This window comes from Haliotis rufescens, unplaced genomic scaffold (genome assembly GCF_023055435.1).
Source record: "Haliotis rufescens isolate VD_foot unplaced genomic scaffold, xgHalRufe1.0.p SCAF_12, whole genome shotgun sequence".
NCBI classification, from domain to species: Eukaryota; Metazoa; Mollusca; class Gastropoda; order Lepetellida; family Haliotidae; genus Haliotis; species Haliotis rufescens.
Genome location: NW_025963802.1, coordinates 8,167,143 through 8,272,253, shown reverse-complemented (window position 1 = coordinate 8,272,253; position 105,111 = coordinate 8,167,143). Strand labels below are relative to the sequence as shown.

Here is a 105,111-nt window from a genome sequence, read left to right as displayed (position 1 = left end):
AATTGATAGTATGAAGATAAACAACGTGTTTTAACGGACTTGAATGAACTGGCAAATCGCCGCAAGGGGGAGGTGTGGATGATTGGGGGGGGGGAGAGGGGGGGGGGGGGGGGGGGGGGGGATAACGGTTCCCTATTCTTCTACGTACAACTTGGGTTGCATGTTTTCTGACAGGGATTGATCATTGTTTTTTTTTGTTTTTTTGTTTAACGACACTCTCAGAAATATTCCAGGAAAAATGGCGGCGGTCTCTAAATAATCGAATCTGGACCAGACAATACAGTGATTGATATCATGAGCATCGGACCACGCAGTTGGGATACGATAATTCTCGAATTCATATAATCGTTTTGGTATTTTTGTTAATGGTCACAGAATGTGTGATACTTCTTTGACAGTGTTTTCCCCATACCTACAAACTGGATAAGGTAGACATAATACATTGACATACACATAGCATACAAATGTTACCAGAAAATTATAAACGTCTGAAAAATGTTGTACATCATTCACTGTTAAAAAGAAAAGGTACTACTCACCCCGAGTCTTGCACCACAATGTCACAGAAACATTTCCTTTGTTAGCATAAACCCAATGTGTGTTAGGTATATGTATAATGACATGAAATCACCATGACACGAGACATTTAGACCTGTGCAACGTCTATAGGACAGAAGTTTCCATGCACACAGGTTATGCATTGCCACACGCGCCAATACCATAATCTTGTGTCGCCCTGTCGTTTCAATACTATAATAGCCATTTAAACTGCTAGTAATACTTGTTATGGAGCAGTGTGAGATGTAATTGTGAATGTATAAAAAATGGAAATGTTTTCACAATTTATATTTTTACGGTTGTCTAAAGTAGGCCAAATGTAACAATTTATGCTGTCGCCAGAGTACCATTGGTTAATTCGGACTGTCTTAAGTCTTATATCTAATCACCAGGAATTAGTTTATTGTCGTATATGCTGTCGACTGCCATTAGGAAAAGGATTAAAACCCGAAATAGTTTCTTCCAAAGAATTTCTAGCAATGACAGCAAATGATACTGTCTCCACACAGGTGAACAGATACGTTACTGTTATTACACATGCTGTGTATTTAGGTGTAATTGATTATTGTTTATGGAAACCATTTCTCCAAGACGCCGACGGCCTGCATAGTAGCAAATAAGGTTATGCTTTACCCACATTGTGTAAGAAAATATTTCCATTATTTTCAGTTGGCATGTGAAAGGTACGCGAAATTTTGAACAGATACGTTACCAGAGAACCTAGAAATAATCGACACCTAACTTCTCCACAGTCAGGTAACAAACACACATGCAACATTTCCACGTTACTTAGTTCAGACACACAGAAAATTGCTGACTACAGTTCACACATGTCCAAAAATAATTCAGAAACATTTCAGTCAAACAGACCTAAATTGTAACATATTTGGCAATCATAGTTCCTTACCGGGTTAGTATGTGCTCTTAAGTTTGTAGTTTAGGAACGTATCTGTTTATTATTGTCAGTGATAAGATATAAAAGAGAATGGACTATAATTGATGAAATGGTCATACAAGCAAGTGTAAAGCAACATTGTTGCACTTACATAGCGACGTACATGCATGTGTGTGTGTGTGTGTGTGTGTGTGTGTGTGTGTGTGTGTGCTTGTACTAGTCCAGACTAACGCCGATTTTATAGAGCTAGTTCACTGAGATACCATGCCGCAGTTTAACATGAATACCCCACTCAGACTCAATATCCTGACTCCGAGCCCACCAGTCCTTGTTTAAGCCCCTTAATGCCCGACCTACCGCTCTCGTATTGTCATGTAGAACTTCAGTGGAACTTGGTTTGACCTGACCTCGCTAGTGCGGAAAACAGTTCCATTACTTTTAAGGAATTGAGAGTTACTCGGACATTCCCCTCAACATAAAATCAAATAGAACCACGTATGTCGACTATGATAGAACATTGAGTTACTATAAAACAAAAGTTAAAATAGTCTCAGAGGTAAAATTGATTTCAATGAAAGACTGCTCAACTGGCGAGTCCCTATTAATATGTCTGTAGATGTTGATATAATATATATGTTTACGATACCTTTAATCAACAAAGTCACCAATAAACATTGTATGTGTTGGTTGGAAGACAGCTACTTTGCACCTTTCGTTGTTTATTTATGGCATTACAAAATGTTGATGTCTCGTGAACTGAGTGTGTCAATAACGGTATCCGATCAGTGTCCTTTTGCATTAGTGCCGGTCGGGTAGCCTAGTGGTTAAAGCAATAGCTCGTCACGCCGAAGGCCCGGGTTCGATTCCCGACATGGGTACAATGTGTGAAGCCCAATTCTGGTGTCCCTCGCCGTGATATTGCTGGAATATTGCTAAAAGCGGCGTAAAACCATACCCACCAACCCACCTTTTGCATGTTGTATGTTTACAAGATCCAGTATCGCCTTTCTATATAATATCATGTCCATTGAACCCTCTTTCAGTGAAGTAAACATGGTTTGTATAATAAAATGTCTCATTACATAGTTGTGGTATATGGCATACATGACTGTTTTAACTTCCGGGCAAAAGAAAATATACACATGAAAATTGGATTAAACCCAAACATTACAAGCGTTATCAAATTGTTACTAGGCTGAGAACAGTCGCCGAAACACTGCAAACTTAAGGTCCAAAAACATGTCGCCGAAACACTGCAAACTTAGACCGCCTCCGTGGTCTAGTCCGCCCGGACAGCGGAAGGTCCGGGGTTCGATCCCCAGCCGCGTCATATCAAAACACGTTAAAAGATGGTAATTGTTGTTACCCTGTCTGGTGCTCGGCATTAAGGGACTAAAACAAGGACTGGTCGGCTCGGAGTCAGTATACTGTGTCTGAGTTGGGTATTCATGTTAAACTGCCGCATGGTATTTCAGTGTGCTAGCACTATAAATCGGCATCAGTTCGGACTTGTACAAGCAGCCACACACACACACGTGCATGCACGTCGCTATATAAGTGCAATAATCTTGGACGCGACGTTAAACCCAATTTCACCTCACCTCACTGCAAACTTAAGGTCCAAAAACATGTCGCCGAAACACTGCAAACTTAAGGTCCAAAAACATGTCGCCGAAACACTGCAAACTTAAGGTCCAAAAACTTATCGCTGAAACGCTGCAAACTTAAGGTCCAAAAACATGTCGCCGAAACACTGCAAACTTAAGGTCCAAAAACATGTCGCCGAAACACTGCAAACTTAAGGTCCAAAAACATGTCGCCGAAACACTGCAAACTTTAGGTCCAAAAACATCAAAACATAAGCATGGATGTATACTTTTTTTTCTCCAGCAGTTTATGTGGTAAATGTATGATGCTTTATTGCATGGCGTTCCGTATGTTCCAATGTTTTCTTTCACGTGACCATTTGTCATGCCTTTGCATGTGTTTGTGACGAGTGGCATCGACCGAGCAGGATAAGCTCACCTTTTCGCAAACACCTGGTGTCATCACTATTTGATAGTGATTCATAAACACCTACTCGTGATATAGTCGATCGTACAATCCTATAAACATGGAAAGGGTTTTGTCGCTTTTATTCACATTCTACATCACGCTATGTTGACAAAATGTTTCTTTCAAGGAAAAGGTTCGAAGAAATTAAGTATAGTGTAATCAAAGGTATGTCTTCCTGACGTCATCATTGCAGGTACCAAACGTAAATCATCAGTACATGTTACAACTATGTAGAATTATTACAATAAGATTAAAAAGTAGGCATGTATACATCTACACGTGTTGCACCAAACAGTGCCGCGGGTCTCGGCGTCGGCTCAAAGGTACTACCTACTAGTGTAAGGAACATTGTGAGGTAGACAAATACCTGTGACGACATAAATGACATGTGGTATGTTTAGGGCATGAATGTAGCTGATATAACTCATGGTACTATATCATTTAGAATGTAAATAGCGTACGCAATCTCTTCAGCGAAAAATAACGCCGACTAATTACATGACAACAACTTTGAGTTATTGGTGACACGACCAGTGTAGGAAGGTGAGTGAAGCTGAAATGGGGTTCAACGTCGCGTTCAAGATTATTGGACAAATGACAGCAGTGAGTGACACTGTTAGGAGCGTGGTGCGTGGGAATGGACCCCGAAGTTGTGTAGTAGTGAGCGTTTTGGGCTTGAGTTAAATCCCTTGACCACGGGTATGGTGCTGACAACCCAAATTTTTTTTATCCTGATTTCGAACCCTCGGTCACAGGATTCTGGCGCGCGCGCAAGGGGCGCAACTCTGTAACATATCCACAAGCTTGCACTCTTGTGGAATTGACGAGTTGGATGGACAAGTCAATTATTCCAAATTTAAGAATTATATATATTCAGAATAAGTAAGGAAAATATATGTGGATGAACAACTTCTTTGTTACAATTAGGAGGGACGTTTCAGTGTAGGTTCTAACACCGTTCGATCACATGCTTGATAACAGTGTTAGAACCTACACCGAAACGTCGCTCCTAATTGTAACAAAGAAGTTGTTCATCCACATATCTTTTCCTTACTTAGTAATCCAACTTCTAAATGCCTCTCACAAAAGTTGTATTCCTAATCTTTTATTCAAACCCAATGAGCACTCAGTCCTTCCTGGACATCCGCGCCTTCCATACAGCAATACTTATTTTGTTTATGTGCCTGGTGTCCGGAGAAATTAGGTTCCCGCCATTACTGACAGATAGTGAAGACATAATCAATAACTTAACCTGCTCTAAAAGAAAAAAACAAACCATTTCAGGCCCTAACACATTCCGCAATACACTTTTTTGGCTTAGTTTTTTTTTACGCCGCACTCAGCATATTTCAGCTATATGACGGCGGTCTGTAAAAAATCAAGTCTGGATCAGACAATGACAGTGATTGACATCATGAGCATCGATATAGGTAACTGGCATACGATGACATGTATCATCCAAGTCAGCGAGTCTGATCACCTGATCCCGTTAGTCGCCTTTTTATGATAGTATAGGTTGCTGAAGCGCAATTCTAAACCGGATCTTCACATACCGACGCCACGTCAAAGACCCGGGTCCGATTCCCGACATGGTTACAATGTGTGAAGCCCATTTCTGGTGTCCCCCGCCGTGATATTGCTGGAATATTGCTAAAAGCGGCGTAAAACCATATTCACTCACTCACATACCGATGTTTCCGTTGCTTGGTTTACACATAAGAATATTGTTTGATACTACGACAGTAAGATAGGAGGCAGGATAGTGTATATAGTGAGTAAATCTTATAGTCCTAGCACGTTCCTGATACAGTACACTGTTGCCTGGGATACATCCCATGAAGCCTGACTAAAATAGGCCACGCCCTTTTGCGAAAATGTTAACAAAAGCGCGAGCAAAAAAGATGAACATTTTTTTACATATTTAATATTCACTCTATTGACACACTATATGACGTGAGAGCGGAGTGACAATATGATAGCCAGGAAATGTACGTTAACAATGAATTATTATCAAAGACAACATATGAGGAGGACATTCAAAAGAAAATACAAATAGTCGTTGCACCGTCAATGTAATAATATGCTGTCTACAATGGACAAAAACATGCAAAAACGCCGAATATATTTTGAGAAAACGAATAGTTATTACATTTCCTTCATGATGCTTTCACAGCGTGTTTCTGGAAAGCAGGAAGTCCTACAGACAAAAACAAATGATCAAAAGCTATGAATTTGTGTTTTTATAATGTCTTTTGATTAACGTCATCAGCCTATTCTTTGTAATCACTCCCGCCACATAAACAAATTTCAGTCAACACATCAGTAAACACAACTTAAGTCATTAAGTGGCACAGGCATCACAGTTGCCAGGACAACCATGACACGTGACCATGTTCTCTTGGAGTATCAGTAGATGCTGAAGATATAAAGCATACTCATGTGACAATGGTGCACGAAGTTAGCTGTACTTCATCAGGCGTCATTGATTCATGACGATGCAATGAAACAATTGCTTTCTATATAACATGGATTCAGCGTCAAGGACTTGATGCAGTGGTTTGAACTTATATGTGCGAAATACGTTGAGATGGTGCACGGTCCCTCGGGAGCACGTTGATTGAGGTGTTTTATACAATGACATGGTCATTATGCCTTGGGCATGCAGAAATAAACAGATATAATGGTCTTTAATGAGTGGAAGTGTATTGCAATATTGGATATCCCCACTGCCGATGTGTAACATGGGGCAAAGCTGGTCCAGTCGTTTTAGGCGTGGAATTCACTGTGCAGAGTTATGTCCCTTAGGCGGGCCAAAGATCAATGATCGATTCGTGTGTTCGAATTCCAGATTCGTACTGATTATGTTCCTGGGTTTGTCAGCACCAAAGCCGTGCTCCTGTGGTAAACATTTTATCCCGTACTCTAGATCGTACAACAGTGTTAACATACCATATGAAAACATATTTACATTACGTATATATATATTGTTTATCAGGGGGAACGGGTGGCCATGTCGTCTAAGGCGCCGCAATTTGCTGTGCAGAGTGGCGTCCCTTAGGCACGCCAGAAACCTATGGTTGAGGGTTCGAATTCCGATTCGCCCTGATTATGTTTCTAGGTTTGTCAGCACCATACCTGTGCTCCTGGGTTTCACCGAAGTGGTAAACGTCTTAGACCTGCATCACTTCGGGCTCTCCTCCCACATTAAGACCTTTATGACTTTGGGTTTTATGGAATACTGTTCAAAGCGGCGTTAAACCGACCATCTTTCCGTCTAGCCAAAAAGGTCATAGATATAATAACATTCATCCATCTACATCTATCAATGAATCTAGTTATCATTATTATATCATATTTTATATATGTTAATATGAATTTATATGGTCATGTATTCACCTATCACCCGTCCATCCCTTTAGCGGTGGGGTATCCTTGTGGTTAAGGCGATCGCTCGACACACCGAAGGCCCGGGTTCGATTCCCCACATGGGTACAATGTGTAAGGCCCATTTCTGGTTCCCGGGATATTGCTGAGTGTCATAATGCTAAAAGCGGCGTAAAACTATACTCATCCACTCTACGTATAAATACGTCTTTCCATCTCTATTACTAAATATGTGTACATTAATTCACATATAAATTCAGCTATATCTTGGAGTCTATCAATCAGGTAAATTATTGTAACATGCATATATCTATGTCCTATCAAATCTCTTAATTTAGTTTTCCTTTTATCTGTTGTCATTTGTTTATTTAGCTTTACTTCCATAAATCAACTATCAATTGCCGTGTGTTAAAAGTATTTGCAGCTTGTGATGAGTGGTCATTGGAAAACTTCACACTCAATACATTGACTTCTTAATCTTCTCGACTCCGATAAAGGCCCTGAAGTTACTTTGAAATCTCAAGATCAAATGTAAGGAGTCTTTTTGATCATCCATTAAGGCTAAAGAGGAGAGCAGGGAAGCGAGTGGTCATTATAATCTCAAACAGTGGAAGCCTGAACGCAGTATAAAGAACTTGGAAAAACATTGGAAATAAATTAACAAACGCTAATTTGATGCAGTCGGAATAAAATGATTCACGCAATATATACATCTTCCTTACAGCCCAGGCAGATTTCAAGGCTGACGTTGTTCGCAGTGACATTTTCTTGGATCGAAAGTCTGCGCCGGTGGCAGCTAGAGAGTGAACTCTCTGTCAACAAAACTAGTTTGTATGTTGCTATGGGTAATAATTTACTAAGCACTTGGTAAGATACATATTTTAATAGAGAGACGCCGCGGTGTCGGTCCACAGAGACACGAGTTGATGAAGAAATATGTCGTGTTGTAGATACTCCCCATCCCACGCAAGACAGGGGTATGTATTCACGTGTAGATAGTCGTTGTTAACCGTTAATGGAACATACCGACAATCTTTTCCCTAAGGAGACTGAACTGTTGCATTTTCAATATATACATTTAAATATATATTGGAATATTTATCACCACATTTTGAAACCTTTCTGAATTGAGACGGAGCATGTGAAACATCATAGTTAATACCTTATTTAATTTGATTTAGCCTCCCACTAAAAGGTATCAGGATGTCTGAACTGCACGCATTCATTCATGTGGTTCTGCTGTACGGTACTGTCTGGTTAATTCTATTCATTTTGTAAACGTAATCCTCTATAGTAGCTAACCATAACGCAAATACAAGAAATCATGAACATTTGCTCTCTTTGGTTGAAAGATCCGTCATATATGCTGCAATGGATGATTTAAAATTGTTTATCAATAAATCAATCTTTATACAGATCAGCGAAAAGCAATTAATCAGTAGATAGCGGAAGGTCGGTGGTTGTACCCCCGGCCGCGCCATACCAAAAGACGGTCGGTTTGGAGTCCTGTATTGTGTCTGAGTCGGGTATTCATGTAAAACTGCGGCATGGTATCTCAGAGTCCAAGCACCCCCCCCCCCCCCCCCCCCCCCCCCCCGACTGAAACTAAACTCGATTTTTTTTTTACATCATTGTTTGTTAACAGATTAAATTCAAAGTACCCGATGCCTCTTGGGAAGCTAGTAGGTTAGGGAGCGGAAGGGCTCAGTGCATTACCTGCGTGCCATCATCGTAACTGCCTAAAAAGTTCTTACTGCATTTATCTAGACTTGCCAAACGTTATAGACTTGCATGGGCTGTATTGGATATATTTGTTTCAGGGTTTGTATGACAGAGTATTCAGGTGAAGTGAGGTGAAGTGAAATGGGGTTTAACGTCGCGTCCAAGATTATTGCACTTATATTGCACTTATAAATGTGTGTGGCTGCTTGTACTAGTCCGGACTGATGCCGATATATAGTGCTAGCACACTGAGATACCATGCGGCAGTTTAACATGAATACCCCACTCAGACACAGAATACTGACTCCGAGCCGACCAGTCGTTGTTTTAGTCCCTTAATGCCGAGCGCCAGGCAGGGTAACAACAAGTACCATCTTTTAACGTGTTTTTATATGACGCGGCTGGGGATCGAACCCCGGACCTTCCGCTCCACGGAGGCGGTCACACCTAAATACACAATTTATGGAGACGAATTTATAGAATACATAAACGACCAAGTTGATCCAGTGTCGTATCATGTCGTGTCGTGTCGTGTCGTGTCGTTTCAACACGTGTTAGCATTTCTTGGCCGCTGGTCTTATAAATCTATCTCCCAGGAAGGACTGACATTCTTTTTTCCCGAGATAATGTGGCTTTGGTGGAACGGATTCTTTGTTATCTCATCCACAACACCGTGTTTTATTATCTTGCCACAAAGGAGCAACGCGTGTTTGCTATTTGCTCATATGCCAGACGCCACCACAACCTGGGGAAAGTAGCATCCACATTCTACGAGGTGGAGTCGTGTCATCAGAGAGGCCTGTCAAGAATTGGGTGACTGGTGACACCATGTCCCGACGGACACACTTTCAACCATAGTCAAGAAAAAACCCATCATTAACACATCTCGATTTTGGAACATGAATTAATTAAATGTCAGCAATCTGTTTTTTTTGTGTGTCCCCAATAATACATTGTATCATTATATATAACCAAGTTATATAAAAGCGACAAAACTCATTCCATAATCGTAAGAAATAGCTGCTGAAAGCTGTGTAAATTGTACGATTCGGACTATATCATAATCATGTGTTAATGCATCACTATCAAATACTGATGATACCAGACTGGAGTGTCCTTCCCAACCGGTGGCGCCCGTCACAAACACATGCAAATGCAAGTCAATTGTGAACATATGTTTCAAGCCAAAATAGGGAATTGCATCGGACATTATTTTTGTCAATGATCAAACACCTTTCGAGCAAGAATTACATGACACTTTTTGAAACCTTCGTGGAAAGATCATGCTCGATTGCAACTCAAAAGTTGTAAAATATAGTCTTCAAAGGCTGGTGCTGCTGGAATATTGCTCGACATGAAGGGAAAGTTGATTATTGGAAAAGTTGAAGTCATCCCTTTTGTCATACAGTCTTGTGAATATACTCTTACTCCTTATGCATGTATCTCAATATGAAACATAAGAGGCGGTCCTTTTTTTGGTTCAGGTGGGTAAATCAGTGGATGGGAATTGGCTGTGGGACCATTATTGAACGATATCAGATCATCAGTATACCTGAAGGTTACGCTAAACTTAATTCCACATTCCTTGTTTTGATTTGGACAATTAGAACAGAAATTCCTATTCATACGCATAAAGAAGACAATGCAATATTAACAAATAAAAATCGACCGTTTGAAAACTGAAAATACCGTGTCGCATTGTTTCACTGTAAAATCATTCGACATGAAGAGGATCCTTTGTAGAGGGAATCTGAGCAAGAAAAATATGGCTTCAAAGAAAGTAACAACCGCGTTAATACAAGTTGAAAATAACGCTTCGTGTACCATGATAACACATCATGTGCACCATTCAGTTCAGTGAAGCTGCAAACCTCTTACTACATAAATCCAGAAACATGATATTGGTTGGCACATCACATTGTTCAGCGTACATACATACAAGTCTTTTGTATGTAATAATTCAAGAGAAATGTGGACTACATTCTTCACATACATACATTGAGTTCCCCCAAACGATGAATTATTTTTTCTTATTGCACGTCTGTTCGACATTTACACAAAATGAAAAATAAAATTAATTAACTGACAATAAATTTTGCAGTACATTCTTGTGGTCAGCCACTGATTTCCAGGCCCAGATTACCAAGTGATACAGCATGAACGTTGATGAATGCGGCGTCAAACAACATGCCATCACTTTAATTGGTCCGCTTTTAAATTAATTGTGAATGCTTGAACTAAAAATATTATGTCTTACTCTTAAAGCTTTTATGTCCAATATAGTTACTGTACAGGCAAAGTTTAGTTTTAACCATGCTCATTAATTGTTATTGTATGGGCTATTATTGTAAGTCGCTATGATAAATTGTTGTTATGTACATGTGGCTATGATACGATAGATACGATAGAATAAAACAGACAAAACCATTGCCATTATCATAAGTGAGTGAGTGAGTGGGGTTTAACGCCGCTTTTAACAGTATTACAGTTATACCACGGCGTGTCAGCTTAATGTGGGAGGAAAGCCCGAAGTGATGCAGGTCTAAGACGTTTACCACTTCGGTGAAACCCACGAGCACAGGTATGGTGCTGACAAACCTAGAAACATAATCGGGGCGAACCGGGATTCGAACCCACAATCATAGGTTTCTGGCGTGCCTAAGGGACGCAACTCTGCACAGCGAATCGCGGCGCCTTAGTCGACTGGGCCACCCGTGCCCCCTTATCATAAGAAATAGTGTACGATTTAGACTTTTTCACGAGCATGTGTTTAAGAATCACTATCACGAACACATGCAAAGGCAGTTGAACTATTGACCTGGTGAAATATGGTTAAAATATGAGTCAATATCAGTCAAAATAGTGAATTCAATTCAGCGTCGCGTCAATTTGGAAATGTCCTCAACGTAAAACGTATTAAAAGCTTCACTAAAGCCTTGAATGTTGTAACCTGATCAAACAGCTCTAAGGCAAGATTCGTACGCCTCCTTATCACAATCTGCTTTAACCAGACAGCAATCTGTTTTAAAAGCTTGTCATGCTCACGCTATCAATAAATGGTTTGCCTTAACCAGACTCCAGTTATGTAAAGGCCGCCATGACACAGCTGGAATGTTTCTCACTCACTCACTCAGTAAGATTGGTTTAACAGAAAACACCACTGTGATTTAATATGTACAGTTCTTTCCTGCACAGTTTTCTTGAACATTAATCCACCGAAAACATTGCATTAGGCTTTATGCATAAAATTCATAATTCATTCAAAACTAATAGAAAATTTGTACATTTGGCCCAGAAGTTTAGCCGAGTCAGTTAACTGAGTTTCCCCACCACATACCCCTATTATTCATGCTTCGTGCGTCACAACAGGGAATATTACCACGTCACAACAGGAAATAATACCACAATGATATGTGTCTTCAACCGTTCAAAATAACCCTTTGGTTTAAAAAAACAACGATTTTTGATGTTGCTGTAGACGACGCGCTATGGAGTTTGAAGATTGAAACGATCCATCCAGGGATATTTTTAGCAATTAAGGAGTTTATCAAGTACTCTGGAAACAGGTCTCAGACAGACTACCTCACAAATCATCATGTGTTATTATAATGACGTCTCCACAGTTTCAGGTTTAACAATATAAAGTGCATCCATTGCCGACCCAGCAGCATGTCATCTTCTCGATGGCAAATAGACATAAAAACGCAAAAGAAAATATATGTCCTTATGGATTTCATACGATTTCTCCCACTGCGGTCTATATTTTCCTCTTCAATAAAACGTTTTTAGTTACCTTTTTATCACACGTTACTTACACGGCTATACTTGAACACATTTCCGGTAGCTCATGGTTTCAGATGTATTTTGAAATCGGTTCATTATGAATACAATAGCAGCAGTACACACAAACAACATGCAAAGTGGATTTCTGTGTGTCTACTATCTCCAAATGTGAAATCAAATAGAAATGGCGAAATAAACTTTGCATAAACCTACAAGGGTCGAAATATCTTCGTTTTAATTTGATATTTTGTGTGTTTTCTTGCTTGTTTTGTTTACCTTCTGTAGAAATACATGTATGAAAGATTGATCAATAATTCACGATCAGATCGATACGTAACGTGGATTTGTAAACAAAAGAACTTGTTAGCAATTTTGAAAGTGTTGCATTCAACGCTGGGCCAGCACAAAGTGTGACACTATTGTACCTCGGCGATATGTCTGATTTTGCAAACGTTTGCCAGGTGTCAGGAAACCTTCGTACATTAGGACATTACTGATAACAGAACAAAGCATGTGTCCCGTAAAATGTCGTTCTATTGAGGACAGGCCCAACAGCCGTCTCCGCTGATGGCGAGGGATTAAGCCGCGTTGCTTTCACAGATGAAAATATACAGAAACCATTTTGAAACGCCCTTTTTATGATACTGTTGTCTGCAGCTGTAAAACAATAAAACTATGGTTGGGGTGGGTGAGGGAGTGAATGGTGGAATACTACAGCGTTTAGCAGCGTCAGCTTGATGTGGGGGGATAACCCCGGTCATAGAAGGTCGTAGAAGTTTATACGGTCGAGACCACGACAGCGGGTGTGGTGATGACGACCGAGGATCATTATGACAGCGAAGTATGGGCATGTCATATGTTCCCGTGTTACCTTTCAAGGGACACGCTCATCTTGTTGCGAACACCTGTTATCGTCACTCTCTCTGCTTATTATATATTCGGAAATGGACAGTGAACTGTGCTTTTTGTATGGTTATGGGAATGGTTTTGTTGCTGATATTTAATGAGTGAGTGAGTGGTTTGGGTTTAACGCCGCTTTTAAAATTATTCCAGTTATATCACGGCATGTCAGCTTATTGTTGGAGGAGAGCCCGAAGTGATGCAGGTCTAAGACGTTTACCACTTCGGTGAAACCCACGAGCACGGGTATGGTGCTGACAAACCTAGAAACATAATTGGGGTGAATCGGGATTCGAACCCTCAATCATAGGTTTCTGGCGTGCCTAAGGGACGCCACTCTGCACAGCAAATCGCGGCGCCTTAGACGACTGGGACACCCGTGCCCCCTTATATTTAATGATGAATCTATGACAGACTTTAAGTTAGATCACTGTGTCACGATTTGGATTAACAAATGGCAAGCCTTGATGTGCAATTATAGGAAGGAAGTTCACAACAATGAAATAATAAAAAGAATTATTGCGCAAATGTTGTACATAATCTTGTTTTGACCACTGTGATGACATTTGGGTAATCTTTATTTTTCGAGATATAGATTCCCCTCAAAACAATCTCAATTACGTTTGTGGCCACAATCAAAATAAGGTACAAGGAAACTGGTTTATTTCCATTGCAGGAAAGGTGAGGTTTTACGTCGCGTCAAAGATTATTGCACTCATATATGGCGTTGCAGGAAAGGGGCCACAGGCACAACTGATTACATCTATAAAACATTCAACTCAGTCGACGCGACTTAAACTTAAGCTTTGAGCACCATTAAGGGCTAATGAAGAATTATCATCACGGTAAATGTTTGATAAAAGCAAAAACAAATAAACTGAAGACAATTCAGACATGGATACACTATATTTAAGAGGTTTTGTGGTAAGTAAGGCATGAATGATGTCAAAGTGTGCAGCAGTACTCCAGATATACGGATGAGCCAAATAAACCATGTCTATCAGTTGACATTATCATACGTGTGATGTTCAATTGAAAATATCTCAAGTTAGCGATATCAGGTCCAAAAAACGAATCGTACTGGCGCTAAGTCAGCACTCAAAGAATATTTCTACATGTTTATATTTTTAAAAATAATTTGACTTAAAACTTTTAAAAATATAACAAATAAATTCGCATAAGACCCAACTATTGATGGGTTACTTGGAATTGTCTTTGGAAATAAACAAATTTGCGTTTTTCGGCACAAATTAACAGTTCAAAAATGGTTCAGGTCATGTGGTTGCAAATTCATTTCTTATCCCCGTCATTATTGAACCAATTTAATTTTACACAAAAGTACCCCCCCACCGTTTTCCTTTTTCAAACTGTTGCAGGAATAATGATGGTTTTATATAGACATACTCAAATTTAACAAATTGCGTGAAAAACAAACTCGGTATACTTTCTTTTGCCCCTGAATTTATATTACGGTGGCCTTGACCAGATAAACCAGTGATTGATAGAATGAGCACAACTAGAATACAACACAGAAAGTTGTAACGTTCTTGTTGGACATGTTCAAGGATTATTACGAGGGCAAGTCAAAAAGTTCTAAACCTGACTAACTTTCAACTATAGGCCATAACAGAGTGAACCAGCCAATGTAGTACATTGCAATTATATTGGTCTTTTGAGGCCGTTTGTATATTAGTGACAGGCAGTTGAACGTGACAGGGGCCCAAATGGACACAGAAATGGAAAATAACCAGTACCGAGCAATCATCAAGTTTTTTTACTTTAGAGAAAGGTACTCTCCAAGAAATTTATGACCGCATGTCACAAGTGTATGGGGAAAAGCATCTTCCCGAGGCAAGAGAGCGAATTGACTTTAAAAGTCCAGATCCACCCTTGCCGAACTAGGCTGAAATTCCTGGGCTCGATCATAGCGCCACCGGTGGCTATTACCAGTTATGTCCCTTCTAAGCCTCTCCTAATGACCAATCAGATTCAACCTCTCATATCACTTGCATTTGCTTCCAACAAAATGGCGGCGCCAGGTCAGGACGATCTGATCAATAATCAAGATCTATATTGTGATAAAACGGGTCTTACATCGCGAAATGAATCAACTCACGTGAGCACCTTGATTAAAAACATGAAAAGATTTGGAAAATATCTGCTGACAACGAGTTGGCGGTGCACATGCTTTGCAAATCCTGCAATCGACCGAAATCTGCATTACAGTTTACGAAACGGATTTCGATTTCGTTGCACGATTTTGATTGGACTATGCATAGACTCGTTAGTCCAGCCAAAATGTAACTCCATAACAGCAGCCTAGTTCGGCAAACCTAGTTCGGGTGGAAACTGGACTTTTACAGTCAGTTAACTCTCTTGCTTCGGGAAGATGGGGGGAAAGTGCCCTAGCTATTCCATTGTTAAACGTTCGGCAGCTATGTTTAAGGTTTGGAGAACAAGCCTTGAAGATGACCCTAGTCTGGGGGTCCCTCAACTTCCAAGTAGATTCAATCAAAGAGGTATAAAAGATTATACTGTCAGATTTATTACCATTGCCGAACTTGAGGAAGACACAGGTCTAATCCATGGATCCATTGAAACTATTATTCATGAACATTTACAGATGAATAAGATATCTGTTCATTGGGTGCCAAGGATTCTAAATTCTGATCTTAATGAAAAAAAAGTGACATCGCCAGAAACATTTTAGAGCTAATTAAGGAGGATTTTGTCAAATTCAAAAAGAGATTAGTAACGAGTGATGAAACATGGGTCTTCCACTATAATCCCGAGTCAAAACGTCAATACATGGAATGGCACCATTCCACTTCTCCGGCAACAAAGAAATTCAAGTCTTTAAGATCAGTGAAGAAAGTTATGGCTAATGTAATCTGGGATGCAAAGGGTGTGATCCGTCTGGATTACTTAGAAAGTCAAACGACGATTACCGGTGCCTTCTATGCTGATTTGCTTCATCGCCTGATAGATTCTATCAAAGAAAAGTTTCGAGGAATGCTGATCGTTGGAGTTCTGCCACTTCATGACTTTTCTCACACCTATCGACTTGCATAGGCTGCAGTGCGATAATGTTGGTTCGAAGAGCTTCCCCACCTTCCATTCTCGCCAGTCCTGGCACCAAGTGATTTCCACCTGTTTCCTAAACTGAAAGAACACCTGGAAAGCGCTATAACGACAACGATGATCTCAAAGCTGACGTGAATGGGTTTTTCAGGGTGGCTTCAGAAGACTTTTTCCTGACTGGAATTGAAAAGCTTCAATTGTATTGAACAGCAGGGAGATTAAGTTGAAAAATTAAATAAAAACATTTTCACAATTGTTGGTTTTATTTGTTTGGCTTAGAACGGTTTGACCAGCCCACTCGTGCATGATAGTATGTTTAGTAGTGCCATTGTTTGAGTGTGTATAAAGTTGAATTTTCCGAATGCTGACATATAATTGAATTTAAGATTTAATAAATAATATTTTTAAGCACGACATATTATTTCAAATTTATTATTGATGACTTTTGCCAGCAAGGTATATAGTTGCTGAGTTATACCATAAAATTTCTCGCTCTGTGAATATGTTTATATTAAGCACAGTATATAATGTCACACTTAGTATGACTGTTTTGTTATATTATCGGTGATCCGAAATATTCCTGTAGACATTAAGTTCTCTGTTTACCAATAACATCCCATTGTGATTTATCTGGCAAATAGGTTAAAATATGTAGAAATCTAATATTATTTCGTTTCTCAAGGTTGTATTGTTCGTGTAGCTTTTGTTTCCTGCCTTTCACGAGGTAGACTGCAACGTGTTTTTAAAGCTCTAATGTACATATGGTTATTGATGAAGTAATAAATGTTTCATAGCTTGCACAATCAAGAGTCATTTGTCAATATTTGTAGAGTCTTATCAAATTATGGTTTAAAGCTTCAATTATTCCCAATTGCCATAGGCTTAATCCAACAAAGGAAGGCAGCCAAGGCATGATGAGTACTACTTCTGGAAAGTTAGGTCACGAGCCTGATTGGCAGTCAGTAACAGCGGGTATGTTGTTGTGTACATCATACGTGAGTAAACACATAACTGTTATGCAATTCAGAATTGACTTTCACTTTGTGTTAGTTCACTCGAGTATGAACCTTCATTGAGTGAGGGTCAAACAGTATGAACAAAGGTTCTCATACAAAGTGAAAGTCAATTCTTATAACCTTTTATCCCAATTTTTTTACCTCAAAGGATGTCGACCTAGGTTTTTACACAATTTCATTCAGTACGCGTGACTCCATGTTAACACTGACATTCATACAACAACCAGCTGTATCGCGTAATAAAATAGTCCCTCAAAACGAGAGGTGACATAAGCGTATGTATACACGGCTTGGTCTTCCGAAACATCTGACACAACACATGTATTCAAATAATATCACCATTAGATGAGAAAGGTCTGTTATGAAACTACCTTAGTAAGTCAGTCACAATGACAGCGCGCCGTAATACATTTACATCAAGTACAAGACGTCAAAATGGCCGACACGATAAACGTGAAGGGAGATTTTCGGAATTTGTTAATGAACCTGTAGCGGTTACATGTTTTAATAATCATTGATGAATTGGCTGATAATTGAAAGGTGGCCTTTTCATTGATAGTGTGTGTCCCGCTTCTGATAATTTTGTTGAACACTGAAGGGTAGTAAATGTAAGACTGAGTGAGTTTGGTTTAACGCCGCTATGAACAGTATTTCGGTTATATCACCGCGTGTCAGCTTGATTTTGGAGAAAACCCAAAATGATGCAGTTCTTGTACATTTACTACTTCGGTGAAATCCCGTGAAGATATCCGATTGTGCTTGTCGTAAGAGGCGACTAAAGGGATCGGGTGGTCACGCTCACTGATACATGTTATCGTATCCAAATTGCGTGGATCGATGCTCATGATGTCAGTCACTGGATTGTCTGGTCCAGACTCGATTATTTACAGACCGACGTCATAAAGCTGGAATATTGCTGAGTGCGGCGTTAAACAACAACAAACAAACAAAACTTCGGTGATACCCACGAGCACTGGTATGGTACCTAGAAACAGGGCGGTTCTGGTATTCGAACCCACGGTCATCGGTCTCTGTCACAGGTAAGGGACGCAACTCTGCATAACGAATTGCGGCGCCTTAGACGACTGGGCTATTTTAGTATGGACTGATGTAGGCCGCAATACGTGTCTACTCCTGAACAGCGGTTAGTGGCAAGCAGTCGTGTTGCATTGTTTTACCAACACCCCACGCTCAATATGTGTACAACGCCCCGAGATGCTTACTCAACTTAGTAAGATGTTTTTGAAGCTAGCTACGGGAATCAAAATCCAGAATGGTTGCAACATTTAACACCCTGTTGCCAGTCTCTCTGACGTCCAGCAAATTGTACGACTCTCGGTACATCATAACGCCATGTGTCTTCCGATCCATAATCCTATATTTGCATCCAAGATCTTCATGTTTTCTTTCTCATTGCCTCGAACGTCGGTAAAGTCACAGCATTCAGTTTTGGAATGTGTACGAGATGACGGAGACACGTGCAAATCACTCGACTTAAGTGGAACAATGTGTGTCTTGTCTTGAGGCTACTACCATTACCCATACACGTACAGTATGTTTGATAGATGTTTTTAAATTGTAGGTAACATTGCATCGACGTTGTGAACAGCATCTACTGCAGTAACGATGCTAAGACTGCTACTGTGCCTGTGGTCCATCCCGGTTATTACGTGCGGAAGTGGCTCCAGTAAGTACAGTACTCAACTCCCACAGTATTCAAGAATCTACTCTATATGGTCCGTTAATCTTATGTCAATCTGGATAAGTAACTTGGAGTGTTTTCAGAGTTCTTCCGTCAACGAGCTGTAGCAGTATCACGAGGGGTACGTGTGGTATTACGCGTCCTGTGTCAGGTTTTATACCACGAGCCGGACGAGCATAAAACTACGACTACGCCGAGAACTGCTACAACGAATTTATCTTACCGACATGTTTTAATCTGCCATTGTAAGATAATTCCAAATTGACAGAAAACAGCTGTTCGATTGAGCTATGGTTAAGTTTTGCTGTCACGTGACTTTCATTGACTCGGCTACAGCATGTGGCTTTTTGCTTCGAAGCGGGGTATAAGGGATTTATTCTCCCGCTCAGAAATCTATTTCCCTCCAAGGAGGGATACATAGTATTTTATCATGATCACGTGAACCAATCATATCTCATCATTCTGACATGGAGGTATGATACAAAAGTATATTTCGCAAAGTTACTATTCGGGAGACGAGTGACAACGTGTTGTTTTGGAAACTTACAAATTCTGAGATTGTCTGAACTTGGATATTGATATTCAGTCAAATAATCGAATATCACTGATTGAGATTTTAATATTTTCCTTCTTTTGAGCCTGAGGCAGTGGTTCCGACACACACATAATTCGTTTGTTGTTGCCTAATCTGTATTGGTACACCACATGATTTGACGATTGGCACGTGCATTCCTGGTCTGTTATTCTTATCAGCATGTATTTCAGATAGGTGCTCCTCGGAAGGTTTGTTCAGAAATTCATTTGATGGACATATACCTGTATTGGAATGTTAAGGCTACTGTGATCACCTAATACATGTACTAAGTCAAGTAATTAATTCAGTAACGAGTACGAACAAGGTACGATCTTTATCTGTTCCAAAGTGCAGTATTTTTTTTGTTAATATCATATAAGTGTTTTGATACGTGTCTATCAATGTACGGAGGTATGTGTTTAAACCGATATATACACCAGGTAGGTTCTTGTAGATACAGCTAGGTTTGTAGGCGTAGGGTAATTTCCCCGGGACAAACATGTATTGTCGGTGTTCAGAAAAATAGAGATTTCGGGGTATCACATAGACCCAAATAACTGAATGTGATAATAAACCAGTTTCAACAACGTTGACGCATTTATTGAATGATAGGGTGTATGATGTATTAACACCTGGGCTCTGAAATAAACATATTTTACCGAAAAATACAGTTGATAAATTATAATTATAAAATATGATAAAAATGAGCCCAGATACGTTCTTCATTTTCATATACTGCAGTAATCTAGACTTGCCAAATATTATAGACTTGCATGGGCTGTATTGGATAGATTTGTTTCAGGGTCTGTGTGACAGACTAGATGAATGAATAATGCTTCTCTTCGCAGTGAGGTACGTTTTCAGACTAACCTACAAGCTACGAGGAATTAGGGATAATAAGTTCCGAAACTTGGCCAGGTGATAACACAGTTGACTGGATAATCCGGCTTTTCGAGTTGCGAATAGGTTATTCTTCATATTACCCATAGTCCTTTTCCACGAAAATGTTGAAAAATGTGTGCTTCCTTGTCTAAAGTCGAGGCATCACCTCAGTCAGTCTATTGTTGTACCGACATCACACATGATCACGTGTAATCATGTGTGATGTCATGAACGCCTTCAAAATGAACATTGGATAACGTCATTTTCAACTGTATGCGATAGTAAGTTCATATGACGTCACGTTGCTGTTGGCCACTTTGCAAACAATAAAACAAAGGAACAATGGCCAATAAGCAGGAAACCAAGATGTAAGAAATAAAGTTGAACTACACCTATGTGTTTAAGAAATACGCGACGAGAGAGATTGGTAAATCGTACAATAAAACACTGCAGGGAGAGTAAACCATGGCGCAGCTAAGTTTGGTATTTATCGCATATTCTCATGATTCTTACGTCGATTAAGTACCTTTTCTCCCAATACTGATGGCCATATCTCGCCACTTTTGGATGTCATCGTTCAAGCATTGCATTGCGTTGTAAGCTACATCTTTGGGGAACAACTCACTTACCTCTCACCAATAATGTCGTCCAAATAACGACGGCCTCATGTTGCGAGCGTATGTTCGAATGTCCAGAAATGACGTCATTTTAGAACAATGCTTTACTGTGGAATAAACCACGCTTCGTTCTTCATTGTTCTTTACGATTTACGCGTAGCTATCTTATATAGTGTCATAAAGTATAGTGTTTCACGAGGACGCCTGCGTCAGACTGCTTGACGTTCTCGCAGGATAAAGTACAGTCGGCGAATTTGGATCTTTTAGGGAAGCACCTTAGAATATAATGCTTAGCGAAAACAGACCGACCCACAAGCGTCAATCAATTTACACTCCGGCGCAGTGGTGACTTAGCATGGAACTCTGGGTAGGAGAGCGCAACCAAACCAGAACGTATGTGCAATTCAGCCAATCAGAGCTCCGTATTTCTTGTGTGACCTTGACCGAGGGAGTCCAAGTTACTTCCGCTGACATTCAGCGGTGTACGAGGTCAGCGAATGTTGACAGCAGTTAAGATATATTAGAGTTTTTAGGTTCATTATTTATTTTAATGTTTCAAACTGAACGTTTGATGCACAAAGCAAGTATCCTTTACATGAATAAATCACGATAATAGGTTGGTCGACGATTAACTTGCTTTGTGGTCAGGTTCAAGCTGTACACAATAGCACAATCGGGGAGCAAAGATTTGTTGAAAATGAGGTGAGCTGAAAAGGGGTTTAACGTCGCGTTCAAGATAATTGCACTCATTCATGTCGAGCAATATTCCTGCAGCTCCAGCATTTGGTGGTTATATTTCACAACTTTTGAGGTACAATCGACCATGTTCTTTCCCCGAAGAGTTTAAAAAGCGCCACGTGACTCTTGTGCAAATAGTTACACCATTAAAAGACATTTCCCAATTCGACGCATCATTGACAAAAATAATGTCCGATGCAATTTACTATTTTTACTTGTACCGTATGTTCCCATGTTTTTTTCCAGCTGAACAATATCCTTTGCCTTTGCATGTGTTTGGGACAGGTGCCACCGGTTTGACAGGAAACTCTCACCTTTTCGCGAACCTGGTATCATCACTATTTGAAAGTAATTCATAAATACATGCTCATGATATAGCTGGAATCGTAAAGTCGATTATTAATGAATGTGGAAAGGGGTTTGTTGCTTTTATTTACACCAGTTAACAATTCTGAATGATCAGAAGTACGTTTTTACAAAGCTGTATTTCAAACATGGACCGAACATCTAGATTATGTATCGGTGATTGGTGAAAAGCTTGAACTACATATCACAAAATAATAACAAACTGGGTCCCTGACTTTTGTCAACCGCTTATTTGGTATATTTGTGTGTGAGGTGAAATGTTGCGTTTAAGATTATTGCAATTACAACGTACATGTATGTGTGTGTGTGGCTGCTTGTAAGTTCAAATTAATGCCGATTTAATAGTGCTAGCTCACTGAGATACCATGCCGCAGTTTAACATGAATACCCCACTCAGACACAGTATTCTGACTCCGAACCAGTCCTTGTTTTAGCCCCTTAATGCCGAGCGCCAGGCAGGGTAACAACAAGTACCATCTTTTGGGATGACGCGGCCAGGGATCGAACCCCCGACCACCCGCTCTCTGGATAGACGCTCTACCATTGGACCACGTCGGCGGTCTGATATATTTGAAGGATGAAATGAACGTATCAGCATCCATAGTATTACGATATATTTTCGTTCTAATAATCCGCCTGATGTATCTAGCACCAAGATCATGAAATATATGAGTCATGGCCTTCTAGAGTATGTATTTGATTTGTTTCAAAATAGTATAATAATTAGTTTCTTAATAACTGTATATAAGAAATGTCAACAATATGTTTTGTGTAATATTTGTGTAACAGACGTCAACCCGTTTGACGAGGGTTGCAGTTTGACATTTTTTTACGCTAATTTCAGTCGTCTTACTAGGATATAAGGGGTAGGTGGGTATTTGATGTCTGGCAAACAAATAATGCTCATGTCAGATGTAATAAACACATGGAACAATAATTATTATTCGAGATGCCCTCTATGGTGAAGGCGCGAGTGTTTGTCTGAGTGCGTGTAACGACGACTAGAGTCGGAGCATAATAGACCGGTATTTTATGGAAAATAATTTTACCTGTAGGTAATATACAAAACTATTTATGACGGTCAGTCAAGCTAGTGGCTGTGTGTCCGAGTACGTCGGAGGGGTAGGGTGACGCGCAATCAACAACGCTGCGTTTCGATGCCAAACGTGGCCGGCTTTATTGACGTGTACCTGGAATCCCGTGAAACGCCGTGATGCAGATTTGAGACCGTAAAATGGCCATATACTGGTTATCAAAACTTACTGTTTGTAAGTGAGTGAGTTGGTGATCCGCTTCGAACACTTTCTATATATTGTATATATTGTTAAAGTAATGTTTACATATGGTATACGGTCTTTACATTGGACGAGAGACTGGTCACATGACCGCGAAGCTGACGTTCATAAGCGTATGAACGTATTTCTGAAATGATGTAAACACTGACGGACTATTTCCACATTCCCGGGGAAACCTTAGTACTTTTTTCTGATCATTTGGACACTTTAATCTTGAAATCAGCGCTTAGTATACATTGAGAGTTTGACTGCATGATCGTTCACGAATATCCTCGCTAAGACCCATCCCAGTGAACAGAACGAAGAAATGCACATCCAAACTATCGTACTATCGACTGACACTGGCTCACACTAGCTATCTACAGCAATCTATGAATTTACCAATGTGTCTATTTGATACATCTTTGATTACCTTTCAATGGTCAGCCAATTGATCAATGGTTATTAAAACATTTAACCACGGGTTCATTAACAAATTCCGAAATATCTCCCGTCACGTTTATCGTGTCGGCCATTTTGACGTCTTGTACTTGATGTAAATGTATTACGACGCACTGTCATTGTGACTGACTTACTAAGGTAGCAAGCGTTATGATATACATTCGAAAACAGAATTATTAATCATGTGTAGTACAACTTAACATTTTGTCTAATTAGATTACCTACAGTACCTCGGTAAAACATTGAGTGGAAATTAGCGACGATACAGGCGAACTGAAGTGATCACACTATTCAAGGGCTAAAGTATGCTACCAATTCTGTATATCTTTTTGTCGGCAGTAAATGTAGGGTCGCTAGAAAAAGGGTAAATCTTTGAAAATATATGTTTGATAGAAACGAATAACTCCATTTAAATTAAAAGGAGCCACTAGATTCCATGGGAAATTCAGAAGAAAATCTAGACTTGCTTCATTTAGGGCCTTTGCATTACAGAAAGGGCATTGACGTTGCGGAAAATAAGGTTCAGGGACTGTGAGACAGACAAGGACGGTCGTGTGCAGGGACATTCTAATGACGTGTCTTGGTGAGGTGAGGTGAGGTGAGGTGAAATGGGGTTTAACGTCGCGTCCAAGAGTATTGCACTTATATAGCGACGTGCATGTACGTGTGTGTGTTTGTGTTGCTGCTTGTACTAGTCCGGACTGATGCCGATTTATAGCGCTAGCTCACTGAGATACCATGCCGCAGTTTAACATGAATACCCCACTCAGACACAGTATACTGACTCCGAGACGACCAGTCCTTTTTTAGCCCCTTAATGCCGAGTGCCAGACAGGGTAACAAGAAGTACCATCTTTAAACGTCTTTTGGTATGACGCGGTCGGGGATCGAACCCCGGACCTTCCGCTCTCCGGGCGGACGCTCTACCACTAGACCATGGAGGCGGTCCCTGATTTGGTAGAGATTCAACATATTGGGCACGAACGGGAATTCAAGCGGACAGACACAGAAGCACATTCTATCAATGACGTCATTAAACTGACGAAAACATTAATAACGATCCGTGGCAGAATAACATATCTACGAATTTAAAAATAAATAAATCCGTTTTGAAAGATTTAAATAAATACGTTTACATGATATTATTACGTTGTTATTTAAAGTACATGTAGTTAAAACTTACTGATAACAACAACGATGAAAGCAAACGATAGGGTTCTTGAATTATCATTCAAGGACGGTTTTATATAGTTACAAGCTTTTCAAGCACAGTGGTGGGAACACATGAAAGTCCTACCTTTCTGCATGGATACTGTCCATGTTATGACTAATCGCTTCATCTGATACTGTGATGACGACCACCTGGGTTGTTCGCGAAGTCTTATCGCTGGTGATTTGTGGGTTTGTTCCAGCCTTCAGAGGTATTCTGCTTGCACTTCACAAAATTATAATTACTTTCATAGAGTTGTTCCACGCAGGTACTGGAGCCACCTGTCTTGTATTTCATGCTCTTCAAATATCAAGAGTCATCTGCAAAACCGATGATGCCAATGCTTCCAATAACCCAGATTTTGCCCAAATTATCAACGATGTGAAATATAACATTCAAGATGGTGGAAAATGCGAAAGCGTCAAACTGAAGCATGAAGCCGTGAGAACATCGTAGGGATGAGTTATTATGTCTAGACTAGGGCAACGTGGTTCGTCATGCCTTGGTCGTTAAAGGTGTGTTTTTATTCAAAGTGGGTTTAATCAACGAAAACAAGTTAATCCGGAGGGTACCGTTCCCAGTGAGATTGTAGAAGTACAAATTGGTACTCAGTAACGTCTCATTGATACTATACAGACGTTCACTGTTGTAATCGTTTATGATTCACTATTTTGGGGGGATAGGAGTAAATATAAGCGACAAAACCGTTACCATAGCCTAAGAAATCTCTGCAAAAAGCAAAATCGATTGTACGATTCCGACTGTGTCTTGAGCATGTGATTATTAATCATTGTAAAATAGTGATGATACCGAGCGGAAGGTGAGCAACGCAGGTTCCAATCAAATCAGTGGGAATATGGATTTATAGATCCAGCTGTAACTGCTTTAAGGAACCAGGAGCATCAGTCGCTGTTGATAAGGGACATGTATTCCTATTTTGACATGACCATATGTTCCCGTGTTTTTTTAAGGGGGAACAATTGACTTGCCTTTGCATGTATTTGTGACGGGTGCCACCGGTGGGGCAAGATATGTTCACCTTTTCACGAACATCTGGTATCATCGATATTTCATAGTGATTCATAAACACATGCTCTTTAAATAGTCGAAATCGTACAATTGACGCGATTTCCTTACAATTTGATGTTAAAGGGGGACTTGCCTTGGGCCAACTGACAGTCCCAGCACGATTAATGTAAGTTATTCCAACACGGCTTTATTTGTATGTTAACTAAATTGTATGATACGTATCCATCAAAGTATTATTTCCCTAACGACACAGATGCAGTGTTGAGCCTCGATACATGGCTACAACTACCATGTGGAGACTTACACCGGAAGTGCTCACTTGGCCAGTAAAAGTTTTTGTGGGTTTGTGGTGTTCACTTAGATCAGTGAGGTACCCTGTTGTCAGTTCATGCAGAACCTTAAACTCAGGGACAAGAACTTATAATAAATACTCTAGAAGGCCGTGATTTATATATTTCATTATGATACTTCAGGCAGATTAATTAGAGCAAATACTATTATATATAATAATACTCTGGGTGCTGGTAAGTTCATTTTACACTTCAACTATACCAAGTAATCGACTGTTAAAAGTCTGGGACATAATTTGTCATTATTAAGAGATGTGGTTCATTTTTTTCACCAATCACCTATACATAATCTAAATTTTCGGTGTTTTCTTTTCGGTCCATGTTTGAAATACAGTACCGAGGCTTTCGAAATTCATAATTCGTAACTTGTGTTACGATTCCAACTATCATGATCAAGTGTTTATGATTCACTATCCAATACCATACATGGCAACAACTACCATGTCCAGACCGGACATGTTCACCAGAGCAGTAGAGCACAGTGCCCCTTTAAAGTTCTGGTGTGTGTCTTGTGTATGCAAAGTCTTACACGAGGGGACAAGTTCTTTAAACTCGACCTCTTGTCTCGTTTGAAGTTAAAACTATGGTGACAGGATAATATTTGTTTGCGCATTGTATATATAATACCCTGGGGTAAGCTTTACTCGCATCTCTCCATATTGTAGACGCCTGGGACTGAAGTTGAGGTTCGGCACACACGCACGCACGCACGCACATACACACACGCACGCAGGAGCTCAAAAACAATATTTAATGGCCGTTATCTTTGTGGTCTGGTGGGGTTTCCTGGGAAGAATATGTCTCCATGAATCTAGATATATTGTTTGGTGTAAAAGAAGGTGAGACAAATATATTTGCAGATGACATCTTCAGCGTCTTCAGAAAGTCGATCCTATTCAAGTTGAAGTGTAAACTCAAAGACATGAACTACAACGATCTTGTTGAAACATTATGTCGACTGTTTGAAATATAGCTTTTGGAACATACATTGACATACATTGTATGTCACTCAACGTGTGGACGGACGTGAGTCACATTGTATTGTGTCAATATCCGTTATTACACCTCTATATGTATGTCACTCAACGTATTGACAGACGTGAGTCACATGGTATTGCATCAATATCCGTTACATACACTTGTACATGTTTTCTCATGTCAACACGATGCTTTTCAGATTAAACACACACACTCAAACATATCCATTCCCCATGTTATTCAGCCAACACTATCTCACTTCAGTGTATGCCATACAATATCCATATGCATCTACTCAAGCATGGTCGATGCGGCGTCATTACTCTAACCAGTTGTCCAACCTACATGAATGCCTCCATTCAATACCATTGTGTACCTCTCTGAAATCACGTGTGTTGAAACACTTGTACTTTGTGGCACTCTGGAGACAAAAGGGTGTATTATATCTCTCGAATTCATGGTTCACTCATCACTAGCCTGCTGCAGGTGAGAATGTGTCCGGTGAGAACTCACGGATGAATCATTTAGGAGGACAGTGTCACACGAATAGCTGCAAAATCGCTGATGCGACAATAAACCTTCACTCAGCCAGCCCTTCCTTGTATATATGTTGTGGGCTTCCCGCGAAGCGGAGCTGGTGGTTAATCAAAGGAACAGTTTTGTGCGCCCAAAAGGTGTATTCTTACAACAAATATCTTTTGTGTGGTAAAACACTCCTCTCACAACTACCCCGTTTCAAAATTCCAATCCGATGAATAACAAAGAACATGAAGTGAAGCAGACACTTTTTATACTGCCAAAAATTACCCAAAGTTTCACAATAATTATATTTATTGTAGTTAAAACTCTTCTGAAAACCCAAATCACAGAATCCACAAATATCTCTAGTTGGACCATCATTGGCACGATAACAACTAAGGAAGGAAAATACTTATTGAAAAGAACGCGAAAAATAGTCATGTAGGATTGGACACGCTCTCATCGGCGTGTTATGCCTCACCAATGACAGACGGTCCGCCTCATAAAAAAGTGACAAAACCTTTCAATAATCACGAGAAATCTATGCTAAAAGTAGAGTCTACTCTACGCTTACTTTTATATCATAAGCATGTGTTGAAGAATCACTATCAAATAGTGATGATATCAGGTGGTCGCGAAAAAATGAGCATATCCTGTCCAACCAGTGGCATCCATCACAAACACATCCTAAGGCAAGTCAATTATTCACCGAAAACAACGAGAACATAATCTGGTACAAGTCAAAATTGGCAATTGCATCGGACATTTTGTCACTGATACGTCAAAATTGGAAAGGCCCCCCTCGTGTCTACCATCAAAATGTGTGCATATGCCTAAATATGAACAGATGAGTCGGTTTTGTTTGGTGGTCTCTTCTATTTTCTAGCCCCGCTGGGTAACTCAGTAGAAGGGAATTGACAATTTGACTCTTATTGAACGGCAAAAGATCATCGTTATACCTAGAGCTAAAGTTCAACTTCTTGGCCAAATTCCCTTTGATTTGGCCAATCTGAGTAGAAATTTTGACCCGTATGCATAAAGAAAGAGGTCATCAAGGAGATGAGCACAATTGGTGCCCATGGATGCTGTCTATGAGGAATTCACATAATTCACATATTGCTTTATCAGTGAACTTCAAATGACATTTGCTTTCATTTTTCGCAAATTGTCCTGACCCTTCAAGATGGAGAAGGCGACTATGCTTGTCGTAAAAGGCGACTAACGGGATCGGGTGGTCAGGCTCGCTGACTTGGTTGATGCATGTCATCGATCCCAATTGCGTGGATCGATGCTCATGATATTAATCACTGAATTGTCTGGTCCAGACTCGATTATTTACAGACCGCCGTCATATAGCTGGAATATTGCTGAGTGCGGCGTTGAACAACAAACCAACCAACCAACCAAATCAAGATGGAGAACTATATCTTTTGTGACAGATGCCCCTTGGATCAAGGAATGGCTTTCCCCCTTAATTTGTCACATGTGACATTGATGTACAAAGTTGATAAATCAAATGTTATTGACAGAATTTAACTCGGTTCTTTTCTGAGATTGCAAAACCCCAACCAATCCTTTGAATCCTTGAGAATCCACAGGGTAATATTCTATAATTGTCTTAAACTAACATTGGCTATCCACCATGACGCCGTCCATGTTCGCAAACATGTAAATGTCATTTAGCCCCCTGAGACAGTCAGAGAAATAAATCAGAAACGCTTGGTGGGATATGACGGAAACGACAAGAAGATGCTCTGTCATATTTTTCAAAAGGACAAAAAGATGTCAACTGTAGGCAGTGCACTATCATGTCGCTTGTAAACTGCTGGGCAAAAGAAAGTTTACACATATGTTTGATCGAGGCTAAAAATGAAACAAACAAGAAATGGTTCATATTATTGCAGGAGTAATGTATTTGATACAGGGATCATAGTTGGATTGGACCTAAAGTTTGCAGTGTTACGGCATTTTCCCTCCTCGTAACGTTATCAAATAACGCTTTGATGACGTTTTTTTTGTCAAAACCAATTTTCAAGTGTATACATTCTTTTGCCCGGCATTTTACGATGCACAAGGAGTAATGGTTGTTTATTGCAATATATCAAGAAACCATTCTAAGCTATAGATCATTATCACTGCCATTCGAATCTTTGCAAAGTGATTTTCTTACTATTGTCGGGTAAACAAAACCATAGAGAGAAACTTAGAGCAATATGAATGTTTGTGTCTGTTTTTCAATTTAACAAATACAAAACGATCCATTAAGTTATATGTGCAATGCTGGGCTTGTTAAGATCCCACATTATATTTATCGAAGAATAGTTGTAATTTAATATCATTTATATGAGTATCTGTGGTGTGATTGTTAACCTGTCTCTATTCCATGACTGCATCAAGGCGTGGTCCCTCATAGTCGAGGTAGTCAAATGAAACTTGTAATCTTATGATCAAATATTGACAACAAACATTGAAATTATCCAATTATCCAATACACTATCCAATTATCCAATACACTGACGTCACACCTGGCCCACATAACATGACATGAAGAGGGCGGTCAATCTGCAGGCAAACATCATTGGTATTATATCACCCAAAACAACCGCTTTATTGACAACATACATATATACCACGGGAATTGTACATACGTTGACACTGGGTAATATCGGTAGCATTCTTTCATGTAAAAGGCAGTTGGTATTATTGTTGAACGTTTGAAAAACTGCCCACTTAAATGTTTTACAGAATGTTCAGTTTGAGGGGGTTGAGATGAATAATATATTCACCCCGTCTGGCAAATTTGTTCAGGGGATTTGAGGTTTCATATCCCAGTAGATAAACGTTTCAAACCAACCAGTTTGAAGTTCTAACTATTGAAGATCAACTAGGATGTATCAGAAACCTCTTAACAGACGCACTCAGAGGGACTGGTGTGATGTTTAAATGTTTTTAATAGTACATGAAATACAATCTGTAATGTCACGATGGCCAGTTTCATGTGTGTAAGGAGGGCGAACGTTGCGGTGATGGCAGATGTCAAACTAACCATACTGGGTATGGAGCGGACACTGTTGATAATTGTTTAATTGTCTTAAGATGGCATATACATATAAAAACATACAGAGATAAACATGTCAAGATCCAGCCTTCTTGGGCTTAGAAGACATGAACATTAAAATACAAATCGTAATAAAAAAATGAAAAAAATGATAATGATAATAATAATAATATACACAACACAACACATACTAAAAAGACACACACACGCACACACACTCACACAAACACACCAACACACACCCGCACGCACAAAGAGCATACACAGGCACATACCAAATGCACAAACAGGTGTGCGTAATAAAATGCACGCGTGCGCTCACGTGGTATCGTACATATCATTATACAAGCTCATGCACGCATTTACATACAAAACAACTTCCTGTGGGCTTAGGGATCCTACCCCGGGTGCTTCGAGCCAGCGGATAAAAACAGCGAGGGCTGCTAATGGGCACCAGTACTCTCACAAGAACAGTTGACATTGCTGCAGTTAGTTTGTTGTTTAACGCTACACTCGGCAATATTCCAGCTGTATGACGGCGGTCTTTAAATATTCGAGCCTGGACCAGACAATCAAGTAATTAATATCATGAGCATCGTTCTACACAAATGGGATATGATGACATGCATCAACCAAGTCAGCGTGCCTGACCACCCGATCCCGTTAGACGCGTCTTACGACAAGCATAGTCGTCTTTTACAGCAATAATGGGTTGCTTGAAGACCTATTCTACCCTGGATCTTCACGGGTGTTGCGTTAGTAAGTTTCAGTCTTCGAAAAAACAAACAAATGAATAAAATCGCCATCCGTATCCTCGATGTGGGAAGAAATCAGTTTACAAACATGAAGACCAGATAAAGCCCCTTGATCGACGACGGACAACACGATTGGTCAGATGTAGAGGATATTTTTTAGGAGTCGTCACAAATGTTGTGTGAAGAACTAAGTTGCCAGCGATAGAATATGTCGGATACAACAAACACGACCTCTCCTCCCTTTAAATCCCGAGTTGACAGGTATCTATGAGGGACAATGAGGTAGCTTGGTGTTTAACACGTTCGCTCGCCACGCCGAAGTCCCAGGTTCGATTCCCAACATGGGTAAAATGTGTGACGCTCACTTTTGAGGTCCCCACGGTGGTTTTGCTAATTATTGTTAAAATTGGCGTAAACCCATACTCACTCGACCACTGTTATCAAAGTATTAGTACAAAGTACTAAATTGTCGTGTACGTCTTGCCCGTGTTAAATGTCTCCATTGATACTTACATTCACGGCCACTCCCTTGAACACTATACGGCAACGTTGCACCCACAGCCAGGTGATATCAAACCCTTGAAAGTTGGGCAACAGAAACTTGACCACCATTCACGTGTGGCACAGGAAGGTGTTTCTATACTCCGTCACGGGATTGGATATGCAGTCAGTTGTAAGATATTGTCTGCTGTACCACAGCTGTTTACATATGTCAGTAGACCCATATAACCTGTGACATATATATTTGTCCCTCGTCAAGGACATGGGTACATTAAACTCCGCCACTGCGCCACTGCGATGAACAACATGTTCAGAACCAAACGTGAATTACAAGTCTGAGAACATCTCCCCAGGTGCGTTATGATTTCAAATTGCCTTTTCTATTAATACTCGGTCCGGTAATTGCAAGTATCAGGCACTGAAGACCCCTTCAGATCTGAGTTGCTGTTTTATAATATATGACACGAGACTCACACAGCACGCTAATATCATCACTGTCAGCCACACGCGTGCTGATGATAATCAAGACGCGGTACATGAAAAAGCTTTTCAATTATTTGACTTTGGTGATTTGATAACTGGTGCATGTTATTATCATCGCAAAACACATCTTAACGAAAGACAATGTCGTCATGTCATGTCGCCCGTCTTTTGCGACGGTTTTGGACAAACAACTTCCCTGATGAAAACACACATCCATGCAAAGAAACAGAATTGCTTTGGCGGTTACTGACAAGTTTCAAAATGTTTTTTGCAGTATCGTCTACTGTTTTCCCCCTCTGGTATATAATATATATTATTGATATATCACGTTAGTGTGGTTTGACTACTAACGCAAAGAACATTCATGGACTAAAGCAGAACATCGATATCCTTCACGTTGTCCGATAAGAAAACATGTCCATTATATATCATAAGAAATCTCTACCGAAAGCAGAGTCCATTGTTCAATTCTGACTATATCATGAGCATGTGTATATAAATCACCATCAAATAGTAATGATACCAGGTGTTTGCGAAAATGCGAGCATATCCTGCCCCAGCGGTGACACCCGTCACAAACACATGCAAAGGTAAGTCAATTGTTCACCTAAAAAACAAGGGAACATGTGTTGGGTAAAGCAGTCTACCTACAACTACCCATTTTCGAAAATCCTAAGAAAAAATCCTAAAGGAAAACAGACGCTGCTTCAATAAGATAAGTTTTCCCCTTTTAATGCTGCTTGAAAAGATAACACAAAGCTTTACGGCAGGTGGTCGCGAAAAGGTGAATGTATCCTTCTCCACCGTTGGCACAGGTCCAAAACACATACAAAGGCAAGTCAATGGTTCACCTGAAAAAATACAAGGGAACACATGTTACAGGTCAAATAGGGAACTGCATCCGACATAATTTTGTCACCAATGCGTCAAAAGTGGAAATGTCCTCCGCATGTCTGGTATGAGATGCACACATGTAGACTTGGCACGAAGTGTCTGCCTATAACGTGGACTTCGCCAGTGTTAACGTATGACTTGCCTATTTGTCTGCTGAATTTGGCCCGTGTGTACATACGATGTGCCTTTTGAATTTGGTTCGTGTTTAATAGTATCTGCCCATTTAAAAGAGCTCGTATTTACGTATGATTTACCTATTTTTTTTTACCCGTGTTACACTGGTTTGTCCATTGAACTTAGCCCGTCAGTGAATTGTCTGCCCGTGTGTACATATGATTTGCTATAGAATTTGGTCCATGTTTACATATTTATCTGCCTATTGAACGGAGCCCGTGTTTAATATATGACATGTCTATTGAATTTGGCCTCTTACTTTCACATGCTTGTTGGACTTGGCCCGTGTTACGAATGACGTGTCAGTTGGATTTGGCCCGTGATACATATTACACGCCTGGTGAATTTGGCCCGTGATACATATTAGGTGCCAAGTGAATTTGGCCCGTGATACATATTAGGTGCCTGGTGAATTTGGCCCGTGATACATATTACACGCCTGGTGAATTTGGCCCGTGATACATATTACATGGCTGGTGAATTTGGTCCATGAAACATATTACATGCCTGATGAATTTGGCCCTTGATACATATTACATGCCTGGTGAATTTGGCCCGTGGTACATATTACATGGCTGGTAAATTTGGCCCGTGATACATATAACATGGCTGGTGAATTTGGCCCGTGATACATATTACACGCCTGGTGAATTTGGCCCGTGATACATATTACATGCCTGGTGAATTTGGTCCGTGATACATATTACGTGGCTGGTGAATTTGGCCCGTGATACATATTACATGCCTGGTGAATTTGGTCCGTGATACATGTTACGTGGCTGGTGAATTTGGTCCGTGATACATATTACGTGGCTGGTGAATTTGGCCCGTGATACATATAACATGCCTGGTGAATTTGGTCCGTGATACATATTACATGCCTGGTGAATTTGGTCCGTGATACATATTACGTAGCTGGTGAATTTGGTCCGTGATACATATTACGTGGCTGGTGAATTTGGTCCGTGATACATATAACATGCCTGGTGAATTTGGTCCGTGATACATATTACGTGGCTGGTGAATTTGGTCCGTGATACATATTACACAATTTAACTCGTGATAAGATATGACACGTCCTTTGGGCGACTAACGGGATCGGGTTGTCAGGCTCGCTGACTTAGTTGATACATGTCCTTGTATCCCAGGTGGATAGATCGATGCTCACGATATCAATCACTGAATTGTCTGTCCAGAATCGATTATTTACCGACCGCCATCATCAGCTGGAATATTGCTGAGTGTGGCGTTAAACAACAAACGAACAAACAAACAAAACTCGTGTGTGTGTCCAACTCCAGTAACTGTACAACATTCAACTATCGCTACCCTGCTGCAAATATTGAAAGGCGTGATTCTCACATTGCCCAGAGGCATGTGGTCAGACATCCTTTAATCTGTCCCTATAAGCCTTACCTTCTGAGTGAGTTCTCCCACTCGTCCTTGTGAGTTTTCCATCCCTCTGAGAGTACAAAAAGTGGTTCCTACTTTCTAAAACAATTCTTTTTACAGAAAGTATTATGAATTTTCAAATATTTCCAATATCTTGCAATATTATGTTATTCCTCAGACAGAACCGTATTTTCAGACCGGATAGGAACATACACACTTATGACAATAATGGTCATTCTAATGTTACACAAATGTTCAATCCATCCCGATAAGGTCAAGGCTATTAATCATTGTCGATGTCGTTTCTACTGACTCCCAACATGGCACCGTTAAAGTGCTCACGCTACCAAATATGAAAAGGATGGAATATACGACTGATAAAACAATAAATTCAACATTTCATTCAGTAACCAGGTAACGGACAAAAGACCTTTTAAAGTACTGGCCGTGCTTGTCTGTTCAAGATATAATCCTTTTATCTATTCAACCATGGTACTCTACGAAAGGATCAAAAGCCTTACAAAGGTTGTTGCTGACACTGTGATGTTTAACCCATAAATACTCAACCATTCACATCACTCATCAATCAGTTCGTTGTGTTACAGATTGAAAGTCTGTTGATAGCTAACTGTGTCATGTATTAAAATACAATTCCAACGACAACTTTATAAGCGACATCCTCAATTACCCAGTGCTTATATACATGTTAATATAAACCCAGGCCCCATTCTTCATAGCTTCATTTCAGCCTCTATCTCTCCTCTCCTTAACTAAGCACATAATTTCTCTCGCCTGAGGGAGTAAAACAATTTGAGGGCTATTTTAAGCGTCGCTCTTTTCGAATCGGTGTCAAAACGGAGCCATGGCAGGGAATGGATCAGGGGTATATATTACAATTGAGATTGAGATATAATGCATAATACACAGTATAAGTAAGGATACATAAACGATGACGGTAGATCCGGAGACATAGCCAAAAAGAAATAATTGTACGTTGTAAATCAATATGTTAACGTTATCGTTCAGAATATGATTTTGCGACACATATATCAGAATATGATTTAAATTTTACCATGCCAGTCTTGAGACAACTTACTGCAGGTATAAACACAGGAAGCTTGCACCAATTTACTTTCGTGCATGATGCATTGAACACGTGGCACACTGTGACTGAATAGGGTTTTAGATATATTCCAGATTGTGTCTGCTGCCTGCTACTAATCACTAACTAGTGGTTGATGGCATGAGCATTAAGTCACGTTGTTGGGGAATATAACACACACACACACACACACACACACACACACACACACACACACACACACACACACACTTAGCCAGACAACACAATGGAGGCCACCCAATCCTCATAGGTGTAGTCGGCTTTGATGATAACCGCCACGCAGTGCCAAACGTACAGAAAATAGGGGTTAGTTGTCTTGTAGAGGAATATCACGGGGTACATTGGTGGACCTTTTCAGCCAAACTGAAACCGCCCAAGAATCACACTCAGGGTAATATGTGAATCCTTGCAGCCTTTGGACACAAAAGACAGTTCCAGCGCTCTCGGCCCCTTTGCTACCTGTCTGATGAGGAAAATGGTACGGTGTGCATGGAATGACATTTAGACTCTAAAAGCATATCTCTGTTTGACAAATCACACTTCAAACCTCTATATATTTTCACTATCTATGACACACCAAGTGTTTTACATATGTTGTTTATAATTTGCTTTTAAACACATTAAAGTATTTGTTTGTTGTTGAACGCCGCACTCAGCAAGAGTCATGACATGACGTCGGTCCGTAAATAATGGATTGTGGATCAGACAATCTCAAACACATGTAGCACCAGGACTGTAAACATGACATAACAATCATATAATACCCATATATGAAATGTAAAACAACCAATTGGTGAAGCCATATTGTGGTTAGAGAAGGGTCGGTGACCGTTTGTTAACCTTGTCAACTTGTTAGACCGCGTTAACGTATTTTTGTATCCGATGGAATTAAGCATCCCGAATAACCAATTATTTGCCACCTCACAACCCCACCCCCCCAACCCCCCCACCACCACCCCACCCCCCACCCCCACCCCCACACACAAACCTTCTAAGTCCGCCCATTTCGAAATTACGTAATCTGGATCACGTAAATATTGTTTACTACAATATAAATTGCTATTATCACTGCTGTGTCACGAAATGAACAATTTCTCTTGCTCAAATAACATGTTTATAAATAACGCTGGGCGGAGGGGGATAACGAGGCTATAGTTTACATTGTGGTGTTATTAAATTTGACCCCACACATGAGTAACCTGACACGTCGACAGTGCGTCCCCAGAAAGGGCATCACAGAACACAGAACACCACGAGAGAGTGATGATTGTGTAGTTGCAACTTATCCTAATTCCCGATAGCCTACAAACCCAGATGTTTTGTTACATGATATATAAACTCGTGTGACGGTCATGTCAAACATGTATGCTTGTTTGTGCAACTCAAAATACAGAATACATAGATGACCCGAGTGAGTGTTGTATGAAGCCACAGCGAGATATACACCAACTATGGCCTGTAAATAATCGGGTCTGGACCAGTCAAACCAGTAGCGAATAACAAGAGCACCCACCACGTCATCAGATTAACTTCGTCTTGCGCCAAACATGTTTTCCATGTTGACAGTAAGATTCTGCTATAAGACATTAAACAAATCCATGTCAGAAAGTTTGTAATACTATCAACAAGGTGAGGTGAAATGGGGTTTAACGTCGCGTCCAAGATTATTGCATTTATATAGCGACGTGCATACACGTGTGTGTGTGTGGCTGCTTGTACAAGTCCGGACTAATGCCGATTATATAGTGCGTCCACTGAGATACCATGCTGCAGTTTAACATGGATACTCCACTCAGACACAGTATACTGACTCCGAGCCGACCAGCCCTTGTTTTAGCCCCTTAAAGCAAGGCGCCAGGCAGGGTAACAACAAGTATCATCTTTTAACGTCTTTTGGTTTGACGCGACCACTAGACCACGGAGACGGTCATACTGTTAACAATGCTGAAACATACCGTTGCCTCACGATGTGTCGGACGTATACTCAAGGCAACACAACTGTCAATACCTATTGTCTAGTTATGTTCCAAAAGCATTCATTCCAAACCCCTCTCTTTATCATTAACATTTAAAGTGTTCTGTGGTAATTGTGATGGAAATGGAATGAAAAGGTTTTCAATTTTTTAAATGAGCAAAACGTTTAGAAATTTTAGTGTATTTTTCAAACAAGTAAAGTTTGGTTTTCAATAATAGTAGTACATGTATGGAATCAAGTCACAAAAACGCAACTGCTACAGAAAAGCATGTATTCCATGCAAAAATTGACTTTTATGCAAGCCCCAAGCATTTCACTACCCAAGAATGGGTATAAAAACATGTGCGTTAACGGAATTCCATATGCATTGTTTTGCATCGTGCTGACAGCAACCACTCAGAAAAACAAATTTACGCAATTATTCAACATTACGAAATGCCACGCCTGTCCGAAAATGAGCGTCTGCGAGCCATTGGTATGCTTGAAGCAGGATCGAGTCAACGTGATGTTGCAAGACAATTTAACGTCCACAGAAACAACATTTGGTGTTTATGGCAACGTTGGCAACAGTCGAATGCAGTCAGAGACCATCCTCGGAGTGGCAGGCCGCGCGTAACCAATAATCGACAAGACAACTGGATTCGAACAACACACCTACGAAATCGATTCCAGACAGCAACAGTGACTGCAAGAAGCATCCCTGGCCTTCAACGAATATCTTCACAAACCGTACGTCGCCGCCTCAGATGTGCAGGGATTGACGCCAGAAGACCTGCCAGACGTCCCATTTTGACAGGAAACCACCGTCAAGCACGTCTACAGTGGTGCAGACAGCGTCTACGCTGGACGGCCATGCAGTGAGGACAAGTTCTATTCACGAAGACGAAGGTGTGTTGCTTGCATCGCAACCACAGGTGGACACACACGCTACTGATTTGTAAATTGACATTTTGGCATGTTCATGTTTTTTTTTATGAAATCACGCATTTTCTGAAGTCAGTATGGCAAATTAAACCATTTGAACACTTACAGGAGTCTGTTATCTGTTGCAAACAGAAATTGTTTCAGATTTGGTAAAAAACTTAACTTTGCATTAAATCTTATTCGATGTCACAGGAACTTTTGTTGTTCAGTATATGTACATATAATGAGAACAGGTGCTATGTTCATATCAACGTGGGTGTTTTGAAGTTATAACAACACTACCAGTATACTTAAGGCTACAGTGTGTCAAAAAGGCTGATGTTAGAGGTTGTCAAGAAGCATTTTTTAAGTATTTGAATATGAGCATGTCTTTGACCTCAGCTGGTTTTGTTAGAAACTTTTGCTATGGATTTATAGTGCTAGCACACTGAGATACCATGCTGCTGTTGAACATGAGTACTCCACTCATACGAGGGCAGGCTGAAAAGTTCTAAGCCTAAACAAACTTTTGCCACCAACAAGTACAATCATTTAATGAATCATAGACATCAGAACTGCAACTGTAGTGTTATTATTGTCTTTGTACCAGACCATCTTGTGAACCTACCCATTGAAATCACCAGAAATGGACAAAACTTTCCATGAACTAATGAAAGTCCTTTTCAGTGGATAAAAACAAACGTTTACCACAGTTAATGATGGGAATCTCGCAACCAGCGGCGTTTATACAAACAAACAGCGACAAGATTGTTATAGAGTTCGCAGCCGTCAACATCTCCCAAACACATGGAACAATGTCTGAGCTAAATTGTCTTATAATTCGGTCTTTAAAGGTCAGATCGATTGATCGACCTGGATCATCAAAATGTGTGTGCATGGTAACCATCGCGAAGACTGGAAAAATCAATATTTGATACATTGAAACAGCCTAGACATTGCTTGTTTCCAATGTCCTGTAGTATGCCGAGCAAACAAAGTGAAACCTTCAAAGGAAAGAGTGGAATACTTCAACTGGCCACCCTGAAAACGATTGTGTGGTCATTCAGGGGGAATAACTCCACCTTTAACTCCTCCACCTCCATTGCGAGCATATTGGGCAGTTTCAGACTTGACTTTACGAGTAATTTCATTTTCCATGTTTGTCGTATCTAATTTTTTGATGCAGATATTAATAAAGTGCAAGCGATTTCGTGGCATATGATTGGCTAGCCAAGCAATGTGTTTAAGTATCGGTTTCCCTACCGCCATCCGGTTCTCGTTTAGAGAGAGAGAGAGAGGGGGGGGGGGGGGGGGGGATAAGAGAGAGAGGGAGAGAGGGGAGAGAGGGGAGAGAGAGGGGGGAGAGAGGGAGAGAGAAATAGAAAGAGAGAGGAGAGAGGGGGAGAAAGAGAGGGAGAGAGGAGAGAGAGGGGGAGGGAGTGAGGGAAAGAGAGAGGAGAGAGAGAGGGAGAGGGAGAGAGAGAATATAAGTGTCACGCGTTACATAAGTTGTCTATATTCAAAAATGGACATATAAGTCATTAAAATAACGCCCAGCCATAAGGCTTATGAGACACAATAAACCAAAATATATAAAGTATATTGTTTCACAGTTAAAATAATGTTCATGAATTACATAATTTAATTTAAACACCAGCTTATTTGCCTTGTCAGGTTATATTATGTTGTCACGTTAGCAGGTATTGGTTACACAAAGTCAGTGGTACGGATGATGGACATGGGTACTCATGTTTCATGCGGTACCGAATTGATTGCCAAACATGGTTTTACGCTGCAGTCTTCCACACTTTTGCTGGCCTTAAAACGTCGGCCACAGACGCAATAGTATTGATAAAACCAATCTTTGAAGTCAGTATATATGATACACTGCTTCAAGGTAAAATACAGAAGGTTATGCAATTATTTTATTTTAAAAAGCATTACCGTTATATAAATAGACGCTTTTCATAAAATAATGCTTCATTTGTTTAGTTTAATTACGGGTGACCCTGTCATCTAAGGAGTCGCAATTCTCTGTGCAGAGTTGCATCCCCTGGACACGTCAGAAACTGAGATCTGAGACCTGCATTACTTCGTGCTTTCCTCACACATTTAGCTGACACGCCGTGATATAACTTGAATATTGTTCAAAGCGGCGTTAAGCCCAACTCACTCACTCATTTAATGACACACGAAACATCACTAGATCTGAATTGCGTTATTCCAATTTCAACTTTGCACAAATTCTGTTTATGATTATTTTCTAAGGAAATTCAATAACAAATCATTGGACAATGAAACATCAGGAAGATGACCCGAAGCTACACTGATCAATAGTTGAGTTCCATGTGATCATGTTTATATCGATTCTCGGGGTATTCCAAGTGTAAGAGTTTCACTGCACATTGAACCATAATTTAAGTGTACAACAGCGATCATACATAAGGAGGGTGTTAAAGAATAAACTTCAATATAGGTGAAAGTCAACTCGTGTAGCAAGACTTATAATAAGAACGACAGACCCGTTCACGTTTATGCTTAATTATGTTCGTATCTGGTGTGAAATATCGGTGATATTTTGAGTTGTGGACGGATTGACTTTCTGTGAACGTGTTGACGTGTTGGTTGAGGAGTCACAGAATGTGTGTACGAATACCAATGTCTAGGCCAGGTTGGTGTTGATATATACGGTTAGAATAATATAAGGGCGAGGTTGACTTATTTCAGGGAGGAGGGGGTGGTTATAAGGGTTACTCGACTGTTAGGGTGGCGTCAGTGTTGAGTGTGTGTGTGTGTGTGTGTGTGTGTGTGTGTGTGTGTGTGTGTGTGTGTGTGTACGTGTTTATATGTGTGTGTATATGTATGTGTGTGTATATGTGTGTGTGTGTGTGTATATGTGTGTGTTTGTGTGTGTATGTGTGTGTGTTTATGTGTATATGTATGTGTATGTGTGTATGTATATGTGTGTATGTATGTGGGTGTATGTGTCTATATGTGTGTTTGCGCGCGCGCGTGTGTGTGTGTGTGTGTGTATGTGTGTATGTATGTGGGTGTATGTGTGTATATGTGTGTGTATGTATGTGTGATTGCGTGTGTATATGTATGTGTTTGTATATGTGTGTGTTTGTGTGTGTGTATATGTGTGTGTTTGTGTGTATGTGTGTGTGTTTATGTGTATATGTATGTGTATGTTAATGGGGTATGGAGGTCGGGGATGCGCAGTCTGGTAGCAATACATGAGAATGGGATTGACTTATATAGGTAGTCACACAGATGATCGGACGAGCTAACCATATGTATATGAGTCAGAATACTTAAGAAAGCAAGTGATTACATGGAATTTGATTGGCTAACCAAGAAAACTTATTTTGGAGTTTATGTGTTCATGAACCGAACAAACATTAGGCCACGACCACAGGCGGACTACTATTGCCTGATTGGCTGGTAATTGGTTGGGAGGGGCTTGGACGAAATAATACACAAGTGCGTGTTTGTCAGGATCTGTTTTAAGGAACTCGCTTGGTCAGTAACATGGAGTAGGCTTTTGCTCTTGTAACGAGAACCCACAATGCCCTCTGTATCTAACGAGAACCCACAATGCCCTCTGTATCTAACGAGAACCTGGTATGTTCTCTGTATCTATCGAGAACCTGGTATGCTCTCAGTATTCAGCCAGAACCTGGTATGCTCTCTGTATCCATCGAGAACCTGGTATGTTCTCTGTATTCAGCCAGAACCTGGTATGCTCTCTGAATCTAACAAAGCCTTGTATGCTCTCTGTATCTATCGAGAACCTGGTATGCTCTCTGTATCTATCGAAAATCTACAATGCTCTCTGTATCTAACGAGAACCTGGTATGCTCTCTGTATCTAACAAAGCCTTGTATGCTCTCTGTATCTATCGAGAACCAGGTATGCTCTTTGCATCTAACAAGAACCTGGTATGCTCTTTGTATTCAGCCAGAACCTGGTATGCTCCCTGTATCTATCGAGAACCTACAATGCTCTCTGTATCTATCGAGAACCTGGTATGCTCTCTGTATCTATCGAGGACCTACAATGCTCTCTATATCTAACGAGAACCTACAATGCTCTCTGTATGTATCGAGAACCTACAGTGATTTCTGTATCTAACGAGAACCTGATGTGCTCTCTGTAACTAACGAGAGCCTTGTATGCTCTCTGTATCTATCGAGAACCCGGTATGCTCTCTGTGTCTATCGAGAACCTGGTATGCTCTCTGTATCTATCGAGAACCTGGTATGCTCTCTGTATCTATCGAGAACCTAGAATGCTCTCTGTATCTAACGAGAACCTCGTATGCTCTCTGTATCTATCGAGAACCTACAATGCTCTCTGTATCTAACGAGAAGATACTATGCTCTCTGTATCTAACGAGAACTTACAATGCTTTCTGTATCTAACGAGAAGATACTATGCTCGCTGTATCTAACGAGAACCTACAATGCTTTCTGTATCTAACGAGAATCTACAATGCTCTCTGTATGCATCGAGAACCTACATTGCTTTCTGTATCTAACGAGAACATGGTGTGCTCTCTGTATCTAACGAGATCCTTATATGCTCTCTGTATCTAACGAGAACCTGGTATGATCTCTGTATCTATCGAGAACCTACAATGCTCTCTGTATCTAACGAGAACCTACAATGCTCTCTGTATCTATCGAGAACCTGGTATGCTCTCTGTATCTATCGAGAACCTAAAATGCTCTCTGTATCTTACGAGAACCTACAATGCTTTCTGTATCTAACGATAACCTACAATGCTCTCTGTATGTATCGAGAACCTACAGTGCTTTCTGTATCTAACGAGAACCTGGTGTGCTCTCTGTAACTAACGAGAGCCTTGTATGCCCTCTGTATCTAACGAGAGCCTTGTATGCCCTCTGTATCTATCGAGAACCTGGTATGCTCTCTGTATCTAACGAGATCCTGGTATGATCTCTGTATCTAGCGAGAACCCGATATGCTCTCTGCATCTAACGAGAACCTGCTGTGATCTCTATCTAACGAGAACCTGGTATGCTCTCTGTATCTAACGAGAACCTGGTATGCTCTCTATATCTAACGAGAACCTGGTATGCTCTCTGTATCTAACGAAAACCTGGTATGCCCTCTGTATCTATCGAGAACTTGGCATGCTCTCTGTATCTAACGAGAAGATACTATGCTCTCTGTATCTAACGAGGACCTGGTATGCTCTCTTTATCTAACGAGAACCTGGTATGCTCTCTGTATCCAACGAGATCCTGGTATGAGCTCTGTATCTATCGAGAACTTGGTATGCTGTCTGTATCTAACGAAAACATACTATGTTCTCTGTATCTAACGAGAACATACCAATCTCTCTTTATCAAACGAGAACCTGGTATGATCTCTGCATCTAACGAGAACCTGGTGTTATTTCTGCATCTATCGAGAACCAGGTATGCTCTCTGTATCTAACGAGAACCTGGTATGCTTTCCGTATCTAACAAAAACCTGGTATGCTCTCTGTATCTATCGAGAACCTGATATGATCGCTGTATCTAACGAGAACCTGGTATGCTCTCTGTATCTAAGGAAGACCTGGTATGCTCTCTGTATCTATCGAGAACCTGGTATGATCGCTGTATCTAACGAGAACCTGGTATGCTCTCTGTATCTATCGAGAACCTGATATGATCGCTGTATCTAACGAGAATCTGGTACGCCATCTGTATCTTACGAGAACCTGATATGATCTCTGCATCTAACGAGAACCTGGTATTATTTCTGCATCTATCGAGAACCAGGTAAGGTCTCTGTATCTAACGAGAACCTGGTATGCTTTCCGTATCTAACGAGAACCTGGTATGCTCTCTGTATCTATCGAGAACCTGATATGATCGCTGTATCTAACGAGAACCTGGTATGCTCTCTGTATCTAACGAAGACCTGGTATGCTCTCTGTATCTATCGAGAACCTGGTATGATCGCTGTATCTAACGAGAACCTGGTATGCTCTCTGTATCTAACGAGAACCTGGTATGCTCTCTGCATCTAACGAGAACCTGGTATGCTCTCTGCATCTAACGAGAACCTAGCGAAAGCCTACACTGTTATCCGTTTCTAATGATAACTTGGCATGCTCTCTGTATCCAACGAGATTCTTGTATGCTCTCTGTATCTACGGATTCGCGCATTTAGGCTTTTTCTCCATCCAACGTTTATGGGACTCATGACAGAAGGCATTGTGGGGCGTTGAGGTAGAGATCTAATGAAATATTTGTTAACTAAATTTATCTGGACTTATATGACATGCTTAATTTCAGATATGTACAACGCAGCCCTTTGGAAGCATACGACGCAGAGTTCAGTTTTGAACATGACCATTGAGCTCCACAGTGGGTTAGGGGTGGACGGAGTCGACACCGAGTGCGCACAGTTGATTAACAATTGCTCCACCACTCAGGAACAGAACAACTCCTCCTGGGACGTCAGCCTCGGCCATGAAATAGGCATCTACGCCATCAACATCACGACATCCTATGGTAAGGTGCTACCATTATCACAAACACAGGTCAGACTGACGTGTTTAACCTAGTATATCAGTCGAACTCCGTTGTCGAACCTAGGTTGAGTCGAACTCATAGTTCAGTCCCAGCAAACCAAACTATTTTATTCATCACTATTATAATCAAACTGTGACGACGGGATGTGTCGAATTCCCGGTTGTCTCGAACTAAATTTATAGTCCCAAGAGTTAAAAATAAGTTAAACCTCGAATTCAAAATGATTGAAAAACGCAATCGTTAGAAATAGTATCAAGTACAATGGCCTTAAACGGTACGGTAGTAATGTCGACACGGATGTATCGAACCCGGATAAGTCGAGCTATTTCTTTGGCCCCCAAAAGCTTATGACGACGGGATACATATAAAGTAACTGATATCAGTGTTACAATTACATGGTCCTATGGTAAATCATTGAATCGAAAAAGCTGATATAAGTATTATTGACGTAACACCTGAATGCCACAACAATAAACAAATGCTCAAAACTAATAAAAACATTTTTGTCATCTGGTGCAGTGTACCCTCTGGGTGACTTTGTTGTGGAGCGGGCTGACACATGCATAAATGGTGTCTGTGATTACATCCCCTGCTACCAGACCAATGAAACAGTACCACCAGGGGAAACACTCCAGATACAGTGTGATCCCCTAGGTGCGGGGACTGGTGGATATGTAATATACGCATCAAACATACGCGTGCGATTACCTGGCAGCGTGAAGAGGCGACTTTCTGTCTGTGAGGTTGAGGTGTATACCCATCAAGGTATGTGTCCAGTGTCAATGTGAGGTTGAGGTGTATACCCCTCAAGGTATGTGTCTAGTGTCAGTGTGAGGTGGGGGTGCGTGTCCAGTGTCAGTTTGAGGTTGGGGTGTGTGTCCAGTGTGAGGTGAGGTGGAAGTATGTGTCACTGAGGTTTGTATCCAGTGTCACGCTTTTCACCAACTATCCAACTGCTATTGGCATGTTGTGCTATTCCGAGTATGAGGTATTGATCAAAGACCACTGTTCATCCGGAAACGGTATGATGTAGAAAGAAGTGGAAAGAATGTGATCACCCACCATCTGCGTCTTGGTGGGGAGAATCAGAATACTGATCGTTGTACGTATTTCGATTTTTTGTATGATCTGGAGAGATAGTTATCCACGGAGTGAGTATGGTTTAACGTTGCTTTTAGCAATATTCCAGCAATAAGAAGGCGTTGGCTCCAAGAATAGGTAAAGTAAATGTGTGAGTGAGTCGGGATGAGCGCCGACACTATATCAGTTTTATCGAGGAGAGTCAAATTAGGCAAGGCATCATTAACGGAGGTCGTTCCACGATGATAGGTGGTCTATAGTCAACTTCAATATTCCGAACGACAGCTAAACATTGCTTATTATGTCTTTTATTTTGTAATACAGACATGGCGGTAAATGTTGCCTTGAACAAGACGACACATCAGAGTTCAGTGCAGGTCACGGCCTTGCCAAGGTCAGGCTGGATGGCAGTGGACGGGAAAGATCAGCAGCTTTGCAGTGCAACTCAGAACACTACCGAACTCCCCTGGTGGCAAGTTGATTTAGAATCTGAGAAACAGATTGAATACCTGACTATTAAAGGTAGAATGCCTTAGACTGTTTACTTTTACTCAATCCTTCTCAAATTCTTAAACTTACTCGTAACTGAAAACTAATAAGACCGTTATGGGCGGGAGGGGTGTGTGTGGGTATATGTGTGTGTGTGTGTGTGGGGGGGGGGGGGGGGGGGGGGAGATAAATTGTCGCTGAAAATTATTGAAAACGTAATTATACATTAGGCGGTTGAAATCATAAGATAGTGCCTGCCACAAAAACTACATTGTTGCAAGGTATTTTTCTTACCAAAGATTTAAGCTCATAGTTTTAATTTAATTAGTATCTGCTCTAGCAACTGTAGCTGATTTTCTTCATTATATAAAAATCCAATCTCCAGCAAACAATTCCATTATTTTCAAAGAATAAGAAAGAACCTTTGTGTTATGTACTTCTACATTTAACTTTGTATACGTATCCTTGACCGTTCAGGCTTGTTTTATTCTTAGTGCATCATTACATTGAACAAATAAAAACCCATGTTTTAATCGTGCTCATATGTGAAAATAAAAATAAAAATTAAAAAATTAAAAAATATGTGAACATATCAAATGGACAAGGTATTTATTTCTCACACCAGTCAATTCTTAATTCTTCTTTTTTTAAGATAAGTAAAATTCATGACAAACCTTCTCCCTTGCAGGACATGCACTTGAAAACTTTACAGTGTACGTGGGAGTTGAGTGTGCGCTTGGTCAGGTTTGCTTCAACGTGTGTGCAGAACACACCGACATAGCAGAACACCCCGTCAACATGACGTGCGAGCCCAACACGACTGCACGATATGTCAAAGTAGCTCTCAACAAGCCGGGCATGTTATCTCTGTGTGAAGTCAAAGTTTGGGTACATTATGGTAAGTATTTGTAACATGGATATTAAAACGTTGCTGGTGTGAACGGAGCCCTTGCTATTGAAATTGTACGGATTCATTAATGTCCGTATTCACGATGCATTGATATATGGTAATTTCCTTTTAAATACATGTATATGAGAACATTTACACAGTCAAGTGTGGCGGGTTTCCGGAGTAACGAGGTTCCGCTGTACGTATGATTGCAATATGATTTGGTTAATTAGGAACTTATATGTCTGTTCCAAATACGTTTTAGTGACGGGGTGGGAAATGGCGGGTGTCCTTTCTCGATGACCTGCGTCTGATTTTTAACGAAAATATTACTTGTCGAACCAATTGCCCGTGAAATAGGTGGGGTACAAAATATAGATTCATACCATAAATTGGTAAAGTGGGAAGAAATGGAGTTAACGTCGCGTTATGATTGCACGTATTTAGCGGTGTGTGTGTGTGTGTGTGTGTGTGTGTGTGTGTGTGTGTGTGTGTGTGTGTGTGTGTCCGGATTAATGCTAATATTATAGTGCCGAGATACCATGTCTCAGTTTAACATGAATACCCCACTCAGACACAGGGGTAACAACAAATACCATCTTTTAACGTCTTTTGGTATGACGCGGCCGGGGATCGAACCCCGAACTTCCGTTTACCGGGCAGACGCTCTACCACTAGGCCACGTAGGCGGTCATACCTTACAATGGATCTGGGGCCTGTAAACTCCTCATACCTTATTATGCCATATATTGGCTTGAGGTTTTGGTCTTTGAAATGAGACTGCATGTACCAATATCACACAGGTTTTAAAGTAATGCGAAACCCACTCTGTTTGTCGGCCAATTGGTGTTATGATCAGTAATGGTATACATTACGCAGATGGCGTGTCTCCGTTTCACATGAGGACGAGCGAGTGAGTATGTTCTTACGCCGCTAATGCCTACCGATGTAAAAGTATACACTTTTCAACTTGCCAATGTTTTTCCACCTTTTGAGACAGTGGTGCTGAAACATATTCCATTGTGTACTATAATTCTGATTAAACTATCATTGATTAATGCTTACTGTTGCACTCGATGTTGTAATAATGTGAGGTTCGATATGGTTCGGGGGTATGTAAACATATTAAAAGTGACTAGATTGTCTGGGAAAGGCTTGATTGTCTGTACTGCTGTTCAGCGTAGGCAACAAACAAACACTTATTTAAGCATATGGTGTGACTGGAGGGTTCTGTTGGTAGAGCAGGACATGCTTACGTTTTCCGCCAACCCCTGGTGTCATCACTGAAATTCAGTGAGCCATTCATCTAATTTTCACCATTATTTTGCCTATTACGCCCAATGGAATCTGTTTCGGCAGATAATCGTGACTGGTAATTATCTAGCGTTGACGTTATATATTTGCATGTCAATTTATATACAGTAAACTACGGTTATAACGAACACGCTTATAACGAACTGACGGATATAACGAACTGACATTTTTGGTCCCGACTATATGCTGTTGTTATATTGTATATATGCTTATAACGAACTACGGTTATAACGAACTAAAATTAGTAGTCCCTTTGAGTTCGTTATAACCGTACTTTACTGTATGGTGTTTTAAACGTAGTTTACTGTAGTTTCATTACTTGCAGATCCCACCACTACGACAGCCCAGACAACTGAGGCCACAACATCAGCCATCAATGTAACCAATGCAGAGACAACCACAGACAACACCAACTCCTCAACATCGACAGCACCAAGCAACAACGAAACCAGTTCACCCGAGACAACGACCCAGAGCTACGACGCAACAGATTCAAATGAGACCACGACCCAAACCTACAATGCGACTACTACAATTGAGACCACGACCCAAACCTACAACACAACTACTACAATTGAGACCACGACCCAAACCTACAACACAACTACTACAAATGAGACTACGATCCCAAGCAACAACGCAACCACAACAAATGAAGCGACTCAGAGCTACAACGCAACAGATTCAAATGAGACGATGACCCAAACCTACAACACAACTACTACACATGAGACCACGACCCAAACCTACAACACAACTACTACAAATGAGACTACGACCCCAAGCAACAACGCAACCACTACAAATGAGACTACCACCCACAGCAACAACGAAACCGATTCGGCTGCGACAACGGCAACACCAAGAAACAACGCAACTACTACAACTGACAAATTCGTTTATGACACTTCCACAGCGACTAGCACGACAACAGAAGCAGTCAATGGTCCCAAACCTACAAGTTCCTCGGATAACCAGAATACAACTGGGACGTCAGTACCCAGCTACGATGCGACATCCCCAACAAGTTACAGCCTGCCAGGTGTGTGAAGAAGATGGTGGTGATAATCATGGACATGGGGGAACGCCTTATCGAAACAACAAAGTTGTTCACGACGACGGATTAAAATGGGTCACGACATCGGTTATTAATCTTTTTTGAAAAACACTTGGGGCGATGGGATAGCCTAGTGGTCAAAGCGTTTGCTCGTTACGCCGAAGACCCGGGTTCGAATCCCATTTCTGGTGTCCCCCGCCGTGATATTGCTTGAATATTGCTAAAAGCGGCGTAAAACCACACACACACTCACGATGTCCCTGGATATAGCACGACAGTAAGCATCGTTGTGGGTCGCGGAAAAAATCGTTTGTCGTGCATTTGAACCTTTTACGCATATCGCTCTCTCCGGTGAAGAGCCGGGCTAGGATTTATCCTCAACACATCATGCTTGTCGTAAAAGACGACTAACGAGATCGGGTGGTCAGGTTCGCTGACTTGTTTGATGCAGGTCATCGTATCCCAGTTGCAGGGGCCAATGCTCATGATGTCAATCACTGGATTGTCGAGACTCGATTATTTACAGACCGTCAAACGGCTGGAATATTGACGAGTGTGGCGTTATACAAGCAAAACATTGCTTTTTCTGATGGGGTATTGCTGAAACGGACTCTCGTCTCCATGCACTCTGTGTATAGATTTCCTGTGTCTGTCAATAGTAACCGAAACAATGGTAATCAATAATACCCACTTTGAAGTACAGCAAGCGTGTCCTTTGAAAATCTAATTGTGCAAATATTTTCTCATAACACTTTTGTGTTCCTGTGTTCTAAGAATGCACACGACCTCGCGTTTTAGATTTAATTGTGTAAATGATGCACATGTACCTGTTGTCCTAAATTAGGTTGACGCCCTAGGCGTTTATACCATCCCAGGAACAATAGCATTGATATCTGATGAATCAAACCAACATGTGTTTCATTAGAAGAGTGGAAGGGAATTTTCTGTGATCTCTTTGGGTATGTTTATATCAGTTGGGGCAAGAAACACCAGTTAACGATCTTGGGACGATGGAAAACACACCCGTAACAGGTTTCATCTGATACACTAACAACGCCATCTACGTTGTCATCAGCAGTAATATTACAATTAGAATCTCTGTTACTCTTGTTTGTTATGTGTCACTGTTATGTCCCACATGCTGATTGTCCACGTCAATATGATGCTTCAGTCATCTTCTTCATCAATGTCATAGGCATAAAAGTTCCCCTAAATAATGACCATTGTCCTCTATTTCATCACTATAATGTATCATCATTTTTATATGTTTCAAAATGACATTTACAATAAAGACTGCAACAACCATACAAACTCAGATGACATAATAACTATATTATTCCTTTGATAGATAATACCTCAACCGATGCCAATGACGTTCCATCTACGGCTGACGTTTCTGCAGAGACAACCCATCCAACAATTGCACCAACAAACGCAGTTCATACAACAGACTCCACATCAGCTAATGACCCAACGATCAGCCCAACGCCCACATCCACAGAACCACAAACCGTCTTGATCTCTGAATCAGAGCCAAGTAGCTCCAAGGGCGACCAGACAATCCAACCATCCAGCCAAGGACTTCAGGTCACTTCCGGTTCCGCCCTCGCCTTCTTCTACACAACCATCCAACCTGTTGAAAGCGTGGATGATTTGAGTGAGGGGTTTACCACCCAGATCAGTTCCCTCATCGTGTTGTGTTCCTGCTACTGCAAGTCCCCAAACCAGACCACTGAGGCCATATCCAGGGTGAACCTCAAGAATCTTGCCGTGGACAAGAGAAACGTGTCAAGGTTTAAACGTCGCTTCTACAGCGTGTTGGATGAACGCCCTTCAGCTATTTCAATTGGGTCGACGGGAATCTTTTGTCTAGTTTTTGTGTTTTGTCTTTTTGTTTTGTCGGACGTTGATTACGTAGTCAGAAATAAAAACAAAATCGCAGAAGGCACGATGTAAAAGAGTTGAACCGAAACACCATATTAAGACGTTCAAGAACGAAGTTTATTTAAATGGACATGGTTTCATGTTCTATTAAATCACTAGAGACATGAAAATATATTATATTGTGTTTTAAAATGTAAGTAATTGCATAAGTGGACACGGATTAGACATCTAGCAGGGAGTTAAAAATATTTTCCCCGGCTTTTTCTGGAACAAAGTATTTATTTTACAAAATTCCATATCCTTTTAGAAATTATGTTCGGCTTGCAGAGGTAAAGATCACATGCTCTCACGCAAAACGTTGTTCTTTGTGTGAACACACTTGACAAGATTGATGTCGCTAGTTTGTGTATGTTTCGTGGAATAATGTTTTTATATTTATTGTTTAAAATTTTTCAAAATGTTTATTATGTGTGATTGCGAAACTCCTTATCACGATCTCCGTTGCAAGAAGTGCCTTATTGTAGATATAAAATGTAACGTGCTTTCTGATAGCTCTGCAAAATCCTGTTATTCACTTTCGTTTGGTCATGTGAGCCGTGATATAATTGAAATACTGTTTAAAGCGGGGCACAACACACTCACTCACTCGATGTGCAGTCGTGTTGGTATACAGTCAGTGATATTCATTTATTATTGTATGATATGAATTGATGTGAAGAAATGTAATGAAATGGCAGATTTGTTTATATTTCCAAGTTTCATCTTATGAAAAAACGTTTATATTGTATGTTTACATTTAACAAGATGGGCCACTGGTCGTTGGACAATTCTTAACTTCTAACGACACACGTCTTATGGACCCGGCTGAACGATGTATTCTCATCAAGACACGTCTTAAGGCCCTGTCAAGATATACTGGTGGAAATAAATAAGGGAACACTTACGTTTAGAAACAGAAAAATGATATGCTATCATGGGTTCCCAGCCTTGTCAACCAAATACGCGTTGGAATCAATGCATAAACATATTTACACAATTAATTCTTACATGTGTTGAATTTGTATGCGCGCTATTTCAAATGTACTGACAGTGGAGCTTATTTCCCTATATTTTTTATTTTTCCCTTATACCTTCCCATCAGAATGTTTCCACTGGTATTTTTGATACACTAGAGTTAATTGTTGTTTTTACGCACAAACCGTTATACATTCTTGAATATTATCATGCACATAGAAGTAGGATGGCGTATGCATATTTGTTAAAGGATTTGATTCGAGTCTTACCCGGTTGCAAGTAAATGTTAGTATCAAATTATGTCTATACTGTATCACTTTTATTAGGGACTATATGCACATGTTGCACCCTTTACCGTCCCCATGTTATAGCCGACATCACCTCCCGGTGGAATAAACACACACAGTCTACACTCCATTGTTGAGTTTTCTTTGAATGCAGGCTTTTGAAATACTTGATTTGTTTGTTCATTCGTCCGTATTTTAACGCCGCACTCAGCAATATTCAAATGATAATATGATGTCGGGCTTTAAATAATCGAATCTGGACCAGACAATCCGGTGACTGACATCATGGCATCGATCTAAGCAAGTTGGATCCGATGACATGCATCAACCAAGTCAGCGAGCCTGACCACCCGATCCCGTCACCTCAAACGACAAGCATGGGTTGCTGAAGGCCAGTATTAAACCGGATCCTCGCGAGTTTTTTTTACAAAACAACCCAACTAAAATACAGCACTGTATATGTATATAAAATATATATAACCCAATCTTTATGGGACTTTTTCAACAAAACCTGAATAATATAAAATTATTTTCACAATTGAGACAAATATCACAAGTGTATTTCAACTGAAATTATGTGAAACCATTTCAGTTATACATGAGTTCTGTGTGAATCGTAAACACAGTTATGCCTCTACAATGCACACGCGCCTCATGGACCTTAATGAACGACCTACTCTCACAACACACATCTAATGGACCTTAGTGAACAACGTGTTCTCATAACACACGTCTAATGGACCTTAGTGAACGACGTGTCTTATATGTTGTGTGTGTGTGTGTGTGTGTGTGTGTGTGTGTGTGTGTGTGTGTGAATAATTTTTGGTTAATTCTTCAATACATATCAGAACAAAGAGAAGGGGATAGACAATTTATTTTGACCTGTAACACATTACATTATAAACATCTAGCATGTCCAGTGATCCTTTATGTTTATCGTGACTGCGAGAAGTTATATATAGCAGTGTGTGCATCTCTAACTTAGTAAACTGCGCTGTACGTGCATTACCAGCATGAACCGATATAAAGAAAACCCGTGCACATGGTGTATTTAAAGCACTATTGACCTAGAAATTAATACACCCGTGATGATCCGGGTTAGAATTGGTCTTCAGTAAACCATGCTTGTAACGGGATCGGGACTTTGATGATCATCGTATCATCATGTCATCGTACCCCAGTTGTGTGGATCGATACTCATGATCTCAATCACTGGATTGTCTGGTCGAGACTCGATTATTTACCGACAGCCGTCAAATAGCTGGAATATTGCTGAGAGTGGCGTTAAACAAACAAACAAATATTCTTAATTTATTATCGCGATATTTCGTGGTTTTCTTTCAGGTGGCGAGGACTATAGTGATTTAATAGTCCAACTTCACAAAGCGGTATTATTTTGTTTGTAAAACAAAATAAAGTAAATATATACATATTCTGCTTTTAATGTAGGAGTTACATCAATCGAATCTACGTTATTGACAGGGACGACACGTCTTCGGCTTCCTGACTACAACACAGTACCTATTGAGCAACCAAACAGAAATAAACATTTATATATTGAAACGTTCACATGCCTTCCACAGTTCACAATTCATCAGTCGGCTTAACCATTGATCTCTTGGCATGATGCTGATCCGGTCATCAGTAATAGTGTATGCTTCGGGCCCTTCTTTGTCATGGAATACAATACCATCAAAATGGCTGATGACTACTTGAAGCACATACAACGGTTCCTTTTCATCCACACGATGAACTAACACGTCTATCAGATCAGGCGGAGGTTCCTGAAATGTCTTGTCTCTCGCACTGAGAACTACTATGTCGGTGTGTGTTTTCTCCTGGAGGCTGCCAGTCAGTTGGTCAATGTCAACCAAAGGATTAAAGCCTGTTGCCTTCCGTATCTTCGTCTTGTATTTGTCCGCGGTGTGATGTGACTCTGTCACTCCAATATAGAACGAGCCCCCCTCAGGCAGTTTGGACATTGAACTGATATTGTCCTTCAGCTTAAGGTCATTCCAGATATAATTTGTTATTTCGGTAACAGATACATTTTTTTTCGTGAGCTGATGTTGCATGAATGATTTGAGCTCAATTGCTCGGTTTTCAAACAAAGGAATGGAATTGGTGACCTTATGTTTTACCGGAGTCAAATGTTTTCTCTGTATACAGTGTCCACGGGAGTACTTATCAGCATCACTTCTTAATAAAATAGAAACAATATTGAGAAAGGATGGTCTTTCATTTTCGAAGTCATTACGTATTTTAGTATTGAAATTCAATGTTGATACACACTTTGATTTGGCGATCGTATATAAAAGAAAGTCAGTTTCCGTTTCAAAACCTTCGATGTCGGACAGCCAGAGACGCGAAAAGCAGTCTGTGAATAAGGAACCATCCTCAATGAGTTCCCCAAACCTTTTCCCAATAGCTTCATCAAATATCTCGAGGTCTCTGTCCCAGGTCATTTGACCTTCAACATGCACCAGCAGAACCCCGCCTGAATCATTTCGGAGAGCAGTTGCTCTTTTGGCAAGTTTCTTTAAAAGGTTTAATTTCTCGTTGCTCTTCTTTCCTATCAGCACAGATCTACTAATGTGAAACACAATGACGTTCGGGTCGCTTGATACCTCTCGGTAGGACTCCTTTACACTTTCGCAAGGTGGACATTTACGAGCCATCTGAAAGTGACAATACCATATGTATACTCAGCGTCTTTCAGGTTAATTAAGTATTGACCTTCACTTTGTGTGAGTTCATTGGAGTATGAACCTTCATAGAGTGAGGGCCAAACTGTATGAACGTCGGAGCTTGCGACGACGTTCATACAATGTTTGGCCCTCACTCTATGAAGAAGGTTCATACTCCAATGAACTCACACTAAGTGAAAGTCAATTCTTATAAAAAAATTTATCACAATTTCTTACCTCAAATGATATAGGCCAAAATCTAAACACAATTTTATTTAGTACGTGTGACTTCATGTTTACACTGACAGCCATACAACAACCAGCTATATCGCGGAGTAAAATAGTTCCTAAAAAAAGGGAGGTGACATGGGCGTATGGATACACAACTTGCTCTTCAGAAACATCTTACGCAGCACATGTGTTCAAATCATATCCTCATTAGATGAGAAAGGTCTGTAAAGAACTACCTCATGAAGTCAGTCACAATGACAGTGCGTCGTAATACATTTACATCAAGTACAAGACGTCAAAATGGCCGACAGGATAAACGTGAGGGGAGAGATTTCCGAAGTTCTTAATGAACATGTGGCGGTTACATGTGTTAGTCAATGTCAGCCTAGGCACGAATTGAGTCGATTCTACGATAGTTTAGATGTGCTTTTCTTCGTTTGTTCATTAGGATACGCCACAGCGAGGATATTCGTGAACAATCATGCAGTCACGCTCTCTGACATTTCTCAATGTATACTGAAACGCTGAGACCAAGAATAAAGGTTCTAAATGATCAGAAAGAACGCTTATGTATGTTTTCGTGCAAGGGAATTCCCAGGGGTTTCCCCAGGAATGTGGAAGTAGTCCGTCAGTGTTTACATCATTTCAAGAACACGATCTCGTGAAAAACGTAGGAACGACAAATTGTGTCGTTCATACACTTATGAACGTCAATTTCGCGGTCACGTGACCGACGTCTCGTCCAATGGAAAAGCCGTATATCGTGTAAACTTCAAATTAAAAAATAATTTAAGGATTGACTGTGTATTTTTTTCGGTTCATTGAGGTATGAATCGAAAAACCGATGTGCAAACTTTTGTAAGAATCCGCTACGGATCCGCTCTTACAAAGGTTTGCACATCGGTTTTTCGATTCATACCTCAATGAACCGAAAAATATATACAGCCAATGCTTATAATTAAATTCGACAACGTAAAACATGTTTTATCTACAATAGTTTAACCCAAAACAGTTGCATATATCAAAAGAGACAAAAATGACGACATTGATAAACATTCCAGGTGTAGGAATACATAAGTGGCGTGACATGAATCAGGTGATTGTTTAATTTATGCACATAACTTGACACGCCTACACAGTCAGTAGCCAATCAACGGAGAGTGGGATTAAAACAATGTTCATTGGACCTGTTAATTAAGGCAAGAGGCGAAAAGAACAGTAACGAACCGGAAGAAATAAGTCCGAGAGAAGGCGGCTGTTTCAAATAGCATGGTCATTTACTGCATGATTCAAACATTACTTCCCTGATTACGGTAAAACACAGTTGGAGAAATACTAGTTAGAAATGAAACCCGAACACATGAAAGCTGAACCGAAGCGAGCGGCAAAAAACAGGCGAGCGAGCCTGCACGTTTGCTGTTTCATTCATTCTCGGCCTTCGGTTTCAAAGGGTAGTTTGGACAATGAATATGCATGAAAGTCGCTTAATGTCCTGTGTATGACGATACACGTGTGCAGAAAGGGACTTCCCTCGACTGTAATATTGGGATTCCCCGACATTCCGCAGTAATAAAAGTAGTGCGCCGCGGTGGGCGTGGCTTAATTTGTCACATTCATTGGGAAATGAATGCAATAACACGTGACCAATTCAGCTAATCAGAATGCAGGAATTTCCATGAACACAACGAAAATTTAATTATTACATAATCTCTGCATGTTGTAGGACAGAGGCATGTGGCTGTGCTAATAACATCAACATCCTTTTACATCTTCATCACATTAGAGGCTCAGACGTCTAAGGCGACGCAATTTACTGCGGAGAGTTGCGTCCTGTGGGCACGCCAGGAATCTATGACTGTGGGTTCGAATCCAGGTTCACTCCATTATTTTCTCGGTTTGTCAGTACCATACCCGTACTCGTGGGATTCACCCAAGTGGTAAACGTCTGTGCATCACCTCAGGCTTTCCTCCCACATTAGTCGCTATATGGCTGAACTCACTCCTCCCACATAACGCTTACACGCCGTCATATAACTGGAATACTGTTCAAAGCGGCGTTACACCAAACTCACTCACTCACTCATCACATTAGATCAATAGATTATCGGCTAATAGTTCTGTTATCTTATACGTGACACCTTGGGTCGGTTCGCATGAGAGACATAAAACTTGATATGTAAATAACAATAGATTAAATAATTCAGTAAAGTCATATGTCATAATGGATGGTTTTTACAGACTTAAATATAACTGTGGCACTTGGGCGTCGAAAATGTTGAAGGCAATTTGTTAACGACGTCTTAGGCCAATCTCTCTTGTGCCATCCGCTCTTTCCTTCGAGTCCCGATCTCCCCATAATTGCTCGACAGCTGAAGTGTGATCTTCGGTGAAGGGAGAGGGGCGACAGATGGCAGGTGTCCAAACTTTCATTGATTCTTTCAAGTATCACCTCATAAACAAGCATCGACTAAACTCCCCTTAACCTCTTTGTGTACAAGAAGATATAGATCGTTTGTTCTATGATCGAACAGGTACTGTGGAGAATATGATGTTATCACCAGGCCTAACATCCAGTATTGATAAACCAATAGAAAGTTTTGCAGGAAGTGTTGTTGTAGATTCATAATATAGGAAAGACGCACATTTCATAATTCATTTGGAGAGCTTAAGAAAAAATAGATTAGTAAGAATTTCAATATACACTTGAACATTGCATAGTGTACACACTGTTTTTGAAATTACATCTTTTCATCATACACACTGGGCATGCTTTTCAGATTTCTTTTTCTTAAAATAGAAACTGTTTAAACAGTCTGGTACGATTTCCGTATCACTCGATATCATGATACTTGGATGTTAGAGCAGCTCTACATTGGTGTACCACATTCCAGATACAATTCTGAAAAAAAAGTATCACAACATGAAAAAAACCTTCGTGACAGACTACCAGAATACTATTACTTATTTACACAGTAGGGAAAATAGTAAAAGGTATCTCCTAAGAATTAACTCATTTGAAGACTTTTTATAAATTTATAATATAGAGGACTTGAAATACACGAGACTGTCAGCCTGAAACGCTCATAAAATACCTCCTTTGCGATGCCCTGTCAGAAGACGTGTTTCCAAAAGTGAGGGTACCATGGATTTCTCCACACCCATCATATATAATGTATACGTTATGTGAAATACGTACAGGAATGATACAACAAACATTAGCTTATACACACGCTATGTATAACTTAAGTACCTGTACATATTTATCTGATTCGGCTTGGCCTCAGGGTAACGTGGGTGGCGAGCACAGGTACTATGTTATCTAAGCTATTCAATCATATACTTTCAATAATGAAATCAAAATACCTTAGTTTGTACACAGACTATGTGTAACTGAATACTCGAACATCTATACTGACTCGGCTCTGCCTCAGAGAAAGGTGGATGGCGAATTGAGGTACTATGTGATCCAAGACATTTAACAGCAATTATATACTTTCAAGGCTGAAAATAAAAACAAACATTAGTTAATACACAGGCTATGTATAACTGAAATACCCGATAACTTATATCCGACTCTGGTCTTCCATGAGGAAGGTAGGTGGCGAATTGAGGTACATTGTTATCTAAGAAACTGAACAGCAATTATATACTCTCAAGGCTGAAATTAAAATAAAAACAAACATGAGTTTATACACAGGCTAAGAATAACTGAAATACCTGATCATCTATATCCGACTCAGCTCTGCCACGGAGGAAGGTGGATGACGAGTTGACGTACGATGTTATCCAAGAAATTCATCAACAATGTGTTAAATCTACTGCTGCATTAATTAATCACTATTATTATCAGATTATTCAATTGATTTATTTATCAAGCAACGCCCGTTCCTGTGTTCTCTTTAAAATAGCGTGATTCTATGTGTGTCTTTTTACCTCAATACACTTTCAAGGTCTACAATATACTGAATTCTCCCTTTATGATCTGTTGTGCAACACGCGCAATTACACAATGCAATTTCGCGTACGTAAATAGTCTCAATTGCGAGGTCACTGTTACACGCTATGGTCCCAAAGGCTAGTGTTTATTGACTGTCTCGAATATCACAGGGTATACTCAGCTATCTTTTATTCCTTTTGATAACCTGCGCATTGCATTGTTTAGATGTTTGGTTACTGGGTTAATTTATTGTACTGGGCGGGTGTTTATAATGGAAGTGACGTCACAAAAGGAGGATTTCCCCGAGGTGTGGCGCCTTGCCAGATCGGAAGTACTATTTGTTGGACGACAACTATCACTTTTAAGGGACATTTAACAGTGAGTTCGTTAAAGTGTCAGTCCTGTTAGTTGAGACCTGCCCGTTATCAATCAACATTACGTGAACGAAAACCTACCGTTGTAACAGTATCAACTCTCGATCATCTAACGGAAAAATAAACCTAAAAGGCATTGTCTTTGGGTAACACTCATCAAACGAATGTCTACACGCTGAATATATGTGTAATATTGAAGAGTTTTACCTCATTCTTCTTCTACTACACGTGGAGGGCTTCCGTCACGTGTACATAACTTGTCCACGCCGATACCAGGAAATAGGCTGCTCTTGATGTGAAACTCCTAGTTACCTCCCTTTACTTACTCACCTGCCAGCGCCTAAAACCCACATGTAGTTAAAGCGTCATTTTGAAAAATGAAAAAAATGTGGCCAGATACAGCAGTAACATACTCAATACGAATTAATGATTATGATTAATTCCTAATGATATATTGTTTAATCAACCCAATTAATGAAACTAAAGTAAGACGTATATATGTTCCTTTCACGAGAAATGTTCTTGAGAAAGGGAGCGACAAGGAGTAAGGGAATCCGTTTCAGTGGATGGAAATGTGTGTGTGTGTGTGTGTGTGTGTGTGTGTGTGTGTGTGTGTGTGTGTGTAAGTGTGTGTGACCCTCTTCACGTGTTGATTTTAACCATTGATTCTATTTACTTCATTACATGACAACAAACAATAAAGTTTCAATACATGTGCGTCAACAAACTTCGTAACTGGCCAATTGGATGTTATATACATCTAAAGTAGTATTATCTTTACATATCTTTAGTATATCATTTCAGCAGAATCGCCACCCTTCCGATTTTCATTAAAAAACAACGTTTTGCATCGATAATTTCGATCTTATGATCGAATCACCTGTCGTGTAGTAAGTCATTACCAAATTCCTGTGCACCCTAATACTAAACGCGTCATCGCCACCTCACTCTTTTATACACGTTGAGTTATATATATATTTAGGCTTCCGGTCATGATCATATTACAGGGCTAGTCTCAACCTGTTGTTTCGTTAAGACTGTTACTGCGTTCCTTTAAGCGATCGAGTTTCGATCAGAAAAACAATGTTTGATTGCATGAGAAAACGTAGGCTTTGAACCGGAACACAAACCATTGAAGAGGTCAGTCTTCTATTTCTAAGGACATACCTTGTATACATGCGACTTGAGTCACTGGCGAAGGTACACACACGAGAACTCGTCTAAGATGGTGATTAATATGTCTAATAAGACCATCTTAGACTGGCATGTGGGAAACAGCATTTTACTTATTGACAGTGTCGGATGGAATGTCCAAATAAATTTGAACGACACTTGGTCGCCATATCACGAATATCCATTCCTTGTTACCGAAGGTGACAAGTCTAGGCTTCCTTCACACTACATATAATATAATACACCAGTGTACGAAGTACGTTACATCGATTCTGAAAATGTTTAGTTGTATACGAATATTTTAGTTGCTTAACTGTGAATATGGCTGTGTTGTCTCGGTTGTCGAGTTACCTCCCATTTTGGTCCTAGTATGTGTTGTGGGAAGATCAATACGGAGCATCGGCAACTGTGCAAGGTGATAGCTTTGTTCGGGGTTTAACACCACACTCAGCAATATCCAAGCAATTTGACGGCAGCATGTAAATAACCGAGTCTGGACCAGACAATCCGATGCGAACAACATACACACCGTAGGGGTAGGGTGGCATGCAATCAAACAGTCACCGAGCCTGATCACCCGATGCATTCGGTCGCTTCTTACGCCTAGCATAGGTTGGTGGAGACCTTTTCAGGTAATTCTAACCCGAAATCCCTACAGGTTGTGTGTCTCTGAATGTTGTTTTTATATGTTCAGCTGTTGAGTATGCGATTGGTTGCATACGCTCTACTTGCCGTGACGTGCGCGGCCCGATAAAATGCGGAGAGGTTAAAAGTTTGTAAAAGCATTCTTTCAAGCTTTTTCCACGTGGATTGCTTAATTCAAGGGAGATAACCCGTGCTAACATATATTGAGTGGCTAGAGATGGATACGACGTCTCGGTGGTAGCAAAGTGTATTTTTTCAATCTTCAGTTTATATTTATCTTTACTATACTCCTCATTATCGTACCTATATCATGATGATATGTCTATCACCTGCTCATTCAGAATATGAAGGCTACGTATGATTACAGATGCTAAAGATAGGGAGGGGTCTTGATAAACTTGACTCCAAAGTGAGATAGTAAATCTTCTTTGAGTTCTTCAAGTAACGCAAAATATTCGTTCTTGGTAAATAATAAGGACTTTTTATTTCACCAACTGTTCATTAAATGAGGCTTCCTTTGAAGTAGCCACTGTAAAACAGCAATGTTATAGTACAGTAAACTACGGTTATAACGAACTCAAAGGGACCACTTATTTTTGTTCGTGATAAGCATATATACAGAATATATACAACAAATGACCGGTACTAAAACATAACTTCCTTATATCAGTCAGTTCGTTATAAGCGTGTTCGTTATATCCGTAGTTTACTGTATAACTGTCCACTTTAGGTCACTGTCAACTATTGATTTGATATGTAAATATTGTACTCGGGTTATTTACTTTGACGAGAAGTCTGTTTCAGGTCACTGCTACCTATTATTTGACTAATTAATTATTTGGATTCTAATTTGTTTTACTTTTTGTTTATTAAAAAACAAAGGTAATAGGTTTTTTTTGACATTCGTTAACATCAGATAGATTCCAATATAGTGTGTCAACTGCATAATGATCCAAATAAAATTGAGGATATTAAATTAAGGAGTCTAAATCATGTCATTCAATCTGTCTGAAATCCAGACTCTCTCTCTGTCTCTCTCTGTCTCTCTCTCCTGATCAGATAGGCCACGCCCACTACGTACTACTGTTTCCTTGCCTGATACTAGAGTGGGCGGGGTTTGTGTTTGCCTTATTGCGCTGAATGATGTTGTGATGTTGTATTGTCTACATTTTTCTTTTTGTCACATAATGGATAGTGTTAGCGATGCGAAAAACCGTTCCGATAAATTTGGTATTACGATCCGATAAATATGCAAATGAGGTCATCTAGCAGGAACTATTTTAGGCTCCATAATCGATGCAAAGCCTACTTCATCATTGAAGTATTGACTGACGTTCTTAATAAGTGTGGAGAGGGGTTTCCCGATGTATTGGTATATCTGTAGACTATTTCAAACATTTTATTCATAAGCTGATTACAAACATCGATTACTTGAAAAAAATGACATTAAACGATAAGGGCTTCATACGACTCTTAATCAATAATTGTTTGATCAGGGTTAAAACATTGAATGCCTTAATAAAACTTTACAAAAACGTTTTATGGTAGACATGTTGAAAGCATTTCTAAATTTCACGCCCCAGTGAATAAAATTATGTCCGATAAATTCCCTACTTTGACCATATGTTCCTATGTTATTTCAGGAGAACAAATGATTTGCCTGTGCATGTGTTTGTTACGGGTGACATCGTTGGGAAATAGTTGCATCGATGGGCAGGCCTGAAACCTGTGGTCGTAGGTTCGAATCCCGGTTCGCCACGATTCTGTTTCTAGATTTGTCAGCACCATACTCGTGCTCAAGAGTTTTACCAAAGGGGTACATGTCCGACAACTGCATCACTTCGGGCTTTCCTCCCACATTAAGAGGACACGCCGTGATGTAACAGGAAAACTGTTCAAAGCGGAGTTAAACCCAACTTACTCACTCACTCATCATGATTAAATTCTAAAATAAACAAACGCTGGAGACATGTCAACACATATTTTGCTTTATGTTTTATTCAAAGCACACACAGATAGAATCATTCGCCTGAACATGTTTTTCAAACCAATAAAGTTTAAAACTTAAAGTATCAACTGGATCTTTTGAAAACAGTTACTATCATGGCTGTAATTACAAAGCTATCTCATGTACATATCTAGGGAATGGTCGAATAAGTATTTTTTTTAAGTCTGGCAAACGAACATATGCAAGGAATCTTCCCTTAAATTAACACCATACTTAGCTCACACATTGTCTACAATACATGGTTCCAGGAACAAAGACCAAGAGATGGATGAAGCTATTCTTTTGCTGAGCGTTTGTTTACAAATACAAACGGTTGATATAATATCATTTGAAACGCAGTTTCGTATTGGGTGATGAAATCACTATTCTCTGCTTATTATTAAAGGTGTAGGGACATTCAGTAAATATATCAGTACCAATATATCATCAATTAACTGCGCACCACATAAACACTATACACACTTAATCTGTCAATGTAGGAATACTATAACTCATACGAGTCTGATTACATTTATTGTAATCGACTCTGCAACATGTCGGGGAAAATACACTTTCTTCAGGACTATAGTCTTAAGGATCAGGATACTTCCTGGTTTACTAGATCTACATAATTTATGAAATGAGCTAAATATTGATAAACCATTATTGAAGTCAGCAGATGTATTCATATGAATGGAAATTACAACATTCCTACGTCTATGATATATTACAAAACCAAAATTCGAGGTTAAAATATATTAAATGAATAAAGATTTGAATTAAAACCTAAAACTCGCAAACGATAGAAAGTAAAGGCTTGCTGTCTGTCATAAAAAAAAACATATTTGAAAACTTTCCGTATCTTTTCAATTATTTTAGGGGCATTTCTTGTAAGCCAAACTTGTTCCTTCTCACACCTTGTGCTTTACATGTGATGTGCCTAGTGTTGAATGCACACACTCATCCTTCAAGATAGATAGAGAGACTACACCATAAGAGAACCAATGACGCATTGATTTTAGATAAAACAATGATTATCCTTGCAAATAATTTAATCAATTAAACTTGAAAGAAAATTTGAACAGATAGAGTTCAACAGTTTTCTTTCGGACTGTCAGACACATCAACTGTTTCGGACTTCATAATTTGTGGGCCAATATACTTATTTACTGGTTGTTAGATCTACTATGGTATATGTTCTGACTTTCATCAAGGGTCGTGTTTATTACATCATTTCTGTTATGTTGTTGGATTTGTAATTATAGTGGTAATAATAATATAAATAATGTCTTATATTCCGTGATATTCAGTGTTTCAAACTGCATACCATTATGAGTAACGATGTAAAATTACCCTTACTGACAAAATTTAAAAATAAATAAATTACGTCAATGTCAGATCATCATCAGTCTCGATTATCGAAAGTAATGCGGCAAAAAGAGAAAAGGATAAAGATAAAATACGGACTCGGGCCAGTAGACAGACTAAACAAGTTTTTCGTCGCTATATGGCTGAAATAATGCCGATGCACCGTTAAATTTTAACCCACTCACTAAACAAGTTTAAATATAATAATACAAAAACACTCGTTTGCAAATGTTATTGTGACGATTACTCTTGACACATCACAACTGTCATTTCATGTGAAACAGTTTCCAACATTCACACAAGACACCTGCAGCATCGACACCTACAGTGCTAAAGGGCACCAGAAAATGAACCTTTGTTCTTGTTTCAGCAGCTAAGGGTGTGGCAATGGACCATTGAGCATATGTATGTATTTCTAAAAAAAACCATACATACAAAAATGCATGTAAATGAAAATAATTTTCCTCCGGTTCGTGATGTACCTGTACTTCACAAAATATATTGTGTCTATTGTGTCATTCCTCTGCATAAACAAACCTCTTCAACATTCGAAATGATTTAAACAGTTTGAATATTTTCATATCTGATGACTGAATCAATGGTAGTGTCTTCTATTCATATCGTAGATATCGTAAATGATGTGATCAGCGGTTTGTTTCTGTAAAATACCATACTATAAATGTCATACAGGAATACCAGTGTTTTTGTCTTGAACGGTTTAGGATACTAAATGATCCGAAGTGTTATTTTCTGCTGTTAACAACGTTGTATTTGTTTCAAAGTTTGAAACTATAACAAGCCAACACATTCCCTAAGATAAGCAGCAAATGTCTCAACACTACCAAGCTTACTGCTTACGAAACAACGTATAGTTCAACGACATATGAAAGAATGCCCAGATATGCATTCATTTTAGTTTGACCTCTACCAGTATGCTCGTTGACTTGGAAGCTATAAACGCAAATGATGAAAATATTTTCTAATACAAGCGGTAAGGCAAACGCGATCAATAAAGCTCGTCCAGCAGCATGCTTGGACGTGTCCATAATCTGATATGACTTAATACTGGTCCATTCTCAACAATTGGTTCCAAACATAGGTGCTATCGAGGCCATATGGAATCGGTAATTTACTTATAGAGGTTATAAGTTGAATTTCCGTTATCGTGTACAATTAAACATACAATATACAAGGTTCCCTTGATCAAAGCAAAGCTGTTGAATTGTACAGTTGAAGATAAAATACAATGTCACACATTTGGAAAACAAAAAATATGTTATTTCTTACACCCACAAGAAGAAAAAAACCCTAAGAAAAGGGTATTATTTAGGGAATAAACCCGGAATGTGAACGTAACGAGCTGACAGAAATATGCTTGAAGAAATGTCATAACAATCAACTTGTAAACAGAGGCTGAAGGCTAACACTGTTTTCACAATAAGAAACGTCAATACAAGAGTCTTGATCATCCTCGACAGATATCCTTTTTCAATTCCATACTTTACTGACAGGTTCATTATCATGTAAATCAACATGAAACCAGCGTACAAATTCAAATTATATATCTAAAAGCACAAATATATATTTGCATGGTCCAATATTATCTGTAGAAGGCCAGACAGAATCACTGAATCACATTCAACACTTGACAGTGATAAGGTATTCAGGATACGCTTGTGTATCACTGAAGATAACAAAGGTCTTGGGGTCCGCTAGATCGTTGACAACACTGTCATACAAGAGCGTAGTTGACGTGGTGGGATCACGAGCGGGTGGGACTCTGAATGATGCCTGGCCCGTTGTGAAGGTCCCTGTCAGGACCCTGCTCTGGAATAGGTAACGTTTCCCGCTTCTATCTACAGGGGCGTACCTGTCCTGGGCAGCAGCTGGGGCCGCAGTGGTGAAATAGACCCCCTCCCCATACTCGCTCTCTATGAACACAGGAGAAAACACACATTCGTATGAAACAATCACATATTTCATCAGTTTGTTTGCTTGTGGTTTAACGCCGCACTCCAGCAAATATTCCAGCCATATGACGGCGGCTTGTAAATAAACGAGTCTGGACCAGACAATCCAGTGATTAATATCATGGGCATCGATCTGAGCAATTGGGAAACGATGACCAAGTCAGCGCGCATTACTACCCGATCCCGTTAGTCGCCTCTTACGACAATCATGGGTTGATGAAGGCCAATTCTAAATAGATCATCGCGGAACACAGTGTAGTGTATTAACTGCCGACATCTTGAATTCAGCTTCTATAGTCTGTGTTGTCCTATCACAAAACGACTTTGACAAATAAGAACATTATCATTTGTTGAAGCAGTATCTTATATGGCGCTACTTACAAAAAATAACCCGGTGGTGTTTCATTTAATCTTTAATTGCCACAATAAATTAAGGTGGCGTGCGTCCTTGTTTGAAGGAGAACATTACACCACAATGTGACAGAACTTACGGCTTTTGTCGGTATAACTTCTGTTGAATCCATAGTTGCAGATATTCATTGTATATTCTTGCTTGGTTCCATGCCACAGGGCCCTCTCTACAACAACAGTAGGGCTCTGATTCTCAAGCTGGTTCTTCTTAGCCTGGAACTGCTGGTACAGGAAGTTATTCTGGACTCGGTCAATCTAGAACAGATGCCAACATGAACATGACAATAGCTGGGCATGGACTACTTGCAATGGTTTCAGTCTGTGAATTCAGGAAAGCTTGGTTATGTGTCTTGAAAGATATTTTTATGTATCTATTTGATCCAAAGTTCATTTTCTCCAACGTACTCTGATGACCTCCAGTGTTGCCCCTGCAAACGAGTCTGTGATGGTCTTCAAGACGCCCTGGTGCTCGGTCGTCCCTGCTGTCACCTGCTTGACGGCAAGCTCTTCACCTAGTTGTTCCCACGTGTCAGGGACTTTGGAAGAGGAAACTGTGGTTGTTAAAATAAAATAAAACGGTATTATAAATGTACACCTCAACGATAGCTACATTCGAATCACCAGTTCCCTTATTATTGTCGGTAGTATAGAAGCAACAGATGGAAGGAATGAAAACTCACTTAAATATCCTATAACAGAAATTAGAAGGGTGAAACTAAAATTGAATCCAACATATCTCGATGAGAATCACCGGCTAAAGTATTTTCCTTGGAGAATTTTGTCATTTGTCAACCAATAGCCATTTTCCCTCGAGTATGGTGTATTTTGTCCACCAACAGCCATTTTCCTTCGAGAGTGGTGTCATTTGTCCACCAACAGCCATTTTCCTTCGAGAGTGGTGTCACTTTTTTACCAATAGCCCTTTTCCTTCGAAAGTGGTGTATTTTGTCCCCCAATAGCCATTTTCCTTCGATAGTGGTGTCATTTTTTTACCAAAAGCTTTTTTCCTTCGATAGTGGTGTCATTTGTCAACAATAGCCATTTTCCTTCGATAGTGGTGCATTTTATTTACAAATAGCCATTTTCCTTCGAGAGTGGTGTTACCATGTTCTCTCTTTGCAAATGACAGACGAAAAGGTGCATTTCAGACATTGATTTTTAATGATTGACAATGTCAAAATGAAATGCAATGTTATTTTTGCACGATGAACACAATAGCAACACTTCCTGACGTATCCGTATAGCTGTTAAGCATGGCTAGACAGATGATATAGTAGATACATGCTTCTACCAACTCAACCAATGCAAACAGTTGTCACGTACCGCTGCACCGTTGCGCCGGTAGCTTTAGGCCACGCATCCAAAAAGTTTTTCAGTTGGAATGCGATTGCCGAGCGTGAGATTACAGCACTTTCACTTGGACAGTTAAATACCTTCTCCGAGTGTTTTTTCTCTCAGGACTTGACAAAATATATCTAGGAAAATTGATATTCACAACAAAATTGCAATAAATTTTTCACGTTACTTGCACTTAAACATATCCTATAATTATATCCTATATATGTAAATGACAATACACATAGCACAGACAAAACTACTATAATTATGAGTTTACAATAATGTATATCATAGGAAGTTAATTTTCAATATTGTGACTGTAGACAGTTTTAGATAATTATTCTTAAACGTAACACTCACCTTCCACAAGGTCTCTCCGAATAATCTTAACTTTGTCGTCGTCATTGTCAACAGGATATTCAACCCAGTCATTGAAATCGAACACAAAATCATCATGTACAAGTCTCGTCGTCTCCCCTTTTTTGAAGGCTTTCTCCAACATTGCGTTCATCAAAGTGTCATATTTCGTCATGACTTCATTTGCTGTCTCTTCATCTTTGTCCATAAAATACCACTGGACCACCTTCTCAAGCGCCTCAGCATACTCTTTTTCCTGGATTTCCCTTTCAACGTCTCTGATCATCTTGTGGATGAAGTTACATGCATCGGAAACGTTGTTTAAAAGGCCGGTTACAACGATGCGACCCACACGCTTATTCACATTCACTTGGACTCCATGTTGATTTTGGAGTTTGTTAACTCTCTCGATCTAAAAGGAAACGAAATGTTGATAAAGCACCAGAACCTTTTCCATATCCAATCGAAATCTCTGCATAAAGCAGAGTCGATTGTTCGATTCCGACTATATCATGAGCATGTCTTTATGAATCACTTTTAAATAGTCATGAAACCAGGTGCTCACGAAAAGTTGAACGCATCCTGCTCCACCGGTGGCACCCGTCAATAACACATGCAAAGGAAAATCAATTGTTTGCCTGAAAAAAACAACACGGGAACATGTCTCCAAGAAAACATTTTGAAAGCTTTATTGAGGCCTTGAATGTTGTAACCTTGATCAAACAACTTCTGAGCAAGAGTCGTATGACGATATTTGAACTCTTTGTAGAAAGAGCATACTGTGAATTGTAAACACCAAAGGCTGGAGCTGCGGGAAATGTGCACAATATTTGACATAAATCGTAATAAATCGTAGATCGTAATACGTATTAACCGTTAGTTTTGTTTTTAAAACGCTTATGAATGTATCTGCAAACATACTTAACCAACCCAGTCAAACCCTTCAACAGCTCAAAATATTCACAACCTGGGGACATTATCAACACTGACTGATTTGTAGACTAACATCTAGTCTCTGAAATGAACATATCGTACATAAAAAAACAGTTGTTCAGTTATCTTAATAAAAATATAATAAAAAGGGGCCCAGTGACTCTCTTCATTTATATATTTGTATCAGGGTCTGTAAGACAGACTAACTGATTTGACGCAAGCCCCCAAACCGGGATGAGTCAACCACAGCCGCAGTTCACTTGAACTTGTGTTTATGTTGAAATGAAGGAAGGGGGCATGGGTGGCCCAGTCGTCTAGGGCGCCGCAATTCGCTGTGCGTCCCTACGGCTCGCCAGGAACCTATGGTTTGGGGTTCGAATATCCGTTCGCTCCAGTTACGTTTCTAGGTTTGTCAGCACCATGCCCAATGCTCGTGGGTTTCACCAAAGTGGTGAACGTCTAAGACCTGCATAACTTGAGCCTTCATCCCACAATTAGCTGACACGCCGTGATATAACAGGCATACTGTTCAAACCTTAAGTCTTAAATCCAACTCACTTTCTCACACAAATGAAGGAATATCCAAATATACCTGCTCAGGATTCCATTTCTTCAGAGAATCATCTTTGATAGTTGTAGACTGTGCCTTTCTAACCAACTCGCTGTGTATCAAGTCAACAGCTCTTGAAACGTTTGCTGGTTCATCTGTATAGAACCAGAGGGACACCTCTGATGGTTTGGAGATCGTCTGTGTGCTGAAATCCGGTTCATGTCGTTCGCCGTGTGGTGGAACATCTGTTTTCTTGCCAACCAACCAATCTCTTATTCCGCCAAAGAATCCTGATGACTTATGGCCAGGTGCAGGTGCTTCGGTTGGATTATCCCGTCTTTCCTTGCCAGCCTTCAGTCCCTCTCTGTACCGTTCCAACTCAAGCTCCCTCTCGGCATCGATTTCTAGAGAAAACAATCAACAATAATATTGAAACACAGAAGCGTTCACTTCATTGTCTTTTCAATAGCCTGACAAACCAGACAATCAAGTGAAGGACCAGTAAGCATAATAACATGATACCGCATTAATGATTTTGGTGAAACTGAAAACGATATGTTAATTTTGACTGTTGTGCACAAGTGCAGAGATTCTGCTGCTTAACAATAAAGAAAAGCGTTTAAGAAAGATTTCGTTTGGCAACACAGCTGTGGAAAGTTTTAACAAATATTTCAATTGTAGTTGTAGTTTAAGTCATGTATACTAGTCATTGACAATCATTTTTATTGCAGCCAGCATGTGGGCGTAGAAAACCATTCGTACCATTCTGTGAGCCAGCAACTTTGCCACCGATAGATTCCACATACTTTTTGTTCTCTGCCTCGAAAACCTAAAATCAATCAACCAATCTTTTTTATTCTCAATACTGAAAAACAACAGGCCCATAGTATATGTATGACAAAATATGGGAGGAGAGGCTGTACACAAAAATTACTTTCCAATTGACACGGTATAATAAATATACGTTGATAAGTTACGGACAATATTTGTATAAACTGATATATTCCTTTTCGACGCAGATTAGCTGAATTGGTCACGCATTATTGCATTTATTTCCAAATGGATGTAAATAAAGCAACGCCCTCCGAAGCGGACTACTTTTATTACTATGGAACGTCGGGCAATCCCAATATTGCATTCGAGGGAATTCCCTTCTGCTCACCATCGTCATGCACAGGACATATCGTGACATTCATGTATATTCAATACCCAAACTTAACTTTGAGACCGAAGGCCGAGAAGGAATGAAACAACAAACGTGCAGGCTCGCTCGTTTTTTGTTCGCTCGCCTGGGTTCCACAAATTTCATGCCTTCGGGTTTCATTTCTAACCCGCACTTTTTCCACTGTGTCTTCCCGTTCTCAGGGAACTAATGTTTGAATTCCTATGCCCGCCTCATACCTGGCAACTCTCTTGATCTCCAGGGTACACAATGAAGAGTACATCTCTCAGGGGGGTATCGGTATTGTCCTTCCCAAACTGGATCACAGTTTCGTACATCACCTTGGCAACCAGAGTCCTGGCATAGCCAAGATGCCCTGTGCCAAGAGCAGGTATAGCCACCGACCCCCAGCCTCCGTTGTGGGCCTTCAGCAGCAGGGCGTTCAATGTGTCAATCAGCGTCTGTTAATAAGACATTCACATTTACATGACGAGGCAACACGCAACCTGGATGGACATAGACAGTTATTTTGGTATACCTACTTGTTTCCCCGTGTCCTCACTCCAGTTAGGCAAAACGCAGTGATAGATCTGTTCCACACATTGCATGTCACCACCCTTTGTAACAGCTATGTCACCCAACTGTATTCCATCTGGGTACTTCTCTTTGCACTCAGCTTGAATGGCTGGGCCTGTTTGGATATCAAAAAGCAATGCATGTATTTTCCATTAATATAAATAACACGAAGACATTATTTTCAGCTATTTATCTATTGTTTTTAGTTTGAATATAATGAATAAGTTTTTCATCATTTCATTTCATTTTTGGACTTATTTCGTTTGTCATTACCTGCATGTTTCACAAGTGACTTCGACACCATGCCACGGTCAAGATCTAGGTTGGTGTTAGATGAGCTAACAATTACGTCAGCCTGGAAATGAATAAATATGACAATTATGCTGACACAATGTTTTTATAACAGTTTCTCATGAGATGATAAGTTACATTAATAGTAATAGATGTTCTGGTTTCAAAAATGAAGTAAAATATAATTTATTCACTTTGGAAATTTTCATGTGTTCGGCAACATAATAGGTGTGTGGGTTTGGGACTGACCATTTAATATTCTTGGGTTTGGGGTACGGGGAGCACTGGGATTTTGTATTGTGACCAGATATTTTTAGATATCTACTAAAACCAGATTTTTTAAAATTTTAAAACTGAAAAAAGACTAATTCTTTTCACATAAACGTTTTACAACAATGTATTTTGTGGCTGACAATTTCTCATTTTCCAACAGCCCGAATCATAAGTATTTTTTTGAAGTGAAAATTGTTTTTTTTCGATAAAATCCTCAAATCCTAGACAAAAACTAAATTGGCAGATTTCAGTATATGTATAATGCGACTTCTTTCCTTAAAAATGACAGAAATGATTATATGATGACCCCTAAGGTTTTGACTCATGAATCAGTGTGTGAACATTCATAAAATTTCATCTTGACTTTGTTGAATGAAATATCTAAATAGACATAAATATCGTATATTCTGGGCAATTGGAAAAACACAAGCATACCTCCTCGACTCCCATATCTGCCTTCACCAATAGGATTCGTGGTTTGGGCACACTGGCAACAGAGGCTTCCGCAGCTGGAGCAGCTTGTGTCTCCTCGTTTTCAGCTGTAACCACTGACGACAGATTCAGACTGGACCTACTGGCTGTAAAGAGACGCATTTATGTACAGCACCACGCCGTTTGGATAGTATCACATTTGTCAGCTTGATGTGGGAAGAAGCAATATAAGTTTTACTTGGGTTTTCTTTTCACGAATTTGAAAATCTAACCAGGTGCTACAATGTATGCAGTTCACCGTTGTCAATGGCGTTCATGCCTTAGCATTTAATCATATCAGATGAATACCTTTATCATTGCAATTGGCTAGTGGAAACCTCACACTGAATTTAGTAATACAAATACAACAGAATATTGGAATTCATACCACTAAGACCTTGTCTTCGTTGTCTATGCCTATGAGGTGTGGACATTCCCGACTGATCTTCTTCCTTTTGTTTTGCAAAAACATGTTCCTCCCCAAATGTAGAAACCGACTGTTTCCATGCCGACTGACAATCCTTCGAGTTTTCCAAACACACATAAACATCTGTGACAAAGCTTCTGATGTTGAAGTAATCTTTGATTCCTTCGAAGATGTACTTTATCCTTTCATCGAATGACATTGACCGGTGTATGACTTCGGTGTTGAAAGCAGGGAGAGCCACAGAGGTCAAGCGGTATTTATCAGCTTCCTCCAGACCTGCTGTGATGACTACCTTGATTATCTCCTCTATACTGCAAATACTGTTTGCATCAGGACCAACAGCATGGACAAGCCTCTTACACTGAAGTCCCCCAGCTGATGTTATAACAACGTCTCCTTCCATGTAGGATCTACCTCCGACCTCTGCCATTACACTTGCGCCAGCTGTAAAAGATATTACATATTAAGCTACCATTGCCACAATAACATATTTCTTCATAATAAAATTGTAGTATATCAAACATGTGTATAATTATCATTTACCGATAAGATGCGAAAATAACAAATACATGCTATCTGTAGGTATGAATTAGCTAATTAAACCCTGTGAAGATACGAGTTAGAATTAGTATTCAGCTACTCATGCTTGTCGAAGGAGGTTGTTAATGGGATCAGTTGGTCAAGCTTTTTGACGCATTTCACTTTTCTCAATTGCGTAGATCGCTGGATTGTCTTGTTCAAACTCGATTATTTACAGACCGACGTCATATAGCTAGAATATTGAAGAGTGCAGCGTTAAACAACACACAAACAAAAAAAACCAGTAAATTAAACAGGCATACCTTTATCAATGACAGCCTCAGCTTGTGTTGAATCTGGGCTTAGGTCATTCTTTAGGACAACCACCACTGCCTCAACATCTGACACCAATGGAACCATACTGCCGACCACAACATGGATCTTCCTGGTGGTGTCTGGTGCACAGTGGAAAGCACGTTCGTATTTTAGCACACTGTCGTCAGCAGATGCCGAACGAGTATCTGTCGTCACATCAGAATTATCTCCGCTCCTTGAGATGACACATTTTGCATTTTTCTCCACCTGTTCTATGACATCTCCTGATTTAAGGAAGTCATATATCCCTGGTCTTTTTAGGACTTGCTTTTGAAAAGAAATCGTTTTAGTGATGCAATTGACAAACATCTTAGCTTGACTGAGACCCTTCTGGGATGACTTAAGTGTTACAGTGAACGGATTTTTCGTGCACACAAATTTGACACTGAATTGTTTCAGGTCCTGACTGACGCTGTCCAAGTTGGTTCTACAGTGCATGACGAGAAACTTCAGAATAGGTTGACTGTACATCATTTTCTCTGCATATATAGCATTTCTTTGAAGGAAGTCCGTTACTGCCGAACGGCAGTCGTCGTAATCTTCACTGACAGATGTTATGCTGATACGTTTCCTGTCAGCCAGGGGAGAGATGATTAATCTGTCGTGTCGATCCCGTTTTAGTTTTTCAATTTCTTCAAGAAAATCTGATGATTTTAGAAGAGGTGTTTGCTCACTGTCAAGCTTTACAGTTCCTTCCTGAACTGAAGACTTCAAGAAACCCTCCAGTGCTTCCAATCCTGTATTGCTGGTGTAGTATATGATGATGCCCTCTCGGCCAGGCTCCCAGGAACCTTCAGCAGCCATGTTCTGTTGCTCCAGTCTCTGATGAAGATATTCTTGTACAGTGGGACGCTTGAGTAGCTCTGTCATGTTTGCTGAAAAGCTTGTTATTGTTTGTTGTGTTATTTCATTCGATTCACCATACATCTGCATGATAGCATTCTGTACTTCTTCAGATGGCCCGACAAATACCAGCTCTCCTGTTTGTATTTCAATGGATACTGTTACATATCCTTGGGTAAACCTGTTCAGAAATCCTTTTGCTTTCAAAATACGAAGCTTTGGTCCATCTACTTTTTTTCTCTGGGTCACTTGGTTTTTACGCCTTTCATTTTCAGTCTTGGCAGTATCAATTACTGCGTTCATCTTTCTGATGGTATCAGTTACCTGTTCCTGTGCCCCAACTGCAACAAGTCGCCATTCAGACTCATCTGTAAAAACTTTCGCATCTACTCCTTTGTCAAATTCATTTACTTTAGACTCCACAACGGGCCAGATTTCATTATTGACATCAATCATCTCCACCACAAGTGTGTCCAGCTGTTCCTCCATTGCCTTTAGAACGTCTCTTGACCATGTTCTACTGATGGTTCTAGTTTCTTCAGCAGTGTAGGTTGGACTGAGTGTGATTTCCTTCTTTCCAGCATCTATTTTAACGTCACTGTGCAATTTGGACAGCTCAACTTTGATTTCATCCATTTTTGTGCCAGTTGCCACGAGATATTTAATCTTATAGTCACCGACATCCAGCAGATGTTCCGGATCTGGAATTTTTGTACAAGGTGGTTCAGTGGTGCCACCTGCCTCCCCTAGACATTCAAAATGCAGACTCACCTCCACAGGGGTTTGACTCAAAGTATGAGGACGTTCTGACACAGATTCAGCATCTGAAAATAAGATTGTAACTCAGAAAAAGAATACAGAAAAAGATATGATATGCATGTACTGAAAGCACAATTCGTATAGGCTGACAAATCGTAATCTCAACGTATACATACCTGAACTTTTCTTGAATCTGACAACAGCCAACTCTTCTGATAGATTCAAAACCACCTCCTCCACCTCCCCACCTCCACTTCTTTTGCTATTTTCAAAGTACATGGAGACGGCATCCTCGGTTGTATTCTCTGGAATGTTTCTAATTGTGATGCTGGTAGTCTGTGGAATTTCTCTGATCTTCAGACTTGCCTTCATAAACTCTCTCTTCATGACCAATTCACTCAACTTTGTGAAATCTGAAAGAAAATGATAACTTTTTATCATTGAGCAATATATATAATTCATTTGGAACTTACAGTTTGAGGAATACATTGTGCATCAATTATCTCATGTTCAAACTTTCTTCATGTGCATGTGTTATTATGAAATACCTTTGAACTGTTCTGTAAAGAACACTAGAATATCTCCTTCTTCTTCCCCATAAAGGAATTTATCTACAGTATGCTGAGTCCTGGCCTCCAGAAAGTCTCTTATGTTGTCTTCAGACGCCCCGTCAGGGACTCCAGAGAGGAGGACCTTGTCCCGATACATCACTGCAGGAACTGACATCTTCACCTGCAGCTCCCGGTCCCCAAGCTTGTGCTGACGAGCGGCAACCTTCTCAGCCACTAAAACATGAAATAATATAGGTATATTATGTATGTGATATAGTCGGAATTGCACAATCGACTCTGCTTCATGCAGAGATTTCTATTTGATACAGAAAGGGTTTTGTCGCTTTATTGGCACATTAAGTTATGTCCATTTAGGCAGCGTAATGCAGCCTTATTATTAAACCAGTATGTCCTCCAAACTGATACACTTCTTTGACGTGTCAATGACCAATAGGTTCCTGTGTTTTATAAGGTGAGCACTTATCTTGCCTTTGCATGTGTTTGCGATGGGTGGTACTGGTTGGACAGGTTTCACTCAACTTTTTGCGAACATTTGGTATCATCACTATTTGATATTGTTTCAGTATTAAACACATGCTCTATATGTAGTTATTATTGTACAATCGACATCCATGAGAATTCCTATGATTGTAGAAATGGCTTATTTGCACCATAATGTTTTTTGTACCTTCTTTGAAATATAACTAGAAAAAATGCAATTATGAAAACATTTCAATGTTACCTTGATGATCTTCAAATGTCATCACGATGACGCCCTTTTTATCATCACGAGTGAACGTTTCAACGGGTCCTCCACCAGATTTACGACTATTTTCAAAATACAGAGTGATTGCGTCGTCTGAAGAACTCTTACAATATCCACGGATCTCAACAGTAGCTGAAGGCTCTGTGTCTTCTTCGTCCGAGCTTTGTGTGGGTGTCGAATCTCCAAGCTCCTCTTCCCCGGCTTTGACAACTTTCAACTGCCCACCTTGGATGCCATGGGAGGGACGCTTAAGTACCCGCTCAAAAACTGTTAACATCAATTATTTCATATACTGAAGGCCCATTGATATAAGCAGGAACGAAAAGATTAAATAGTTGTGATGTTTTTTATGGCCTTTGCACGTGTTTGTGAGCGGTGCCACCGGTGGGTCAAGATACGCTAACCTTTTTGCGAACACCTGGTATCATCACTATTTCATAGTGATTCACAAACACGTGTCCATGGTATTGTTTGAATCGAACAATCGACTCCGATTTTGACATTGATTCCTTATAACTATGGAAAGGATTTTGTTGCTTATAATTATACTGACTTATCCCTCTGACAAGAAACTGAGCAAGTCACTCCTTTGACACCATTTGATAATGATGCAGAAAGAAGAGATTCAGCATTATCAAAAGGGCAGATTGGAGCGCCTTAACGTTATGTGGGGCGGTCGATAGCTCAGTGTTTAAAGTGCTAGTCTATCGCTCTAAGGCCTTGGGTTCAATTCCCAACAGTGGTACACTCTATGAAGCCTATTGTTGATGTCCCAATCGTTATGGCCCCAATAGTAAGCAAACGTTTTTTACCCGGAGAACATCCTACCTTTCTCGGTTTTGAAGGTGATGTACATGATGCCCTTTTCTTTGTTGACTTCCCTTTGCTCTATTTCACCACCGCCAGACTTCTTCTTAGATTCAAAGTACATCTCGATGGTGTCCATATCTAGCTTGGAAAAACCAGTGACAGCAATGGTTCTTGGCTTGACTGTCTTCCTCTGACGCGGCTTGTCAAGCATTACTGTGACGTCACTACCGGCAACGCTGTGTGATCTTGCTACGACTCTCTGGGCAACTGAAACAGGCATTGACATAACAAGATTTTTTTATTCCAAATAAATCTTCTTTTTAAAATGTGTGGTTTGCCATTGGCCCTACAGCAATTATTTTGAAGTCGTGCCTTATTCACGAAATATACAAATATCATTACACAAAAGGTAAACTCCTCATTTGTTGATTCGATGTAATAAACAGAGATTAAGATCCATATAACAACTAGCCACCTGTTGTCTTACGTCTCACTCATGGCATCCTGTAAGTGGACCAGAGGAAACAGTTATGATCGTATGAGTACTCACAAGATTTTGAAAGGGAATCACAGTGAGTGAAGTGTATCACAATGTCATTACCTCCATCTTCCTTGAAGGTGATGTGTGCAATGCCCTTCTTTAACGTCATCCTTTCTATCTCCCCTCCTCCTGATCGCTTGGTACTCTCAAAGTACAACTCCAGCGTATCCTCAATGACAGAGGAACCAAACCCCGTCACCACGATGGTATATATTCTGGATATGTCGTAGAGACACGCCTTCAGTGTGTGTCCACTGTGATCATGTGTCTCCCTACTGGCCACCCGTGCTGCGGCTGAACAATATACATTCAACATGAGTATAATATCGACTGACAAGTATTAATTGAGGTATTTGTGTATGAACACAAAAGTCACAACACAATATATTGAAGAACATATGAGGCTAAAATCTGCCTGAAAGACTAAGATGGTTTCGGGGAGTTTTATACGTAATATGAGCAAGTCCTTATCCCAAGATGAATGTCTTCGGATATTTACATGTAGGTACAGACAAACATGTGGTAAAATATTTATCTTGGTTCACAACCTTGCTAACAGCTTCTCTGGAAGTTTGAAAAATACGGATGTCTTCACTCATTTTACTCATGTACTTGTACAAAAGTCCAAAATCTGTTCCCTATTTTCAATAAATATGTCTTTTGTGTGTACAAACAGCAATAAATGACACATGATTAATGATCAAGCACAGAAGGTGTACAGTCAACTGTCGAGTACACCATGTACTAAACGAAAGGTATGTAGATTCACTGGTATGAGTGAGTGAGTGAGTGAGTTAGGTTCAACGCCGCTTTCAACAGTATTCCAGTGATCCCAAAGGTGTTCAATCGGTGACATGTCGGGAAATCTGGCTGTCCAGGGCAATGTAATGACACCTTGCTGCCTCAGACCGTCCACAGCATCAAGAGTGGGTGAGTTGGGTTTAACGCCGCTTTTAACAGTATTCAAGTCATATCACGGCGTGTCAGCTTAATGTGGGAGGAAAGCCCTAAGTGATGCAGGTCTCAGACGTTTACCACTTTGGTGAAACCCACGAGCACGGGTATGGTTCTGACAAACCTAGAAACAATCGGGGCGAACCGGGATTCGAACCCACAATCATAGGTTTCTGGCGTGCCCAAGGGACGCAACTCTGCACAGCGAATCGCGGCGCCTTAGACGACTGGGCCTCCGTGCCCCCAGATTCACTGGTTTGCAGATTTATTTGCATGCAGCAATTCTGGATATTTATTCAGCTGTCGACTTGTCAATGGTATAATGATTAGAATTTCATGAAAGTGAACGTGTGTTTGTCCGTCCGAATCTACAGTAATGAGATAAATCCTGGTTAATGGATGAAGAAAATATTATCAATGTTTATTGGCAAGTCATATTTATCATAATACATACAAAAAAGGAATGAGGATTTCTGGATTGTATTAGCGGCTTGTGTATTACCTACAGGTAATTTTTTTCATAAGCTCATTCTATGGATATGTCATTGCTTTGTATGACATACTTATACCACTCACACACACGGTGCTTCACAGTACCTTCACAGTCTTGGAATGTTAGAAGTGCTGTGCCTTCAGCCAGGTTAAGTTCAATATCTTCCACGTCACCCCCACCTGACCGTTTCTTGCTCTCAAAATACAATTCCAGGGTCTCCTTTGACATACTCTTGTGAATTCCCTCGACCAAAACAGTCTTGGGAGGATCTAAAAATAATAATAATAATAATAATAATAATAATAATAATAATACAACCAGTAAAGTTCAAGTCGTCGTAGGTATGGCGATATAATGTCACTCATAATATGTGACCCTCCATGGAATAAGTAACCTTATGGGTGAAAAATCACATTTTGACTTCTTATATTATCTTAAAACTGACGTATTTTCGGAAATGAAAATACAATTCACAAGCCACAATTCATATGTAATCAAACATTTGGACGAACTTTCTAACAAATCCCCTTTTCAGTCTTGAAATAATAACTGTTGTAATAATTTAGATATAGCAGCTGATTAAAAGAAAGTAGAAAGGTATTCTCAAATGTATTGAAAAAATGTTTTTAGTACATTACTTACTAACAAGAGAAATATATTTTAGATATTAATGTACAGTCCTCATACATGGCGATTTTTACGGAAGTAAGCTGACGTCAAACGTCTTTCTATATGACGTCACAGCACAAATGTATCCTAGCACCCACAAGGTCCCTTTTCTCCTGGCTTGACAAATATGTAGTCGAGTCACTATTGAACAGTATATCAAGAAGCAGAGTATTGAAAACCTTCACAAGCTTAGTATTATGGGATCGCAATCTTCAATATGAAAAAAAACGATTAGGAATCACATGCAGATAGATGGAAAATACTAAATCTGTGTGTGCAATTTTGACTTAACACAGGTGCTCTGAGAAGAATTTCGTAAAATGAATGTTATACACATGAAAAAACTTCTTATGACATTTAGCTGCAGCGGAGAATTATTGTCATCTCTTTCAAATAAACCACGTTGAAAGACAATTGTAGACTGTGGCGTCATTTTTATTGTAACGTCATTTAAAACCAAACATTAATAATGTTCTCATTACGTCATCATTGACGAAATGATTATTATAAAAGCGCTGCTTGTGGGTTTGGATCAATCTCGATGATAGAGAATGGTACCTTTTGTATCTCCAGGATCTTCTCTAGGACCTCCTCCAGGATCCGATGTCTCACGCCTTGGGCTGTCTCCACCGTGTTGATCTGAAGCGTACCCACTTGAGGATCTTTTTGCATACGGTCCCCGTGCTTGTCCTTGTTGGGACCCCATATGCGGGTGCTGCGGGGATGGTGTATTGTAATAACCAGTCTGAGTGTGCTGACCCTGTGCCATCGGGCTTCCCTGCCCATAAGCTTCCGAACGACCAGGAAAGGAACCCTGAGCTCCATATTGAAACTGTTGAGGAAAGTATCCATGGCCGTGTTGATATGTAGGCATGTTTGAAGGATGTTGGGGGTAGTTTCCACCTCTGGAATTTGATCCTGGGGTTGGCGGATATCCACCGTACCTTTGGTAGAATTGCGACTGAGCCTGGGGATCACCTGTGTGTTGGCTTGGGGGTGCCGGTATTCCCTGAGCATACATTGGAGGAATCTGAGCATGACTTCCATGCATGGGTTGCTGCTGGTAGCCACCAGGTGGCGATGTTGGAGCAGGAGTGTTGGTCCTCCTGTTGGTCCGACTGTCATCCGAAGACTCGGCCATTGTGACGCCGCAACCTGTTGCAGGTATTAATCAACAGTTTACGTTATCATTGGGTAAACCATACATGTTTATATGTCAAAGGCATATGTTATGAAAACTTGCTTCAGTTAAATGATAAAAGTACATATGAACCAGATATACCGTAGAATATATGGAGATTATTATACGATTATGTGTGGCATTCTGATTTTACGAAAAGAGTATCAGAATACTTGTATTTCCCGAGCGAGAGCGAGGGTAATACATGAATTCTTACGCAAGTTTCTCAAAATTAGTATGACACACATGTGAGTGTAACAATTCTTTATTACCTATAATTTCTCAATCCTTTTGAGTTCCCCTTACAAAACCTGCAGTGATCACCATCGCTGTTCCAGAAAACCACAATTTGTCGAATGACGTTAAATATCTTCAGCTTTGACGTCGTTTCTGGTATGACGTCATTCCGACCTTACATCACAATAAGATTCGAATGACGTAAACACTGTCGCCCGGATGACGGAAACAATACACTGGGCCGCGAGAAGTGATATTTGCATTATAGGTGCACAGACGACTTTTATTAACTCGGTTAAATCTATCCCTATGGGAAATAACACGAATTATTACTTACCCGTGAAAAGATCACCCGTTTAATAAACATACAGCTGTATTACACATTGTGTAATACTTACTTACTTACTTACTTTGGAGATTTAACGTGCGCTTTCCGACTGATGCGTATTTCGCACACGGAATTGTGTAATACCAAAACGCGTGCTTATGTACTCTCGGAACATGTTTCACGAACAAATATTGAAAGCTCTCAACATACCTTGGCTTATTCAACGACATTGTGTGTGGAGATAATAGATCACTGAGAGGAGCTTATGCACACTCGATGACCCCAGCAACCTTGTTGCTAGGCTGACGTCACATGGCATTGTTTCGCCGAAGGAACTTGCAACAAAATTCCACAAATTACGTCATCGGGTATTGTGACGTGATTGTAAACTTTGAGGTGCAAGGCCCCGTTCCACAAGGCGATCCTACTGTAGCGCAACGACAGTCGTTGGTCTAAGTTAAAATATGTGAGTTGCGATAACCTTAACGCTACGATAATTTTGTGGAACGGACGCCTGAATTCTAAAGGTGGACCGTTGTATGGTATTAAATTCATACGTTTCAACTTTTGACGTGTTTGAAGTATTACTCAACTCAATCCAACTCAATTGGATTATGCCGTGGATCGTGTAGGTGTCAGCCTATTCACACTCGAGAGGATAATTCTAAAAACGTTATAAATGGCAAGTAATGAATAAAATACTAAACTCGCTCCCGTGTAAAACCAATTTTATGAAACTCGTGAATAGTTGTGGTATCTGACTCGCTTTCGCTCGTCAGATACCGCAACTATTCACTCGTTTCATAAAATTGGTATTACACGGAAGCGAGTTTAGTATTCTGTATTTATTACTTGCTCGTGGAGAGATGACCCGTTTAATAAACATACAGCTGTATTACACGTTGTGTAATGCCAAAACGCGTGCTGTTGTACTGTCGGAACAAGTTTCCCGAACAAATATTGAAAGCTCTCAACATCCCTTAGCTTATTCAACGACATTGCGTGTGGAGATGATAGATCACCGAGAGGAGCATATGCACACTCAATGACCCCAGCAACCCCGTTGCTAGGCTGACGTCACATGGCATTGTTTCGCCGATGGATATTGCTTCACAATTCCATAAATTACGTCTTCGGGTATTGTGACGTATTGTAAACTTTGTGGTGCAGGGCCCCGTTCCACAAGGTGATTGTACTGTAGCGCAACGACAGTCGTAAGTCTTTGTTAAAGTTGCGATAACCTTAACGCTACGATAACTTTGTGGAACGAACGCCTGAATTCTAAAGGTGGACCGTTGTACGGTATTAAATTAATACGTTTCAACTTTTGACGTGTTTTAAGTAATATTCTGTTGGAATATTCAATTGGATTATGCCGTGGATCGTGTAGGTGTCAGCCTATTCACACACGACAGTATACTTCTTAAAACGTTATAAAAATGGCAAGTAATCATTAAAATACTAAACTCGCTCCCGTGTAAAACCAATTTTATAAAACTCGTGAATAGGTGTGGTATTTGACTCATTTTCTCTCGTCAGACATCAGAACTATTCACTCGTTTCATAAAATTGGTATTACACGGGAGCTCGTTTTGTATTCTATATTTACAACGTTCCTTGTATTTAACAGGGTCACAACACCACATTCCCCCGACTTATATTACCTCCGACGTCGGTACACAATAGAGATACGCCCACTTGTCGTGAAGGCAAACTCTGTGCGGGACTAAAGTGGCCCGATATCTCACAGGCTGTCCATGCATAACGTCGGGTGTTTGAGCAGCTACTTCTCAATGCATGACACAGACACATAGGCATGTGAGTGAGTGACTGAGTTTTGTTTAACGAGTTTGGTTTAAAACCGCGGCCGTGAGAGGAAAGCCCGAAGTGATGCAGGTCTCAGACGTTTACCACTTCGGTGAAACCCACGAGCACTGGTATGATGCTGACAAATCTAGAAACATAATCGGGGCGAACCCACAATCATAGGTTTCTGCCCAAGGGACGCAACTCGCCTTAGACGACTGGGCCCCCTAGAGGCATGTGAGACACGGCTGACTTCAGTACACATACACCTGGTGACATATCAATAAGGCATAATGTCATAATGTTGTGTGGAGATTATACCATCTCATATCACTGGCGTATTGATTAGATAAAATAGTCACATGGCCGAGTATAGATTGTAGATTGTAAAGTAACGGGCAAAAGAAAGTATACAGAGTTTTCTTTTAATGTAATTAAAAGCTAAAAAACTGTTGTTAATTTTGATAATGTCTATTTTTTTTCCCTCATTCCTGCATTAGAGTGTAAAATGTAATCTGTGGCTGGGTAACTTTGTGTGAAAATAAATTAGTTCAGAAAAAACTGGTTAAGAAATGATTTTGCAACCACATGACCCTTACAATATTTCAAATGGTACTTTATTTATTTTCAAAGATGAAATGTCTAAGATACATACCCATGATCAGTTGTGTAGTATGAGAATTCTTTAAAACATTTATTTTTAAACGTTTTAAATGTAATTATATTTTTAAACATATTCCCACTAAGCACCAAGACAATTCATTGAAAAAAAATGTAATTGCTAACCTAATATATTTTCAAGTGAAAATCAAACTTGATAAACTCAATTGAAAGGAATAGTTCCATTGCCCCTCAGTACACTACTGCCTAGAAGTTCATTCCCCTTACACGCATGGGCAACGCGTTACGCAACCAGTGTGCATCGGGTTGGTCACGCGTGTGAGACCCGTGTGCAACGCGTTGCACACGGGTGTGCACCCCGTCCGCCACTCGTGTGCAACGCGTGACACACTCATTAGAGGGGGAACAAACTTTTGACCAAAGGAGGACCCGTCTTAAGCTGAACCTGGAGGTGGTAACAAGGAGAGAAAATTTTGTTAACCTGACGAAAAATGATAATACACATGTATTTCCTAATGTCTCCTTTCTTTATGTGATTTTGTGGGAATAACATGAATACTGTTGCGATTAAATAGATCTGTTTTGTTTTATACGACCATTGCTTCTAAATCCGATGGTGTTAAGAGAATACATGGTCCTGGAACATGTTATTGCAATTGAAATGCTTTTATTGTGATCTGACATTAACCGTCTGTAGTACGACTTTCAGTGATAATATGTATGAGGTTTGGCGGCGCATTGTTTTTATTGGACCCTAATTACTTTATGATGACTTGGACTCTTTATCACAGCTCCATAGCCGTGAGGCTGGAAAAGAGCAGCATGTAATTAATGAGGGTGGGTTATATCATTGAGGATACACTTGAGGGAGAGAATACTAATTACCGTACTACAGGAAGAGACCTGTAGACGTAAGCGCGGGGTTGTGTTTTAGCTGGCCGTTTGATAATGGCCGCCAGGAGAAGTGAGCTTTGCCTGCATCATCTAAAATAAATAAGAAGATACAGCAGTGTTATTTTCACGGTCTGTTGAATAAACTCCCAGCGCAACGGTCAATGTATCTTCCTTCTACTTGATCCTTGATACATCATTTTGTCTTTCACAATATATAGTATTTCAACGTACAAAGGACACTGATCTAAAGCAATTCCGCGGGAGTAGTTGTTACCTGTGCATTACTGTATTTTCCCAGTGAGTACCCGGATGATATAGCAGAAATCTAGACTTGTTCGCGACCTGTGCTCGCCATTCGTAAGCGCATTTTAATTGAAAGTAGAAGGACGTATGGTCACACTGATCAACAAAAATGAAATACAGTTTTTGAAATGTAGGTATATTTGTGGGGAGCATCGGTAATGGTGATGCAGTTTTGATAAGTCACTTGCTTGGTAATTGTGCGATCTTCGTGTACACTATTTTGACTTGCAACACAGAGTAAATATTTCACTGAACATTGCTTATTTTACCGTGTGTATATGTTTACATGATATGTTTACATAATATGATTTCACTAAGGAAATGTATTAAAACGCCTAAATATTCAGTTTATTTTACAAATTAACTGAAAAATATGTCCATCTTTATTAATATGATAACGAATTCCAAATATTTGTTTATGTTTAATACCATCACCAAGTACAATTCTGTATTGTTTGGCTTCTTTTCTTAGCATAATTAATATATTGTGATGTGTTTAAGCTCTCTTGGTCGTCTTTATCATTTTTAGTCAGTCGGTTAAATAAATGAATGGATTATTCAGTCAATTTGTAAAATAACTGAAATATTTAGATATTTAATAAATTGCCTGAGTGAATCATATTTTACACATTGACTGTAACATATACACGCTTACAAAAGAAAATACTTGTGAAAACACCGTCTATCGCGCATCGAAAAACTTCCCAACCAAACGGAAAGGAACAAGAATGATTCTGTTCAAAGCTGCAGCGAATGAATGAAAACAAAATGCAAATATCATTATAACAACCTACCAAAGTTATAATGTATCCGGGAATATCAACATACAGGAACAATATCCATTGCGTCTGCAGCTGTACAAAAATACTTATTCGATGTAAAATGTCTATGTGAGAATCAAATACTTTAATAATAATTATTTGGAAACAATATTTGGAATATATATGAAATATATTAAATTTTTTAAATATATCGTTTTTAAACGTTATTTAAATGTATCGAATAGTATAACCCGTGTTTGTTTCTTAACTGATCACTTATTTTGTTTCAATTGTTTCACATAGGTGCCAAGTTAGCTGAGAAAGCCCACGTGACAACTATTTTTATAATGTCCACGGTTCTTAAAAACATACATTGAGTTAGATAACAATGAACAACCGGTCAGTGTATTATCGGTTACCCTTTGAACAAAGTATGTTGTTTTTACATCTGTACTTCACGCCATGATATGAGTATTCCCTAGGTTTAGTAACCCTACCTTCACATGTAAACACTTACTTTTGACATATCCACTGTGCAAGATAACAGTAATTAATCAATCAACGTATTTCCTGTTGATCCTTTGATGTCTGGGAATGATCAGTTGATTTACAAAAAAAGTAAAGCAACTGATCATACATCACTTGCTGGGCTGCGACGTGCATAACTCACATTCCACCTCACTTCAAACCTGGATTTAGATTAAATAATTACCCCAGGTACAAGAAAGACCAAATTTGAACCTTTATCGGGTAATCTGAGTGGTGCTACAACTAAGTATACATGTTATAAATTCATTAACTGAGCAGCAAGTGAATTACGACAAATACAGAAGTGTAGGGTTATACCAGAAAATGTGGATGACAACAAGGGAGTAGTAATTGTATCATCCACGCAATCCGAAATCCGCAAATGCTTTCACTCAGGGATACTTTTTTATTATCAAACTGTAACAATCAGGGGTATTTCCAAATGACGACATCCGATGAGCTTTCGCCGTTATTTGTATGTTTGTTTAGGCTGAAGAAATTAATTACCATGCGCCCTTTGTTGAAATCTTCATACATCACGGGTAACCAATCAGTTTTCAAAAATGCGTAAGTTTATTTAGCTGTCCTTGCAGACTGGTAGCCCAGTCTCTTGTCACGCTCGGTTGCGTTAACGAGCAAATTGACTCACGGCAGTTAGTAAGCCAAAGCGGAAATCCAAAGGTCGTGTTACCTGAAGAATCAACCTTCATTTGCGAAATATCTACTGCTCTCAAAATCAATATTTCTCCCAATACTAAAAGTCAGAACTTTCTAACCAAGGAGTACCAGTTGAAACTGGTCGATGGCTGAACATTCCCAGGGAAGACAACCAGTGTCCACTCTGTGATTCTATCGCCGTGGATGAATTGCATTATATATTATATATTCCGATGTGAAGCTTTTCACCAACGGCGATATGAACTCTTAAATAAGCAATATCTTAAGTTTCCAACATTTAAGAAAATTATGACCACTAACAGTGTAAGAAATCTTAAAGGTCTATCTAAATTCCTTAACAATGTGTACAATACAATTGGTAAATTGTATTAGTATCCACGTATCCTATTTTTATTAAATTGTACATAATAAAAATTGTAGATAATTGTATGTCATGTTATTCTAAGAATAAATGAGTTTGAGTCCGACACCCGAGAAGAAGCCAGAGATTAGTGCCCCTTTTTGAATAGTTTACAATCATGTGTTTTACGGTTAGCTGTGTTGGCTTAAACGTATTTTTATTTCAAAAGAAATCTGGATCGGTAAACAAGCAAAACATGCTTATGTAATACCTCTCCAGGTAACAACTTAACAACAGCTGGATATATATAAGAGAGTGATGAACATAAACATACAAAATGCACAAATGAAAGCAAGCAAGTGGTGTCTTTGAAATAAGGTAATGCAGTTTTCCTTTACTACATGCATAAAATTAAGCTACTCAAACCTTTTGCTTTTGACAACTGATTTAAGAAGAGTCATGTTTGTAGAACTGCTTAACTACTGCCATGTAATATAATTTTTAGACCATACCCATGTGTGTAGAAATACACAGTGTTTCTGATATTATCGTATTTTTTAACAGTTATAGAAAAAGTGAATTGCATCTTCAAGGTGATATCCACAAGTGCAGTCTGGTATGTCTGATACATGTCGTCTAAACTTATCAGCGTTTAAGTCACTGCAGCCGAGCCTAAGGCGACAGTGGACAATTTGGCATGATCTATGAAAATATTTGAAGTCAAAATTATTAATAATTGCATCAGAACGATTAATTAAGGATTTGATTTCTTTTAATGAGCGAGCATTAGTTACTTCATCGGATAGAGGGTTCCGCAGGTTGATCATATCCAGAAGAAATGATAATAAGCATAGGACATTTGATTGTTTGTATGTTGAATCTTTTTCTAAGGTTATATTTCCTGTTATCAGAGAATTGAATATACACTTTTCAAATAATTTGGCTAAGCAACTTGTGAGTGCTACAAGTCTATAATTTGAGCATTCATGTTCATCGCTGACACTGACACCGCATCAGCCCGGCAGTGGACTTGACACAATTATTTGCGCACCGATTATATAACTCCTACAGACAGGTGGGGTGGTTGTTCAAAGCGAAACGGACGATCCCGTCTGTTATCTAATAAATGCTGTGCGGCGCCTTTGATCTTGCCTCCAACCATACACCTTAAAGTAGTAAACGACGATCAGGATGGCCTGGAAATAAACACAATTCTGTCTGCCCAAAGCATCCACAATTAACTAGAATGCTTCATATCTACAAATATATATAGAAAATAGATATTTGCCCACAGCAAATATTCATTTGCTTAATTGCATCAGTGTGGTTAATGAGAACATGTACAATGCTTTCTTACGCTTGGTGAGGCAGACTGAAATTGAACACTTTTACGTTGCACTTCTTTATTTAATCATTACCCTTTTTTACCCTAATAGTACAAGTGCTTCCCCGTGTGCGAGATAGGCTTAAGTCGGAAAGCGCACGTTATATCTCCGAGGTACCTATCTACCAGAACTCTATTTGCTGTTCTGGCAATACATAAATATATGTAAGTTACGTACATGGGGAGGCTAGATTATTTACAGCTCACAGCAAAATAGTGCAAATATTATGTTCAATAAAAGAAAACGTTGATAGATCTATAACACACTTTTTGTACTATTAAACCAACTGTGGACTTTTAAGACATTTTCGCTTATTGTAATAACATCTAGCTAACCAATCATGTCTATCTGTGAAATCCACAAGCATAGTTGCTGTCAAACCTAAAAAACATATTCAGGGAGGTCAGTTTTGATTTGCCAAGCACCTTAAGGTGAGTTTATTTTTAAACTGTCAAAAGCGATTGTCCCTTCAATACTAGTATATGTCTGGAAGCTGTCTCTCGGACTGTTATGAGTTATGATGTATTTTATGATATAACTGGGGAATGTTCAAATTAGTTGCTGTCGTTTAATCCAACGTTCTAACTGTCAACTGTCTCAACAGGATCATAGGTTTGGTTATATATCTCCTCCCTGTCTCTATGTCTTAAGTTGTTAATCGGTAACTGCGGTCCAAATGTATCAACTTATTCATCTATTGTTGCAAACTTGACTGATTTAAACATATCTTATTGATCATGAACTACTCAGTCAGTCAAGCACCTGTATCAGAAATGTAAAACCAGCCATGTTTCATGTAGTCCCAATATCACTGAAAAATGCCGATGTAACGTGACAAATAAATTTACTCACAGACAATATATTTTTCGTGAGAGTGAAGCACAATTTTATTAAAGTTTTATTAACAATTTCATAAACTATAATAATATTAATATTAAAATTCATCATCACTTGCCAAGTTTATGAAAATGTCCCCATTTGGGAGATGTCACATATAAACAAGGATTCGAACTAAGTTTGATCGTCTTTGACACTGAGGTTTATCCCCACTTTGCCAGCAAACTGCAGAAGATTAACAGTGAGTGAGTGAGCATCGATTCTATGTTTATACAAGAAAAGATGTCATGCCAAAAACGCTCACAGTAGTTAGTAAGTAAACTCACGACCTGTCATGACCTGGTTGAGTGACTTCCTCAAATGAACGTGAAAGGATTACCCACAGAGAAAGAAAGGATTAAAGTCACCCATAAATCTTATCCTAACGTAGTACTCCAACTTCTAAATGCCTCTCAAAGAAGGATTAAAATCCTAAAGATATCCTATCTACGTGGTATAGGTACTCACAACCTCTAATAATAAACTGTTACGTTTGGTATCCCCAGCAATACTCACTATGGTAATTGGGCAAATGTAAAAATCACAAACCCTAACGAGATTCTGTCTACATGGTCACACCCGGTGATTGTGAAGATCTCAAATTTTATCAACTGTCAGACAGCATGGCTGTTAATATTCATTTACAACATCCTCTTATAATTAGTATAAAAGTGTCCCACTCAAAACCTTCTTTTATTTATTTTTCAAAATACAACACAGAAAGTTGGGTGTGGGGAAATGGGACATATTCCTACGTGAAATAATGAGACATTAGTAGTGGTGACGGCTATGTCATAATTGAAGTGTCTAAAGCATAAATTTGGCGAACGAAAAACGTTATATTTGCAATCAAATGGAATGACTCGTGTGGGCAAATGAATATGTTCGCAATCCACAAACAATTATTTTATTAATGGCGAACATTTACCAACCCGCGACAATCGTGTCAACACGGGGGTTTCTTAGCAATAAACTCGCATCTAAATTCACTACTGTTCTACTGTCGGCTAGCCACAACGGCTAGACTGGACCCTAGTGGAATGGTTCATGCCATAAAAGTCTAGCAACCGAACACTAATTAAGATGGGCCGACCTTGTATTTACGGTCTGGTGAACACAGCTCAATGGCCGCTCATTAACTCAAATTTCACATCTCACTGTTTTGTTTTATTTCACTATTCATTTGATAAATTTGTCAACTTCAACTGGAACCCGGGCCCGTGTTACACGCGTGGCACACGCGTGTGTAACGGGTTGCACACGCGATTCACACCCGTTGGACACGGGTGTGCAACGGGTGTGAATCGCGTGTGCAACCCGTTGAGCACCCGTGTCACATGCGTGTTACACGCGTTCTCAACGCGTGTTAGGGGAATGAACTTTTAGGCAGTAATGTATATATAGGCTAGGACAGTAACGGCCTGATGAAATGCGTGCTGAACTGATAATATCAGTCTGATACGGGATCCCTGCCAGTGCATTGCTACTGGTTTATGTGAACTGGTCCACTCATTCATTTCCTTGAATTATGATTGTTGTGTTTTCAAGAAAAAGTTTAAATTATATACATATGGGCATGTCATAGGTTTTTAGGTATTTGTTATCACATGTGTACTTGATACTGTAGGTCAAGGCTATATCATGACCCACCATTTAAAATTCATTACAGTAACAACTGTAACAATACAATTATAGCAATGTAGGTATTCCTAGCGCAACTTGCCTGGCTATGGCTTAACATATTTTCTTCATAAGTTTGAACATGTATACATAACCTATAGAGCATTGGTTGTTTGTGACAAGGGAACGGTGTAGCAAAATAGATTGGCCAGGAACCAGAGAGTGCATACATTATGTTTGTTTTTAAGGTCACCCATTTCGGGTCAGAATAAAACCCAGTACCTCAGGGGATTGGGTGGTCCGGGTCAGAATAAAACCCAGTACCTCAGGGGATTGGGTGGTCCGGCTCAGCTCTGTGGCTCAGCCCTGGTGTGCTGTGAAGTGCTAGTCAACAGCACTGTCACATGTTACCAATTTTAGACCAATGATGTAATGTTAGCATGGTGTGTCAGAGACTTGATGAATGGCATGACAATTATGTGTTTAAAAAAATATGTAATTATAATCCTCAATAAATATCATTATCTTACGCTTATAAAATATGTCAATTAAAATTAATTCAGAATAGAAATGATAAATATTATTAATTATGATTTCTATTTGTTTGTTAGTTTGTTTAATTTGTCATCATTACGAGTCAGTCCAGACATTGCTTCGCAGCTCGTGAAAATAAGGTTTTTACAAGAAGCAGGAAATAGGTTCTATTTAGTATTTATAGAATTTGTTTCGGTTCTGTTAATTGTTTAATTTGGCATCAGAGCGATGCCCTCACACACTATAACCGGGTCTATTAAGGGTTTAGGGATACACCGACCACCAAATTGTGTTTTTAAGTATTCGAAACAAATCAAACTGGTACATAAACAAAAAATAAGTTAAACAACCATTCAATATTCTCATAGACTGAATAATCTTACAGCTTGAAATCTTTCCTCAGTCAGAAGATAGTACAACAATGCTTAGCAATTTTCAAACAAAATATAATGGCAAAAGCATTAATCACGACCGACCCACCCACTGTGAGGACCCTGATGTGATAATATAAGTAAATAATAACCACAGGGTTATGTTTCTATAAAACCCCATCTCTCTCTCCCACTCTTTTCTCTCCTTCCCTCTCTCTCTCCCTCCCCTCCATTTCTCTCCCTACCCCCTCCTTCTCTCTCCCTTCCCCTCTCCCCCTCTCCTCCATTTCTCTCCCTACCCCCTCCCTCTGCCTTCCCCTCCCCTCCATTTCTCTCCCTACCCCCTCCCTCTCTCTCCCTTCCCCTCTCCTCCATTTCCCTCCCTACCCCCTCCCTCTGCCTTCACATCTCCCCCTCCCCTCCATTTCTCTCCCTACCCCCTCCCTCTCTCTCCCTTCCCCTCTCCCCTCCATTTCTTTCCCTACCCCCTCCCTCTGCCTTCCCCTCTCCCCCTCCCCTCCATTTCTCTCCCCACCCCCTCCCTCTGCCCTTCCCCTCTCCTCCATTTCTCTCCCTACCCCCCTCCCTCTCTCTCCCTCCCTCTCTCTTTCTCTCCCTTCCCCTCCCTCCCCCTCTCCCCTCTCACACCCCCCCCCTCTCTCCCCCCCCCCTTCTCTCTGATGCTAGGACTATGTTATATGTGCCTCCACCATACGACCAATGCTGTTTGACTTGGTAATACTACACAATTTGTTTCTATTCTTATCTAAGTTTAACACTATTGATTGAATTCGAAACAACAGTTTACACAACCAGAAACTAGGGTAGCTTTATAGCACAATTCAGTGTTCGGTGTATAGGTCAGCAAGCTATTTGTACCTCGTTTTGTGTTAGTTGAGACTATGAACACAGAACGCACAGACAGATTCTACTATATGTCAGTAATGTCTTACTCTTCATCAACACAAGCTACGGGGGATAACCCTGTAGACACAGGACGTACGGATCAATAACATCGTATCTGTATCCGTAAACAATTGTACTTGCAGTTATGCTTCTATTTCCTTCTATTCATTACGAACGTACCCAGCCATTATCTAAACCATTGTGATGATGTCTCGCTATTGTTCTTGGAGTTGATGCGGAGCCAGGAATTCAATGGCCATTCCGGAAGTGCGTTTTCAACCAAAAAACCTTTCTCAACTATAATTAAGCTACATTGTAGAGAACTTGGACATTATAACAATGTTGAACTTCCTGGGAATAACAGTTAAGCAGAATTCAAAGCGAAACTAAAAGCTCCGTTGACGTATGGTCTATAAATAACACAATTACTTTATAATTCATGAATCCACCATATTCGCGTTATATTAATGACACGACCCATTCATAAATATAAACAATATCATCACATATCTTCATCTGACTTACTGTCACTTCGGATTCATTAATAACATGTAACTTACGATTCATTTATATCATGTTGAACTCGGAAATAACTTCATGACTGAAAGAAATTAAATCATTAGACGCATTCAAAATGCCTCTAAAACGTGGAATCAAAACGACTAATTCTCAAACAAAAGAATAAGGATGTTATCGTTACAAGGGGAGGATACCACCAGATCGTATAGTAATGAATGGCCTTCCCATACAGGAAAACCCTGTTCACGGCTTATACCGGCTTATTTGATGTCTTCGTGCATATCATCGCCATTACAAGAAATGTCTCACCTCTAAGGACGCCCCTTGTCTCTTCGGGAACTTCGGGTACTTGCACAATAACAGAAAATCTTTAGCAGCGACTGCCTGTTTTCAGTATTGCAGTCACAGTATAATCGTTGCTTCAAAACGAAAGCGAAAGTAGGGATTTCTCTCCACGTAATATACTGCTTGTTCATGACTAGTTGTTATCGTCCGACGCCTGAGGCGATGGCAGCATGTTTGATGCTACTAGAACGTCCATTTGGCTTCTATTAAATGTCAATATTTTTACTTAGGGTAACTAATTTATTTTATATGACGTAATACATTTCTAGACAATGAAACCGGGGCATTTTTAAGCAAATACAACAGTATCTATGACAATACGCATAATATATGTGAATACTGACATAAGAAGGATTTTTTTCAAATCAACCTTTATCATTGCTGCGAGAGTAACATAAAAAATAAAACAAATAATTTCTGAAGCGATTACTTGCTTCAATTGTTTCAATACACATACTGCGCCGTGGGGACGTTTTCGTGATTTTACGTACGTATCGATAACCTTCAAGGGCGAATTTGTAGGAATTTGAATAGCATTGACTACATATTGGACAAAAGCCTTCGCGCTGCAGCTTTTAAGCTAATAACAGTATTAAGTGAACTTTATAAAATGACGGAATATCACGAGGTCTAGAGTACGTGGTTGTGATGCGTATCAATACCAATGCGCAGTAACTCTTACTGGGCTTTAGTGATCCAATGGACTCGGGTTCGATCCTCGTCCTGAACGTTATAAGGCCTTTTTGGTCACATTTGTGTCAACATATTTGTAATCTTGTTGGTAACTAAACGGGAAATACATGCATTTTAATTTATTGAGAGTGTGTTTACATCGTTTGGTTTAACATGGAATGTGTTGTACGGAGCCTGATACTGCAGTAATCTAGACTTGCCAAACGTTATTGACTTGCATGGGCTGTATTGGATATATTTGTATCAGGGTCTGTATGACGGACTAGGAGTGTCGGTATCTGATGGGTACTCCAGTACTTAAACATAGTTCGGCTTCAGACGGGCGTCACCAGTGAGCCAGGATATTCTCACCTTTTCGCGGACACGTGTTATCACTTCTTTTTTTTATAATATTCATTCATAAACAAATGATTATGGTATGATGGGAATCGTAAAAAATCGAACTGCTTATAGCAGATATTGCTTATGATAATGGAAATTGCTTTTAGACAAACCCGAGGCTGCCACTTCAGACTCCTGTACATGACCAAGGGAGAAAACTCCCCTATTCACTTCTCTAACACGCGTGTTGCGGACATGGAAGGGAATGGTAAGTACCTGGACGCTTGTTGACTTACAGGATGCTTAGTTAAAGATTGTGGATTGTGTGGCATGTTACCATGTGTTGTCTTGTTTCTTTACTTGCTGAAATAACTCCATAATTAAAGCAGTCCAAACATCCCTGCCTTCCGTTTCATTCGTTAACCATGATCAGATGTTAGTCGGCCAGTTGTATAAGTAGTAGGTCGATCTGTCAGATTGCGGTACATGCCCCGAGACAACAAGCACCACTACATTACATTTTTCAACGAGGTGGCTCACATGCATGAATGTTAGAAATCGGCTTGAACAAACTTCTTCTTTTTTAAACACAGGCATAAATGAAGTTTTTAGGCAGTAGACTGTGGTTGGATGCAAGGGATGAACTTTTCTGAACTTCAGAAACGCGTGTCACTGAACGTACCGAAGTTGTAGATAAAGGCTTTATTCGACCCCGAGCACCTGCTGACGCGTAGCTTTAAACAAGTCCGTCTATGGCATAGGCACGTCTCACCGTTGGTACTAAACCGGGAAAAAGAAAGCATAAACCCATGTTTGAGAGAAATGGTTATTCGATGGTGATGTAATTGAGTATCTTAGGCGACATTACTATGTATGCATCCTATAATGGGTATCACACAACAGGTGACTAGCACATGACGTCACAGGGGACAGATGGGGTCTCAGTTTCACAGTACACAGTATAAATGAGCAGAGTGAAGCAGGTATTGTCATGATCAGTTTGATTAGGTTCACATGTACCAGACATTCTCAATATCGAATATGACCACCGCGAGCACAAATGCACGCCCAGTCTCGCCGTTCGGAATCCACCACTCGCCCCTCAAGGCGACTTCCAGCTCGTGACGGTTCCGCGGTTGATGACGACGCCTCCTGATCTGACGATCCAGATGGGCGGCCTCGCGTTGTGGAGAGCGTTCCCTGTTGTTTTTGGGGAAGGAACGATAGAACGACACCCCAGACGATGTGGTCAATCGTTTCCCTGCGACGATTAACCGAACACGACATCATAAAATGAGTGAGTGTGTGTGTGTGTGTGTGTGTGTGTGTGTGTGTGTGTGTGTGTGTGTGTGTGTGTGTGATGTAAACGTAACTGTAAGTCGATTCATATGTAGGCCCCCTCCCCGTGAAAGTCCGTGGTACAATTGGTATATATCAACCCTTGCTTGTCTTAAGAGGCGACTAACGGGATCGGGTGGTCAGGCTCGGTTACTTGGTTGGTGCATGTCATCATATCGCAGTTGTGCAGATCGAGGCTAATCATGTCAATCACTGGATTGTCTGGTACAGACTCCAAGTAATAACAAACCACCGTCATAAAGCTGGAATATTGCTGAGTGCGACGTTAAACAACAAACAAACATTATCGCATTGGCAGTCACCATGCCTGATCTGGAAGAGTACTGGCCTCGTGACTTACTAGAAGCGAATACTTTTGATGAAAAACACTTATTCATCTGACTTGAGCTGCGTCGGATTATTTTGCCAGAATCACGAATACATTCGAATAAATGTTGACATGGTCTACTTGTGGTTGATTTACCTCAATTTGTTCCGTTTGCCGTAAAGCTACAAACGTTTGCGGTTGAAATCGGGTACTTGAGTCCGGGTTGGGTTTTAGGAGTCTATTTATTTACCGGCCAGAGCCCTACTATAGAGGGAGGTTCTAGCTATTTGTTAAGAGATTTCAAGTGAATTTTAACTCTGGACATTCCTCACTGTACAGAGTTGTATATTTCATAGTTTAGCAGTAACACGTTTCGTATTAAGGTGGAGTTTGGAAGGCACAATGCTATCCCTAAAGAGGACAGAAAACACAAACACGTTGAAGATGGATATATATTTTGTTTATATGTGAACAATATACCAGTATCCACAGTAACCTTTCCAACCGTGTAAGGAATTCTACACAGTTAATGAAAACTGAAGACAGGTTGATCCTTCATAACACTGGTATATTCTTAGGGGGCACGGGTGGCCCAGTCGTCTAAGGCGCCGCGTTCGCTGTGCAGAGTTGCGTCCCTTGGTCACGCCATAAACCTATGATTGTGGGTTCGAATTCCGGTTCGCCCCGATTATGTTACTAGGTTTGTCAGCACCATCCCCGTGCTCGTTGGTTTCACCGAAGTGGTAAACGTCTGAGGCCTGCATCACTTGGGGCTTTCCTCCCACATTAAGCTGACACGCCGTGATATAACTGGAATACTGTTTAAAGCGGCGTTAAACCTAACTCACTCACTCACTGACTCACTGGTATATACTTATCTCGGACGTAGTAATTTAGAAATACTTCTTCATGAATGTAAATACTTTAATTAAGCATGTATGGTGTATTTTGGGGTCTTAATGCATTGTCGGCCTCTAACGTATTTACTGAATAAAAATGTATGTCTGAATGTCTGTGTATTGTTAAGCCGCCTTAAATTCCAGCGTTTAAAAATATATATCGCTACAATAATGAGACGGAGACATGTTCAAAGACGGTACATGATTCTTGGATTGGCGTAAGCGATAGGTCCTGGCGATAGCATACATTATGTTGATGGCTCGCATCGAGGTTTGCTTGTTCTCTTTATTATAGTTCCCTTTATCAACTAAACAATTACAACTAAAAGAAGTTATGCACATTTGATTCTTTGGACACTGTCTGTTGGACACTGTACACAATATAATATTTTTCCTAAAATTTGGCACCAGCCCTGTTACAACCAATGAACCTGGGCTAATCCCAAAGCAATGCTTTTACAGAAGTGAAAGTGGTTAATTTTCAGTTTGAAAAATTCCGTTATTAAAAAATATGTATAATGAATGGGTATGTGCTTTAATATGATTGGTTGTTAAATGGGAGTTGAACCAGAACTATTCGCGACGTTTTACTGTATACTGAAATGGAACAAAATGACATTCGGCTTGGCAAAATAAATACCGCATTAATTATATATTCTACCATGAAAATGCATGATCTGATTCATCGATCAGAGGTTTTTACATAACCACCTCTGGTTGAAACAGCTGGTTTGACGGTTACATCCCCACAGAAACGTATTTGAAAAACAGTACTCCTTTCTCAATCATTATCGACTGGCGTTTTGAAATCATGCAATGAACAATGACTATAGGTTACGAAATTCAAAGTTTGGCAATATATTTTGCACAGAAATCACGACAGAAATCGATTGGGAGAGTGTATTTCAAGTTTAACAGAAAGCTTGAAATTTGGTCCTTTTCTCTAAATACATCTCTGTTGACTCAAATTTGAAAATGTCCTCCACATGTCTACCTTAAAACCTTTGAAAGCGTTACCGAGGCCTTGAATGCCTTGATCAAACAACAGTGCCAAGAGTCGTATGACGCTCTTTGAAATCCTGGTAGAAACCCACTGTGACGTCATATATTTTATGTAACAATGAGCGATGTGATGACACAATAGGCTTGCTTACTCTTATGTTGAGTGTCGACTTCACGCTGGCTTACCAATCAGTCGTGCTACACTCTTTCAATTTGTTTGTTTGTTGTTTTACTCAGCAATATTCCAGCTACATGACGGCGGTCTGTAAATAATCGGATCTTGACCAGACACTCCAGTGACTGATATCATGAGCATAGATATACGCATTTGGGAAACGATGACATGCCAAGTCAGCGAGCCTGACCACCAGGTCCCGTAAGTCGCCTCTTACGACAAGCATTGGTTGCTGAAGACCAATTCTAACATGGATCTTCACGGATCACAGACTTTCAATGCCTGTCATATATGCTGCTAAAGTATATGGTGTGTAAAATGTTGAGCATCTACAGAGCTGTATGTTGATAAAAGGCTGTCATCAGGTTACTTATAGAATGACCACACAGACCTTTACATTTGACATCTCACTTTTCCATTTTACAATTTTGTGGGCTCCAAATGAAATTTCGTGGCATCAAGTGATCAATAACACAAACCTGGAAACACACCGTTGTAATAATTTATTTTCAAAACCATTAAAAACGTTGTTATAAGACTGTCACAATGAGACGTATATAAGTCCTACAGTCCAATCACTGGTGTCATTGTCTCCAAGCCAAGCAACTAGAATGTCTTTAATGTCACAGTTCGCCCTCTCTACAGAACCTTGGCTTTGGGGATGTCGAGGCTTTCCGTTTGTTTACAGGAGATTGGCTTAGGACAGGACAGCCTTCTCACAAGTTATTATAAAAAGGCAGGGATATGCTTTCAGTAAACAAGTATAAAATCCCTTGGTTCATTTCAGTGATTATGTCTAATTACTGAAGATTTCAGTAATTAGACATAACCGCCGAGTGAATCAGTTATTAGACATAATCACTGAAATTTCCAGTTATTAGACTTAATCACTGATTATACTTGTTTCCTGTAACATATACAAGTGTTGGTGACGCGCTCATAAACATTCGTTCAGTCAATGTTTTATGACAGGTCATGTGAGTACTCTTTGCTTTTTGATATTGACCGGTCCCCGGATTATGAAACCGACCTGTTTATACAAGGGTGGATATGTTTCGTTGAGTTAAACGGTGTACCTCGAACACATACAAGTATAACGAAAATTACAAAACACAGACGTATTGTAATTGATGACACTATTTACATAAACTGCTAATATGTGAGTGCGTGCAAATATCTCGGCACGTGTGTCCCCACTTAGAACAGTGGAATGAAAACACACACGACTGTGCACATGCTTGTGCCCAAGTTTCTTGTGAGTGTGATGTTTATGTTACTTCTCATTAAATAAACCCTTTTGATATATGCCGAATTATCCCTCTTGAAAGACCGGTTGAAGTCTTTCGTTGGAAAAGTAAAAACGATTTTATGTTAAACGTGACATTTACAATTTTGTTAAAATATTGAAACATATTCAAAAGGTGAAATTAGATTTCAATGCTTGAAGTAAGAACACGTAGGAAGGATTCTCAAGTGCCCAACAATTCTTTTTAAAGGTATGGGGGAGTAGTTCCCAATTAACAAAGTAAATTTTGAAACCTAAAATCTATTCATGAATAAGTTGAACACACTCATTAAACTATTTCCCTGAAGAGGCTCGTTTGAGCTGTACGCGCTCGTCAGTAAATAGATGAAATCTACTCAAAGTTTATATGTTTAAAGAGAGAGAGTTGAATTGTATAAACGAGTTGACGTGTGACGCCTCGTGATGTGTGAACTATTCTCACTTCAGTTGTTATCACAAGCGGTTGTGAATGTTGTTTTTTGACAGATTCACTGACCGTGTGACTATATGAGTGAGTGGAAAGCAGTTAAAGCAGCATGTACCAATAATTTATCAGTTGGGAGAGTCAAACCCAGATTTCCGGCGATATGAGTGAACACTTTAAAAACCAAGATATCCAAACCAAAGCAATGAAGAGAATTTCTGAAATGCAGCGCATTGACAGACACACGAATGTATACATTTCATTTGCTACTTTTGTGAGCCTTTCAGGTGTAAAGTTTTATGATTCCTCAAAATGCGTTCAGCAGATATATATTCGGGAAAATGTTACTTCTATGGACCATTATTTGAAACTTTGTTACGTTTCAAATAAATTAGCATGGAAATGCATCCATTCAGGGAAGGTAGATTTATGGATGAACAACTTCTTTATTACAATTAGGAGCGACGTTTTGGTGTAGATTCTAACACCGTTATCAAGCAAGCAAGCGATCACATGCTTGATAACGGTGTTAGAACCTACACCGAAACGTCGCTCCTAATTGTAATAAAGAAGTTGTTCATCCATAAATCTTATCCTTACTTAGTACTCCTACTCCTAAATGCCTCTCAAAGAAGAAGGTAGTGTTGTTTGGGATTATGCAAATGGCTGGATATTTTGATGATCTTGCCTATAAAGCTTTCTTTAAAACTTGTGAAACTAAAATGTCTCCTACCCTGTTCTGAGATTTGGATTTATTAGCGCCTAGCAAATAGAATCAATGCATTTATATGCCTGTAAAAGATTACTTCGTGTTAAACAGAATACTCCTAATGTGATGGTACATGGTGAATTGCCTCGAAAATGTTAAAATATGGTGCTGGTATATAACGAAATGGAGCTACAACAAGTCGGGCATTGTGTGGCTACAGATACGAGTTGGACACCAGGGCTTATTTAGAAATGAGGGTCTGTTTCATTGTATCGATAAGATAGGCACCCACACATGTGTACTTTCAAAACTGGAGATCTGTTGTAGATTCCTCCATCAAATGTATATATTATCAGCTTTCCTAATGTCAAAATATGCATTTTTCGAATGTCAATCTGAGGAAATGTAGAATATCTTTGGTGCACAGCAGATGTTGCACGCATTGATCAATGATTACAGACACATAAACATACCTTGAGTATTATGTATTCACTGTTAGATGAACAGACCCGTGAAGAAAACTAATATACACCAGAAACAATATTTAAGGGAACGCCCACATTTACTGAGAAATGATATGTAAAGATTTGCTTGCTTGTTGTCATGAGCATCGATCCACGCAATTGGGATACGATGACATGCATCAACCAAGTCAGCGAGCCTGATCATCCGGATATGTAAAGAAATGGCGTTGTGGAATTCAAGCTTCATAGTAAAGTCAATATCTGGTCCATGTCCCGTGATCCCCGATGCAGGCACGACATCTCCAGGGCATACTGGATATCAAACACCGGATTGTCTCCCGTATCCTTCGCCATCCAAGACCTGTCCAAGCTGTTGCAAAGTCTGGGAAGGCTGAGGTCGGTTGTGAACCCTTTGTCCCAGGCCATCCCAATGGTGTTCAATCGGTTACATGTCGGGAAATCTGGCTGTCCAGGGCAATGTTATGACCCCTTGCTGCATCAGACCGTCGACAGCATCAAGAGCTCTGGGAGGACATGCGTTGTCTTTCTGGAACTCAAAGTTCTGACCTACGCGCTGGGCAGATAGGATGACCACTGGACGAAAAACGTTGGTCCATATAACGTTGACCTGTTATATTCCCTTGCACTATCATAAAATCCATCCTGTTGACGTCTGTGATACCAGCCGAGACCGTGATGCTGCCACCACCGTCTCTATCGTGCTCTTGGACTGCTGCCGGGTAGTACCTGTCTCCACGCCGCCTCCAAACACGTTCTACAGAACCAAGCGTAAACAGAACCTCGATTCAACATAAAACATGGTGTATCTATAATGCCGCGGTTGCCGACCTCCAAACTGCTGTGCCCGCCGTTGTCTGG

The 105,111-nt window shown here is 39.9% G+C and overlaps 3 protein-coding genes across 9 annotated transcripts; 1 reads left to right on the top strand and 2 right to left on the bottom strand.

Annotated features, from left to right (window-relative positions):
* Positions 1 to 7,777: 7,777 nt before the first annotated feature.
* On the top strand, positions 7,778 to 54,046 carry LOC124143935 (A-agglutinin anchorage subunit-like). 2 transcript variants are annotated; one of them, XM_048393339.1, is made up of 8 exons: positions 7,778 to 7,869; positions 18,977 to 19,081; positions 45,668 to 45,886; positions 46,427 to 46,672; positions 47,312 to 47,509; positions 48,165 to 48,374; positions 50,005 to 50,721; positions 52,085 to 54,046. In XM_048393339.1, exons 2-8 carry the CDS (start codon positions 19,021 to 19,023, stop codon positions 52,690 to 52,692), a joined length of 2,259 nt encoding a protein of 752 aa, XP_048249296.1. In that variant the 5' UTR covers positions 7,778 to 7,869; positions 18,977 to 19,020; the 3' UTR covers positions 52,693 to 54,046. The 2 variants fall into 2 exon arrangements, with proteins under 2 accessions (XP_048249296.1, XP_048249297.1); XM_048393340.1 differs by lacking the exon at positions 7,778 to 7,869 and adding an exon at positions 18,565 to 18,720.
* A 733-nt stretch (positions 54,047 to 54,779) lies between these two features.
* LOC124143903 lies at positions 54,780 to 62,929 on the bottom strand. 6 transcript variants are annotated; one of them, XM_048393337.1, is made up of 4 exons: positions 62,638 to 62,928; positions 61,358 to 61,490; positions 60,203 to 60,340; positions 54,780 to 56,599 (listed from the first exon to the last, which is right to left on the bottom strand). In XM_048393337.1, exon 4 carries the CDS (start codon positions 56,597 to 56,599, stop codon positions 55,472 to 55,474), a length of 1,128 nt encoding a protein of 375 aa, XP_048249294.1. In that variant the 5' UTR covers positions 60,203 to 60,340; positions 61,358 to 61,490; positions 62,638 to 62,928; the 3' UTR covers positions 54,780 to 55,471. The 6 variants fall into 6 exon arrangements, with proteins under 6 accessions (XP_048249294.1, XP_046369028.1, XP_048249295.1 ...); XM_046513072.2 differs by lacking the exon at positions 62,638 to 62,928 and adding an exon at positions 59,080 to 59,738 and having other exon boundaries at positions 61,358 to 61,578; XM_048393338.1 differs by lacking the exon at positions 60,203 to 60,340.
* A 2,006-nt stretch (positions 62,930 to 64,935) lies between these two features.
* LOC124143907 (protein mono-ADP-ribosyltransferase PARP14-like) lies at positions 64,936 to 96,688 on the bottom strand. The gene is made up of 20 exons (XM_046513078.2): positions 96,559 to 96,688; positions 82,921 to 83,517; positions 81,798 to 81,962; positions 80,307 to 80,540; positions 79,724 to 79,972; positions 78,872 to 79,162; positions 78,127 to 78,363; positions 77,755 to 77,991; positions 75,925 to 77,643; positions 75,044 to 75,526; positions 74,620 to 74,762; positions 73,894 to 73,975; positions 73,587 to 73,735; positions 73,284 to 73,505; positions 72,645 to 72,711; positions 71,925 to 72,286; positions 70,403 to 70,811; positions 69,110 to 69,255; positions 68,785 to 68,959; positions 64,936 to 68,254 (listed from the first exon to the last, which is right to left on the bottom strand). The coding sequence occupies exons 2-20, from the start codon at positions 83,501 to 83,503 to the stop codon at positions 67,962 to 67,964; spliced, it is 6,246 nt and encodes a 2,081-aa protein (XP_046369034.2). The 5' UTR covers positions 83,504 to 83,517; positions 96,559 to 96,688; the 3' UTR covers positions 64,936 to 67,961.
* Positions 96,689 to 105,111: the final 8,423 nt, after the last annotated feature.

Bases quoted from the DNA above. Each gene is read 5' to 3' on its own strand.
- LOC124143935 (XM_048393339.1), top strand. From the start codon at position 19,021: ATGCTAAGACTGCTACTGTGCCTGTGGTCCATCCCGGTTATTACGTGC. The intron at 45,887-46,426 runs GTAAGGTGCTAC...CATCTGGTGCAG, and splicing joins CAACATCACGACATCCTATG to TGTACCCTCTGGGTGACTTT. The intron at 46,673-47,311 runs GTATGTGTCCAG...TTTGTAATACAG, and splicing joins TGAGGTGTATACCCATCAAG to ACATGGCGGTAAATGTTGCC.
- LOC124143907 (XM_046513078.2), bottom strand. From the start codon at position 83,503: ATGGCCGAGTCTTCGGATGACAGTCGGACCAACAGGAGGACCAACACT. The intron at 77,644-77,754 runs GTATGTATACGT...TCTTATTTTCAG, and splicing joins CAGATTCAAGAAAAGTTCAG to ATGCTGAATCTGTGTCAGAA. The intron at 74,763-75,043 runs GTATGAATTCCA...GTCTCTTTACAG, and splicing joins ACGAAGACAAGGTCTTAGTG to CCAGTAGGTCCAGTCTGAAT.
- LOC124143903 (XM_046513076.2), bottom strand. From the start codon at position 56,599: ATGGCTCGTAAATGTCCACCTTGCGAAAGTGTAAAGGAGTCCTACCGA.